Raw genomic sequence first — 144,179 nt, 5'->3', positions numbered from 1 at the left:
CACCTCTGATATAACTGATACTAGCAGCATATATGCTAACCTCTTAAGCATTGTTGTTTTCGACAGTCACTTCTCACACACATTGTCACACACATAGCGTTAGGGCACGCCCGTAGCTCACGCTGTAGCTGCCAGTGGTGCAGACACAAGCGCATAGCTCGATGCCCAGCAAGATGAATTCTCATCATTTTATGGTCTCGCAAGTCAAGCTGCCTAGCAAGGTTAAGCAGCCATGGCAGCTTGCTCTAACTGGGGCTCCTGGCACCGGTATGCCAGCACCCCCAGCCGTGCACTTCCAGCAACCACAGCAGCTAAAGTCTTCAGCAGGTGCCAGAGGACCCTGCTGCCCACTTTCAGCATCTGCGGCAGCTTGCTCCAGCCAGGGCTCCTGGCACCAGGATGCCAGGATCTTCCGTCTCCTAGTCCCTGCAGCTCTTGTCAGCTGGAGCCTTTCCCACCAGCTTTCCTCCACAGCCCTTGCCGCACCAAGTTCCTTCCATACTTAACTCCAGTCTTCCATCAACTTCACCCCATCTACAGCCAGTCCTCCCATTCATCATCCTAACTCTTTTATCTCCCGTCCTTCTCCAATTCCCACCAGTCTGGGCCAACAGATCATAGAAATACGCAGATCTGCGAACTCTGTAGGTGTAAGTTCTCTGGAACAGGTGGGTATTCTCCCTTTCAGGGAGAGGTGCCCTTTGTGTCCTTCGAGGAATCTGTCAGTAGATGGTTGATGAAGGGAAGACATGAGGATCATGAGGATCATGTCTTCCCTTCATCAACCATCTACTGACAGATTCCTCGAAGTAGATGGTTGATGAAGGGAAGACATGAGGATCATGAGTCCACTCACCGCTGAATCCTTTCGAGACCCTTGTAAACTTCTTGCAATTCCAGAAATACCAGCATAACCATGACAGATCCGCTATTCATCTCTGAGTCCGAAAAAGTGGCTACTCGATTCTGGTTCCACCAGCACTTCCACCACGTACTCTCCTTGTCTGGCATTTCTCCCATACAGTCCTCTGGTCACTCCTTCAGAATTGTTGCTGCCACCTCAGCTCCAGCAATGGCATCCCCGAGCACTTAATACAAATCATGGGTCTGCTGTGTGTAGCAGGCATGGTGGAGACATTACAGGTGGCCATGTGGGTGGCAGTACACAAATCCAAATCAAAATAGCGTTGTTGGGAATCTATCTGTAAGCCGTTATGCACAGACATGTCCGGATTGAGAATCAAACTGCAGGTTTTCAAATTTCTTGTTTGGTATAATTCCTTAATAGGCTAAAAAAAACTTAATATTAGCTTATTAAAGTTAACTTATTAAAAGTAATGTTATAATCAAGTGACATCCAAATAAGCCCATGGTAAACACTTTACTTGCTAAGCATCGGCATGTTAAGCTGTCATTGTGAGCATGTTGCCATGCAAAAGCTAAGATTTAGTTAACTGCTGTTTAAGCCTTGTGAGCGACTAGCAAGGCTGTGGATTTGTTTCTTTTCTCTTTTGTTTCTTTCCACAACTAAGCACAAGACCAGCATTTTCAGATGTTGTCACTGTGTAGAGTGCTTTCTAAAAGAGCAGTTTTTAGCATGGAAAGAAACAACTTAGTGTGGAAAAAACAAATGGATACATTTCAAATGCATCCACATGGACACAGTTTGATACTCTCAATTCATAACCAACCTAATTAATTTCTCCTGTACTGTGTTGCTCCTCATGTACTTTTTTAAAATCATTTTTTATCTATCTATTATTTATCTATCTGTTTTCTGTTGCAACTGTGACAACAATTGCTAATGAGTTGTGGTACAGGGCCGATTCTCCACATGGGGAATCTCAGGCTCGGTCAGAGCACAACCCCCAGTGGAGATCCACAGTTCACTAATTTATTTATGCTTTTGCCACTGCCCACACCTCTGTAAACCTTTTGATGGAAATCATGTTTATTCCTTCCATATTTTCTGTCAGTGATGGCAGTTTTGTTGTGGTGCCCCACTATCACTAAATGAATGATGGACGTACAGTGAACACTGACTCTGTGGGGAATTCACATACCACCTCTTATTACTATGACTAGTGCTGTGTCACTCCCTCCATTTGGACTGGAACTCATTCTGTTGGTTGGAGGCACTTTCAGTGATGTGCTCAGTCAGACAGATCATAATTGCTTTTTTATAATCATGGCCTGCTGTTCGACAGCTAAAACATGGCAAAAATGAAAAAACAGAAGAGGAGACCATTTTACCCTTTAGATCACCAACACATAGACAAAGACACAAATATATTTTCTTTTTGCTGTGTCCCCACTTCCTGTGGTCTTGTCTATGGCCCCCCAGTGGTTGAGTCAGCTAGCCATGAACATCAGGACTACACACTCCCCTAAAACCTTCCGGTGCAACTCACCAAATCCATCTGTTCAGGCCTCTGGTGCTGGGCAGTCCCACAGTGTCTCCACACTGCTGGAGAACTGTTGAACCCACACCTTCCTGTTTGGCTGGCTGATTGCTGTCTCTCACTCTCTCACACAAACACACACCTCTTTTCTCCCTTGCTTCTCTTAGTGGACCTTACTATGAATATGCATGGCACTGTATTGTGCACAAAAAGAGTTTACACTGACATGTGTGAATGCATACATATTGTGATGAATATCTCGTTTGGATGCCATTCCGTACATTTGTGAAATCATGGCAAGGAGATAAGTTACCATAGAGAGGCCAAGTGTTACAATGTTCTATGCTTCAGCCATTGCAACTGAAGACTGAAACATAATTATTTTGCATACACTATACAAACATACAGATTCATACAAATATTTCTGAACTTCTCAATTATTCTTAATTGCTTTGCTTAGCACCCAACACTCAAAAATATATCGTACATACATTTTATTAACAAAAGTAAAAGTTTACAGCAAGTCTAGCAGGTCTGTGAGGCTGTATTTAACATGCTGATGCTATGTGTAATATTTATCATGTTCACCATCTTAGTTTGGAGTGTTCGCATGCTAACATTTGCTAATTAGCATTAAAATCAAAATGTCACTAAAATTGCAGGTATTTTGTCAGAAATCAAAATATTACATTTTGTTCTGATTATGGCACTAGTCAAAGTCAGGGAAGCACCAGAGTTATTACAAGTAGTTTGAGACATTTCATTCAAAACCACAAGAAGCCAACCTGATGGTGGCACTAGAGAAAAAGTCATGGGATCACCAAAGTCATTAGGATTTTTCCTCTGGGAACCATGGTGTTACAGTACAGACAGGCAGGGGACACCGAGATGGACCAGAATGTTCTCTATTGGATAACAGCCTGAAAGAGTAGGTATGGAGAGAAGGAAGTCTGTAGGAGGGAGAATGCACTGGAGACAGGAGAGCACTGGGGACTGGAGATCGCTGGAGACAGGAGAAACGCTGGAGACGGGAGAAACGCTTGGAGACAGGAAATCTAAGAGTTATGTCAGGTGGCACGGAAAGTCCCAAATTCAAATGAGGTCGGACCCATACTGAGTTGAGTGCAGGGCTTTTATGCTGACTGTGATTGGGAGCTAATGTGGAGCAGGAGTGTAATTGGGAGCAGGTGTGGATCATTAGTGGGTAGTGGAGCCTGGAGTATCCCTGAAGGGTGAGTCGAAGAGTTTGGGGCTGCTTTTGTAACTGAAGGTGACCCTAACGATAAAGTACCTCGCCAGCGGGCACCGAAGAATCGTTGGCTTTCGAGAACTACAACCCTTTCCCAGCAAGTTTGATGAGGGCGATGGCATGATTAATGGTGGCGTAGTAAAGGGAAAAGTCTTCACACAGAATCAAGCTATTGATGCTAGGAATGTTACTGAACGATCCATAATAGGTGTTTCTTTCTCGAGTATTTGCTGGTTGTGATGCAGAGGGGGCTTATGCAGAAGTTAGTAAATCATAAAGCCTTCTTTGACTTCCTTACTGAGTCGACCTTAGCTGGAGACATTTCTAAAACAATCTGTATTTGCCAAATTATGAAATCCAAGATCACTGGGGCCCAGCTGTTTTATGCAATCACTAAGCTTGTATTTTTTATAAAACTATATATTTTTTCACTGAAGTTAAAGTATATGTCTATGTATATGAAAATAATGGGCTTTGGGTTTTGCGCTGCAGACAGCAGGGAAATCATAAAGTATTCAGAGACACACTAATACACACTTGTTGGCTTGTTGGTTTTGGTCTTTTCATGGGATTTGTTGACTATAATAGAATATAGAATAACACCAACTTTATTCTTGAATTAACATGCTAGGTCTATAATTTGTTTAGTCAATTTGACATGTTTTCTTTTAAATGCTGATATGAGCAATATTGTTTTAAGCTGCCCATTACAGCTTATATAGTGCCATAATTTTGTAGCCATTATTCTTCTTTAATAATTTTGTTTTTGTCATAATGAGTTATTGACACTCCAGGGTAAGGTTGTCTGCTCTTCATCTAAACCAGTTAATAGCATAATATAGTCAAACATAGAGTAAGATCTATGTGCAGGGAGAAGAAAGTAAAGTCTCAAATGGATACATAGATATCTATTCAGTTCTTCCTGTATTGTACCAATAGCCATCAATGTCTAAGATGTGCTTTGTCTATTCCCTGATTTGTTTAAAAAATCCACCAAGCAATTCATGATTTATGATTACTGAAGTCTATAGTCACACACTTAGTAGAAAAAGTCAGTAGACATCATGATGGTATGTCTCAAATCCACCTGTATTGACATACTGCTTTGCATTTTATATACGTTAGAATAGACATGACTAATCCTTCCCCCCCTTTTTTTCTGATCTCTCCTCAGTCAAATGGCTCTCTTGGTCCATTGTTAGATAATTTGGTTTCCGATATCTAAGTTTCTTCCCCTTGATAGGACAGTTTTTCTATCAGTATATTTAAATGATTCATGGAACAATCATCAGGAACCCCATAAGTAATTGTGTATTTATTTTTGTTTGTTTTTTTTTGTTTGGAGCTATCACGTATGGTTTCCTAAGGGAGATTTGAAACTCCCTGACTTTCCCATTAGTATTACTTCTTTACGCATGAACCTCCGATACAATTATCAAATAGCATCTAGTTTGGTAAAGTCCAAATGGTGTAGATCTGTTTAAGTGTATATTCACATTCCACTATCCTGTGCATCTGAAAATGGCCAAATAAACTGAAAAGTTCCAGACATCCAGAGTCATTATTCAAGTTCTTTTTGGCTACTGACTCACCTCATGGCAGCTTGTGTCAGTGGGCGACACAACAAAAAGCTCAATATATAACATTTAAACTGAAAAGGATTGTACAATTACTAGTATCATGAATCCAATATGGTTCACATGTAGAGTAGCTTATCCAAAATGAAGCTATGCCTCCTCTGGTGATTCAAACATGTTTGAATCAAGCAGGATCTTTCCTATAGCAGTCCTTTTACACAATGGACACCATTCACTGGATTTAACGGTGCTTGCTTCTTGGCAACAATTGTGCTCAGATCAGGGTAAACTCTGAGAATATTTCCAAAACATATGGTTACAGATTTACTGGTAGCAGGCTTAGAGCCAAGAGTGCAGTGTGCTATAAGCAGCTAAGGAGTTCTACAAACCTGGTTCTCCTTGGTTGACATTACTACAGCCAGAGATATGGTATATTATATAAACAGTTGTAGTGTTTTCAATTGTAATCTGTGACTGTCAGAATGTGTGACCCCAGAAACAACACATGAAAGAGCACACTTTGGCTGTAGGTCCATAGAGGCCTTTTCACATCCCAAATCTAAACCTTTATCTTCACACATTTCCTGCTTCTATTATGTTCTGGCCAAATAAGAAATGCTCTAAATAGTACCAATATAACCAAAAGACATAACAGAAGATGTTTGCTGGCATGGCCCTCTGTGTGTACATCTCTCCACAGGTAGGCATGTAGGTACCATAGGCTCTGTCACTTTTTATCCATGCTAGTGGCGTGGATGTAGGGATGGCAGTGTTGGTTGATCTGTTGGTTGGTTTATCCACCACTCAGTTTCAAACAAATATTTCTTAAATATTGTTAAATGGATTGCCATGAAATTTTGTACTGGCATTAGTGGTCCCCAGAAGATCCCCCATCATTACCCTTACATATGATGTTGACTCTTTTGTTTTTTACTGAAATATTTCAACAACTATTCAATGGATTTGATGAAATTTTGTACATATTCATAATGCTGAGATGATGAATTCTAATGATGATTTTTTTTGGTGATCCCCTGATTTTACATCTAGCAAATCATTAGGTTGACATTTTTGACTTTTGGTGAATAGTCTTGACAATTATTGGATGGATTGCCAAAAAATTTGGTGTAGATATTTATGGTCACCAGAGGATGCACCCTACTAACTTTGGTGATACCCTGATGTTTCACTAAGTGCAACCAGCAGGTTGACATTTTGGAGTTTTGAGTGAAATGTCTCCATGGATTGCAAAAGTAATGACATTCCCATTAGCCTCAGTTCAACTTTGAGTTTTAGTGCTAGTAAGAAAATGTTAGCATGCTAAGATGTTCAACATGGTAAACATTATACCTGCTTACAATTAGCATGTTAATGTTGTCACTGTGAGCATGTTAGACTGCTGATATAAGGGTTTAGCTCAATGCACTGCTGTGCCTAAGTACAGCCTCACAGGGCTGCTAGCATGGCTGTAGACTCTTGTTTCTTGACATATGTTAATAAATGCAAGCCCTCAGATCAGACAGTGCAGCCCGTAGTTAGGGAAGCAATAATGAAAACATGTTTTGATGCGAGTTATTTGATAATTTGCCTCTAGCCCCAATCTATTTATTAGATAGTTTGTTGCATGGCATCCTCAAAACTGGCAATGACAAACTGATTTTCAGCTCGTTATCTCTACAATTTAACCTTGACAAGAAAGAAAAGGGCAGAATTTCACTTAGTTGATGGGTTGGTCAGTCGGTCTGTCAGTCAGTCAGACAGTCAGACCATGAGAGAGAGTGAATGGAACAAAAGAACAAGTAACGATCCAAGCGGAGATATTGCTGCACATGTAGAGGGAGAGAAAGGCATGGGGTGGGGTCAGGCCAGGGCACACTGGGACTCTCATTAAATAATTACAAAAAGCTGTGAAAAAATGTGACAAGGTCGCTGTGCTTGTCAGCGGAGGACACCCTCAGAGAAAAGTGGGAGTTGAGCCTCAGCCTTCTATTCAAACTATCAAAGACATGATATAAAAAGATGAAACCAAAACCAAAACCAAAAAGGGAATCAAAAAAGACTTTCATATATAGTGTATCAGAACTCTTCCTGTGATTTGGCATTTTGTGACATGAAAGCCTCTCGCAGTCATACTTTTCTGTTTTCCCTAACAGTGCATTAATATTGGCAGCCCCCATTGGCAGCTCGAAAAGGTCCAATTGGTCTGGAACAGCATTTTAATGGGGATAAAATGGAACAAGCTCAAACAAACAAACATTAGGCTCTGAGTTAATGAGCTTTGCTGCACAATATAAATGACCTGCACGTGGCTGTCGCGTCCTTCGCTCTCTATAGTGTAACTGCACTGTCTACCATGACAAATCCAGCTTGTTGACAAGAGGCAGCATGCAAACTTAGAAGTGTGGGTGAGAGTTATGGCTTTTATCAAGAATTATCAAAGATAATCATAAATAACCTTAATGAATAGGGGCATCACTCTTCTTAAAGAAGAGAAATGATAGCCAATTAATTGATTGAGTCTCATAAAATACACATAGTTTAGTGTATTTTATGAGACTAAATCAATTAATTTGCTATCATTTCTCTCAATTTGGAACTCAGATTGATAATTAAATTAATAACTATTACCAGAATTACCACCAATAGCTAGTAGGTTGAAATGTATTACAGTGCAAACAGTGAAATAAAAAATTATTTTTTCAAGTTCTAATCCCATGTCCCTGTGTTAAATGTTCTGATATTTCTGGGTTGACTGTAGAATGTGTTGTCATGGTTGCTTAGCGACGGGGTTCACGGGGGGATACACTTCCGCCAACACAAAACTGGTAGTGAGAGTTGTTGTTAGAAATGGTGCGGTGTAGCGTGAAACTAATAAAGAGAGCAGCAGGCAAGTTCAACAAAAGTGCCTCTTGGATTCATTACACATCTACATAGCCAAATGTCAAATACGGCATTTTTATGTATTTAGATATTAAAATTCCTCTCCATTATTTTTCTTTTGGAAAATTTGTCATTACTTATCTGGATCTCTGCGTCATATACATACATTTATCCAATCAAATGTGATTTTGGGATGATCAGCCAGCCCCTGCTATTATATAAAACCGCATTTGATCATTAGCTTGTGGGTCGTAGTGACTTGTGGAGTTATATCATAGTAGGAAGTTCTGTTTCGCTAAGAAATACAGCACATTACAGAAGCTAAAGATGCTCTAACTGGTATTTCACAGGGATTTTAAGAAAGCAGAACAATACAGGCTTTAATGCCTATTTAACCTTGGATGTACTTAAAGGTCCAGTGTGTAGGATTTAGTGGCATCTAAGCGGTAAAATTGCAGTTTGCAACCATTTGAATACTGCTGGCATCACTCTCCCCTTCCAAGCGTGTAAGAGAAACTATGGTGGCCGCGAAAAACGTGAACGGCCCTATCTAGAGCCAGTGTTTGGATTGTCCATTCTGGGCTACTGTAGATACATGGCAATGCAACACAGCGATCTCCGTGGAAGATCACTGATTAAAAAACATACTTATAAATATTGTATTCCATTTTAGCCAATAGCTCCTCCTAAATATTACATACTGGACCTTTAAGTTGTAAATGTGACGTAATTTCAGACTTGAGTCAAGTGTAACGAAAATGTTACTAAGTCCGACCTACTAGACTGACTGCATCTGTGGGGGTTTTTTTTCCAGAAATGCGGCTCAGGGGCTTATTCAAACTTGAGACCAACATGTAAAGTTGCCAGAACATTTAAGTAATGAAGTGCTTGTATGAAAGAGACTTAAATGATTGACTTAATGACTAACTTGACCAAGATGACTAAATGACTAAAATGACCAAGATGATGACTGGTGTCTGGAAAGCATTTCAGATTCATATGTCTGTTTTTCATCTCTTGTCTCTAGTCAAAAACTGCAATCTTGACAAAGCTGGAGGAGAAGTGTGGCTTAAAAAATCAAGCAGCGACGACAACTGTGTTACACCAATGTAAACTTAACAGCTCCCATTGCTGTTGGACGACTTGAGATGTGTGTTATAGTCTCTGTTAACAGCCTAGGCTTATTTCAATTTGTATGAGATCAATACAGCTTTCACACAGGCTATCCAGTTCTGTTTTTGTTTTCACCTCTCTTCTGTCCGGCACAAGATAAAGAAACATCAAATTACAATCCTCGATTCTTTCCAGATCAAATTAGATTTCTGGGTTGTATTATACCACTCCCTGTCCATGGGTCCACTAATCCAATCATGGAGTGCCAAGGCTCACTTCACCCTAGTCCAAGATAACATGCACAGAATCAAATTATTTTATTTGAGAGGGCTTTATGAATGAAGTAATCGTAGAGCGCTTCCCTGTTCTTGTTGGTGGGAAACACTCCGAAGTAACATTAACCCAGGATGGGACTGACTGTGAATGTTTTCACCGTAATGCTGTACCTCAATAACAAAGTGTGCACTTAAATCCAAGGACGCTCCTTTAAAAGTAGCTGCTGTTCTTGATAACAAGTGTGATGAAAAATCAATTTTTAATATTTTCTCGGGTTCAGCTCAAGCACAAAGCTTGTCTACAAACTGAATAAGGTTTGTGGTGCATATTTTTCTTCTCATTCAAAGAAGATCAATCTTCCTTATGAAATACTTGTTCTTGTTCAGCTGCTTTGGCAAAACAAAATAGTTGAACAGCCATTTCCTTTCACCTCACAGGTGACCGCCTCAGGCTATGAAGAAACAGGAATTAATGCTGCTGAAAGATGATTGATTAAAGGAGGAACACTGGATTAAAATCAATAGCTGCACTGCAATGCTCAAGTAGAATTTTATTGTTTTAACTCTGTTGACAGCCACAGCTACAGTTTTGGATTGATTTATTGAGCAGTGTTTTGTGCACTGGTGGCAGATTTTTAAGCAAAAAGGGAAATATTCATGAATGTTTAAGTGTTTGAGTGACTCAGTGAGCTAGTCAGAGGTAAAGACACATTTAGAAAACCAATACTAAGATTCTGGTTTCAAAATCCTGACAACATTCACTGTGGCAGCTAAGGGTTGTTGGAGATGTTATTCACCACTCATGGCAAGACATTGCTTTAATGGCCAACATGGGAATACTGTCAGTCGGTTTAAAAGTTCAAATTAAAATGTAGAATTGTATTTTTTTTTTTACTTGAGACAAAAGTGACAGTTTAAAACTAACCAGTAGTTTACACTATAATGCGCAGTGACATAGGCAAAAGGCTGAAGACAGTGAGTAAAATCAAAGTGAAAGTTTGGCAGGAAGCTGAGGAGAACATCAACTTTTGATACCACATCTGGAGAACTGGTGCCAAAAAAAAAAAAAATTACAGAACTGAAATGAAAGTCCTTGCAAAGAAAATGGAAATGATAGACCCCAACTCTGAGTTAAGACTGGGTTAAAAATAGGGAAAGCATACTTTGAGGTTTTTTTCACTTGAAAGCTACAGAGACGAGCACTAGCTCAGCTTTAGAAAAAGTAACTGGTGGTGTTTTTCTTTTGCTAACGTGCTACAGTGTAACACAATGACAGACGGAATAAAACTAGATAATAAGGCGCAGTAACACTAGTCCTATTATAGTAATTAATCAGTCTATTTTGAAGACTGTACACTTCCCATTAGAGACTGCAGAATAGCACTGCATCATGAGAGATTAATGTACATGGCTTAGGGTAGTGAAGCTGCCTGCTACTACAGTGCACTGTAGTACAAAGCCTTTCTGCAGGCTTTTGCTTTGATGAGTGCCTTTTCCAAACTGTTTTCCACTCTTTTAGAGAGACTGAGACGCATAACCATGATGTCTTCCAGTGTAGGGGGGCAGGGAAAATGACTTTAAATAGATGCAGTGCCTCTACTGTCATTACCACCTGGATAGCTGTTTGTCCTTCCTCTCCATAACATCAGTGTCTGTTTAGAGAAGTGATGTATCCAGCTGACAGAAACATGGTGAAATTGTGAGACAAATGCAGCAAGCTGGGGATAACCGTCTGTGTTGCAACCAACAATCTAGACAAAGTGCCAGCATATAGCCAGGAGTTACTGATGATAAATTGCCATATTTAAATCAAGTTGCTTCCTCGCTCATTTTTTCTGCCTCATCGACAACACGCGTAAATGTTTTATGTTCGGTGCCCTACATGTTAAAATTTATGGAGCACGTCATTAGACCACATGTCGGTGAGTGGCTTGAAATCTAATGTCATCTGTGTTCATACACATTTGTGTATGTGTGTGTGTGCACTGAATAATAATAAACTAAATTCATAAATCCCAGAAAGTTCCAAACTGTTACTGCTTGGGACAAACGCCAAGACGAGTATAAATTCTCTCATAAAATGAAAATGAATGTGCGTAACAAGCTGACACACACATGCCTGTACTATACTGTTTTAGTCATTCCAAAGCTTACAGGACACATAGTCTGAACTTTTTTCATTCCTAGGGCCTTTTCTCAACTTATAATGCTACTTTGGTGCAAGATGGAATGTTTCAGCTGTGTCAGAAAGTTTAGCCAATAATAGCGAAAAATATGACTAAGAAATATTAGAATCTGTTATGCTCTTGTGATTGACACAGTGTTCCTGGAATGGTGCTGAACCTAGCCTGGTTCTTGAAACAAAAGCTATAAATGATTAACTTTTTCACATGGGTTCGCTGTGAACTATCATTGGCTGTGAGAATGCATGGCCTGTCTTGAAATGAGTCTGCTTTTTTTTTGACACAGCAGTTGTGGTCTTTTCCCAACTAGAGAAGATGTTGATCTCCTGGACATGTCTCTGCTTCGGGGCTTCACAAGTCTGCTGATATCCTAAAGCTTTGATGGTGTTCTGAACATATGCATGGAGGAAATCTTTCTACAGTTAAGATGAATAGTCAAATGCAGAAACCTCAAAAGTCACACAAACACATTTCAAACTTTAGAGTCCAACCGATATATTAGCACTGCCGATTATTGATCAATGTTAGCTTATCACAGCGGTATCCGTGAATATGTTGGCCAGTAAGTTAGAAGAAATTAAGTGCTGGGAAAGCTACTATATAACTGTAGTAAGTGGTGCTCCAAGCTCTTCTTCATTGGAAGTAGTTAAGCTACAGCAATACTTCACATCTGCTAGCCTACTGCATTGAAGTTATCATCAAATAAGTAACCTCTACTGTTAAGCTGTTAAGTCATCATTTTGCGGTGTCCCATTCTACACCACAAAGCAAATTTATAACGATGTAGCAGTCTTGCTACTTAGCGGACAAAATGGGTTGTTACTGGAAACTTTACATGATTTTCAAAAAAAGCTACACTAGCCGCAAGCAACATGTGGCGTAATTACTCACCAACGCTGCAGAAATGCCAATGATATGTTTGAGGTCATTCAGAAACAGTGTGTCCATTACTTCGTTTGTCAATCAGAGAGCAGTGGCAAGTATATTTTTCATGTCCCACTTATACTGTATCTTAGTCACAATTCTTTAAGAACCAAAGCCAATCGAATAAAAAACTAATAGCAGCCGATACATTATCAGATTTTTTAAACTCTCAGTATGTGTCTGCCTCAGAAATCTTACATCATTTGGGCTCTATTACACTTCACAAAAGTGTGGATTTGTTGTATAAGATAAGTCAGACGAATAAGATTTGTATTTTAGTACAGGACAACACTCTTCTTCTCTGCTGCTCATACAATCCTGCATCTCTTAGAAAGCCAGAGTGTGGCGCAATGATGCCCAGGCCAATTGAATATGAATGGGCACTCATCTCCTTATACACAACAACGATACAATATTTAGCACATGATGATCTGTGTCAGGAGTACTCTCCTTTTCCTTGCATCTCACATCGAGAGCCCTGAAGAGCAATTAGGGCCTTTTTCCAAGAAGAGGAGAGACGGCTGGGACTTTAAAGAGCTGTGTTTTTGAAGCAGCAATACTCCAGATCAAAGCCTGCCTGTCAGAGCCTCTAATAAACCATTTTGGGCTTCGGCTTGTGTATTGTAAAAAAAAAAAGGTCATTGGTCTGTACTTTTATGGCAGCTGTATTTCTATATTAGGGGAAATGAATAGGGGAGTCCACTGCATGCTTATAGTACTTACAAAAAAAAACTGTGCTTTGAGATGCTGAACGTTACAGGTTTCATGAGTTGGTTAACCCAAATTACACAACATATTTTTTTCAAGGTTCAAGGTACATTTATTTGTCATTCTACAACACAAGGCTGCACAATGAAATTAACTTTATAGCCCCCTTCAGGCTACGCACACACAGAACATATATTCACATATTTAAAATGAGAATAGAATAAAAATAAAAACAATATATATATAGTTACTTACATACATATATTATACAAAGGTAGTGGTATGGTGGTGTTGTGCAAAACCAGCATAACAGAAAGTTCCATGTCATTTATTTATGGTGGAGTGCGGAGGATGACGTGGAGTTGAGGAGTCTCACAGCCTGAGGAAAGAAGCTGCTCTGTAGTCTGGTGGTACAATAGCAGATACTTCTGTATTGCTTGCCAGGCAGCAGCAGGGTAAACAGGCTGGTGCTGGGTGGGTACTGTCTTTTAGTATCGTTTGGGCTCTGCACAGGCACCTCACCTCACCGATGAGGTCACTGATCACTGATGCCCAGTAGATGGGCACCACTGATGTTCGGGGTGGTTTTAATCACCCGCTGCAGAGCCCTCCTCTCCTGGGCCGTGCACATTGCATGGCAATTTGTAATGTTTCCAGTCAAGATGCTTTCTATTGCTCCTCCTCTGCAAGAACTTGGCACAGGTATTTTGCCTTCTTAAGTTTCCTTAAGAAATATGGTCGATTCTGAGCTTTCTTTACCAGGGTGGAGATGTGAGAGGACCATGTCAGGTTCTTTGTGATGCTCAGGAACCTAAAACTATTCACCTTCTCCACCTCAGCTCCACTGATGTAGATTGGGGGGGGGGGGTCCTTTGCCTCCTTTTCCCTTAAGTCAACCATCAGCTCCTTGGTTTTGCTGAAGTTGAGCAGTAGGTTGTTCTCTGTGCACCACTCTGCAAGATTGTTGATGTCCTCCCAATATGAAGGCTCATTGTTGTTTGTAATCCAACTGATGATGGTGGTGTCATCCGCAATGTTGTTATTTAAGGTGTGTGAAGACTGAGAGGAGGGCAGGGGAGATGGCATCCTCTGTGGATCTGTTGGTTCAGTATGGGAACTGGTGAGGGTCCAGGCTAGCTGAGATGTTGTTTTTGATGTGCTGGAGAACCAGTTTCTTAAAGCACTTCATAAGAATGGAGGTGAGTGCTACATGGCATTGTTTAGACTAGTCACTGCAGACCCTTTTGGTACAGGGACGATGGTGGTTGTCTTGAAGCAGGTGGGAACACTCTCCTGTGACAGTGATATGTTAAAAATGTCAGTGTCTTAGTACACGGCCCAGCAGCTTTACTCATATTCACTCTCAGCAGGATTCTTCTCACATCCGCTGTGGATACTGACATTGGCTGGTCCTCTGAAGGAGGAGTAGACTTTACAACTGACTCTTTGTTGGGGAGATCAAAACAAGCATAAAATGTGTTAAACTCATATGGCAATGTGGCTTCACACATGATGGGGACAGTCCTACTTTTGTAGCCCATGATGGTCTAGATCACTTGCCACATATCTTTTGTGTTGTTGGTGCTGAGGTCTCTCTCCAGTCTCTCCTGATGTCTTCATTTTGTCTTCTGTCACTGTGAAGTGGCCAAACAGCCACTTCACAGAAGACTTTATCAGCACAGACGACACGCTAACTCAGGATTACAGAGCGCCGTGCATTTGCATTTAAAAGCTACAAACCACACATTTGAAGACAGCGAGGTGAAGATTCTTAGTAGAGAGAAGAGTTGGTTTGAACGGGGCGTCAAGGAAGCCATTTTTGTGAAGAAAGAGAACCCCTCTTTGAACAGAAATGGTGGTCTGAGATTTAATCTGCCCAAAGTCTATCAGAGTGTATTATCACCTTGGTCACGCCTATCACATGCTAATCAGGCACTTAGCAGTGATGAAGTAGATGCAGCCAGAGAACAATAGGCCTGATTACTGATTACTGGGCCATCTTGAAACTATTAGGTCAGTTTCAGGTGAAACTAGCTATTAACAGATACTCAGGCAGATTCCTTCCTGAGGGCAGGGCTTATGTAACTCAGAATAGTTTAAATTTCCAGTTCCCGTCCAATTTTTTCACAATTGAGAATGACTTCCGGATGGGAGCCGAAACGTCTTGATTCTGAAAACAGTGTCCAGATGACTACGACTGAAACCTTTTCTACGATAGAACACTCCTGGACGAATGAGGGACTACACCGTCTTCTTCTGCAATTGTTGATTGGCACCTGACTTGAGAATAAGCACCACCTGTTTATCTTGTATATGTGGCTGAGTGGTAGAGCGGGTCATCCACCAATCGAATGGTCGGCGGTTTAATCCTGGCTTCCCCCAGCTCAAATGTCGAAGTGTCCTTGGGCAAGACACTGAACCCCAAATTGCTCCCGAGCGGTGTGCCTTCGGTGTGTGTGAATGAATTACTTCCTTTAAACTGATGAGCAGTTGGCATCTACCATCAGTGTGTGAATGGGGTGAATGTGATTTATAGTTGAAGCACTTCGAGTCGTCAAAAAAGACTAGAAAGTCCATTAACCAATATTATATATAACCTTTTGTCCTTCACCCTCCGCGGGTGGTCTCGTCCTTCGAGCTCGGGTCCTCTACCAGAGGCCTGGGAGCTTGAGGGTTCTGCGCAGTATCTTTGCTGTTCCCAGTACTGCACTCTTCTGGACCGAGATGTCTGGTGTTCTTCCAGGGATCTGCTGTAGCCACTCCTCCAGTTTGGGTGTCACTGCCCCGAGTGCTCCGATGACCACGGGTACCACTGTTGCCTTCACCTTCCAGGCCTTCTCCAGCTCTTCTCTGAGCCCTTGGTACTTCTCTAATTTCTCATGTTCCTTTTTCCTGATGTTGCCATCACTTGGTATTGCCACGTCAACCACAACGGCTTTCCTCTGCTGTTTGTCCACCACCACGATGTCAGGCTGGTTCGCCATTACCATTCTGTCAGTCTGGATCTGGAAGTCCCACAGGATCTTGGCTCGGTCATTCTCTACCACCTTTGGAGGTGTTTCCCACTTTGACCTCGGGGTTTCCAGTCCATACTCAGTGCAGATGTTCCTGTACACTATGCCATATATATATATATATATAAAACTCTAATATTCTCAATGGTAGCGTTCATTTGCATCGTCTTTTGCGGATTTCTTTGAAAAGGTGTCACTTCATTTGGAAAGAAACCTGACTATTTTCAGTCAACACAAAAACAGTTAGCAGTGTGTAAGGGCACTTAGCTTAATGCCTGTCATGTTGATTTAAGAAATATATTGATTTAAGAGCTGTTATTTCTGTAAGGCCACTTACAAACCTGAGATGTGGGCATTGCAGAGGTCTGGAACCAGGCTAGAGTAAGAGGGACACTGGAAATAGATGCTGCCGTGAGCACCACAAACAAAATTCCATTCACCTCCATTATATTGCTGTGGATGCACAAATCTCAGTGAAATATCATCCAAATTAAACCAACACTGTCTGCATGGCTATATACCACTAGAAGTAAAGAGGAACCTCTGTGTATTTGTTTGTTTGTTGTTTTGCCTAGAGTGCTAATGCAGCATGGATACATAACAAACACATTTACAAAGGCTTTACTGCTTGTAAATAAATTCTATACGTGTTCCCGGGATACACATTTAATGCCAAACAGCTGGATGATATGAAATTTGACTCATGATGTTGTACGTGAAATAACATGCCTGGTAGGTCTTGTTGTAGTGCGACAGTTACATCACTGAGCTGCAGGACATGTGACCTTTACAATGAAACACGGAGGGTCTTCATGTGGGCTCAAACAAGAAGAGGTAAATGGAAGTGACAGGCTTATATACCTCACACCACTTACTTCTGAAGCCTGCGTGGAGGCTCATAGCTTATTCAACATGTCTCTTGGGCCTGCTTTTCTGTCAGTCTCGGCTTTACTTTTGGGGTTCTCGAGTTCTGCCCAAGGAGGGTGACAGGGAGTATGTATTGAAGTCAAAACAATTTGTTTGTGACATTTTGATAACTACTATTTTTCTTGCATGACGAGGAGTGTGCCAGTATGCCATTTAATTTTCTAGCAGGATGTGGGCTGTGAAGTCTGAAAGAAAGCTTACAGTGGTGAGAAAAAGCCTATTATTTTTATGTCTAACAGAAAATGATGAGAGTATACATAACAGAAACAAAACAAAGGGAGAGAGATGGTAAAAGGAAGGACACAGTTGAAAGAGACAAATCTCTTGAAAAAGTAAAAAGGTGAGGTATAAAAATCAGTCAGAAGCAAAAGTAAACCTGGATAAAATCAAAGAGATCTAAACTATGACAGGTAGATAGATCAACATGAAGGGATAGATGGGAGAAAGAAAGTGAGAAACAGGGGCGGAAAAGTAATCACGTCTTTGAAAGCAACAGAGGAACCAGTGAACATTGCTAAGTGCATACAGTGTCAGAAAGCATGAGCATCTGGGTTGTCATAAGAAATGGGCATTTCATGTTCTCCCTTTGGTCGCTGTGCAGTGGATCGTGGCTGTTGACCTCCCTGTGAGATCCTGGGCTCCCATCCATCACCTCAGGGAGACATATTATTGTGACAGCATGTTTTTAGCTCATCCATCACAACATCAGATGGCCCACACAGTACACCGGTAAGGACACAGTCTAGTCACTCAGACAATTGATTAATCAGACCTAGTCTGACTCTAAAAGAAAAGACCATGTGGTATTTAGATGGTTCTTTGGTCTCTGAGTAGACAAAGTAGGTGAACAGAAGTGTGTTTATTGGTTCTTTGTTAGTAGCTTAATTTGAACAAATAAATACATTGGCAACCAAAACATACAGACAGAGTGTGTAAAGGTTTCTTATGTCAGTGGTCCTGCTGCAGTTATAGCCTCTTTTTCTGGAAGACTTTCACTAGGTTGAGCTTTTGTTTGCACTTCTTGACCCACACTTGGTAGGCTTGGTCCAAGGCCTTGGCTGGGTCACGATCAATGAGCAAGAGCTCATATGGGCTCCAGTGCTTCTTGGAGGCACTTGACAGGCAATTGCAGCCCAGTGCTCCCCTTCTGCATCCATGGCCTGGACATCCTCAAAGGGCTGTTCATCTTCGTTGTCCTTGCATGGCCTTTTTGAGTCAGTGGTTGGACAGGGCTGCAGCTACACAAGCACCATTCTGTAGTAAGGGGAAATAATTTACAGAAAAGAAAGGCAATGACTTTATACATAAAACATTTATTACTATCATTACTAACAAAGAAAGACACGACGACATACAAATGAACGGATAAATGCAACCATAAATAGGTGTTATGAATACAGCCATGAACAATTACTGAATGAGGACAAGTGTATAACATTACCAAGTAAAGCAGTGAATGAAGTACACCGTTCAGCAGCTGAGAGATTTTGGGAAGCACTGTGAAATAGTTTACGATTCCATATCATGATTATATTAAAGGTAGATCCTACTCCTGACCTAATGCTAAATTACTTTAGTAGGTCTACTCTGTAGCATCAACCCCAAATATCACAGGAAAATTAATGTTTCACCTGGTGTTTCAGACAGCCATGGGACATGTTGCACTGAAAGGGAGGAGGGCAGCGAATGATCCATGTCAATTCTACGTGGAGCTCTCTGGAGCTCTCGGGCATCCTTGGGTGCACTCAGTCCCATGTGGCGACTCGGCTTGAGTCGGTCTGTCTTTCTCACTCAGCAGGCGGCGGGATGGTATCATCTTCACACATCCCCCACTCGGGTGTGCTGGAGATGCGTTTGCCAGTTTCTCACACTTTTGTCATGTTAAAGTCGACCTTCAGCCTGTTTTCAGTTGATCTGCAGGGTGTCAAAATCAGCATGTTGAAATAAGCTTCACATTCTTCCTATAACATTAATTAAACATGGTATATTAATTACATTTGACATTGAATTGCAAAGTTGGTTTCTTTTGTTCCTTGTTCCATGTTATTGATGAAGTCCAGATATCATCCTGAGAGTGGATCAGTGAGGGTCATAAATTGGCCCATTGTCACTTGACTTTTATTGCCATCCTCTGTGTCCTGGCGGGTGTCCATTTATGACAGAAGAAAATGAACACAGGATGTGTAGGGGAGAGATCCTCTCTGAGTCCTCACAGAGATCATGTTATGACCCTGTGAACATGCAGTGTAGCAGAGTTCATCATCATCATCACCCTACACTTGCTATACCATTTGAAGTTTCACCAGGACAAGGATTTCGGGATCTCGATTTCAGTACACATGTCCTTGTTCATGGTGGTGCCTCCTGCGGTGTGGCTTTGTCCTTTTGGTGGACTTCCACATAGTCCTTGAAGTTGATGGTGGAGGGTTGTGCCAGTCAGAGAACAGTAAGATGGAGGGTTTCTGCCATATTCGTCAACATTCAGAGTGCCAGAAAGTATAGGCAATCACAAATAATTACAGTGGTGTGAAAAAGTGTTTGCCCCCTTCCTGATTTCTTTTTTTTTTTGCATGTTTGTCACACTTAAATGTTTCAGATCATGAAACAAATTTAAATATTAGTCAAAGATAACACAAGTAAACACAAAATGCAGTTTTTAAATGAAGGTTGTTATTACTAAGGGAAAACAAAATCCAAACCTACATGGCCTTGTGTGAAAAAGTGATTGCCCCCTAAACCTAATAACTGGTTTGGCCACCCTTAGCAGCAACAACTGCAATAAAGCATTTGCGGTAACTTACAATGAGTCTTTTACAGTGGTGTGGCGGAATTTTGGCCCACTCATCTTTGCAGAACTGTTGTAATTCAGCCACATTGGAGGGTTTTCGAGCATGAACTGTGAAGATGCCACAGCATCTGAATAGGATTCAGGTCAGGACTTTGACTAGGCCACTCCAAAGTCTTCATTTTGTTCTTCTTCAGCCATTCAGAGGTGGACTTGCTGGTGTGTTTTGGATCATTGTCCTGCTACAGAACCCAAGTTCGCTTCAGCTTGAGGTCACGAACAGATGGCCGGACATTCTCCTTCTGGAGATTTTGGTAGACAGCAGAATTCATGGTTCCATTTATCTCAGCAAGTCTTCCAGGTCCTGAAGCAGCAAAACAGCCCTAGACCATCACACTATCATCACCATATTTTACTGTTGGTATGATGTTCTTTTTCTGAAATGCGCTGTTACTTTTACGCCAGATGTAATGGGACACACACCTTCTAAAATGTTTAACTTTTGTCTCGTCAGTCCACAGAGAATTTTCCCAAAAATCTTGGGGATCATCAAGATGTTTTTTGGCAAAAATGAAATGAGCCTTAATGTTCTTTTTGCTCAGCAGTGGTTTTCATCTTGGAACTCTGCCATGCAGGCCATTTTTGCCCAGTTTCTTTCTTATGGTGGAGTCTTGAACACTGACCTTAACTGAGGCAAGTGAGGCCTGCAGTTCTTTAGATGTGGTTGTGGGGTCTTTTGTGACCTCTTGGATGAGTCGTTGCTGCGCTCTTGGGGTAATTTTGGTCAGCTGGCCACTCCTGGGAAGGTTCACCACTGTTCCATGTTTTCGCCATTTGTGGATAATAGCTCTTACTTTTGCTGGAGTCCCAAAGCTTTGGAAATGCTTTATAACCTTTTTTCAGACTGATAGATCTCAATTACTTTCTTTCTCATTTGTTCCTGAATTTCTTTGGATCTCGGCATGATGTCTAGCTTTTGAAAATCTTTTGGTCTACTTCACTTTTACAGGCAGATCCTATTTAAGTGATTTCTTGATTGAGAACAGGTGGCAGTAATCAGGCCTGGGTGTGGCTAGAGAAATTGAACTCAGGTGTGATAAACCACAGTTAAGTTATGTTTTAACAGGGGGGGGCAATCACTATTTCACACAGAGCCATGTAGGTTTGGATTTTGTTTTCCCTTAATAATAACAACCTTCATTTAAAAACTGCATTTTGTGTTTACTTGTGTCATCTTTGTGACAAACATGAAAAGAAAAAGAAATCAGGAAGGGGGCAAACACTTCTTCACACCACTGTATATGAAAGTGGATCTGTTATGCTCTTGTGATTGATACAGTGATTGACAGTTTTTTGACATAGCAGTTGTGGTCTTTTCTAACTGGTGGATGATCTTGACCTGCTTCTGGGTCTAAGTCAAACTTCACATATCAGCTGATTTCATGAAGCTTTAAAGATGTTCTGAACAATATGCATAGGCAAAACCTCTCTACAGTGCAGAAGAAAACTTAAATATCACACAAACACAAATGAGATTGTCTCAAATAATAGCTGGGGCATGGCCAGCACAAATAAATAAAGACCGGTCACTGGTAAAGTCTGAGTAAAAAAATACTAAGGAGGGTAGAATTACCTGTAGTCTACAACAGATCACATGGTAAATTAAGTATAGTCCTTAACATTTGTTTTATATTATGTGTTTACGCATCTCAGCCAACACATCATTATCAGATACTTTTACCTCTCAAATATCAAAATTGGTTTTGACCTCAAAAATCAAATATTGATTACGAATGTATCAGTTTTGAAGGATTTGGAAAATAGCATTCTATGTTTTTGTTTCTCATTTATTTGGATTTTTTTGAACATTGAAATACCTGTATGTGCATTTGAAATGGATATTGGCTATGCTCCTTTGTGCAGTGTGTGACAGTTTTCTTTTCCTGTTCATGTTATCTGTAATGTGTACATTATTGTATAAATATTAATAATAATGATAAAAATAATAATAATAATAATAATAACTATTTGTGATTGTGCACCTAAACATCATATGCTGGTTTTGGAAACCTGGATAAGCCCTTACCCCACTTTGAAAAAAACCTATATATATCTTACCTGGAGAACTCCAATACAAATTTGGAAACACCTAATCCAGGTTTTTGTTCACTGTCCGTCATTAGGGCAGGTGCTTCCTCAGATAGGGCTAGTTAGTGTTTTGTATTTATTTTAATAAACAAAGTAATGATTTGCACACTAAAATGAAAGTGAAAGTCTGACATTAGTAATGCAGAAGATAAATGTTATTGTTGCTCCCATCTTCCATTACTGCTGAGCAGATGACGAAGGCAAGTCAAGCAGTAAATGTCCTGGTAAATTAACTAAACTGGGTTCATCTTCAACTGCTGAGGTAACTCAGTAGATACAGAGAGTAGCTGAGATGTGTAGACACACAAAATATAGACACTGACCTGCCAGAGGCAAATTTTACTGATTACATTTTTCATTCATATATTACAGACTTTATCCAGTGAGGGCGCAAGAGTAGAAACATGTGCCACTACAACTTAATGGGAATAATACAAATGCAAAAACCTGACGCGCCCCCTTAATTAGGAACTGGGATAGTATAATAATAATTTATACAAGGGTATGAATAACTGTTCCATATAAACTTCATATCCTGAATATGATCAAAACCAGATAAGACTCAAACTGGGATACTAGAATGTATGTAAACGCATACTCTTTTTTTATGCTGCCTTCTTTGTCAAGTCTGTCTTGAAAACAGTTATATAATGTCTTCTGTGGCTCTGGACGACCTTTGTCAAGTCTGAGAGAATAACCCTGATGATGTCATCAGGTAGTAATGATGTCTTCAGGGTTATCTCATTTTAGGCTTGGAGACTACAAACATTTCAAAGAATACCTGTGCTTCAAACTGGGGGCATGCAGTTGAAAACATGTGGACATTTACCAGACAGGGGGTGTCTAATGAAAGACGCTGTTTAGTTGCATCATGGGATATGTAGAATGCAGCATTTCTGGATTTTGACCCACATAAGGGACCAAAAGTCAGGATATCTCAGAGACTGACTAAATTGCTGGACTATCCTGTTAATCATGACATCGCTGAATAACATATTTGAATTTCTTCCTTTTTCCTGGAACAGAGATAAGATGGTCATATTAGCCAAGGTGTGTGTGTGTGTGTGTGTGTGTGTGTGTGTGTGTGTGTGTGTGTGTCTCCTGTGCCTCTTTTTAGTCAGTTGATTGGGGTTTCAGTGTCTCTCTCAGCAGCACAGCTATGTGTGCCTACTAGCTCTCCATCTTGTGAAACTTTTTTTTTCCTAGATGACTCTTTTTGTTGTCAGCCTGGCAATCTCCTGGCACATCTGACATACCTCTTCTTCTTTTAACTGACACCTGTATGGGAGGGGCAGGTGAAGCTCTAAATAGGAGATATAGGAAGACCAGTGGATAATAGATTTTATTGTGTCACAGGCATTTTTTGTTTCTCTGGTTGCATTTCATGGGCAACCTCTCCATTTTCCAGAGGATTTGCTTGAGAAAGACAGGTATCACAGTGGTTTGGAGAAATGCAATCATCTTTTTTTTGTCCTTCCTGTGTTTCATCACCTTCCCTTACTTCCCCTTTCTCTACCTTCTCTACATTTGGTCTGCATATCTTATCTTTCTCTTTCTACCTTTCATAAATTACCACCTCCACTTCACAGGAAACGACAACAATCCTGCAGCAGCATGAAGAGAGCTTCTCATGTGAAATCAAAATGCATGTCATGTGCCAGCACATCAAAAGCAGGCTGTGTTGGCATGCTCCTCCGCCTCACAAGAGACATTAAGAATGCTTGGTTGTAAAGCTTTCCAGTGGTTGATGCATCTAAATGAAATGTATACTTAAATAGCTAATTTTTCATGCTCAAGATTGGACATTATCTTCCATCTCCTGGTAGTGGAAAGTCTTTGAGAAGATGTGGTTGTTTTGTCTGGGTCTATTACATGATGAACTGTGTCCAAGCAGTGCCCCCTTGTGGCTGCATGCGACAGAGTACCCCTTTGACAAATTATCCATTGAAGCCTTTAGACATGTTTCCATTCCAAATACCAAAGCAAATTCCTTGTATGTGTAGACCTACAACCTACTAAAGCTGATTCTGATTCAAAGGGGGGTAAATCATATCTTGCCTTGTACACACTTAATCTGAGAATCCACTACTACCTGTATTATTCCTAATTAAAATTAATGTGACATGATTTAGAGATTTATGCTTCTGAAGGTATAGAATGAGGAATCCAGAGCTCTGCCCCTAGTCATAATTTAAAAATGAGTACTATATAGTAAATATGGTGGCAATATTGGACAAATTTAGCTGTGTATAAATGTAAAATCAATGGAGGTAGGGGTAGTTATGTGGGGGGCTGAGGTCAGTTAAGCTCCAGCTAAACATGAATCATACCCTAGAGAGCAGTTATTTTAGAGCTCTATATGATACAAGTGTGCAGAGCAGCAGTTGGATGCAGTCAAGGCTCCGAATGCCAAACCAAAAGCTTTTCTTTTCACCATCCCGTTGCCTCAGGCTCGAGGACGCTTTTTTCGATGGAGATGAGTTGAGATTTTCCTGAAGAGGAATAGCATTAGAAGCCTATCCACCTTTCCAAAAGGGTCAAATATCATTCAGCTCCTGCCTACCTGAGGGCTAAAGGATAGGCAGCACCTATAGTAAAAAGCAATACTGGACTCTCAGGACTACTTAGTTGTTTCTGCCTGCAGCGCCACTGTCCACAGCGAGGAACACTTTGAGATGAGAGCACTGTGTGTGTCTTTCATCTACACAATGTGAACCTACTGTCAGATCCTTTACTCCTGCTCCTCCTCTCTTAGGCATGCATGTGCAGACATAGAAAAACACTGTGGACATACACAATGCACACACAGACAGACATACACACAGAGAACATCAGAGCCGAGGTGGTCCCCTGCTGCTCAGGTGTGTTGGTGGCCGAGAGTTTATCTTGAGGTCATTTGCTGACATTCCTGTGAGAGATGCTCATTGGCTAATGCAAGCAGCTTGCTCTGGCGTTCTCACTTGTACAGTAACTGCTCCTCTTTTGGGTAATTCAAGATCTGTCAGATGCGGGGGAGGGCTGCAGTGTGGGAGAGAAAAGATGAGATGTCTAAATGGCAAGTTTGTGCAACTTGTGTAGTATTTGAGTGCAGGGGTAAAGCAAAAAGGAAAATAAGTCAATTAAATTAGGTTTGTTTTCAACAGTGAGCTCAGCAGTGGCCATTTGCGAAATGTCACTAAACACTTCAAGCTATGGCAAACCACAAATGTCAACATAAAAATGAACTATGGCACACTGACTCAGATTGAGTGCAGCAAACGATAGAGGCAACAGCTGAGCGTTTATCACTCTCCAAGCCAACAACACATCCGATTGGCACGGTGGGTAAACTTGGCTCCACTACACCTCGTCACAGCCCCGGGAACAGCAGGGAAGAAGCGATAGACAGTGAAAAAGAAGAAAAAGAGTGGGAAGGATTGGGAGACAGACGGGGATAGGAGAGTGTGTCTGATTGCATGAGTCTGATCATGTTTTTATCTGTACTAAGCTAGAGTAATTTCCTGTGGTTACAATGTCAATGTGGTAAGCAACACACACTATATACTTTCCACTGCCTTTCTTAGTATATTGACAAGTTGCCACTTGAGTCAGTATAAAGGGAACAGAAATCATCAATCATAAATGTCTGCTACCTGACTCGCTAGGCTGTTTTGCTGTGTTAAGCTTCGAGCTTGTACCGGGTTTGATCATTTTTCTGTCCTTCTCTCTGACTATGCTAGTCGTCTGCATCCATGTCATGTGTCACAAATAGATACACAATGCCCAGTGGAAAGATTGAAGGGGACAGTGTAGCCAATGACAATTAGCTGACCATCACTGTCCATGAGCCTGGTGAGCTAATGGTAACTAATGGGTCAAATAAAACAAAAATAGGTCTCAGGTCAGCTTCAGGTCTTGCCTTCGTCTGGCACTACTAGTTGCATTCAGCCTGCATTTATTTTTTTTTAACATTGACATATTAATCACCTTATAAAGTTGTTATGGTGAATGTGTTAGCAAACAGTTTTGTATATATACACATGCAGCAGACACGGAACAACATTCTCATTTATTTGGAGTCATGTTTTTGGCCACTTGAAAACAGTTATATAATGTGGTGAATTTAAGTCCCGTTTCCACTCTTGTTGTAGCACTGTTGTGGTTTCGACCAACTCCTGAAGGAAATGTCTCGCTCTTTAGCTTTTAAATGCTCCACTATATTCACCGGCTAGTTGCTAGCTTTGTGTCTGCCGTTTGGTGCTGCGCAGGTAGCATACAATTGGTTTATCAGACCTTTTTCCCTGAAGACAGCTTGTCTTCAGGGAAAAAGTCTCCAAACAGACAGTTTGCTGCAGCAGAGACTAAACCAAAACAGTAAAGTTGTGGGCCGCAAAACCAAAACAATGAGGTGAAAGAATCAAAAAAGCTCTGTAGAGCTGAGGGGAACTACAAAGTCTGGTTTGTCAAAAGCAGCGCTGGAGACCTCAGGCCGACTGCCTGAGGGCTAGACAGATGGGCAAAGCAGGTTTGGAGGGCGACGAGGAGGCTGGGCCGAAGGGCTGAGCAGGTCCGGATGATGGCCTGGATGCTGGCAACGTAGATGGAGCCACTCAGGAGGACGACTAGATAGGTAGAGCCACTCTGGAAAATGACCAGACTTGCGGAGCAGCTCAGGAGGCAGGCAAGGGGGAACAGCAGGACTGGGGAACGTCAACAGGGCAGCAGGACTGGGGGCCGGCAGCTGGGAGGCTGGTAGAGGAGCCACTGGAGCCAGGAGGCTGCTGCACAGGAACTAAGGACTTCTGCAGTTCAGGTACAGGAGATTGCTGCATCACAGGTAAAGGAGACTGCTACAGCTCAACAGGATCAGGAAATGGCTGCTGTGGCCCAGCATGGACGGGAGACTGTTGTGGCCCAGCAAGATCAAGAGACTGTAGCACAGGCTCTGTGGGTTGCTGCAGCACCAGAACATAAGACATCTGCAGCTTGGAAACAGAAGACTGCAGGGGTTCAGTGGATTGCTGCAGTTCCAGAACAGAAGACAACAGCAGCTCAAGAACTGGTGACTGCTGCGGCCCAGCAGAGGCAGGAGAGGGCGCGGCTGCGGCCCAGCAGAGGCAGGAGAGGGCGCGGCTGCGGCCCAACCGGGATTAGAGAGGACCCAACCATGATGACTACGTCTCCTCTTGTGGCCTCCATGGGGTCCCTTGAAAATGGCCAGGTGGGTGCCTTTGAAAGGTGATTGCCAGATGTCAGGGTGGCTTCTCAAACAGTTCATTGAAGGATCGGAAGATTCAGGAGGGGCAGGTATGGGGTTAGCAAGTTCAGGACTGGCAGAAAGAGCAGTAGCCAGTTCAGGACAGGCAGGATCAGGACTGGCAGGTAGCAGTCCAGCCGGCACAGGACGGGAAGACTGCAGACTCACGAACCCAAGCCTAATCGACAGGAGTGCAGGCTGGAATGCAGGCTGTGGGCTGGAAGCCGGGGTGCAGGCTGGCAGGCAGGAGTGCAGGCTGGCGGTTGGCAGGCCAGATGCTAGCAGGCGGGAATGCAGGCTGGAGGCTAGCAGGCTGAAGGCCAGCAGGCAGGGATGCATGCTGGAGGCTAGCATGCAGGAAGCTAGCTGACGTGCAGGCAGAAAGCTAGCAGGCCAGAGTGAAGGCTGCAAACTAGCAGGCTGAGGGTCAGGGGTGTTAAGAAAGTCTGTGACCCATTCAGGTATAGAGTCCCTTAGCAAAGGCTTTGAGGGCACTTTCTAACATGCCATAGATAAAGCTGCCTCCCAGATTTCTTTGTTCAGCACCTCCCTCCAAACATCTTTGATGCACTGGAGGGTAGCAACCAAATTATAAAGTTCAAAATCACCGTCTGCTGGGCCCATGGCTGGTCAGTTCGTACTATCACAATGGTACTAGCACAGTATCAGGAAACACAAGGAATTGAAACCAAATGCAGACTTGGAGGCAGAGCTGGTAAAGTTCAAAGGATTCATTATCAAAGTACAGGCTTACAGTGTAGTGAGGCAGACAGAGGTCACAACCAAGAAAGTCAGTCCAAACACAGGCAAACAAATATATTATGGAGCAGGCAGGAAATCCAAAGTCCATAAATCTGGCAGATTGTCCAGGTAGCAAGTCCAAAACACAAGAAACACTGGGAAAAGGGCTGGAATGCAAAGCACAGAAACCAAGACAAACTGACCATGAGGGAGTGAAACCACACAGACTAAATACTCAGGTGAGGGGAGATAACAAGACACAGGTGGAACTAATTAAGGTGCAAACAAATTAAACAATCAAAACTGGAGGGAAACACACAATGTCAGGAAGAGAAGTTACTGACATGAGATAAGAGGAGAAATACAAAATAAAACAGGAAACATCAACAGAAAAACATGAAACAAAAGGAGAACCTGAACTAAGAAGCAGAGCAGGACATGACACTTTCACACTATAAATTACATCCATTGTTAATGAAGAAAAATGTATTTATTAGAGCAGCTTTAGAGACATGGGTACAGGCCAAGTTAGGGTCTCAGTTTCAGGCCCATGCAGAACTCTAGAGCATGCCAGTTGGTTGTTTTTAGTGTGAGGCTGTGGCGCGCTTTTGATTTAGCCTGTGTACATACTAGAGAAAGCAGCAGCAAACGTGAAATGATGATTTGAGTCTACAAGTTTCTGAATAACGTTTCTCTCCTCCCTCCTTCTGTCGCTATCAGCAGGTATTTCTACGTCCGGAGCTGCAGAGACTGCATCTGTGGTTGTGGGCCACCTGCTGCCCCTGTGTTCCTGCGCGACAACTGCTACTACAGTTGTTGTTATTGGCTCTGTTACTATTATTGTCATTATTATTCCTGACTTTCATTCCTATTATTAATTTATTAATATAAATAGTACCACTACCATTGCATTACTATTTTAAAATACTAGGTGGTATTTGCATTGTGCTTCCCTCTCCCCCACCCCCCTTCTCTCAAAACCTCTCTCTCTCTCTCTCTCGCTCTCTCTCTCTCTCTCTCAAAGCCTAACATAGCAGCGGCGGATGGCTGGCCACCACTGAGTCTGGTTCTGTCCAAGGTTTCTGCCTGTTAAAAGGAAGTTTTTTTCTTGCCACTGTCGCCAAGTAATTGCTCATGTTGGGATTTGTTGGGTCTCTGTAAATAATATTATAAAGAGTATGGTCTAGACCTGCTCTATAGGAAAAGTGCAATGAGATTACTTCTGTTATGAATTGGCGCTATATAAATAAAATTGAATTGAATAATTATGCTGGTTTCTTTAATGTATCACAAGAGTGAGTCATTTGAAATCCTCCAAATCCTTCTAGCTATCAATGGTAATAATGTGTCTCAGAGGTGTTTGGGGCCAAGTACAATAACTTCAGTTTTGTCAGACTTTAACATCAAAAAATTGCAGGTCATCCAGGTTTTTAGGTCCTTAAGGCATGCTTGAAGTTTAGCTAACTGGTTAGTTTCATCTGGCTTGATCGACAGATATCATTCGGGTATCATCTGCATAACAATGAAAGTTTATGGAGTGTTTCCTAATAATATTGCCTAAAGGAAGCATATTTAAGGTGAATAGAATCGGTTCAAGCACAGAACCTTGTGGAACTCAGTGACTAACTTTGGCGTGCACGGAAGACTCACCGTTAACATGTACAAACTGAGACTGATCTGATAGATAGGATTTAAACCAGCTGATTGCGGGTCCAATTGATTGTACACATGCATTTATTTAAAAAGATAAAACAAAGCAAAAACACACAATAAAACTAATTCTAAACTACAGAAAAAACTGTGTGTGTGTGTGTGTGTGTGTGTGTGTGTGTGTGGGTCTGGGTACGCGCCAAAAGGAATGTGTGTGTTTCTTTGTTCTGGCTCCGTATGTCTAGCATGCACAACCCCACGTGGTCAGAAACAAAGTAACATGTAGAACATGTAGAACTCCGTGTGTAGTTGTCTTTAAGGGCCAAATAGAGGTAAACACGTCACAACAAAACCTCAATGAAAACACATCAGTACATGTACATCGTTAACTAAACCGTCCTGTGCTTAGCCAAGTACACTGTTACACTATGTTACTGTTACTGTGTAGTGTCCGCATGTAGAGGTCGGAGGAAGCCGGTCGCTCCGCCTGTGGTTGTCCTTACAGAGTTAACGGCTCGGCGTTAACTTGCTTCGTGCTCCTGTGAAGTTAGCTGGCAGGCTTTGTGTATTGGCTGTTTGCACAAAATTTTGTCCTGCTGCGTGTTTCTGCTCCGAGCAGTACACGGCAAAGCTAGGAGGAGAGAGTTCAGGTGGGTGTCTGCTGGTGAGCAGACAGCACTGAGAGGGCGACAGCCACGGGTTGTCCACTGCAGTGGAAGATTCCAGGAGAATAAGAGAGCGAACAAAGCATCGCTGACCTTTTTATTGACCTAGTGACATCTGGGTCACAGGTCAGACAGGCCAATGCTGGGTTCAATGTATCTCAGGATTGTGGGACAAAAGAGAATGCAGTTCCTAATGTAAGTTAACAATCACCCAAATTAATGAATTCATCTGTGGAGTCCCAACAAAATGAATCTGCTATACTATGCAGTTCGCTACAGCAGCTAAGGGGGTTTCCAGGGGGACTACTTTCTGTATACATTTTCAATTGTCAGTGTGTTTGAAATTAATTCCGTCCACCAATTTTACACATAAGTCTGTTTACAGGTGTTGAAGAGTACTACCGCAAATGTGAAAAAAGTTATATAAAGCCTTATTTGGCTCCAGAGGGCGCTGTGTGAAGTCTGATGAAATTGCATCAAGTAATGCCACTTGTCACTAGAAGACTACAAGTTTGAAAATGAAAAAAATCTGGAGGTGTGGAGTTGGACAGAAGTGAGTTTACCAGACCTCTGTAGCCGTCTCCTCATCTCTGCTTGAGGCCAGCAGCTCAAGGCTGCATTAGCTGCTACTAGTATAACACAACGGAATCTCTGGCCAAACTGTTGGCAGCTGTGTTGCATTGTGGGTAATGTAGGTGCCAGGTTTTGACAAGGAAGAAGAATTCATAGAATAAAAAAGACATTATCTCTGGTCAGGCTGCATCGATGATTTAAAAAAAAATTATCCATTGTGAGTCCAACAATGTTATAGGAGTGCAGTGCTAAATCGGTGAGGTTCTTTTAAAGTTGCTTGGAAAGCTATCGGAGACTTGTGCCTGACTGACATCATTCTATGTCTCGAGTCTATGTTTCCCAAATCTCTACAACAGAGATGAATTACATGTTATGACCAAAGTGAGGGTCTTAGGATAAAGGGTGTCCTTTGTTGTACAAATAGTAAAGCCCTTTGAGGGAAATTTGCAATTTTGAGCTGTATAAATAAAAGTGACTTGACTCATTGTCATACTGGACAAAAATATGATAATAAAACCAAGTTTGACAAAAACAGAAATGTCCCTTTAAAGAAGAATGAAGACCCTGAGTCGATCCATGACTTTCTTCTGTTTGGAAAAGATCAGGCATCATGCTTTCTTCTTGTGTAATGCCTGAGTGCTGCCATGTTAGTGTGTACATAGTGAAATGACCACCCCTGTGTGTACATCTGTGTATGTCAGTGGGCCTGTGTCTAAATAATACTGTGTTTGTGTGTGTGTGTGGCTGCTTGTAAGTTTCTGCCCTCTTGTCCCTCTCCTTTATTCAGAGATGAGACAGACCCCATGCCGCTTCTTTAAACATAGCGAGGATCTTAAACAGCCGGTGGCATGGTCAAACTCATCGTAGCAATCACCGACCATCTGGTACCTGTCTCAGTAATCTAAAATTTGTCAATGTTCAGCCACAACTAGTCTCCTTTCCTGTCACAGAATCCCTACCTCTGAAATTAGCACTTTTTAATATCAGATCATTGGCTAACAAATCCTTTTTTGTTAATCATCTGATAATTGAAAATAATTTGCATGTAATGTTTTAGTTGAGACCTGGCTTAACAGCACTTCTGGTGTAGCAACACTGATAGAGGCTTGTCCTCCAAACTATAATTTTAATCAGTCAGTCAGACAAAACAGGAAAGGAGGAGGGATTTTCTCTACACTGTTTCTGTGTAATGACATCGACCTGGTTGAATTTACAGCATTTGAATATCTTGCTCTTGAGCTCAAAGCAGAACTATCAGTGCTCATCATTACATTTTATCAGCCACCAAGATATTCATCGCTGTTTCTGCAGGAATTCTCAGAGCTGATCTCACGTGGTATCGCTAGATATCATAGATTCATCCTGAATGGAGACCTGAATATTCATATCAATAAAAAGAATGACTCCATTCATCAGCGTGGTAACATTCTAGACTTGGTAATAACAACAGGGTTAAACAGTGACAACGTTTCAGTATTAGAATGACCTATTTCTGATCATCACTGTGTTTTGTGATGCCAGCCTAATCTTAACAAAGACTAAAAGAGAATTTGTGGTTCAAAAGAGATTCCTAGACAGCAAGTTCTAGACGTTTTGCTAGAAAGGATTACTTTCCCAAGATTATTACAGATAATGCTGGAAACTAGAATATTATTTTCCACTATTGACCAGCTACTCAACACTGCCCCCACCCATCCACAGTTCTCTGCATCAAATTGTGAAGAACTTCAATAACAAAATAACTTCAGTTAGAGCCAGTATTGCTGCTGATGTAAGCACAGATGACCTCAGCAACCCCTTTAAAAAAGCATTTTCTAAGCGTGTGTTTCAAATCATGTCCTGAAGATTATAAATGCATCTCTTCAAACTGGCATCTTCCCAGATGCCTTCAAAACAGTTGTTGTAAAACCCTTACTAAAGAAACCCAACCTAGACGGTAATGCACTGACCAGCTATTAAAGTGAGCGGCTCCCGGGGGCTCAAGATGTCACCATTTTGGCAGTCCCCGACTCCGGCTGATCCAAAAATGGGCAAAGAGGTGGAGCTGAGGCGGGCCAAATGAGGCCTGGTTGCTGAACCACCTAGCGGCCAGCCACCTGTAAAGCACCAAACCTGTCACTCAAAGTGGCCTTGATGATGATATTCATGAGTAACTTTTGGCCTTAATATAATTTAAATGGGTGAGTTATAAAAAATTCACCCCCGTCACAGTTGTCATGAGCGGGGAAATTAGCTATAGAGACCAAAACCGTTTTTTGTACCAGGCTGTAAAATGTTTATTTCTGCTGTAAAGTTGGGCATTTTAACATGGGGCTCTATAGGGATTGACTAGCTTTTGGAGCCAGTCTCAAGTGGCCATTCAATGAATTGCAGTTTTTGGCACTTCTACATTTTTCAACCCCGGAAGTTGCCGCTTGCCAGCTATAGGCCGATATCCAACCTTCCATACTCGAAAAGATAGTTTCAGTGCAAACAAACTCCTTTTTTAAAGAAAATAATATCCTGGAGGAATTTCGATCAGGCTTTAGAACATACCACAGCACTGAAACGGCTCTTACTAAAATAATCAGCGACCTCAGACTAAATTCTGATAAAAATAAGGTCTCAATTCTTGTCCTCTTACATAAGTGCAGCATTTGATATGAATGACCATAATATCTTAATCAATCGTCTTGAAAAGTTAGTTGGTCTTTCTGACTGTGTTAAACTAGTTTTACGTCAGTCTTGGAGCTCATGTGTCTGAGAAACATGACATCTGTTTGGGAGCTGCCTTGGTCAATTACTATTCTCACTATACATGCTGCCACTTGGTGACATCATTAGAGAGCACAATGTTATGCTTGTAACTAGTTATGCAGATGACACGCAACTGTGCATCTCTGCTGAACCAAATGATGCTGCAGCTATAAACTCCATCACTACCTTTCTTTTGGCAATAATTTCAATAAGTTGAACAAGGACAAAACTGAAATCCTATTAGTCGGGCCCTAAAACAAACAGAGAAGTGCTATTTAATAATCTGGGGAAACTTTCTCCCTGGATTAAATCTGAGGTTATGAGTATTGGTGTTATCTTAGATTCATATCTAAGCTTCAAGTCACACATTAACAAGGTGACGAAAACATAATTTTTCCAGCTTAGAAACAAAGCTAAAGTACGACCATATATAGATCAAAAAGATGCTGAAAAACTCATTCATGCCTTTATTTCAAGCTGAAACAGGTTTTTGTAGAAGGCCTGTTGCTATAAGTGTGGAGCAATAATTGATGTTCCTTATACATACAGCTCCCACCCAGAAGTTTGATAATGTTCTATCTGGTAACTTCTTTGGAATGGACATCATATAAGGTGAGGTGTCCATAAACAATGCTAAATGCATTAACTTGAGAATCTCCGCACTAATCCATCCATATTGGGGCGTTGCGCTGGGAGCAGCTGAGTGGAAATGAAAGACATATGGCTCAGAAGGAATGGAAGAAGAAAATAATTGCGAGGTAATGCAAAAGTATTGCGAGAGAACGCAAAATGTATTGGCTACAAAGTTGACCTTTAGGGGGCTCCGTACATTCCTCATTTTTATCTTATTTTTGCTATTATTATCAAGTGGGCTTTTTTCTCGATCGGATTTTACATTAATTATGGCATTCTATCCTGTTTTCATGTGAAGATGCATTGTATGTATTCTATTGTCATCTTTATCTTATTTTTACTAGTATTATCACATTGGTTTTATTTTTTTATTTTCCATCTTATTTTCCATTAATTATGGCATTCTATCCCTGTTTTTATGTCTTTTTTTATGTGAAGCACTTGGTGCATGTCATTTCTTTCTTGTAAAGCACTTTGAGCTGCATTTCCTGTATGAAAGGTGCTATACAAATAAAGTTTATTATTGTTATTATTATTGTTATTATTATTCCCCTTTAGTTCCACCACTGACTGCTCCAGTCTTGTTTTCACCTTTTCAGCCCTCTTGGCCCTGCAGTGTCAGGGCTTTTGATGACCGCCATCATGGCTTCCATGCTGGCTGTGCAGCTGCTTCACCTCCTTCTTCAGCTCCTATTTCTCCTTCATTTCTCTGGAGATCTGACAGACTTGGAGTTCCTGCTAGAGCTGAATTTGGAAACACCAAAGAGCGAATAGATGAAAAAGATGCCCAGAGTTAGTGTGCTTCACTTCTGGAGTTATATAGTATATGCCAGTAGGACTGTATCCTGCTGGGGCTTTCTACCTTTCTGACTTCACTCTCTCCAAAACAAAGTATCCTTTATCTGTACCAGTGTTCAGCAGTTACTTATGTACAAAGTAACATTTCCCTTATTGATTTCAGCGTTTGTTTAGCAGAAAGCCCAGTGGCTATTTCTTTTATCTACTACCTTCAAAAATACAGTAAAAGGTAAAAGGTAGTGTAGATGCAGAGGTATGAGTCTGATTTACTGAATCTAACATGCATGTCTGAGGTCAGGCTTATGCCAATATACTGTGATGATTAAAAGGCTACAGCCAAGAGCTTTGAAGCGTCTTCGCTTTCTACTACTAACCAGAACAATCTCTGAAACTGTACCGCATAACAATTCTTCTCCAATCAACTTGCTCCTTAGGATTTCTGTCTCTTGCTGGGAGGATGTGATTGATTTAAGGGGAACTCCACTGATTATACGCATCAAAGTCTGTTTGCAGGTGTTGGGCAGAACAAGTGTAAATGCGAAAAAGGCCTACAGCCTTTTGTGGTTTCAGAGGGAGCTGTGTAAAGTGTGATAAAATGACCTCAAGTGATGTCACTTGTAGAAAACTACAAGTTTGAAAATGAAAAAAATCTGGGGGTGTGGAGTGAGAAAGAGGTGAGTGATGAAAAAGTGAAAGCATACACACCTGGTGCTGCCTGTCCAGTCTGTCTGGCTCAGTTGCTTCAATGCAGTCCAATGACATGTGATACCTACAAGGTTACATGGAATGTTTATCATGGCATGTTTTTCCTCTTTTCTCTTTACCTGATGCCAAAAGCTTAAAAGACTTGCGGTTATGTTGTTGATCTGACACTACTCTGTTAAAACATCTGTAGTAATGGTCATCCGACAGCCAACTATATTTAGAACTGTGGTAAAGTTGTTTTTTATTGATGATTACATGTTCTAAATATGACAAAAAGTTCGTAACGTACATAAAATTCGTCATCATATTTGTTTTTTAGTCTTTTTTTAGGTTGTATAGTTAAGGGACCATCAATGTGAAAACTATAACCTTTAATGAATTATAGGCCCGTATTTGCAACCAAATTACCCAAAGATTTAAAACACAGCTAGTTGATCTACTTTATATACAGTTAGTTTAGTTCAGTGATTCCCAACCTAGGGGTCAGGCCCCTCAAAACTGTCACAAGATATATCTGAGGGGTCGTGAGATCATTAATGAGAAGTTTCAAGGGAGAATGTCTCTTTCATGGAACTGCTAACAACTCATTGACACCTGAAACGTGACAACGCGGGGCCCCAACCAGACACTGCTTTTTTTTTTATGTTTTGTATTTCATGAGCTCATCATATGTTCTTTTTTAATGTAAAATCTGAAAAGTTACTTGTAAATAGCTGTCAAAATAAATGTAGTGGAGTAAAAAGTACAATATCTTCCTCTGAAGTAGAAGTGTAAAGTAGCATGAAATGGAAACGCTGAAGCAAGTACAAGTACCTTAAAAGTACAGTACATGAGCAAATGTACTTAGTTGCATTGCACCACTGCATTTCAACCATGAAAATTATACTTGTTCAGATGTTATAATTTAAGCAAAGCTGTGAAAAATAGACTTTATGTAGACTTCTGTTGAGATTTTGGATCAGATTTTGGATAGAACGCATAAGTAGAAAGCTAGCCCAAACTGTCAGTGGCTTCTTTTGTTTTATTGTTTATTGTTGATTTACACTAGATGGCAGCTTTACACAATTCATGAACCATGATAAAACGCTCATTATGATGTATGTTTTGCACTTGTTTGATATTTCCAGACTTGCCCTTTTAGAGGAATGCAGGTCGTCCACGCTGAGCTGGAGTTGCAGTTGTAGGTGTTAGATGATAGCCAGGCCTGTAGTCCTGCTTATTATTATTTTTCTAGTCTGTTTTCTCTTCTTTTATTTCACAAATTCCACCCTATAATAACAAAGTACTTTTTTTTAATACAGCATACTACAGTAGCCTCTATCAAAAACGCTATTTGTTGAACTTCTTACACTGTTTTAATAAAGCATACTAATTCAGTGATCTCAGCGGTTGTGTGGGATCACTTAGGGCTTGCTGAAAAGGATTATTCAGTCGTTAAATTCCGCTGATGAAAAGCCAAAAGCTCCATCCTGGATTCAACATCCTCATATTCTCGCTGCACTCTGACTTCACACACCTGTGCCTGCTGCTTGTCTCTTTCGCTTTTGTCGTTTGGTGATGAGTGGAGGACGTCATTAGAAACAACTACACATTCACTCCTGTCCACGGCTGAGGAGGAAAGTGTTTATTTGACTACTTCGGAGGAAGCTGTCTCGGCGGGATCCAGCCAGCAGTCAGCAGTCCGATAAACAGACGTCCGTCAAAGCCGCGGTGAATTATTGTCAGCTTCTTGTCATGGGCAATAATGTATCGGGCATATCGACGCTGCAAAGAGGACCACAGCAGGGGTTTCACAGACTTCGAAACTCTCAGAAAGGTCAGTAAGCACCACAAACACACTACTAAATGACTGATAACTCATCTTCATAACTTGGCACCTAATTATGAACGTACGTGGTTAAAAACGAGTAGGCTAGTTTATGTGTGTTACACAGCTTCTGCCAGAAAACTGAACTGAAATGGGCTATTGTATGTGGAGGACGGAGCTTAATGTGGAAAGGTGTTGAAGTCACGCACCTGTATCAGTTGGCAGGTGGTGCTGAAGAACAGCTCCCGTCTCAGGCTGCACAAGTCGGGCCTGGTGCTTGTTTGGGTTTAAGGTCGTTGGGATGGTTGGGGCATGTAGGTAAGGTGTGGTCTGATCTGCAGCCAGTGGCAGCTTCTCAAAGGGCAAACACACAGCTATAACTTTTGTTATAATACAGAAGAAATTCATAAACAGACCGGTTCTTAACTTCTTTATATTTATAAAATAATAAAACCCTTTTTTAATTTTATTATTTCCCTTGACTCTCCTCCCCCAACCCCATGGCAAGATTAACCTGTTGCCATCTGTGCATGAGTTAAAAAACAATCTCACGTGAAGGTCCATTTAGAAGCTGCTCTGAAGCTTTCTAACATGTCACATGATCTTCAGCAGATGGAGTTTGTCCATTTGTCATGGAATTGCACTTTAAGGACTTCTCATCCAATTTGGATAAAAGGCGATCTTCAAACTTTTATTCTTGACCAGTTCAAAACCAGATGACAAAACAAAACTAACCTCCAAAGGTCCATTTAAAGAATGAACTTTGACGAGAAGTGTTCAGAAAAAAAAAACTCTTCTTCAGCAATTCCATCTGCTAAAGAAGATCATGTGATACAATCTAAAGCTCCAGAATACCTACTAAATGGACATCGAGGTGTGTTTTGTCAGCTGCTGTTTCCAAGGTCAAGAATAAACTTCATGATATACATAAATTAACTGGGATTAATTGGGGTGCATGCTAAACATATATTTATACATGGAGGAGGAAAAATAATGAAGTTAGGCAGGTGTTTAACAGTACAAAGTCCAGCTAAAGTAACAAAATTTATCTGATTACTTTAATCAAAAGTTAAACAATAAAATGTGCTTTGTACAGCCAAACTTATTATTCTCACATACTCGCTCTCAAGCTCTTTCCAGGACCCTCTGGGCTGAGTCACATGTGTAAAACATTCAGGTAACGTTCAAAAAAGTCCACCTCCACACCCCCCCCCCCTCCTGATCCCACTGTTACATCTGGATTACAGAGGGAAAATGAGCCTGGGGGAACAGTTTAAAACGGAGCTGTCATCGGGATAATCACCATAAGTACACGGTTTGCCCTTTCACATCCTCTTTCTCTATCTCAACCACACTCTCTTAGAGTGCACGGCTATTTTCACGGGAACACGGCGCAGAACAAGTGAGTCAGACGAAAAGAGGCAAGGCTGTGCATGAGAAAAGAGGGGCTATTATTCAGCCAGGTTTCCTTGACAACCACCCATAACATGTGCAACAGTTCCCATGGTGATGGTTTCCAGAGTGCGTTATCAGCAGGAGATGATAGCTGATTGGGATGAGGACCAGACGACGTCACTGGCAGCCATTCAGTAATGAAAAGACGGGGATGTGTTTGTGCTGCTCTGCATCCCAGTTTATTAGGTTGGTGTTTGGACGGTGCACAGCGATTGGTTGGATATGGAACAGAGATATCTGCAGATCAATGCTCAGCCGAGGAGATGATGAACACACTCAGTCACATATTCAGTTTATAATCTGATTACTTACATAAACCACAAAAGTATATCGAAATTCTGTGTAGTATTTGAACTATAGGCAGTTTTTTCACTTCTCTGCAATGTTATGCTAGGGGCCTAATATTGTAAGAGACATTCATTTCAATAATCAATTCTTAGAGTACAGTTCAGGACAGGATTTGCTCGGGGGGTGGGGGGTTGGTCATATATTGTCAAAGTGAATATCTTTGGGCTTTGGTCAAACAAAGCAAGACATTTCAAGATGTCACCTTGGGCTCTGGGGAATTGTGACAGGTATGTTTTTCAATATCTTTCAACATTTCATGGACAAAATGATTAATGGATTGAATGAAAAATTATTGGCACAGTAATCATCAGTTTCTGCCTTAGTTTATTTTTCATCTATATCAATGTATATCAGACAAAAGTCTGTTAAAGTTAACTACCCATGTTAATGCATCAGGGGACATTACTTACAGTACTAATACTGTAATACTTTAAGTACATTTTTGCCAATAATACTTTGGTACTTTTACATAAGTAACATTTCCAATACAGGACTTTTACCTGTAATGGAGTATTTTTACATTCCGGTATTGTGATTTTTACTTAAAGCAGCTGTAATAGTTATTTTTATATTAGGAATGCATCGAATGACAATGTGAAAACAATGTGACAATGTGAAAGGGGTCGCTCGTAGTGAAGTAAGTACATTTTCACCTGAATCTGCAGCTCCCCTCGGCTTTATGGAGCTTCATAGTGAGTTTCAATTGTCTCAGGCTGCAGGGCTGTAGCTATTTCCTGTTAGCAGTATGTAACTCGAAAAAGACATGGTACAAAATATTTGTTTGTTAATTTTTTTGCCTGCACGTGTACTGTATCAAGTTTAGATGACATGAAAACATACAAGGATTTTGTTCCTATAGCAGTATTGTTTGGCTTTTGTACTGGACTCAGTTTTTGTTTCCTCATCAGTGACATATTAGTGTATGAGCCAGTATTATAATCTATGATGCTTTAAATGCCACTGAGCACAACTGGTCATGTGACAGAAATGTAGTGGGACTGCATTTAGACAAGAGTCATCCTCAGGGATGCTGCATCACCAAATGCACTTCAACGTGGTGTTCAGTCGCAGCCGCTGACACAAACATAATGTTTGAAAGTACGAGCCTCCGTATGTTCACTCTGAGTGCATGCAGACAGACAAGAAAAACTGAGATACAAACAGATGTAGCTGAAGGAGACATGTAGTGTGATAATGTGTGTGTGTGTCCATGGAAAAACAGAGTGAGTGCTAGACAAAGAGAGAGAGGCAGACATGGGAAATGCAAATGCACCACCGAACAAGATGTACTGTAGAGTAATTCCTCATGGGTAAACAACAGTTTAGTTACAGCTCATTTCTCCATCTTTTTAGAGATGAACCCCACCTCACTCAGAATGTCTTGCCTGAGTAAAGTGATAAATGTGTAATACCTGCAAACTAAAAATAGCAAAAAAAATTGAAAATGTATCCAACCAGGAAAATTAGTTAATTTAATGTCTTTCTCATGGACACTTTAACAGTGAGAGAGAGAGTTTGACTTTGAATGGCAGTCGTAACACTAAGAGGTCAAAGTTGTGCAGTTGGTTTTCATCCTTATTAACTCACAGCACCAATGACATCACAGAAAATGTGTTTGTGGAAAGTGTTTAATAGGCTGGCATGGTTTGCTTCATTGAGTTGTGACACAGCCCATTTAGACAGAGACAGGAGTGAGGACTTAAACAGCCAGTCTGAGCTGCACATCATCGCTTTTTCATTAGATCAAACTGAGCTCAGTTCACTCTACTACATGATACTACTGCGAGGGCACCACAAGGGCATGCTGTTACCTCATACACATACTGACACACACACTTATACATATACAAACAGATGTATTCACCAGTTCACATACTGTACAGTACGCATTAGTGAGTATTATTGTCGACTCAAACCAAAGATCAAGTCAAGTCAATTTTATTTATGAAGCCCAAAATCACAAATGTGCCTCAAAGGGCTGTACAATCTGTATAGCATACCACACAATCTATCTGTAGACCCTCTATTTAGATATAGAAAAACCTCCCACACAAAACTTTAGATCAGTGATTTCAGATTTATCGTAAGTGGTGAAACTGATCCAACTTGCAGTCTGCAAAATGTAGGTGACAAATCCTCAAACATGTGCTGTCTTAAACCTATTTTGCCTCATCACGACAACACAACTGTTTCCACATATGGCTCACATATATAACAATGCAAATTTTTCTCCGCAGTTCACCTTAGCTATTTGAGAATAGATAATTATTAGATTATTACTTGATAGACAATAGACTGCTGCTATTTGTCTGCAACAGCCAATACCACAGCATTGTCATATCGGATAATGTTCCAGTCCAAACTGATATACGTTTAGATCCCGTCCTTTATTCATGCCACAAGTTCAAAACACTTCTTAATGAACAAAGTGATGTCTTTCTTGAAATAAATAACACCCCAGGAATATCACAGTGCACGGTCTGGGAAGCTCTGAAGGCCTATATTAGAGGGCAGGTAATTTCATACACTGCCTACAAGAACAAACAGCACTCTAAACAGATTGTATATATGTATATATATATACAATATATATATATATATATATATATATATATATATATATATATATATATATATATCCCAGCACATTCTGGAAATTGACAGCAGATATGCCTTCTCCCCCAATCCAGCCCTATTCAAAGAAAAGCCTTTGCTCCAGACTGAATTCAATCTCTCTACTACACCAGCAGAGAAGCTTCTGCTAAAATCTAAACAATCTCTAATATGTGCATGGAGAAAAAGCAGGTAAATTATTAGCATATCAGTTAAAGCAAAAAGTACTCAAGCAGGCTGTACCAGTCAAGTATAGGCCGAAATTGAACATCATGCAATCCATAAATGATCAGTTTAAATGGTACTACTCCAACTTATATTTCTCAGACGCAGATGCAGGCTCATCCCAAGTAATTCTATTCCTCGACTCTTTAGACATTTCCACCTTGAGCACAAAGACAAAAATGTCCTTTGATAGCCCCATATCAGCAAATGATATCATACATGCGATTAAATCCATGCAAAGTGGGAAGGCGCCTGGTCCCAATGGGTTTCCTACTGAGTTTTATAAGGTGTTCTCATATAAATTGGCCCCTATTTTAAAATCAATGTATGACGAAACACTCTCCAGTAGGGGGTTGCCCCAATCCCTCCCTGAAGCTACAATATCACTGCTATTGAAAATGATTTTAAAAAACTCTTGGACTGTGGCTCTTACAGACCAATCAGCCTACTCTGTTGCAATTATAAAATACTTACTATTTGGAATAAATAATGTCCATGTTTATCAACCAGGACCAAACGGGTTGTATTTCTGGTCGACAGTCTTTTTTTCAACATGAGAAGGTTACTGAAGCCACATTTCCACCCAAAGTACCCAGAACCTTTATTCCCAGGAGCTACTTTTCAAGGAACTAAAAGTTCCTTCAGCCCATTGTTGTCTGTGTTTCCACTGAGGTCTGAAGACCCGCAAAGATTAGGCAAATTTCCCCCATTAGGTTCCACCCATCACACAGCTGCATAACTCTATTGTTAGGCATAAGACGAGGGCTGCTGGTGGTCGCAGAAGTAAACGCACTAGTGTCTGCAGCCTGCATGTCAGTGTGCCCACCCATTTTATCTGAAAAACACGTTGTGTCTCACTGCGACAACATTTTGTATGATTGATTTAGCCAAGCCTTGTATTAACGAACCCCACGATTCTACACCATGAGGGGTTGGCTTTAGCATGTAGCTAATGTTAGCTTTTGGCTAGGGTAGCAATAGCATGACAACAGTTAACGTTATAGCATTTAACAAGCATCATACCTTCAACTGACTGGTCATTTCCAGATCCACCATGGCTTCCAACAGTGCAGGAGCTGAGCCGCTGCTCCAGAGAAGGCTTGCCTGTGACCCAGCAACGCATCGATCCAGACAGTCAAACCACTGTCTGCTCCGCCAGTCGGAGCTCGACCAATCAGACATGTTCAACGCAGTAAGCCCCACCCTGAAAGTTCCTGTACTTTTGGAAAGCACTACTCCCCGAGCAGGGACCTTTTGGGGGGTAAAATAATGTCCCTGGAACTTAATTTAAACCCTGTTCCCTGCGGTGGAAATGCACTGAGTTTCTCTAAAGGTTCCTAGTCCCTGGGGAAAGTTCCTGCAGTGGAAACGCAGCTTAAATGTTTTGTCTTCTGCCCACCCTGAGCTCCAACCCGAAGTCATTGTTTCCCTTGACACAGAAAAAGCGTTCAACAGAATTGAGAGGGGGTATCTGCTAATAGACCTGGAGAAATTTGGGTTTTGGCCGGCCTTCCTTGACTGGATCAAGAAATTTTATTTAAACCCTATGGCCTCTGTGCGCACAAATGGTACTACTTTTGATTATTTTGCTCTTCATAAAGGAACCTGTTGGGGATGTTGCCTGTCCCCATATTTGTATGATATATCCCATCAGGGGATTCAGGGGATCAACAGGACTGGAACCACTCACAAGCTATATGCAGATGACCTGCTTCTCTATATTACAGACCCAATTAATGGTCTTTCTCACCTCCTGGACCTTCTAAAACGTTTTGGAAAGCTTTCAGGCTACAAATTGAACCTGTCAAAAAGCCTACTGTTCCCTGTTAAGGTAAGGTAGCCAAACAAAGTACCTATTACCAATTCCCTTTTAAAGTCGAACAGGAATGCTTTACATACCTAGGGATTTGTGTTACAAGTTCATTTAAAGCACTTTTTAAACTTAACTTTACAGTGCTTTTGGAGCATGCAAAGGGAGACCTGGAACATTGGTCAAACCTTCCCATCTCCCTTGCAGGGTGCATCAATTCATTTAAAATGACAATATCGCCCAAGTTTTCATACCTATTTAAGATGATCCCCATTTTTTTTACCAACATCCTTTTTTAAACAGGTGGGCCGTCTTATATCTACCTTCATTTGGAATAAATCCCCCTCTCGGATTTGGAAAGCGAGTCTAGAGAGGTCCAAATCAGAGAGTGGGCTAGGTCTGCCCAATTTTTTGCATTACTATTGGTCAGCAAATATTTCTAAATTTATATACCGGATCACCATATTTGTAGATGGAGAGGGACCTCTGTGGTCAACCATGGAATTACAATCTAGCCTTCCTATCTCTCCAATCTCCTTGCTGGTGCCCCCATTACCTTTGAATCGGAAAAGTCATAATCTAAATCCTGTAATAAATCATGTAAATCTCTTTCCACCCTCACAATTAGATCTGGCATTCAAGGCCTGGCATAGTTGTGGATTGGTCTTTTTTGCTGACTTATTTGATGATGACACATTTAGGTCATTCAGTTCTCTGTGCCAGGACTACAATATAAAAAAAATCCCACTACTTCTGTTATTTCCAGGCTCGCGTTTTGCCTCAAAATATTTCTCCTCCTACCCCAATCCCCCCAGAAAGGCCCGACACATGCCATTCTTAATCTCAATCCATATAACAAAGAATCATTTCTAAAGTGTATGACATGATACAGAACATATGCTCCCCCACGTGGAACAACAACAGGGTTTCTTGGGAATTAGATATAGGTGAGAAAATCTCAGATGAACTGTGGGAGACCGCTGTTTCACTAATCCATCCTTCATCTTTCTGTGTGAGACACAATCTGATACAATTGAAAATATTTAATCGACTACACTATTCTAATGATAAATTGGCCAGAATTTACCCATCTGTTTGTCCAGAGTGTCCTAGATGCCACCACATGTTCGGTTCCTGCCAATCTCTGACTGGAAATAGCTAAATCTATTATACTGATGTTAATATTGGACTTTCTTTTGATATGACTACCTGATAAGGCTGCTGATAATTATGGGCTGAACAGTACGACATGAACATGGCATTAAACTACTGTACACCACCTTTCCAGCACCAAAGCAACCAGATAAAGTTAGCAACTAGCTGGTAAACATAGAGGAGCATTTAGCAGCTAAAGAGCCAGATATTTCCTTTAGGAGCTGGTGGAGACCAAAACAGAGCTAAAAGGAGAGTGACTATTGGACATTCATCAGATGGCCCGGAACACGATTTCAAATGCCAGTGGTGCTCTGTGTCTGCTGGATGTGTAAATGAGCAATTGCTTGCTAACATGGTAGCAACAACTTAACAACATAACAACTTTAATGAGTCTGTGTTGTGTTTTCATCTAGCTCTACTGCACACAAGGGGCCACAAGATCAATTAACATAAATCTGCTCTGCAATGTTTATTTTAACAACAATGTACAACCATGGTCGCTATATTTCAACTTTGTTTTCTGGATTTTGTGCTATATAGCCCCTATTTGTTTCTGCTGAATAGGACCTACATAAGTAGAACCTAACTCTTTGTTTGGTAGCATTTCTTGAAGAAATTAAAAAGGCAAACGTCTGGTGAAATTAATGAGTTTGGATGTAATAGGAAACTGTTATATGACCCTATGAACTTAGGACAAAGCCTAATTAGAACTAAGTGTACTTACTCTTTGGGAAGTGGTCATTAAATTAAATTATACTGTATTTGTTTAGCAATTAGAGAACCTTAGATCATATTCCAAGCACTGCATAGTCAAGTGGAGTCAAAACTACAAAAGACACAATATTCAGAAAACATTTAAACTATTTTCTACACTCCTTGCCATAGCAGTGACCTCTCTGTTTTCTTTATGTGACAGTTGACCTCGCTTATGCAACGTGGCACCGACAGTACAGCTGCCTGGCCGGAGTGTTTTCGAACATCCTTAACACCTCGCCTAAATAAGAAACACAAATACCGAGAGGTGATAGAGAGGCACATCGTCACTCCTGGGAGGATATGAGCTCCTCTGGCACTGCAATGCAGCATTCACACTTTGTAAACATTATTTATAAAAAAAGGCCTGCATTTTCAAACCCAGACAGTTGCCTGTGCTAGATGAGCTCACTAGGTTAGACAATGTGTCATACTTATATAAGACAACGCAAAGGCAAGGAGCTATCACAAGATTGTTATTAATGCATTTTGAAATTGCTTAAGAGTGCCTTGGTGACAATGATGCATTGTTTGCTCTTGAAAATACAGCAACCTGTTATATTCTAGTCTATTCATGTCATATGTTGTCAGAAATATTCGATGAAATTGATAAAATTATGCAATTTTATTCCTAGAACTGTGTGAAAGTGAAAATTTTATTCATGTAATGGCTCCATGGTTGCTTTGGTTGACAATATTTGTCTTCCTGCCCTTACACTACGGTAACCAGGACAGAATTATGGCACTTTTTTAATCTCAAGCCTTGTAACTGTTATCCAAGAGTACAAATGTATTGACTTCCCTCTATAAAGATCGGAATATTGCCCGCTTGTATGCACACCGACAGATGTGTTTTAATGGTACTTTGCAGTGATGTGGGGACAGGCAGCTTGCCTTGTGTAGTCAGCAGCTCCACAGCTTTTATAAGGGAAGAAGTGAAATAATTAATCTCGACTTGAATCACGATCATGTGTCCTATACATGCACAATGAGTTCTGTAAAAACGTAGTGAATCATGGAAACCTCAGAATAGATGCAGGACATGGTATGTTAAATTTAGGTCAAGGATTCATAGAAGTATTTGAATGGTGTAAAATGGCTTCTTGTCATTTTATGAATGTTTTTCAAATGACAGGATCAAGGTGAATTGCAAACTCACACGGGTCGGCGGTAGTGTTTGGTTTTATAGTACCATGATTTTCCAAGGGAACATTTTCAGCATTCTGGGCTTCAGGTACAGCTGTGATGTTTTGTGAGAATGGAGCTATAAATGTCTAACTCTTTTTTTGTTTTCTTTGGTGAAGTTCTCAGAACAAAATGGAACTGGGTAAATTATGACTTTTTTTATAGATTTCTTTTTTTAGACATTAAGATTTTGTCCAGGCAAGGTTTGACAAACAACCAAAGTGGGAAACTGCCTAGGGGCAACTTCAAAGGTTCCAGGTTTAATTTCCAACTACAAATACATTTTGAAGGAAACGTAATGAGGAAACATTGTTAATTAACATATCTGGCAAGTCGCAAGGTATACAGGTATACATACTGACAATGTATTTTATTTATTTTTCCTGTAATATCCACTCTTGCAACTCAACATCTGCTCATAACAACTAAAGCACTATTACACTTTTTTAATTACTTGTTACACTTGGTTAAGGTTAGGGCAGCACAAGACACGGCCGGTTAACTTTATTAACATGTAATCAAAACCATGACCTTTAACCTTTAACCGGCAATAACCAATTTTTTGGCTGCTTGAGGGCAAGAAACAAGCTGTAAACACAACACTGACACACTATCACCCTTTAAATTAATATGGCGAACTTGTTAACAAACTGTTTTCTTTTTAGACATCCAGCAGATATCGAGCAACATTAGCATTCATTCAGAGTCATGTCTAGCCACATGATGAATGTAAGTACAATATTCAGCCTCCTTTTAGCTCTGTTTTGTCTTTAACTGCTCCTGAGGGAAATATCTGGCTCTTAGCTGCTAAATGCTCCACTATGTTCACAAGCTAGTTGCTAACTTTATCTGGCTGCTTTGGTGCTGGAAAGATGGTGCACAGTGCTCCACTATCAAAGTCCTGCACTTTGTGCACCTGCCATCCACCCTGATTATATAATTATATGTAGGCTAGTTGTAAATGTAATTTCTTGAAGAATGGTTTGCAAATTAGTTTAATTTTAATTAGTTTAGTTTAATTAGTTTAAGTTTGTTGTTATTACTACAACACAATAACTGAAATGATAAGGGCCTTAAGGTGGCTTCTGCAGTTTTTTTATCCTTTCTTTTCCGTCTTGTGTCAGAATACAGTTTAAATACCTTTATTTTTTCAGTTGATATTATGTTTACATGGTGCATATTCTTAAATGAATTTGTGGTCAATCAAAATACCACAAAAGAAAAGGGTACATACACAATGCCCATAGAGTCGGAGGAAAGGGTCAGTAAGAGAAGTAGATAGGGGCCCACAGCTAATATTTGCCCCAGGGCCTCCTGGCAGGTTAATGTGGCCCTGTGTCTAGATTGCAAGTTATCAACCTATTTGGGATCTTTAACTTTTATTTTTTGCTCTTAGGATTTATTTATTTTGTTTTTAGAAATAGTTATATTAGATCATATGTTGATGCTCAAAACCTCCAAACAGCACTCTATTCAGGTGGAACCACGCTGATAAAATGTTAAATTCGCCCTTGTTGCATCAAATGTCTATAATGATTTGTGCAATGGAAATACTTGAAACATTTTTTTCCAATAACTGAATAGTGTGTTGAGCACTGATAATATCTTAATTCATATAAGATCAAATCTTGTTACTCAACTAGGATCAAATGAAATAGAACATAAAAGCATTTTATGGTGAGCCGCTCTGCAGAGTGGAGCCATTGTGGTTGGAAAATGAACTGACTTGGAGAGGCCAATACCTTGTCCTAATGTGACCTAATGCTTGAAATGTAAAAAAATAAAAAAATAAATGTTTTTCTTTCCGACCAGACCACCAAACAAACAGCTTTTCTATATGGCACCAGATCAAAAGAAGAAAACCACACAAATGGTTTTGATTGCACAATTAAAAAAGAGAAGAAGTTGGAAAGAAAGTCAGAAATGTGGAAGTAAATGTTGGCAAAATGACAACAAGTCAATCAGGATGTGAAGTGATGGTCTGCTCTTTCCAGTATTGAGAGCATTGTGACAGGAAGGCGATTATTTTTAGATTAAAAAGGGTGCATTACACTTCATTTTGCATGTTGTTGCATGCTGGAAAAGTTAAATGTGACTATAATGTGATACTTTTGAAAAGGAAAATATGAGTGTAATACTGTAAAAACAACATCTACATAGCATCTTTACATTGACAATTTCCATTGTGTGCAATTAAGTTACACTTTCTGTGTGTGATAGTGTGTCTCTGTGAATATGATACATCTTCTGATGCTTAGCTAGGTCACATCATCAGTGATGTACACTGAGGTCATCGGGTGTTTCGGGTCTCAACATCAGACACCCTCACCCAGGTGACCCAGCTGAGGTTGATCAGGCCTCAGATTGTGCCCTTGCAGCAATCTCCCACCTATCCGCTCTCTTTATCCAGAGCCACCTGAAGGCTTTCTCTGCAGCCTCCGTGCTGTTGTGGATGGCTCTTCTCCTCTCCCCTGTGATACCGAGTGCAGTATAGGCTCTGCAGAAGGACTGCCCTGCACAGACTCTGCACCCGATCTCCACAGGAAAGCACCTGCTCCTCTAGCCTTGTCTGTGGCAGACGCTGATTAGTCCATTGGACTTTCCTCTCTTCTGCTCGAAGGCCTCCTCCATGCGTTCCTCCCAGTTAGCTCCGAAGTGATGTTCTTTGTTTCCTCTGATACCAGAACCACGCCTGGCCTCAGGGAGGACTTGACAACCTGCTGGGGGAACTTGAGTTGTCTTCCCAAGTCCACCAACAGCTGGCAGCCTTGTGCCGTGCTGAGAAGCCCGGATGCCACTGAAGGGGTTGTGCCTGGCTTCTCTCCTGCTCTCACGAAGCTGATGGTGTGCTTCTGAGTTTTGGACCACCGGGAGCTGGAGATGGCATTGCAGATGGCTTCTGCGATGGTCTTAAGCACCTGGTCATGCCTCCAACGATATCGGCCCTCCCCTAGAGCCTTTGGGCCGCAGCTCAGGATGTGCTCGAGGGTCCCCTTTATGTGGAACAGCGGGTTCCCAGCAGTGTAGGTTGGATGGGCTGCGGAGGACATCATAGGCCGCCTGGACCAAGAACTTGATGCGGAGTGGCTTTGCCCGCCAGAGGTCATTCTACGTGATCTTCCTCTCAGCAATTTGCTCTCATCTTCTCCAGGTGCCTTGCTGCCGCATCCCCACGCAAACTTCTTTCTGGACCATTTACTGCCGCTGCTGTCTTCCATGAGTTACTAGTGCCCCCTTACTTTAGGGGGTCACCTTTCAGAGTTAGTCAGCACTAAAAATGTTTAGTTAGCCCAGTTTAACTTATTGGAGTCTCTGACCGCTCATGTTACGTGTTTTGCTGCCACAGAGGAAATCTATTCCTAACAAAACAACTCCCAATGAATACAGACTGAAAAAATGCTGATTACCAGGAAAGATTATTCTGACAGCTTCCATGAGCCAGAAAGGAGAGTGTGTGAGGATGTGACTGCAACAAGCTATACAAATGTGGGCTTTATGATCTGCTTTAATGAAAGTCTTTCATGTTCAATTTTTACAAGAGAAAAGGCTTCAAGGGTAAAGACTCTCTGTTAGACATTCCCAACAGAACTAGTCTGAAAGTGTTTCTTATCGTCAAAGTCTTTTTTTATATCCTGGCCAAGTACACTGGTGAGTACAGTGTTATCATAACAATAGGAATGATGGCCAAAACTATGAACCTAAGATCCACGTTGTAATAAACTGGAATTATTCTTTAATTGCATTCATATAATAATTATGACATATTTGAGTGGGTGAGGTGGCTCTTGTTCCACTTCCTCTATCCTCATAAGCTCTGTGGAGCTGCTGAGTACACAGGGCGGGCTGTTTGCTCCCATATCACAGAATGGTACCAGTAAAACACATCTGTCACTGTGCATAAAAGCATGTAATGTTCATATCTTTATGAGGGGAAGTCAACACATGTTTGTGCTTGGACAACAGTTACAAGGCTTATGATCATAAAAGTGCCATAATTGTGTCCTGGTTGCCATACAGGTAGGAAAACCCCAAAGAGGCACTCAAATCGAGGAACTAAAACTATAGATCACTTTTTTCTAATTTTAACATTTTTAGTGTTGCTGATGTGTGAAACTGTCTTGTGTGCTCATAGATCCGAGCTCTTTGTTCCACTGATGATGACATAGTAAATAAGTTTTCATATGATTTGTGAATACATTCCAATCAAATTTGAACACATGACTTGATTTGCTTTCATCACCTCTGCCACTCAAAAAGCACAGGCTGCCATTCAAACACACACAGGCACTGCTTTCAATTCATTTTATACATACACACACAAGGAGGCCAGAGGGGATAATCTTTGCGTTGTGCCACAGCCCATGTGAGGAAGGGATTACATATTTATTTGGGGAGTTTTCATCCCGCCTTTACCATCTGTCACCAGTAGCCTGGCCATGGGACATTTACAAGAGCTTTATAGTGGAGTTATGGAGCGATAGGATGAGAGTGGGCGTGAGAGAGATTGTGTATGAGTGAGTGTGCATAAGTAAGAGAGAGAAAAAGAGGAAGTAAGGAGGGGGAGCTACTAATAGTAGCCTACTTGAGAAACAAGCATATCCCAGGTCCCAGCTGTAAACCACCAGTACTTTCACAGGTACCCAAAACCCCCCTTAACACCTGCTGTGGGGAATATTCAGTGAAAAAGTTGTGGGCTTTGCACTGACGTCAAGCAGTATCATCTGGGACTTTTCCCATGCTCTCTGTTGGGAAAGGGAAGTCTCTCCATAGACCCTCTTTTTAGTCCCAGGGTGATTAAGAGCCAACTCAGCGCTGATGTCATAATCCACATCTCTGTCGCTTACATTATAGCTCCAACTTGATTGGTGGTCTGGCTTAATTTGCTGGCCCTGCCCACCTCAGGAAGGGGTGGGGGGGTTCAAAATAAGTAAAATCATATATGACACCACAAGGAATTTCCTTTAATGATATGAAATAAAAAAATATGTTCTGGATTGTGTTGTTTTTTAAAGTTATAGTCCTCAGGGTTTTCGTTACATCAAACTCCATGTTTGATACTATCTATGGTCTGCATTTTTTTCAGTAAAAGCCATTCACTGTATTTGTGTTCTGTAATTGCCTCTCAATACAGTAGTTTTCATCACTAGTTAATGGCGGTGTCCATACAGCATGCATTTCATGCAATGTGGAAGACAACATTCAATCATGAGTTCAGTATTACCATGTTGCGTGACATTGTTCACTGTCTTCTTTAGTCTTCTTCAAAACAATGAATCATATGAGTTACTCTGTCATTGTTGTCACCAGATAAATGAAAGTCCAGTATTCACTCTACATTGAGGTCTGTTTTGGTCTCCACAAACTCTTAAAGGAAATATTTGAGCTGCTAAATGCTCCACTATGTTCACCAGCTCATCGCTAACTTTGTCAGTGTGTAGTTTGCTGGTAGGCAGATGGTGTACAGTGGGTTTATCAGAGCTTTTTCACTGAAAACATCTGGCTGCTGCTGCTCTGTTCATGAGAGCACTGAAACTGAACCAAAACAATAAAGTTGTAAAAGCAAAACAATGAGCTGAAAGATGCTGAAATGTTCTTTCAGCTCCACTGCAGAGTCAGGTGATAATTATCTGTGCTTTTGTCACAATACAGACAACTCACATTATACATACTAATTTTATTCATTGGTAATATAAAACTATTGATAAGTGCAGCTTTGATTTTAAAAGATAATATTTTGGGCCATTCCCAAAGATTTACAAAAATAGTAACTTAAACCTAAAAAATGGAACCAAATCTTGTAAAGAAAACTACCAAATCTCAGCACTGTTTAGAAAAATTTAGCCATCACTTTTCATGAGCTATGACATGAAATTAAATGTGCTGTGTGGAGCATATTATCATACCAACACCAAGAACGTGTTTACCACCATCTTCTGAATATGCTAATTTCTCTGGCTTATGATTTATTTCATTAAATTACTTTTGTTTACATTGGGATTGCCTGCTCGTAGACATGCTTGGCTGACATCAACTTTGATCACCTGAATTTGGGCATCAACTCTGGTGCTGGGTGATTGTTTGGCTTAAAACATTAGCTTTTTTTTCTTACTTTTGAACTTACCCAGACACAGTGGAAACTGGAGGCTGACCTCCCTGTTGTCTCAGTAAATGCCCAAAAGTGACAAATGTTTACATTCAAGTGACAAAGCCCTTTATAAATTGTAGGGATTATGACTCTTAAAAAAGCAGAAGTCGGGTGACGTTACAGAACTGTAAAGTCACGGGATGGGATACAGGAGACCACTGTTCATTTCCTATTTCCTACCAACAGTCAACGTTGGTTTCTTTTAGCCATGACCACCATCGTTCCCTTATCTTAAAGGGGCAACATGAAAGAATTGACACTACTCTCCACCTGTTGAATTCATATTCTAAATTAATAAGGGGCAGCATGTCAGGTCATAACTGCTGCTAGCTGCCATTAGCTAGTTAGCTCAGTTAGCCGTGCAGCTAACTTAGTTACGGTGCTATTAGATGACTGAGCACCAGAACCGGAGTCGGGCGAGTGGGCAATGGACCAGGACCGAACACAGCCTCAGAGACCAACAGAGGCCAGTTTGACGTCAGGGAATACAGTACCAAGGTGATTTAGGACTCCAGGGATGACGAAGACACGGTGCGTTCAGGCGGGGTCAGGAGAGGCATCGAGCCGAGAGGAGCGAGAGGATGTTCGGGCATCAGAGAGGCAGCGACAGTGTGTAGACCCAGAATATTTTTCACATCTAAAGCGGTGAATTAAGGATTTATTTCGACTAGGGCTGGGTATCGTTTCAAAAGTTACGATACCAGTATCAAAACCAGTACTCTTAAAGTGATACTGATACCAACAGAGTACTTCACTCGATACCCAACAAGTGAATGAAAGCATTCAGTTGCCTAAAATTCCACCACTCCTCCCCATCCAAGTGATTTTTACACAAAGACATTTTGAAAGTGTTCTTTAATTCAATTTTAATGCAAGAGATAAGTGTAGAGAGCCAGCACAACAGACCGGCCTTGTTTGTCGGTGTGTTGAGTAATGGGAAACATTCATTCTGAAGGACTATGAGTTAACTGTTTGAGTCAAGCATAGAGGCTGTATTAGGCTATGTGTAGCTCTGGTGGTGTCTTACAAACCAACTGCAAACAAACAAACACAAAGCCAGCGGTGCTGCTGATACAGCGGATTGTGAGTTGAAGTTTCCCCGGTAAACACACCGACCTCTTCGGCTGTCGCAGTCCCTTCTGAGCACATAACATGTTTTAGATGAGTCTCCACACAATAAGCTTGAGCAATCACATGTTAGCAAAGATTTTTCACATAGTTCACACAACCACATACATCTGACCAGTCTTGTGCGTTTGCATGATCCCTTCACAACATTCAGATTCTACTACAAAGCCTCCATCACAACCGTTAGCTTTACTCACATCCTTTTAGTGGTTGCAGCCTCATTCCCTTTACTGTAAATTCACTCCTTCGTCACCCCTGATCAGTGATTCCGCCTCTGTTCAGATGACTCTAAATACACGATTACGCTCCAATAAAACTTTTATTCTAAATTACTTTTTCTACTTTTTCTTAACCTCTTTAATTAGTTTTTCTGTTTTGACTGAGATCTGGCTCAGAGTTGTTGTTCAACCCACTGTCTGGACTGTCTGCCAGACCTTAACTTCTTTAGCCCCTCTAGCACCCCTGGCTACAGTACGAGATAAGCTCATATTTTTACAAATTGTTTTAAATGCTGCCAGTTGCTCCATGACTCCATTTTGAAGGTGTAACTGCTTCAACAGTCTGCTGTTGTTCAGCCTAGAGACATGTCAAGCTTAACAAGACTTCTCTGGAACAACTTTAATATTCGTATTTCTCTGCTATTCTGGTTGTTTGATGCAAACTTATCTTGTCAACTGCTCAAGCACTGTATTCCTCTTGTGTTTTGCATTTCATCAACACTAAAACTGCCAGACAGTTCTCAAACACCTACACATCTCAAGAAGCTCCAATTGCAGACCTCATATCTGGGTCAGGTGCGTCACTTCCTTTAGGGTCCCCATATGTGAGATGCATAACTTCCTTTTCTGCCACAAAGTATAAAAAAATGAAAAAATGTTCTTTTACGGTTTACAGTATTCTCTGTGTTAAAAATCCGCTAAAGGCCTAAGTCAAATGTTCAGGTAATACTGGGCAGATATAACTTTCTCTTCAGTCTGTTATAAACAGTGTTGGGAGTTACACGTTACTGTAGTAACTGTAAAGAGTGTAACTAATTATTTTTTCAAATTAAATAACGCAATTGCAATTGCTGAAATTTAAATGGCCTTGTTATTTTTGTCTTACCTGAAAACAGTGGGCAACTGCAGAGGACAGCAGACAAATACAGCCTATTCGCCGTTTTTTACGGTTTATGATCTAACGTCACCCGACCGCTTCATTCAGTCCTGGTGCTCCCTCTCCTCATTCAATCTACAGGTCGCTTGACCACAGATGTCTCTCTCTCTCTCTCTCTCTCTCTCTCTCTCTCTCTCTCTCTCTCAAAAACAAATGAACACAAACCGAAGGAAGCTTCTTGGTATCGCTGTTTTTCAGCATAGACTGTAGGCCAGACACAGACGCTGAAGCTGGGTACACGAAATAAAGCAAACCAGGACACAAATGGTAGAGTATCATAGTGTGGTCCATGTACTCCGCCCGGATAGCGCCTGGTTTCAGGACTGTGAAGCAGTTTGACCGGTCTGATCGGATTGGCCACCGCAGCATGACGTCGGGTTGCATTTCTCCAAAAGTTGATTCTGTTTCAGCTGTGCAAAAGTTACTTTCCCGAGTAACTAATTCCTTTTATATGCAGTAGCCTAACTGGTAAAGTAGGCTAATTCAATTACGTTTGAGAGAAGTAACTAATAACGTTAAAATGCTAATGTTTGTTACAAACGTCTTTCTAACCAGTGTTGTGCAAGTTACTGAAATTAGTTACAGTACATTATCAAGGTGTGGAAAGAATAAAGTAGGATCCAGCTTAATGCAATCATTAACTGAACAGCTAATTAGTCAGCTAATGTGCTGTTAAAGACTGGATTGTTGTATATGGTGATTTGTGTTAATGAAGTAACTGTACTGTTCTTCAACAGGCTAACATCATCTGCACTTTATGTAACAACCAGGTTGTAGTTTTTAGATACTTTAGCAGAGTATATTTTTTTTTCACATAAAACACCACAAGAAAGAATATTTAGCTAGTTTTTCACCTGACAAAAAACATTACGTTAATACTACTTAAAGTCTTGATCAGAGAAACATGACTGTTTTCAAATCTCTCAAAAGGAAAAGCAGTAGGGAAATAAAACGAACATAATCTCATGTGTCTCATGACTGTCCTAGAAACAGTCTGATTAAATACCAAAAGGCTGCTAGAGCACAAACATAGCATCTCTGTGGCATCTGTTTTGTTATGTGTATATATTTGCTTTATCTTGAAACATAATGAAATAAGATTGTAAACATCAAGTCCTCCTCCTGACTCTCTCGTGTATACTGCTCTTACCAGCTCTAAAATTGTTATTTTATCCAAAGTGTCCTTGCCTCAGCTACTGCCTCAGTTGTGTTTTTGATCAGTCTTAGTCTGGGTGGTCTTCATATTACATAATTCTTTTAGAAGTGTCAAATGATTATGTGCTGATTGTTGATTGTGTTAATCACGCCACTCTCACCGATGAGCTTCAACACTGGGTTGAATTTCAGGAAACAGCCCTGGAGTTAAAGATATTGGGAAGCTTTCAACCTGTTTGTGCTGCTCCAAATCTTATATAATGTTTATGTGCTCCCCTCGGGGTGTATCATTCAGAAACACAATGTCTCCTTTCATTACGGATGATGTAACGCAATTACATAATTTTTTCTGAAGCCAAAGTGATATTACATGCTGGATGGAAGCACATTTTTAAGATAAATATAAACAATGTTGTGGTTATTCTCTGGCTTGTTCGAGCATTTAAGAGGGAAAGCCCGGGTTGCAACAATCTTATGCTACATGCCAAAAATGACCCTCCAATTTGTGCAGGCTTGCTCACTTGTGTTGGTCACTTGTCCTTGGCTCACCGGCAGTTGATTTGAAGGTTTATTTCAAGTTTTTATCATTGTTTATTAAACTTGAAATGGGTTGGCACCCTAACACATTTCAGATCTCCTCTGACCAAATGCTATTGTGTGTCTCATGTGGATGCTTTAAAGCGAAAAGGCGACTGTAAATAAAAACGAAATAACTTGTTTGTCCACGCCGTCTAGGACAACACATATACGTGTTTTCTGATCTGACACCCAACAGCAACAACAACAACACTGTCTGTGCCTTTCAAAACTGTTACACATCACTGTTGGAAAAATAAATCTGCTTTATGATCTGACAACGCCATGATTAACGTTTGGTTACGCAATGTCTACACAGGAGGTGCAGCGAAAGCAGCACGTTAGCAGAGCAGCAGCAGCTTCAGTCCTCCATCTGTCTCTGCACAGGATGCATTCAGGCACCGTAGTGAGTGTAGGTCACCTACGTTTTGGCAGTGCTCAATACACAATCACTGTAGTTACGTGCGTAAAATTGAAGAAAATAGACTTGAAGTGGAAATAGTGGAAATATCTATCTGTGATTCAAAAGCAATTACTTTTCATATAGTGTACTATTATTGCATTATACAACCCATTTCATTCCCAGGTCGTCAAAGTCCTACGTTTTGTCACGCCTCTTGGCGTCTCATACAGATGCACAAGGTACCCTTTATCGTCTGTATGAGAAGCACCGGGCTTTCACTTAACTCCGATGAAAAACCGTCCGTTTGACACTCTATTTGACACTCAGAGGAACTTTCACTCCAATATTAACCTGACCGCGGCGCCAAAAGACGCTGTGAGCAGCAGCCACAGGAAGTATTTTGCTCACTGTTAATTCCCATGTTACGGTTTTCTTTCAGTGATATCCTCAACATTTCTCAAAACTAAAACACGAATGTGTCCTTGATAATTCAACAATACGATAGGTTAATGTTACGGCCATCAGTCTGAATGATTTCTCCTTCAATTCTGGCCTCCATGACACGTGACTGCCAAGTTGTTGTTTTTTGTGAAAACCAAAATGGTGGACATTTATTTTATTCTCAGTGGAAAAATGTAGTATTTTAAGATAGTTTCTGCATTTAAATGTGTTATGATAACATTTCTAGCTAGAAATGTGCATATTTTCATAATCTTCACTCAGTGAATGTATATGATCCTTAGTTTTGTTAGTTATTACGAAGATTATCTCTGCTCTCAGATCGTTGCTATGGTGGTTGCTATGGACGCAGCTACGCGCAGCCTACGTAGGGAATTGTGGGTGACTTCAACTCCTGTTTTGGGCTGTCTGCCGTCACTGGGCTTCATTCCATTTCAAATTTCTGTCGGTCGGCCGTAACCCGAATCCAAACACCACTATCTCTGTTGAGAAAAGGCATATTATAGCCTGTGATTGTAAAATGTGAAGTTGCTCATTTAATTTTATATTTCCAAGAATATGTGGCTGAGGATATTTAAGCATGAAAGTGGTTATCAAACTTGACTTTACCTTTCACATCCCTCATTTAATCCCTGCAGTGGTCACGTTCATATATATCATCAAACAGGTCTTTATATTGTGCATTGCATTCAACCTCCACTGTTACATAATTTAATTATTTATGCACATGTGACATTTAATTTTTGCTCTTGTCACCTTCATATATTTCATACACTTGATTTCATATACTGTATACTATACATATATATATAAGGATATGTATAGACGCCTATATAAAAATGTGTGTGTCAATGTGTCAAACTATGTCTGGCTGATTATGACTGTAAATTCACTGTACAATAAGTACTTTAGTAAGTATTAAGTAATTTAAATGTTTTCCACCAGACTTCAGGTTTAGCTGGATTCCTCTTGCAGCGGTGGCTAAGGATCATGGGTAATGTAGCCTAGCCTTCTGCTATCCAAAACTGACAAAAAACTTTTCTCAGAATCATAGGAGAAATAATTTAAACTGATAGCCGTAACATTGACCTATCTTATTGTTGAAGGACACTTTCTTGTTTGAGTTTTGAGGAATGTTGAGGATATCATTGAAAGAAAACCTTGACATGGGAATTAACAGCGAGGAAAATACTTCCGGGCGGCAGGTCAGCATCTTATAGTGGTTAATACTGGGGTGAATGGACGGCCGGAGCTGTTCCTCTGAGCGTCTAATATTGCAGCGGATGGTTTTACATTGGAGTTAATTGAAAGCCCGGTGCCGCCAAGGGGCATGACAAACGTTGGTATTTGACAACCTGGGAATGAGAATGGGTTTTGTCTGTTATCTTTAACAGGCCATCTAGCAGGTGATTGTAACAGTTTTTATAACTGTAACTATAGTCCCTTTCCATGGATGTTCCCCAACCCTGTATAAATACTTCAGAGCACATATTTAACAAATCCCTAGAAAATAGCTAATGATGTTTTCATCAAGCATACTGTAACACATCTAGCACCTTGCTCCTCATGACTTCCTGCTTCTTGTACCCTGAAGCTACCAGATCTCGGCTAAGTCCTGTGACTCCTCTTTCCTTTCAGTCTTCTGTCCTTCTCTCAGGCTCAGAGCAAAGCATGAGACAGCCTCATGTGTTTTTCTGTAAAGCTGGAGCGAGACTGATACTCAGGTCTGAGCATGGGAATAAGAGAAGAAGATGCCCTAAAAACAGTACTTCAATCTGCTTTTCTCTGTTATGGTCCCAAATGAGAAAAGGAACAGATTAGCCCCTGGTAATATCTTTGGTGGCCTCTCCTGTGTCTAATTAAAAAGGCTATTGTTTTAGAGAGTAAATATAAAGCAGTGATTGAGGTGTTTTTCATTCTGAGCTGTGCCAGCTCTATGGGACAATCACAACACTTTCAAGAACTCCATTTTCTTTTGATCTCATTTCAGCTCAACCCAGTTCCTGAAGGATCTAAACAGTGTAAAAACCTAGAGAGGGAAGACTAACACAGGCTGTAAATGTGATAAATGGGAGGAAAGATAAAGTGAGGGTCACATAAATGGATAAAAGAAAGCTCTGGTGATCTGTCTCTGCATCTGGAAGTATTCTTTTGCCAAATGTGACTTGAGCCAGTGGATGTCAAGAAGGATACAGTGCGCTGATTCACACCGGGCACGGTTTGGAAACCACTAAACCAGCAGGATCACTGATTGATGGCGCCAAAAATCCATGCAAACGCATTCATATGTTTCCCCACGCAGCAGCTGTCCCATATTAATGTAATGTAATGAACAATAAACACCCCATCTTGATCGGAATTGCAATTTAAAAGTCACAGTCATCTGTTCTGAGAGGAATTACAACCACATGTACTTCTCCCTGTAAGAGAGGGGAGAGCTACAGGAAACAGAATCAGAATCAGAAATACTTTATTGATCCCCGTAGGGAAACTCTTTGTTACAGTAGCTCGCCTTTACGTCAGTGCACACAGGAGAAAGTACTAGAAAACAATATGATACACTATAAAACAGGTCAGAAAATAAATTAAGTATCAGGTGGGTATAAGTATAAGATAAACTAAGTGTCAAGTACCAAGTGGGTTTACTGGTTGATGATGATAGTACAGTATAATAATACAATGTAACCAAAAAAAGTAATAAGTAATAGTAATAAGCAGAGGTGCATGTACTGTCGAGAGTAATAGAGGTATATAATATCAATAACAATAAATAAGAAAAACTAACATGGGAAAACTAATATTGCACGGGAGTAGTACACAGAGTATTGCACAGTTATTCCATTATGATGTAATGATCAATGTCCAGTTTAGTGACCTAGGGTCATACAGACTGACTCTTAGAGGGCGGAGTTAAAGAGTTTGATGGCCACAGGCAGGAATGACTTCCTGTGGCGCTCTGTGGTGCTTTTTGGGGGGATGAGTCTTCCGCTGAAGGTGCTCCTTTGTTTGACCAGCATGTCATGGAGCGGGTGGGAGACACTGTCCAAGATGGCGTGTAGTTTGGCCAGCATCCTCCTCTCTGACAACACCGCCAGAGAGTCCAGCTCCACCCCCACAATGTCACTGGCCTTACGGATCAGTTTGTTGAGTCTGTTAGCGTCCGCTACCCTCAACCTGCTGCCCCAGCATGCAACAGCATACAGGATAGCACTGGCCACCACAGACTCAAAACATCTTCAGCATTGTCCGGCAGATGTTGAAGGACCTCAGCCTCTTCAGAAAATAGAGGCGACTCTGGCCCTTCCTATAAACAGCTTGAGTGTTCTTGGTTCTTGTGTGGTAGCTGAAGTCTGTAGTGTAGATGGTGAAGAGGAAGGGAGAGAGGACTCCTGGGGGGCCCCAGTGTTGCTGACCACGCTGTCCGACACACAGTGCTGCAGGCTCACGTGCTGTGGTCTGCCAGTCAGGTAGTCCACAATCCAGGAAACAAGGGGGGCACTCACCTGCATTGCTGCCAGCTTCTCACCCAGCAGGGCAGGCCGGATGGTGTTGAAAGCAAGTCAAAAAACATGATCCTCACCGTGCTTTCCAGCTTGTTCAGGTGGGTGTGGATGCGGTTAAGCAGGAAGATGATGGCGTCCTCAACTCCCAGCCGGGGCTGGTAGGCGAACTGAAGGGGGTCCAGGAGGGGTCTGACCATGGGCCGCAGCTGTTCCAGCACTAGTCTCTCCAGGGTCTTCATTATGTAGGAGGTCAGTGCCACCGGTCTGTAGTCCTTGGAGCCACTGGGACGCGGCGTCTTCGGCACAGGAACGAGGCAAGATGTCTTCCACAGAATGGGGACACTTTGAAGGCTCAGGTTGAAGACATGCTGAAGGACTCCACATAGCTGGGGGGTACAGGCTTTTAGCACCCCGGGGCTAACGCCATCGGGGCCTGCAGCCTTGTTTGAGTGGGGCTTCATCAGCTGTCCTCTCACCTGGTCAGCAGTCAGGCACACGGCAGAGGTTACAGGTGGGGGAGGGGGGGAGTCGTCGCTCTCAACAATAAGTTTCCTCATAAAATCTTCACGTTTTTAACCACAGAGATGACAATGCTGGTCTGTTGTTCAGTCGGTTGATCGGTGCACCAATTTGGTCCAGACTAAAATGTCCCAACAACTATTGCCCTGAAATTTTGTAGAGACATTCATGGTCCCCCGTAGGTTGAATCCTACTAACTTTGGTGCTCCCCTGAATTTTCCTCAATAGTGCCACCATGAGGCTGATATTTTTGGTTTTAGTGAAATATCTTGACAACTGCGTTAGATGAGAAGATCAATACTACTCTAATGTCTGTATGGTAAATATAAAGCTACCACCAGCAACCAATTCAGCTTTGCAAAAAAACGTTTCTAGCTAGCTGTTTCCCCCGCTTTCTAGCTTTGTGCTAAGCTAACTGACAGCTGGCGGTAGCTTCATGTACTCTCTGCTGAACTATTCCTTTAACTAATGACATTCTGGTCAGCCACAGCTGTACTTTGTGTTGCTGCTATTTACAGCTTAATAGCAAACGTTAGCACACTAAACTAAGATGGTTAACTTGTTATACATTATACCCGCTAAACATAAAAAATGTAGCATTGTCCTTCTGAGCATGTTAGCATGCAGATGTTCCACAGTGCAGCCTCATCGAACCGCCAGACTGTAGACTCTTAGTCTTGTTTAACTGATAATACAGAGAAAATATAGTACTGAATATACACCAGGCAATATGTAGACCTTATTAAATTACCAGCTTCATTGATAAAAATCCTTTCATATCCACAGTGATACCCCACTGAAGCCCATCACTCCTCACCAGCACATATTGCCACAGTGTATCCGACATCTAGAAACAGTATTTTCAGTTCCTGAGCAGCAGAGACAATAAGGCATTTCTTTGCAACATTCCAGCCCAGGGCTGAGCGGGTCTGAGAGATATTAAAGCAGAGTGACAGATCTAATTATCACCTCCCCACTTCTTCTGCTCCAACTCTGATGAAAGGTACTACATTACACCAGACATATATGCCCTCAAACTAACTTTCACCTTTGCTAATAACTAAGAGTGTAGTTATCTGGAATACCTGCTGAGGGCATGTCTCAGAATAGACAGAAAGGGATTTGCAATAAGGCTGGATTTATGAAAGGAGGAGACCATCATTATTCCAATGCTTGCTGCAGTAACTGTGCAAATGCCCCCTACTCGTTATCTCTCACCCCCTCTCTTTTTTCCATGTGTCTCATTTTCTCTTCTTCAGATTACATTATGATCCATGGTCACTTTTGCGAAAATGTTGTGCGGTTTCTCCACCTCTCCTCCCTTCTCTCTCTATCTTGTTCCGTTTCTGGATTGTATGAGGTTCCACTGTTACTCCAGAGGCTATGCTGAATAGGAGGGTGTGTTTGCACACGCACACTCTCAGACAATACCAACTGCAGGAGACCCACTCTGCTGACCTCTCGGCCACTCGGCATCTGCTGCCAGATTCCCTTTCACTTCCATACAAATCACTTAGAAAGAGGTGGCAGGCCCCATTCCGCTGGCAGGATGTTATGTCCACCCTGTAGATTGGTAAACTTGTGCACAGCTCACACCTAACTGTGGAATTACTCCACTGAACTGCTATCTGTTGTTGTTGTTTTGTCCAACTGTTTGGTAGCTGTTCATGGACACTGTGTTTCATTGGACTAATGGACTCCCTCTGTGTGTTTGTGTGTGTCCCTGTGTGCTTACATATGCATCCCTGTTAGCTGTACGTAATGCCTTTCGAGCAGTGGTTGTCGTGGAAACCTTGGTGAGGTCTGGTCTCCAGCTGCTGTCAAGCCTGAAGCATGCTGGGACATGTGGCGATGAGGGCTGGTTAATCATCAGCCACAATGTCAGATCTGCAGCCACATGATGTCTGATGGCTGTACTCAATTTCAAAACCATGAAACACTTTAATTGAAGAGACAGACAAATATGTCAAAGATGTCACAGCTAAAATGGTGAGAATCTAATAAACATGTGAAATATGTATTTACATGTATTTCATCCTCGTCTTTTGTCCCATCTTTACTGTGTATGAAGTGAAAATGAAGGCCTGTGGGTGTGATGACACCACATGCCAGTGACTATTCACATAGATGATGATTTGCATTATTCAAATTCTAATGAACCGAAGTGTATGGTGCCATACATTGACATTTTTCACCTTTTTGTCTTCTTTGATTGGTCTCTTTTTCGTCTTATCCCAGCTTGCTTTTATTTAAATAATTTTACCTTTAACATAAAAGAAGCAGATACCTGAATCAGAATCAACTTTTTTGGCCAAGGAATTTGACTCCATTTATTATCCATTTACAAAGTATTATAAACATCAGTTGCAACTTTACAGTAACCATCCAGATAATGTTTGTAGACGGTTTACAAATATCTGGTCCATCTAGCAAAGTAATATTTATATATGTTTTAGAAATGATTTCTTAAAGGTTTACAAATCATTTGGTAATCATTAACAAATACTTACTATAATATATAAATGCAATGATACAATATATAATTTATAAACTAATTATTTTATATTACACAAACTAACGATAAATAACAAATTATAGCATTACTAATAATAAGTAAACATTTATTTTCATTTCATTGTTTAACAGTGAAATAATTAACTAAAGTTGAATTAACTACCAATTTACCATTTATTAATGATGGTTATTATAAAGTGTTACCCTATATATGTGCATACACATACATGTACAAGCACATTATGTATAAGCACAGTCTACAACCTGCTTACATTTACCTTCTGACAGTGAATGGATATTATATAGTAAGATCTCTTTACCATTAACATTAACAGGTAAGATTAGGGAATGGGATGTGAACAGCGGCTTCCAGTGTCAGTGTTCACCCTGAACTCTAGGTTTTGCAGCACTACAACAACGTAACAGTACTTCTGCCTTTGCTACTCAAAGACAACAGTCATTATTCACAATGACACAAGATGTCGCTTGTCAGGAAAATGGAAACATACTCTAAGGCGGTTTAAGTGTTTCAGCAAACAACTAATGCTGTAATTTATCCAGTGATGACGTCTTTAGAAAATTATTTATGAAATAAAAGCATATGGGCTTGTGTCAGAAACCCACATTAATGGGGTGCCCCAGTAGCTCACCGAGCACGCACACCAAATACAAGGCTGAGTCCTCACCGCCGTGGCCCGGGTTTGAATCCAGCCCGCGGCCCTTTGCTGCATGTCATCCCCTCTCTCTCCCACATTTCCTGTCCCTCTTAAGCTGTTCCTATTAAATAACGGCAAAAAGGCCAAAAAATAATCTTACAAAAGAAATCCACATTAATATACTGTATCAATCTGCAGCCTTTATTCTTGTGCCAACCCCGGATTACTCTAAAGGGATTGTCAGAAATCTTAAATATCCAAGGTTCAGCAAAAGCACACCAAACCTAAACAGAAGAGAGCAGAATAACATCTATTGATGCTTGTGATATTAGACAGGGATGTCCGCTTAACCCAAGAAAATATGGATGGACTTAATGGCACATATAAAACATATAAACTGTGGACATCCGGTGGCACCATGTGGTAGGAGACAGGGTGGAAAATTAGCTCTTCATAAATCAATTAAAACTAGCTCTTTAAAACAACATTAACGGCAGAAAGTGAGTCAAACTCACGAAAACTTGACAAAGAAAGAGATGGACAACAAAGGGCGGCCTGGCAAGAAGGATAATGCAAATAATGGATGTACTGACATGGCGAAGGGAACGATGCCGGGGAAGGTGCTTGTCGGCAGCGAACAGGACTCAGTAATAGTATATATATAAAGTTACGCAGACCAAGACAAGAGCACACAGAAGCGTGCAGACTTACATGAAGGAACTTATGGAAAAAACAGCCTCGTTGGAGTAACAAACAGTAAATATGGAAGACAGGACAGCGCGGCTAGAAAGATCGGTCGCCTTTCTACTTTACCAAGAAACAAAGTTATCTGCGTGACCCCTTGGAATCAAGATCGAGGCGTAACGATATACGGCTACATGGCATCCCGGAGGGCTCTGAGAAAAACGACACCGCAGGATTTGTGACTGTTTTTATTCGTTCATCAATCGCCAAACCGAAAGACAACACTGCACCCGCAAGCGATCATTGTCCGCTTCCTAGACAATCGTGTGAAAGATCATGTAATACAGCAAGCATGGAAACAAAACACTACATATGAGGGACGGACCATCTGCTTCAATCAAGACTACACAACTGAGAGACAAAAAATGAGGAAACAGGTGCGGGACGTAATAAAAAAACTAATGTTAGGCTAATGCTAGGCTAGCATTAGCATTTAGCAGACGCCTGGAACGGAATAGCCAATCAGAGGCAGAGTAGGGGCGTGTCTACAGATGACTCTTCTTCCAGTACAGACTGTAGCTCCATCAGTTCATGTGAACCCTTTTTACAGATCTGCTGTGGACAAAATTCCACAAATAAATAGGAGGGAAGTCACAGATGTCACATGGCCAGCAAGCTGACATTATTCAGTCTACAAATGTGCTGAACTGAATCCACATATGCGTATGTATCACTTTACATGTATTTGTTGTGGTGAAACTATTTACATTTGTAAAACCTATATCATTTTTATGTGAAATTAAAATACCTTTTTACAAAGCAAGTTATGCATATTTTCAAATTGCTCTGTATTTTTGTGGATATACTTTACACAACCCAAATTTAAAAATCCATGTTTGTGCATAGTGAAATATTTGTGGGTCATGGTACACATTTGTGGATTGTGTTCTGTGGGTTTTAACTAATAAAGTCCAATAAAAACTTCCATAGGTTGCCACCAGAGCAGGGACCAATCACAAAAAAATCCAGAGTATGAAATAATGTTATTAAAGAGTTAGGTCTTACTGATCCATGGAGAAATAATAACACTAGAGGGAAGGATTTTACCTTTTATTCAAATACATATGGTAGTTATTCAAGGACAGATTTTTTTCATGTCACAACAACATATACACAAGCTTTTTACATGTGAAACAGAGCAGGTCGTCCACCAATCAAGAGGTCGGCAGTTCGATCCTGGCTTCCCCCAGCCCACATGGCAAAGTGTCCTGGGGGCCTTCGGTGTGTGAGTGTGTGTGAATGCTTAGTTAGTTTCTTTGAACTGATGAGCTGTTGGCACTCGCCATCAGTGTGTGAATGAGGTGAATGTGATATGTAGTGTGAAGCACTTTGAGTAGTCGGAAGACTAGAAAGGTGCTATACAAGTACAGTCCATTTACGAAATCTTGAACTGTGACATAGAGACCATAACTAAGTGATCATGCCCTTATTACACCTGCAGCTATGGGTAAAGAATCTTTTTTTAAATACTGGAGACTTAATGTGTCAATCCTATCAGATGAGAGGGAGGTAAAGGAACTAAAACAAAATATAAAGGAATACTTTCCAATAAATGTCAATGGTGAGGTATCACCATTGATTTTATGGGAGGGGGGGGAAGCAGTTATAACAGAGAAAATAGAAATAACATCCAGGTTGAGAACAGCAAAGAGTGTTAGAGAGTAAAATCAATCAATGCAATAAAGCAGAAGGAGCTCTACGTTTTACAAGTCAAAGATACTATGAGATGGGCAATAGAGCAAGTCGTTTAGCATTCCAACTTTGAAAGGCCCAAACAAATAGGATAATTTCAAAAGTTAGACACCGTATTTCCAAACAAATTATAGTAAAGCCAACAGAGATAGCGGAAGCTTTCGCAGAATATTATAAAAATCTTTACAATGATTCCAAGTCAAATTCATTGAAAGCAAAACACAGGCATTCCTTAAAAGACTACATTTACTATCATTACCAGAAGAAGAGGCATCTGAAATTATACAGGCAATTTCATTACAGGAAATACCTGATACTATAACAACTCTTAAAAATAAGAAATGTTTTGGTGTTGGGACCACTGGCACTCCACAGATAAATTTGTTCATTTGTGGGACTTTAACTGAACTTTTTATTATGAAGCCGCATGTTCTTTTGTTCTGTAAACATAGGAAAGCCACAAAACTCAGTTTCCCACAATCCTCCAGACTTCACACTAGTGAACTCCCCTCATGGACCCAGCTTTGAGCTACCATTGGTCAGTTTGACCTGTGACCCGTGATGTCACCAGGTCAATAAAAGAGTCAGCAGCCATGGTTCTTTCTCTTTTCTCCTCGGTCTGCGCAGACCTCGGGGAGGTCCCACCGACGAAAGGATAAAAGATTAACACATGCAACACATGCGCCTGCCTTTGTCTTAAGACTTCTGGTTAGCTCACGGCTAACCGAGAGTAAGCAAGCTCTCTAGCCTCTTGGCCTCTTCACTGCAGCCGGACAGCAATAGTTGTCTTCCAGCGTGTCCTGCTTGGAGCAGACAGACAGTAGAACTGAACTCTCTTTGATCGAAAACAGTGGCCGCAAAAGCCTGCCTAAGATCCCTGCAACAAGTTTAGTTAGCGTGAGTGGTTACTACACAGAGTCTGCCAGCTAATTTTAAAAAGCAACTAAGGAAGTTAGCACCGAGCTAACTGTAAGGAGAACAAAGAATAGAGTGACCGGACTCCTACAATCTACATAATCGGAATACTGCACAGCAAGGACTTCTCCCAGAAACACAATTCTTTCCAGCTTGGCTTGTCTATAACAGACGGACCACCAGCTAACAAGGAGTAGCTTACTTCAAATCAACCTTCTTTCCCTCCATCGACTGGTTACATAACTGGGCACTGCATAGCTTCACATAGCTTAACAGTGTACTGTGTAGCACAGGACTACATTTGTGAATGTATTGATTTGGTTCATTGAGTTTTATTGTTGTGATGTGTTTTCATCGGTTAGGTCATTTGGTAGCCGCATGCTAAGTCGATGTTAGTTAACGTTATGGTCGTAGACGAATGAGGGACTACACCGTCTTATTTTGAAGAATTTTGGGCAGAAAACCTTGTATCTGGTTCGGCAACTCGAAAACACAGCCAGGAAATTAGTCAACGTTATTCTTCACACAGACAGTCTTTGCATTCTAACTCTCTTTTAACTGGGCACTATTATCCTACACCGATCACACACGTACACTCCAATTTGACTTTTAACATAGCCGCACTCTTTATCAAACATGGCTCCACCACCACTTTGAGTTAGTTTCTTTGTTTAAGGTAATTTTGGATCTCACACACACACACACACTTTGTTCTGTAGTATAGTGCATTTAGAATTAGACTTCATAATATGTGTTTTTGGTTTGTTTATCATTTAATAAATACTTGTATAATTATGCTGTGTTCTTTAATGTTGCACAGGAGTGAATAATGGGGGTAGAACGCTCACGGATGACAATAAACAATTAACATATATAAGTCAACCATCCTAATCTATATACCAGCCATGTTGAACAATATGAATGAATATGGAGAAATATCCAGCTAAATCAGTAGCTATGATGCTCTCAGGCAAATGTCCAGCAGAACTAGAGGAAAAGGTTCATTTTAAATGGATAAATAAAGGGTTTAGATACCTGGGTATTATTATTACTCCTATCACATCACAGCTATTTGAAGCAAACCATGGGAAATTGATAACTGAGCTAAAGAAGGATTTGGCTAGATGGGAGATTTTACCTCTGACTCTGATGGGGACAACAGAAACGGTAAGAATGACAAAGTTTTTATTTCAGTCATTACCTATTGTGATTTCTACTTCTACTTTTAAAATATTAGACAAAAATCATTTCAAAATTCTTATGGCAAAATCAAAAAGCTAGAATTAAATATAAGACAATTCTTTTCCTGAAAGAGAATGGAGGGTTTTTCCTAATTTAAAAAATTACTTCTAGGTAGCGCAACTTAGAGCTCTAATTATGTTAATAACTGAAGAGACAGATGCAAATGTACGTACGTTTGGAATCACTTCCTTTCTTGACTGAAATGGCACAGAAGAAGCTCAAGACTGGATCAGGGGAACAATGAAAATGTGGTCAGTAGTATGAAAGAAACACCCTATTTGTTAGATCCTGGACGCAGGATCTAACAAATGGACAAACCATGAAGTAATTTGAACAACTTGCACAGGAATTTAATCTACCAGCCCGTGATTTGTTTCCTACAACTAAGACATTACTTTCAGAAACATAAGGAATGTGAGAATATTTGTAAAACACCATCCAAACTAGAGGAAGTGTTAATGTAATTTACAGAGGAAGAGACAAAATCAGGGGTTATATAAAAACTATATAAAGCACAACTATATGGATGCCAGTGAAAAATGGGAGTTGGAAACAAATATTATAATAACAGATGAATAATTGGAGGTAAGATTCAAAGCAGGACATAAACTAACTAACAGTCCAACATGGAGGGAATTTGATTGGAAGGTGAAAATGCGGTATTTTAACACTCCATCTATCACTTCAGAAAACAGCAATACATCTGGACTATGCTGCAGGGGTTGTGGAGTGGTGGGGGACTTCACACATATTTTGGGCTCCTGGATTTCTGGAAGAATGTTCAAAAGGAGATTAAACAGCTTTACTTTAGAGGCGGCATTTTCACACTGGGTATAGGCCTACTCCCCGATAACCTGACCCGACTGGTAGAGATTTGATTTCTTTATTCTGCTTTTAACAGCAAAGAAAATGATGAATGAAGAAACAACTTCCTGGTTGAAGCCCACCACAGCAAGATTACAGTTGAAAACAGACAAGTTTGCTAAAGGATTCACCATTAATACAGGCAATGCCAGAACTTTAGTCACCTCTAGTGACTTCCTCGTTGACTTCCACTTGTTTTTTATTTCTCAGGTACAAGCCACAAAGTATGTTTGGCTAATACTATTGTATTGTTAATTCATTGGTGGTACGAGTGGTGTGGTATCTGCTATGTGTTGCTCATGTTTATGTATCATGAAAATTATTATTACCAATGAAGAAGAATTATTTCATAATAATGTTCAGAATAGACATTAAAAGACTATAAGTGTATTTGTACTGTCAGAAGGCAATATATCAGCTGAAGTTGTATGCTGATACCAGATGAACTGCAGTGAACCATGAGCCGCACCGCGTTATCTGAGTAAGTTATGTAATGCAATTATTATATACAAACTCTCAATCTCAATCATGTTGCAGAGAGGACTGCAGGCCAAAGGAAGCTTTCTTGTTTAAAGGTTAAGGCCGACAGAGTGGTCCATTATTAAAGCAGGAAGTAAAAGGTACTGTACAAAGGAAGGATGTTCTAGAGATGCATTTGTGTGCAGCATCAAAGTCAAGCCAGGCAAGGAAGTGCACTTTACTTCAGGCCTTTCCTCTAGTGTGTATCTGCGAGGTTACATGACATGGCTACAGTAAAACCCGGTCTGATGTTTCTTCCTGAGAGTTGTCTGGCCAGCGTCCAGTCACTGCTCTTCTTGCAGCCGTGTCCCTTGTGAGCCACAAAGTATACCTTAGTGCAATGATGTCATCCCTGGGGAGATTTTTAAGACTCAACTGACTTGTTGGTGTTACTTTTATAACCAGAGCCGTAGCCAGGATTTTGAAATTTTGAAGACTATAGTATAAATCTATGCATTTTAATGCGTTTTGAGAGAAACAATATTCACTTAGGAAATAATGTCAGTGCCAACGCATAGATGAAAATGGGACTAGAATCCAACACAAGATAAGTCACAAATATGGCCAGTTTTGAAATTACTCTTTTTCAGTTCAGTTTCTGATTGCACTGGGTATCCAGGCAGGGACGGAAATAATTCATTTTAAATTCGGTGGCTGCTACACCCACCAAAAATGGCATGTTCAATACAAGGGAAGAGAGAGGTGCTGGAAAAATTTTTGACTTGGAAAATTACAATTTCATTCAAACTTCTTTCTTTGCAAAAAAAAATAATTACTAACATGTTCTACAGATTCAAGGAAGTTGTATGAATGTAAATATAATGTTGCATAGGCCTAATATCTCTTTGAATTAAATATATACCAATACATAATATGCCCTTTAAAATAAGAAATTAAATACTGTAAATGTAATTCTTATTTGCAATAAAATAAAAGGAACAGGTATTTCTCATTATTGAATCAATGAATTATAGTGATAAATGAGGTATCACTGAAACATTTTGGTAATAATAACTGGACACAACTATCTATCTATCTGTCTGCAAAGATTCTGATACGAAGGCGCAGCATCAGAGAGCAAAAGGAATTAAGAAATCTTGTCATTCCAAAATCTTTAGCAGCACAATGAGACTGACTTCTCTCTTCAGACATGCAAACGTATTTATTTTGGACATATGGCTATATGCCCTGATGCGATCCTTCATCATATCACTCATGAGAGGGAGGCTACATAACCAGAGCGCCCCTGCTTATTATTTCCATTTTATATATTGCTCTTAAATTATCAAAGAGGATTTGTATCATCCAATATGGATGATACAAATCCATATAGCATATTGGTAAGGCTAGTCTTGTGTGCTTTGCAACCTGTATTCGAACACAGTGTAGACTGATCTTGTAGTAAGTGTTGTGTGTATGTATGTTACAGCCCCCTCGCCCACAGAGTGAACAGAATGACAGGACCGCCTGTACGCAACTGTTACACGTACGTCACATAATGTAACCAGTTGTGCACGCAGAGCTGTTTCGCTCTGCTGGCGAGACGATGCCAACCTTTGTTCACAACACACTGTACAGCTAAGTAGTAGCAGACACTTAAAGGATGGACCAGACGTTTTCAGCTCCTGATATTATAGCACCAATTTATTTTTTATTAAAAAAAAATTATATAAAATGATTTTATTTTTTTTAGGAAAGAATTACCGAGGTCCGGCCCTCTGTGACCTCAGAGCTGGCTATGCCCATGTTTATCGTAGCTTTTTGTCAGAGTATAAGTTAGTCAGGACCAGAACATTCTCTCTTGACTTTAAGTCCTTCTATATTGTTAACTAATCATTCTTACTCTAACTTAATACAATTAAATGGAATTGCTTTTTTATTTTGACAGAATACTTTTGTGTCCCTGTGATCTAAATGATCAGTTCTGATTAAATCAGGAAGCTAATTTCAATTCCAGTTGTTTGTGATGTCTTGAAAGTCGTCTTGCATTGGCTTAAGTCAACTAGTCTTCTTTAAAATGCTGAATCCAGATTTTTACAATTGTCTGCAGAGGTGATACATGAAACCAAATGTGGTTAGACTCTCATTGTGCTTTGAGCACTTTCCACCAACTGTCTTCACCTCAAATGTGTGCACCATGTGTGTGTCTACAGTGTCTCATTTAGCAAAACCAACCCTTGAGGTTGTGGTCCTGATTTCATTTTGATCAACAGCCCAGGCAGGCTGGAGTATTTGTTATGGTTACATGGTCGTAATCATTAAAAGTGATGGGGAAATGGGGACATGTAAATATTATTACCTGCAGGATTTAGTGAGTAATGCTATAAACATAAACATGAATGAACAGTATTATGCAGCCGGTTGTTTTACACTCATTCCGCCTCTCTGTCCTGTTCACAAAAGGATGGTATCTGTGTAATTTCATCATATCAATAAATGGCTTCTAATTGAATTGTCTCCTTTTCCCAATAAAAGTATTAAATGTTTTTATATACAATATTTCATATATAAAAGATAAATGATGCATAATCTAGAAACAATGACTGATCATTTTACAAAACACAACATGATACAAACTGTGACTGACAGGGTATGAAATTGATAATTATGTAGTGGTGAAATGTAACTAACTACATTTACTCGAGCACTGCACTTAAAGGTTATATTGATAACATTTTTATTACACAAATTATTTTTTTTAAATACATCCACAGAACTTTTAGAATAAAAGTATCACTTTTCCTAAACAAAATTGTGAATTAATAATTTAAAATTTTTTGACAGGTCCAAAATGAAGTTGTGATGTTTTGTTTATCTCTGTGTGAGATGTCTGATGTTTAATTCCTGCTTCTAACAAGGCTTGTGAGCCAATAGTATAACGACATAGGTAGCATGTGGTATTGTTGCCAGTTAGTGTGGAAAAAATGGACACTGACGTTAGCACATATTAGCTATCTTAGCTTAAATGTCCGAACAACAATAGCCCATAAAATTACAGTTCTGCATATTTAAACAAAATAAACAACAATTACCAACAGTTAGAGTCCTTAAAACCTTAACTAATGTGTTGTCACCGGTTAGATTGTCAAAATTAATAGCATCAATCCCTGAGGAGCTACATTAGCATTAGTGACGGTGCATTGCATCCAGTTTCCTAACGTTATAGTTCCCTTAAACAACGTAATGTTATAACGCAGATGCGTATCAGAGGGGTTTAGAAGTGGGCCAGGGTCCGACATAACCGATGGCCCGGGGCCAGTACAAGTTTATGCAGGGCAACTTAATTGACCAGTCACTGGTCCGCTTATGAAAAGACGGTCGCTCTTTTTTAAGAATGGAGAGGACGTGGGATCCCAATATATTACCAATGTGACATGTCGAAGGTAAATTAAAGTTCAGAACTACTGTAAATCTGCTCATTATAGTGTTTAGACCCAAAACATGACTTTTTTTTTGCGTGTCATCTCATATAGCAGTCTAACATTAGCCCTATTATGAGACACTTCGCAGAGAGGGAACTTGTGGCTGGCTACCTATCCATGTAGCCATCTGCTTTGAGCTTAACAGCTACAGTACTCACGTTAATATAGAAATCTGAACTACTGACATGATCATATAGTCATCCTTTCTCCCTGTAGCCATTCTTGCTCTGTGGCTTTTTATAATCAGCTATGAGATTTGTTTTCAGCAAGAAAACACTTCAACTCTAACTAAAACACTCACACTAACTAACTAACGCTAGCTAACGTCAAGTTTGTCTAATGTCGAGCGCTAACGGTTTTAATAGCATCCCTACAACGTACTGTACTCTGTTTAATATTTACCTAATGTCTTATAGTGTATAGCGTGTAGCCATATGCTAAGATTACCACAGATAATGTTACATGAAACACCAGCGCACAAAATAACCTAAATCTATAGATAATGTATAGTTACAATTCATTAGTCTATCATGAAAGATTCATCACTTGATATGACTGAGTCTGAGTCTCACGCCACTCGACCGTGAAATATGCAGGTTGTGCAACGAACTGGCAACCACTGGAATGGAAGGGGGTGGGGGTGCGTCATCTAGTGGCTGGATGTTATCAATGTTATCAATAGCACCTTTAAATTCATTTTTTAGGTACTTGTAATTTACATTTCAGAGAGAATTATTGTATTTTTTACTCTACTACATTTATCTGACAGCTGTCTTTACTAGTTACTTTTGAGATTAAGCCTGTATGTGTAAAACATATTATTACTTTAGAAATTTGATGAAAATAGGATGAATTCTCATAGATTAAACTACCCAATAGTACATATTGAAATTACAATTAATGAGCTCCACCTCCACAGCTACAAATATAAAATGCTGCCTACACGTTAATGTATCAGTAATAATATTCAGATCATTTGATAACATTCTGAATTGTGCCATTTTACATAATGAATACCTTAACTTTTGATACTTCAGAATCAGAATCGATTTTATTGCCAAGTTGGTTTTCACATACAAGGAATTCACATACTATAGTATTTTGGTGCATAACAATAAACACAGTAAGAGAAAATAAAAAAGATTTAAAAAAAAAAACAAGTACTGCAAAAATCAAGAAAAAGAAAATAGAAAAATTGACAAAAATAAGAGGAAAAAATCATTTTAAAAGTATGCACAATATATCTGTTTTTAGAATGATAGCTGTACAGTTTGTGCAGGAATCTGCAAAATATTGACATGGGAATGTGCAAAAGTTCATAGTATGAGGTATAAAGAATATGTGTAATGTACAGAGCTAATAATCCAAAAGATGTGCGTGAATGTATCGTGTTGAGACAGATGTGGTACGTTAATGTAACGTGTAGTGTCCATGGTGCGGGATGAGAGTCAGCGTCAGTGGGGGTCCTTGTTGATGAGGCCAGCTGCAGACGGGAAGAAACTGTTCTTGTGGCGTGAGGTTTTGGTCCTGATGGACCACAGCCTCTTGCTGGAGGGGAGTGTCTCAAAAAGTTTGTGTCCACTTCATGTATATTTTGCTGTTAATACTTGTGTTCTTGTACCTAAATGCATGACTTCTACTTGTAATGGAATATTTTAGTGGTAGGTTGGTAGTGCTACTTTTACTTAAAGCAAAGTTCGAAGCTTTTGGGAAATACACTTCTCCGGTGGAGAGTTAGATGAGGAGATGAATACAACTCTCATAGCTGTCCGTTAAATATAAAGCTACAGTACAGACAGCAGTCGGTTAGCTTAGCTTGGCACAAAGACTGTAAACAGCGGGAAACAGCTAGCATGGCTCTGTCCAAAAGTAACAAAATCCATCTACCAGCACCTCAAAGCAGAAACTTCCTGGAATCTCCGCTGGTTGCCTGGCAACGACTCCCAGCAAAGAAATAGTCTGGCACATAACCTCCAGTAAATTTTTAATACTTCAGTTTTTTTTTTTACGAATTAAACAAACAAAATATAATTAGGGAGGTTTAGAGGTGCTGATATTTTGTTACAATTGGATAGAGCTAGGCTAGCTGTTTTCCACTGTTTCCAGTCTTTGTGCTAAGCCACGCTAACCAGCTGCTGTCAGCTTTATATTTAACAGACAGATGTGGCAGTGGTATTCATCTTCTCATCTACCTCTCCAGCGGAAAAGTGTTTTTCCCAAAATGTCGAACTTTGCTTTTCTCTGCTTAACAGACAAATATGAGAGTGGTATTGATCTTCTCATCTAACTCTCTGCCAAAAAACCTACGCATATTTCTCCAAATGTTGATTCCTTAAAGGAAAAAGATCTCAGTACTTCTTCCACCACTGCAATTATGTATTCCTGGCGTTCACCCGGTATACTTTTGTTCATATTCCATTAATTCATATATCTAATTAACCTGACCCTGTCCTTCACAGTGTCATTATCTAAGAGCCTGCAGCTTCAGGCCCAGAGTAAACACAGTGGTGTCTGAGATTGAGGGCTGTGAGGTCATCACTGACATGTGATGACAGCTCAAGTCAGAGGCCTGAGTCTTGAGGGGTTACCCAGTCTGTCTGTCAGGGGCCTGAAGCACATAACGAAGTATGGAAGGCGAAAGAGTGAGTGCTGAGAGCAAAGAATGTGACCACTTGCTCACTAAGATTTTGGATCCATATTTCGCCTCAAACATGTATCGCCATTGTATTTTTTTTAAACAACAAAGATGTGGAACTGTATACAGTATAATCTATATAATTTATTAATTTAATCACTTGTATTGGCCTAAACCTACAAAAGGATCACACTGAATACAGGGTAATATTTGTAGGCCTACACAGCTGAATATTGTGTTTATTCTTCCTGGTCACTTCCCCGCCTCATGCTCCACAAATACTCCTTGTCATGGCAGCTCAGAGCGGCAGTGACAGCGTTAAAAGCGCTCAGCCAGTCTCCACCCTTTATGTAAATACCAGTGTGAGTGAGTGAGTGAGTGAGTGGGACCCGAGGCGGGGAGAGCGCTCAGTGAATGGGGGGGGGGAGTTGCCTTCACGGTTGTGTCCCTACGCTCACAAGAAGGAGGTGTGGGTCTCTGTCTCCAGTGTTTGCATCTATTCGGAGCAAAGAAGCGATAGGCTGCCTTCGGATGCGAACGTGCAATCATGTCACGAGCGCTGGACTGTGCAACGAGAGCATCTGAATAATCCATACAGGCGATAAACAGACCCTACAGGAATAAAGCAATGGGTGGACAGATAACGCGAAATGCCTTTTACGGTAAGAAATATATATTTTTGGCTGTAATGTATTAAAATGTACGCTGTATTGTTCAGGCCAATACGTCCAGCTTTGGCCATTTGGTAAGAGTGGTTAAGTATTTAATTCATAGACGAGTATTAGCTAGGCTCACAGTACTGGCTGTGTTATCATTGTCACTGTAGCCTATTCTTCGGTCACAGTTACGTCACTCCGGTGATTAGAATAGGTCTCGAGACGCACAGCTGTGTTTCTCTTGTCTTTTGATTAATGCGATGCTGCAAACAGGATGTCACCACCTCCTCCTTGCGCTCTAACGAAGACCTGTACCCCATATTAAACTGTTACATTGTGTGGACTCAGGAGCGCGAACATGTCAGATTCAGTGAAGGATGGAAAGTTGTGGGTTTCCCTCATCAATAAAGAGACACACACATTGATTTCCTATCAAATCATCCTGTATGCTATGGTTAGGGTCAGGTCGAAGCAAGTATTTTGTAGTTTGATTTGGTCTTGAAGTGGAAATGGAACAAATAGATGGTTTTTATGTGTGGATACAGCAGTCTTCAGGTTTTCAGGTCTATTGTAGAGCTCCCAGGAACTTTGTGGCTTTACTGTCAGTTAATAACTGAGTGGAAGTCAACAGTGGAGTTTCTGTGTAGGTTCATGAGCCAAAGGTAGGCCTGTTTCAGGCCTTGTGTGTCTTGTTTGATGCTCCCTGTGGTGACAAACAGCAATACCCATCATGATTTTTTTAACAATAAAAGTAGTCCCCCCCCTTCTCTCCTTCTTCCTAATAACATAATAGCAGCGCACAGCGCCAGTAGTATGATTCTGAACTCACTCTGTTTCTATAGAAATATTATTAGCATATTAACTTTAGCCAAGTCCCTGTTCCTACAGCCCCTCCTTGTTTTGACCACCTGATCATTCTAATTAAAGCCCCAAGATTAATCCAATTAGTTAAAGAGGGATAGACTAAGACAGTGGAGGAGGCTATAGCTCCTTCTCTTTGGGATCAAGGTCAAACACCTCATTAAATTACTTTTTGTAAGGTGTGTGCATTCAGATACCATATTAATGTAAATAGTGACATTAAACAGGTGAGTTTTTTTAGTTTACAGTATATCAAACCTATTCAGAAATGCCAGTGTAAGTGCTCTTCCTGTTGTGAAAAACATGGATGCCCAGAACTAATATTGATTTCACTCTGTATTAATTATTAATAAGTGTAACTGGTGTGTATTTTGCAAAAGATCTCTAAACTCTACCAATAGGTCCATTTGAGATACAAAACTGAATCTGGTCAAGGCTAATGTTTAGGCTAACATTTGCTGCTGTGATCTTTTCCTGATGTGGAACAATGGTATCTTGCCCCTTTATTTCTGAAAGTATTTGTTGACAAGACGAGGATCTGAACTTCTACTGAACCAGTGTACATACAGTACAGTGGGTATTCCGCTTCTATAGAGCATAAACATTGTAAATGGTCCACGTTTTCCCCCCTCTTGTAGTTAATGCTAATACCAATAAGGAATAAAGTTAGACTCTGGCTGTTTCCTTGCCAAACAGTTCTGATGGAATGGATTGTATCAAAATCACCTTGTAAATAAACTAGAAAGCCTTTACAGTCACGTTTTATAGTTTGCCATTACAACTGACTGCCATACCTTCATTTTGATGAGTTTGGCAATTTTGTTGTTACTTTGTTTATTAGGTCCTGTCTATGTTCTTCTACGTGCCAGACATCCATGACATAGCTGTTGCATATAAAATATGTTTAATCCCCCTCCTGCTTCATTTGCTCTGTTCTTCAATAAACAATATGGTGTTATACATGCTGGCTCACTGGCTACTCAGACACTTAAATGGAATGGACTTGTTAATTAAAGTTATTAATTACACCTGGGCTTCTCCTGCTATGACGAGCCAAAATGTCTTCTTTGAAAAAAGTCCATTACCTTGCCTTTTTGGCAGCTTAACCCACGCCTGTGACCTTTCTAACATTTCCTGGACCTTCTCCTCTGTAGAATTCTTACCCTGGTGTCGTATGACAATGATTTTGCCATCAGTGTAATATTCCTACAACAGTCCTATTTATTCTGTTACATTGTACACATACTGTACATATCAATGCATATAGTGTTCATTGCTTGAACTTCATCTAAAACTCAACTGGCATTGAGTATTTGGCTCATTTTAAGTTCTTTAAACAAATTACACAGTGAGCTTGTTAGTACTGCAATACTAACAAGCTTTCTGTACATTATCCCACTTATTACAATGCTAATTAGGAAATAAATCAGTAATTTAACACAATATAGCAATTCCGAAATTGATTATTAGCCTAAAAGAGTATTTTATTAGAATCTATTTTTCAAACTGCATTTATAGTAACATAAAAAAGCCACATTCCTGTTCAACCTGTAACCATGACTAAAACTTTTGTTCTCAAAATGAACTGAAATCATAGCAATAAATGTGTAATTTCTTGATGTTTTCAGCTAGGGGTGGGCGATATGGCCAAAATCTTGTGTCATGGTATATGTCATTTTATATCACGGTAACTGTATATATCGCAATACAGTAATTGTTCTGTAAATTCAATTAAGAAATGGTTTAAAATAACCATACCGTACCATACTTTATCACATTTGATTATTTTCTTCTTTTAAATGGAACTTCCATACAAACAAAACAACTCCTCCTGCTCTGTATTCACAATTTCACTCTCCTCCTCCATGTTTCCTTGTCACTCTCTTCTTTTGCGGCGGTTGGCAAACCAGCTTAGAGGCCCATTACCGCCACGTCACGTGACAATGTGGTAAGCAATCCTGCAGCCCAAATCACATTACCTTGTGAGGCAGCTGGATTTGCGAGATCACGAAAGAATAGCAGTATCACGCGAGAATCCAGCCCTGATTTGCTACATAGCCTGCCCCAAATATATAGCAGAGACACCAGGGGACACTTCCCGCGGTGGAAACAGTATTGCCAAATCTCTACCGGTGGACACTTTTCTACCATTGCACGGTATATGCCGTCATATCACCCAACCCTATTTTCAGTAAGATACTGAGTGATCTGATTATCAAACAAACAAAACTGACCTGATTTCTTCCTGCACAGTGATATGACTGGATGTGAAACATCAGTAGCAACAGCCAGTTATTCATAGCTATGCCAAGTTATTCATAAACAGCGGGCTGCTGACCACCTTAATAGACCAATTAGAATCAAATCAAATCAAATCAAATAATAAATAAATATTCAATAAAGCTGTGTTATAATCACTAACTTATATTTAGAAAAGTTGTGTTTACAAGTGAATAGGACGAGTCTGGTAATCCCAAATGGAAGAAGAGAGGGTTAAACTGAATTTAATATTAAAGCACAAGCATTGCTACAGTGACCCACAGCCATTGACAGAAAGCATTTGTTTGCTTCTGCTGCTTCTTTATGGAACTGAGAAGACAGGGCAAAGTTTAAGAATCATCATATTTTAAGCCTTACAGTGATGTTTTCCTCCATACTTGTGCTTTCGGAAAATGCAACTGGCAAAGAACTAAAAATTCCTAAATTGAAATCTATTATCCACATAACTGTGACTGTTCTTATTATGGACTCACTGTTTACATGTAGGTATGAGAAAGGTGTGAGTTACTGAGGAACAGATCATGCATTCTTAAGTTGCACATCTGCAGGCTGTTGTTCTCAGATGTGAAGCACAAGAGCACATCCAAACAGTGTTTGCTGAGGTGGTTGCATAATTGAGTCTGCAGAGTGTGTGGGAGCTCCACTTCTGTGCTCCCGATTGACTGAAAGTGGGCCAGTGTCTGAGGCTGCACAGGCTGATTCGATGGAGTGTCTGGCTCCACTCGATGTGAATTGGATTCAGTATCCAAATGCAAAGCGGAGAGCTGAAAAGATGCCATATAACAAAGTAAAGTTTCTTAACTTCCTAGAATCAGATGGGATCTCCCTAATGTCGTAGGATATGCCTCATGTTACTGAATGCCAAAGTTAATACAGTGTGCAAGCTACAAGCCACCATTGAAAATATTTCCTTTTTTATTTTCCTCTATCTTTTTTTTCTTTATTTCTCTTTGCGTGTATGCAAGTAAGCGCTAGAAAGACAGAGCTTTAACCGGCCTGGACAGTTGCTGGGGAGTGACAGAAACATATGTCTCAGGGTCAGGTGGCGTTGTTAAGAGTGTGTGTCAGTGTTGTCCATATAATTCGCACTTCTTTTGACTTAAGGCAACGTGTTCTGGGGCAACAGTCCCCTCACATATACACGTGTGCAACCATAACCTCACTATTTGTCCAGCCAGCATGCAAAATTGTGTGGGAGTATGTGTGTCTGCAGCCAGCCCTTTCATCCTCATCCTCATGACAGGTCACCTTCAAGGCATCGCCCACATAATGACTTCCAGCCAGTACTGAATAGCATCTTGCCTGCTTTCAGTCAATACACACTGCATATCATTACGCCTCTCCGCCAGCCTGCTCTCTTTCACTGCCAAAGAAGCATCATTGGATTGCACTGTGCTCCATTGTATGCGGCCTTGCGATATTATTACTTATTGATTACTGTTGCGTAATGCCGCTCATGAAGAGAATGCGGTAACAGCAGGAAGACTAGTGGGCCGTAGTGGATGACGTCAGCCAGACTTCATTATCTCCTCTGTCTCACCTTTCACTGCCAGGTCATCGCGGCGTGAATTATTGATAGCAGAGGGTCTCTACAGTAGGGTAAGCCCAGGGTAGGAAACTAGAGAGAGATATTCCTTTAGGTAGTAAAGAAAGTAAAGTAAATAGTTAGTTGCTACTGCTCATAACCTTATTTTGTAATATGTTTTATGTATTTAGCATGTTTTATGCTCATGTCTGTGTTCTGTGTTTTACCCGGCTGCGAGACAAATTTCCCCTAGGAGACAATGAAGTTAGTTGAGTTGAAGTTGAGTTGAGTACAATTGACATTTTATGGACTAAATGATGAAAACATTTGACTGATTATTCGATCAGTTTTAGTTACAGGCCAGCATTAAAGCAAACACACGATGTTAGCCTAATTCTTGTTGGTGGTGATTCAAGTCAAGTCAGAATTTATTATAGCTCAATATCACAAAGCATGCCTCAAAGGGCTGTACATATAATAAAAACAGCAATGAGCAACATTAGCAAAACACACAAATGTATTGAAATGAGATAAACTACATACAGAGCATTACAAATGGAATATTCGACACATACAGTACAATAAAAATAATTCAGCAATGAGCAGCATTAGCAAAATATAGAAAAATGGAAAAGAAGTGAGACCACACATATACAAAACACAAGTTTATTACAGTAGTCAAGCCTAGATGAGACAAAAGCATGAACAAGTGTTTCAGCATCAGCCGTGGAAAGAATGGGACGGATCTTGGCAATGTTTCGTAAGTGGAAATATGGAGTCTTTGTAATATTATTGATATGTTCTTCAAAGGAGAGATTGGGATCAAATAGGACACCAAGATTACTAATACAAGGGCTTTGTGAAATTGTGGAACCAGCTATGTTCAGAGTGAGATCACAGAAATTATTTCTAATCTGCTTTGGACCAAGAATTAGCATTTCAGTTTTCTCAGCATTTCAAAGAAAGGAAGTTAGATGACATCCATCGTTTGATTTCTGATATACATTCTTCCAGTTTCACCAGGCGTCAGGCTTAATGGAAATGTAAAGCTGAGTATCATCTGAATAGAAATAGGAACCTAGTTTGTAACTATTGATTAATGTACCAAGGGGCAAGGGCCGAGCACAGATCCCTGTGGCACACCATAACTGAACTTCTTGTGGTCTGATGAGCAGTTGTTGTGTAAAACAAAGTGAGATCTGTCAGATAAGTATGATCTAAACCAGGAGAGCGCAGTATCAGTGAGACCAATATAACTTTCTAGGCGATGTAATAGAATGTGGTGATCAATCATATCGAAAGCTGCTCTGAGGTCTAGGAGCACCAATATTGAAACTGAGTCTGAAGCAAGTAGTAAGTCATTAACCACTTTTGTCAGGGCAGTTTCTGTGCTGTGGAATTTTCTGAAGCTGGATTTATGAGGTTCATTCAAGTTGTTGGATGAGAGGTGATCTGTGAGTTGCTGAGCCACTGCTTTTTCAAGCAATCACATCAATCACATAGCCTTTCCTACATTCATATTAGGGAAATAGGGATTCAAAATGTTATTTTTTTTTTACCTGTTATCGAGCAGCTGGTTGTATCTTCAAAGGTATTCTCATGAGCCCACAGATTTATTTTCTCTGACCGGAAAGATGACATTTATGCCTGGGCCGAAACCAATGTTTAAATCCAGTGTTTCCACAGAATGTGCCAGCTACTGAGGAAGTCTCTGCAACAGACCTAATGTACGTTCCAACAAAGAAGAAGAGCAAAGCAGGGTGGCAAACATTTCCTCATTTTAGGACGAAAGCAGACATTTGTGAGATCATGAAAATTCCTTTTAAAACCCAAACAGCTGCTGGACAACAGATGAAATTGGCTAACATTAAGACAATGTCAGGATGAATGAATGAAGTAAACAAAATGGTAGGTCAGTCTAATTTTTAGGTTATTACAATGTATCCTAATGAAGCCACCAAATAGCTGCTAATCTAGAGTAAATCATTAAATTACAGGATCACCCGATGCTGCTCTGAACAGTGTTGTTATGGAAACCCCCCCCCACCATGCAACATTACCATGGGCACGAGTCATCTATCAATGCATCAACACTGAACCAACAGATTTGTCATGGTGTTGCCTGACAGCACTTGAAGCCCTTTGGTTTCCACTAACATGAGTGATGAGTCCGTAATGAGTTTCCCCAGGTAGAATAACAGCTACAGGTAAAGTTAATATCACTGCCACAGTAGTAGTCATTGAGTCATTGAGCCACACACAGCCACAGTAGCATCTGTCACATGTATAAACGCACATGCGAGGAACTTTGGAGATCAGCAAGAACAGGAAATGTAATACCCTGCGAATTACACAGTAGAAAGCACCATACATACTGTAAGATGAGCTTCTTCCACTGCATAGAGTACATAAAGCCATCTTGCCTGAACTATAATTTTAAGCATCTAAGCCTAAATGATAATGTGTGTGATTAATCGCTGCTATTATTACGTGATTCATTCACACTTGGTGTTACATCAGGCTGAAATGCCATTTTTGTCATGAGTCAGTGGATTGAATGCATCATCCATACACTGCTATGTAAACATCATTAAGATGTTGTTTGTCATTGCTCTCCAGGCTTGTTGGTGGTGTTGTAAATGACACTATCAACGGATCTACGGATAGCAAAATCAAATAAAGAACTTGAGCAGAAAGAGTAACATTTTATACTGGTAACCTTTGTAAAAGAGGAAATTCGTGCTTTTATCTTTCCTGAGCTGGTAATGATTGCAGTTATTCCAAGAGAACAAAATTAGTGTTTAAGCATAACAGTCCAAGGTTCAGTTTTGATGATGGATCTAAAGTACAGTAGTACTTTAACAATAAGTTACACTAATGGCTACATCTGTACACAGTGATAGTTGAAATGCAAACAGGTAAGAGTTTGTTATTTTATGTTACACCCAACACTAGTTTGCATGCTTGCATATTCCCAAATGGCTTAAATATTTAAAGTAAGAGACTATTAAAGACTCACTAAGGCTGTGTTTGTGTGTGTGTGCCTGTTTTCTCTAAAGTCTCCAAGGATGAGTGTTAAGCTGGACTTTACATAGCAACAGGTACAGGGAGTGGGTTGGTATGTGGGCTACCTGTGCTACATAAGCACTGCTGCTGTTGTGAATGAATGCAACAGACTCATCATGTTTCCACTGTGCTAAAAGTAGGCATAATTGTTATATATGGTGGAGATCTGGGTCAATGATATCTGCAAATACTAATCAAGGCTTGTTTCAGCATACCTAGTAGACACATGGGCAGAGTTTGCTGCTTAGAATAATAGAGAGAGAAAATGTAGATCACAATAGAAAAGGATTACTTACACACATTTCATTTACTATGCTTTACATGGAAATGAATCAGTATACCCTTCATATGCTATTTAGAGTTCTTTAACTCACCACACCCTGTAAATGTTACAATGCATTCATTTCCAGACCTTTTCAAACACATTTCAAAAATAGCAAGCATTAATTACTTGCACATAATATTCAACCTAATTTTATGTAATACAGCTCAACTGTTACCTTATGAGAACATTTCATTTGGAGAGTAGCTTTTACAGTTGTTCCCTGGAACCAGTCATTTGCCTACCAAATACTGAGACAAATATTTGAATAGTTTTCTCCCACCTTTTCAAATCCTATTTGCATGGTAAACTACTTAGCTGATGGTTGGTGAGTAACGCCTACACAACTCTAGATAAAAAACACACACCGATGCACACACAAGAACACACAGACAGCTCACCTCTCACTCACCGTCGTCAGCCAAATGAACTGGCGAGAGATTAGCTCACTGCTCCAAGAGAGATTTTCATTGGTGTATGACAGGTATTAGCCGCACACGAGCCTGTGTATTGTGATGAGGGATTGGAGCTGTCGAGTGTGTGGTGTTATTAGTGGGATAAAGACCTCTATACTCCGGGGCAGAGGAATACAAGTGTTTCATCCCGTTTGTTCATAATAAGACATCCTTGACCTTTGGCAAAATGGCTCCTGTGAGGCTGTTTTTCCCAAATAACACACACATAAAGCTATGTGCACAAACAGCTTTTTCAGTGGCAGCTGTCAGATTGATGTTAACAGGAGCCACATCAAGGGGTCACATCTCAGGCTTTGTGGACATGAGCATACTCCAGGATTTGTGTTGTTGAGGTAACTGAAGGACTGAGAACAGCCGTCGGCTATAGGCTGCTTTGGTCTTCGGATTGCGTGGCTTTTGCGGCCACTAAACCTGCACAAATAAGACAAAAACAAACTGTGTAATTCTCAAAGCACCCGCAAAGGGTGAAAATGCACCCCTAACTGTGCTGCCAATCAAATAAGCCTCATTGCAAAAAAAGATCAGTTCACAAACACCAGCGCTAAGAGCCACATGCAGTTAGAGTGAAAATTATTTGCGTCTTCAGAGAGTTGGTGGTAACTGAAGCCGATTTAATCAGAATCAGAATCAGAAATACTTTATTGATCCCCGAAGGGAAACTCTTTGTTACAGCAGCTCGTCTTTGCGTCAGGGCACACAGGGGGGTGTCACGCCCTGACTTTCCAGTGATCAAGGCAGTAGTAATTTTAGCCAGGTGAAGCAATAGGGCATCACAGCAGCCTACATCATGTGCGCACAGATGGGACAGACAGTACAACAGGCTACCTGATATTCACCATGAGGGAATGAAACTGTAAAACAACATAAAACCTGCTGCTGTGAGAAACAGACGATGGTTATGCACTGTAACAGTCCAGCATGGAGCAGAGTAGGAGAGAAAACAGCTCTCCATGTGCCCAGAGGCATGAGGCAGAGCGCACAGTTAAAGCACCCCAAATAACAATCTCTCTGACAAAACACTCCATACCGAGTGAGTCATAGAAAAAGAGACGTCCCACAGACAGAAACAAATGAAAGAACAGTGGGAGTTAATAATTATATTACAATTAGAATAACTTCTCTTTCAAATCAAACTTTTTAAGTTATGAGTGGACAGTATTGTTCTTACAACTGCATTTATAACATTTTCTTAACATTTTTTGACTCAAAGCTTAACCATGTCATGTGATACTTCAGTACACCTTAAGACAAATAATAACAAATTTCACTGGGACCACTACAGAAATTTGCAGATGAACATTCGATGAACACAAAAGACGCAAAAAACAAGGGCAAATTGCACTCAACTGCAAAACTTTATCTTTTGTGAATCGGACCATGAGACGGGAAGATAGCGGTTGCAAGTGATGCGCAATTCATGGTGCTATCAACGGCCCCAATCCATTCTTTGTGAATTCGCCCCTCAATCTTAAACAGAAGAACTGCTATGTGGAAAAAATAGTTTTCCCACCCATAAAAAGCCTATTTTGCTCTAAGTTCTACAAAGTAAATACAAAACTTAACTCATATTTTGCTGTCACATACTCTTAGGCCATGTTTGGACAGACTATAGCCCTCAGGCAAAACACCATATGAGGTGGTGTTGGTACCTGCATAGAAGATAAAATACGTACCAGGAAGTCTAGTTTGAAGGCTTATCAGTTTATACTCTTCTAAGGTAGGACTTAACAACTGTGGGAAAGTTATACAGCAATAATTTTCTCCTTCACCTCAACATTTTTGAGCTAAGCAGTAGAATTAGCCCCATGCTATAAGCTTCACGCTACAAGGTGTTCTACCTGGTATATGCACTTACAAGGCAGCTTTCGCCTGTATATGAATATCTCCCTCGGAGTAGAAAATAATTATTAAAACAATTAAAGCAAAATTTATTGATTTGAGACATGCTATACACACAATACTGACATATTATCCCCCAAAGTTGTTGTGGCAAACGTGTTAGCAAACAGTTGCCTATTTACACATCCAGCAAATACAAGCAACATTATCATTCATCTTGAGTCGTGTTTCAGTCCACCTGATAAATGTAAGTCCAGTATTCTCTTTCCTCTTTGCTCTATTTTGCTCTCCACCAACTCCTTAAAGAAATATGTCTCTTTAGCTGCTAAATACTCCACTATGTTCACTAGCGAGTCGCTAACTTTGTCTGTCTGCCATTTGGTGCTGGGCAGGTAGAGTACAATTTGTTTATCAGAGCTTTTTTGCTAACTTTAGTCTAACTGTTTAGCGTAGTTTGCCACGTACCTTAAAATTTGGCAAATTCTTGTAAATTTAGCTGCTGGCTGAGACAAACTAGCTCCTCTTCCCTCTACCAGCGGTACCTGCAGGTGAATCACAGCAGCAGCAGAGGGAGGAGGACAGACGACATGAGGAAGGACTGATACTGACTAAATTTCACTCAGTATTTTTATGTATATGTTTTAGTGTATATGGTGTTTTGGTGTATATGTTTTATTTTATTAACATTTTAGATTTGTTTCCAGTGAAATATCAGAGTTTATATAGTGACTTTGCTGTTGTTGCTCAAGAAAGAATATTTAGTTATATTTAAAATATTAAATTCTAATCCTGTCCACCAGACCACCAGGCTGACATAGGAACTGTATAGAAAATATGCACACTTCATTATTTGTTTATTTATCGCAAGGCATATCATCATTGCAATATTGAACAAAGTTATTGCACATCACAGATTTTCCTCATGTCGTGCAGGCCTACTCAGTAGTCGATGTTACAAGATATGAATCAGTATATCCTTCGTAAATTGACCTGCAAATATAAATACCTGCAAAGCTGTTTGGTAAAATAGAGGATTAAAAGATCTATCAGAATGATACAAATAAAGTAAGATGTTAGTTTTGCTCTGTAAACTGATTTTTCCCTTTGTCTGAATGGACTCTCAGAAAGGGCACACAAGCTGAGTTATAAAAAGCTAGAATCTGAGACTATAAATAAAATTTTGTTGTCTCTCATTAAACAAAAGGCATCGGTTGTATCCTAGCTGATAGCCGCAGAGTGAAAGAGTGCACTGATCGAGACCTTTAGATACAAGGGGTTGCTAAGGAACATGAATTCACACATAGCCTGTTTCTCTCCACAGCAGCTGCGCCTCTTTAGAGCCCGGTAATGCATTCAGCTCAATCTGCCCAGGACCATGTGCACCACATTCAAGAACTGCTCCCCTGTAGCTCTGCCTAAGACAAAAGGCCTAAACGATGCTCTTAGGCTGGGGCCAGCTTGAACGGTAGACACGCTTACAGGGTGAATAAATGGGAGCGTCATTACTAGATAAACGAGAGGGAGAAGAGGGAGACAAAGAAAGAGAGAGAACACAAAGAGTGCTGTTTTTAGGACTAGCTGCATGGTCTTATCAGGACTCCACAGGACATCTGCTGCTACCACTGTGTCAGCTTTCATCTGTTTGTTTGTCAAACAGTTCTCTGTGATTATGGCTATATTTTACTTACATTTTCAATTATAGCCATTTATTTTCTGAGCGAGCACCTACCATAGGGAGGAATGAAACTTCACTAAGGCCGTATTCAGACCAAATCAGGCATTGCGGTGATTAGCCGCAGGTTTGTGCCACAGTGTGTGGGGATGTGGGCACTTTTATTTGTGCTTTAAAACCGCTGTGAAACAATCAGGAAACGTTTTATTTCTCTGATTCACCGGCTTTCTCGCTACCAGCGCTCCCTCTCCTCATTCACTTTCTAGGCCGCTCGACCACCACTGTCTCTTCTCTCTGTCTCTCTCAAACAAATGAACACAAACCAAAGGAAACTTCTCGGTGTCGCTTTTTTTCAGCATAGACTGCAAGCCAGACACAGACGTCGAAGCTGGGTACACAAAATAAACCAAGCAAGTGAGGACACAACTGGGAGAGTATCATAGTCCATAGGTCCATGAACTCTGCCTGGTTTCAGTGATATTTCAGACTGACTATGGAGCAGTTTGACCAGTCTGATCGCCGGATTGGCCACCGCAGCATGACGTGAAGTTTCGTTTCTCCAAAAGTTGATTCTGTTTCACCTTTCCGATGCAGGTTGCTGCGTTTTTTTCCGGCATCCTCTGCAGCTCCCACTGCCACAGCCTAAACCGACTAACCCACTCAAATGAATGGCAGGACTGGCGTTTTTGCCGCAGCGCCTGATTTGGTCTGAATTGGCCGTAACTGATACATCAGGGTAAACATTTTTTGCTGATGTATCAATCCCTCATATTTGAAAAGATTGGGGTTTCTTTCTAGCCAGTAAATCATACAGGGAGAAATCAATCAAAGAAGAAACAGACAAACCAATTTCTCCTGTGACAGTAGCTTGAATAGTCAATAATGCATCACAGCTGGGAGACATGTAGTGCTTTGAGTAATGCGACTTTGCCTTATCTCTTAATCTGCAATCACAATTGCTATTGCTAGCATTATTGTTGTCAGGGTCTACAAGTAAAACCCTGCTGGATACAAAATATCCAGGTGAGATCTTTGAGGAAAATGTGGATCACTAACTGACATAAAAGCACACCTGACAAGTTGAGAGAAAGTGGGCACAACAAAAAGATAAATTAAACGACTTCACCACAAAATACTGGAATGTTCAAACACAAATACTGAAACTTCTGGAACTCATTTAACATCCAAGAATGATGATATGTAATATATTGAAGGAGTATCCAGTAGTGGAATTTTTAGGATTCTCTGTCGAAGCCATTCAGCTCAGTTCAGCTTGAGAATACTAATTTAGCAATTTTAATCTGGCAGTTACCAGCTCTGGAAAATCTGTGAATTTGCTCCTGTACATGGTAAATGGACAGCACTTTTTAACCTTAACGGACAAAGCGCTTTACAATTGGCCTCTCATTCACCCATACACGCACACCGATAGTGACGGAGCTGCCATGCAAAGCACTGGCCCGTCCATCAGGATCAACTAAGGGTTCAGTGTCTTGCCCAAGGACACTACAACATGTGGACAGGAGGACCCAGAAATCTGTGGACGACCCATTCTACCACCTCATGTTGTTTCTAGTAGCTGCTCAAGTGCTGTGGTCATACCCCCTAAGCCACTCTCACCCAAACTCCATTCAGACACATTTACTGCCCATGCATCTAATTATCACGTCAGTCAAGTCTTCCTCTGCATGTCTTCTTGACGCTTGGCAAGCAGCCATAGAACTGCTGGGTTTGGGGATGAAGCACGTGACAGAGTGTGATATGTGATATTTAGTCTTGTTAGGAACTTGTGATGGAATTATTTTGTTCATTAGTATTTATTGGGCTACTGTACTGTACTGTATACAAGAATAATGTCTTAATCTCAATTTCAATTTAGCCAAATAATGGATAGTTATTAATATATATGTGGTATGTTTGTAATATGTTGAAACTGCATTATATTGCCAGCCAGCAAGACTTGTGGTGACAGATGCCCAACCAAATGGCTCATGGGTCGACATGGACAATCTTATCACATCCATTGGCTTTCTAAAGGGCTGTTTGTCTGGGAACAGTTCGGTTTTAAAAGCATCATTTCTGTCTTGTACATGTGTTGCAATCTTGACCTGCATGGAGATTTGTTTTTCACCATGCAGAGCCCACTGTGATTATGGCTGATTAGCTTATTACTCAGTTGCTCACAAATAATCAGCAAAGAACCCAAATACAAGAAATCAGAAATCTTAGTTTATATGGTAATATCTGATGTTATTTTCTGTGATGCAAAGCTTTTCGTCAAATTTGAAACAAAAGCATAAGACACTAATTACAGTGACTAAACCTAACTTCCTGCTCCTAATAAGGACATTTTTGTTTCACAGTAAAGCTCATCTCTCTCTATGCTTTGCTTTCCTTTTGTCTCTCTCTGCTTCAGACTCCCTTGGTGGCCCGTTGCCATCCACGTCACACCGATGTCACCACAAACCGAAGAGGTGCCTGCCTATCCAGTGTGGCAGTGTTGGTGGTCCCCTTCCCATCAGCCCACTTCTCTTCCATCCAAATGCTAAGGGATCCCAAATCATCATGGACCTTGCCCAGAAGACAGTCAAGAGACAGGCCAGTTTCTGCAACGCAATCACCTTCTGCAACAGGCCGATAGCGCTGTATGAGCAAGTTCGCCTCAAGGTATTTTATGTCAGAGTGGAGCACTTGAGCTCCTAAAAATCTGGGAACTTTTAAACTGTCAAACTATTGTACTGTTTTTACTTTAGGTTTACACTTAAAATGTTGAGTCCCTTGAGGAAGACTCATCTACACTGTCTGCAATGAAATGAAAACTATGTTGAGTCAAATATGATGTAGAAGTTGACAGTTGCGGGTGATTTCTGCACTGGGTCTGCACTATTTATATCAAATTTCTAGGAAATAATGAAATATTTTCAAAATAAATGAATGAAGCCACATTTGGTTTTCTTCTCCCCAGATTACTAAAAAGCAGTGCTGCTGGAGTGGGGCTCTACGTCTGGGCTTCACCTCCAAAGACCCCTCTAGAATAAACCCAGACAACCTGCCCAAGTATGCCTGCCCAGACCTGGTCTCCCAGAGCGGCTTCTGGGCCAAGGCCCTGCCTGAGGAGTTTGCCAACGAGGGCAACGTTATCGCCTTTTGGGTTGACAAGAAGGGCAGAGTCTTCTACCGCATTAACGAGTCCAGCCCCATGCTGTTCTTCAGCGGAGTCCACACAGCTGAGCCCCTCTGGGCCATCATCGATGTTTACGGTCTGACCCGCGGAGTGCAGCTGCTAGGTAAGATGGTTGAAGAAGCATAAGATGCAGAGCTGAATTACCACCCAGACAAAGCGAGCAACTGCCCCGGTGACCCAGACCCTCAGGGGCACTAATTTAATTAACTGAATATGAAATGGAAAGGGCTTTAACCCTTTGAAAACAGACCTCATTGTTTGTATGGTCCTGTTTAAATCAATTTAAAATAAAAACCATAATAGCTAGTGCATTCATTCTTTTGCAGCGCAAAGCTAAGGCTTCTGTCTTTCACATCATCACATTGTACATTCGTGATGACATCATTTCGTTACTTTATGTGCAATGAAAAACGTGGTGACAACAGCGCAGTGACACCAGAGGATTGCCCCGAACTGGCCATGGGAGATTGTTGTTTGCATGATCCTGTTTAAATCAATCTAAAATAAAAATCATAATACCTAGAGCATTTATTCTTTTTGCAGCAGTCTTTCGCGTCATCACATTGTATGCTCGTGATGACGTTTTTACGTTATGTGCGGTGCAAAACCGTGTGACAAGGTGCGGTGGTGCCAGAGGAAAACGCCTTTGCACTTTGCTCATAAAATTGAGCATATCTCAAAAACTAAAAAAACGTACATAGTTCAAATAACTTGTGGAGTGTTAAGAAATATTTTGTGAAATATGTTTTGTGTGTTTATTTAGTTAAACACACAAAACATTTGTCATTATGACAAATGTCCAATTTTTGTATTTTTTTCAATTTATGACACAATTTCAATGCTTTTATCTATCACAATGGTTTAGTGACCTTTTAGTTTAGGTTGTACAGATTTTAGGTATATCATGTATTTGAAGATACTCACAAAAAATTACATACCAATGTAGGCACTGGCGGACCATTTCTATTGCAGAGTTCAAAGGGTTAAAGGAATAGTATATAATAGGGTATATAAAAGAATATGATAAGGTTATGTGCTGGACTATTTCTTGGCTGGGTGCAGTTACCTCCTGGAATCTCCACTGATTGCCTGGCAACCTCATGGTGACAACTGGTCACTGCTGCTGGCCAAGAAATAGTATGGCACATAACACTCTATGAAACCACAACTTTTCATTTTGAACACTGTGGTTATTGTACAAATCAAACAAATGAAATATAACGTGTTAATAATGAGTTTTAGAGTTGCTGGCAGGTGTTTTTTGTCACCTTTGGACAGAGCTGGCTAGCTGTTTTCTCCATTTCCCAGTATGTATGCTTAGCTATGCTAACTTATGGCTGGTTGCAGCTTCATATTTAGCATGCAGACATGAGAGTGGTATCGATCTTTTCTTCCATCCCTCGGCAAGAAAGGGAATAAACGTATTTCCCAAAATGCAGAACCATTTCTTTAAGGCGACTCCTATATTTGTAGCTAATCTTAAAGGTTATTTCCAGTTTATTTCAACCTGCCGTGTTTCCCATAAAAGTGGCTATTGTGGCTGTATGGGTCATGCTAATTTTGCAATCACCACCTCCATTGTAGAGATTCGGGCAAATGAGACAAAACAATATACAGCTTTCCAAATACACATGATATTTACATGAATCAATTCAAACACTTGTGTCTGAGTCTGACCGAAAGTAAGCACAGCAAGTAGCCACCTGAAACGGCCATTATGGCTACCTGCATAGGACTCTACATCCGGAGCAACTTGCATGTTTGTTTACATGTGAGGCTGTGGATAGCTAACCACTTGGCATGTGTTTGTGCTAGAGAAGTAGTAGCAAATTAAACAGGATAACAAGATAAACACTGTGCAGTTTTCATCGACTAACGCTACCACTCGATGATAGAGACTCTAGTTTTGTCTAATTTCTCTGCAAGTTGATCAAAACACTACTGTCACATTCTTTTTAGTTTCGGATATTTTTTACCTGGGGCTAATTACCCAATACAATTTGGACTTTTCTTCCCAGCTACCATGGTAATTTTGGATCATAGTGGTTCCAGAAAAATCTTTAACCAGATGCTGGTGTTTATTGCTGGTGGGTCACACATATTGCAACCCCTCACATAGTGTCTTACGCATTGTAATAGATTTTCTTATCGTATGGAGAGCTGTTTGGTCCAGGCAGCCTCAGTCTTTTCTTCCAATTGATTTTGGAAAGGTGAAATACAGTCTCCAGGCCGACAATGTCGATAAGTGCTGCAATTGTTGCTTCATCTGTTGTAGTTACACAGCTGGGATCACTCTCATCCATGGACATATCTATTTTCCAAGTCTGGCATCAAGTCCCACTCTCTGCAGCAAAAGTTTTTCTCCTCAGTCGACTGTGGAGAGCAGTGAGCGCAGTTTTCTGACGTACGCTGTCTTTCGAGACAGTCCTGTTGTCTTTCTGCCTCTGCCTCCATTCTTCGTGTCTCTGTTTGATTTAACTACTCATCTGTGTACTCGGTTCGAATAAATATGGTTGACCATCAAAGTGAAATGACTCGCAATGGTCCTCATACTAATCTATGGGATAATCTGCCGTTGCATTTAGCTTTTTGAGTTTGCTTAGAAGACAGTATAACTGCTTTGAAACTCAGTGTCACACATGTAAACAAACCGGCGTGCACAGATGAATATGGAGGGGGATTAGATCAGCCAGTAAATTGTCCCAGATGTAGATTCCTATGCAGATAGCCATTTACTAACTGTGTTTGTGTTCAGTCAGACTCGGAGACAACTATTTCGAATGATTCATGTAAAAATCATGTTTATTTGGGAGGTCGTAGAAAAGGTTTCAGTCGTAGTCATCTGGACACTGTTTTCAGAATCAAGACGTTTCGGCTCCCATCCGGAAGTCATTCTCAATTTATTTGGGAGGCTCGCCCAGCTTGCATTGTTTTGCGCGAGTCCACGTTTATTTGAATCTCTACAACGAAGGTGGCGAGTGCAAAGTTAGCACGACCCATACAGCCACAATAGCCAAGTTTAAGGGAAATTCGCCAGGTTGAAATAAACCGGAATTATCCTTTAAGGCCTCGCCTTGTAGAGGGGCCCTGTGTTAAGATGTACTTTTAATACCTTTAATATTTTGGTTAATAATATGCTTACATGGTGCATAACGTATCACCAAATTAAGTTGGGGAACAAGGGGGGCTCAATAAGGCCCCAGAGTCCACTGTGCCCCAAAGCCTGCTAGTGTGTTAATCCGGCCCTCACACTGTGTATTTGTGAATGATATGTTACTGGTGTCATCCCAATATAATAAGTGTTCTGCTTACGACAAACTGACAATCAGATTTTTTTAAGCAGGTTTTCTTGTGTACTCATGTTTACTGTAAACAGGTTTTTTCTAGAGGTTACCCTTCCTGTATTTGTGTACAGTAAAGCCTTTCATGAAGCAATGGAATAACAATGAACACAGGCTATTTATATCTGACCAATATTTGGCCCCCACATTTACACATTGTGCATTATCAAGGTATGCTAGGTAGCTTAATACACATACCACAAAGGCATAGCACAGGATAGTGTGACCCATGCTTTGATGTGAGAGAATGTATACACATATTTCTTTCATCTGGAGGGTCAGTGCTGTCATCCCCTCTGCTGTAAAAATAGACCAGGGGTCACATGTTCCATAGATAGCATATTTGATTGTAATTGTGCACTGTGTTGATTGACACTGGTATCTCCAGGCTGGTGGGGGTGGATGTTTAGTGTCTTGAGTATGAGGGAACCCACAGTCTTTGTTTTCCCCTCTCTGTGTTTGCCTTTCCCATGATGACCAGTGGCATTTATGGTTCATAACTCAAAGTCCTGTTGCCTTATTCAACATAGTCTGTCCTAATAAATTACTGTTTGCAGATGGAATCTCATTAGATAAAGAGACATACAGAAAATGGTTCAAATATCAAATAGCAGAGGCCCACTAGCTGAGCTTACCCAAGGCTTGCTCTGATTGAAGTCTCTGTAATGCATCTCTCTGAGAGACATCTGACCCCTTTGAAGCACTGCTCCAAGTACTATTTCAATCAAAAACCGGGCTTCTCCTTAGCCCTACTTAAGTCATTTCTACTGTCTTTTTTACAGTCAGGCCTTTTGCAGGGCTGCCTACAGAGCTCCTGTTCCTCAGGGTGCCGACTGAATGACATCCACCCCCACAAAGTGGGGCCTGTTCAGAGGGGTGGAACGCTACTGAAGGTCGAGATAGAAATACATCATCTAGACGAGACACCGCCCATTGTTACGCTGAATGGCCAATTGTCTGCCATGTCTGTGCAACACGTTTCTGTGCGCAATGCTCCATGAACCTTTCCCCATCCTCAGATAAGCCCTTGCTTGGGCTTTTACATCTGAGGCCTTTCCCCTGATTTCACTCCTTAGTTTATCTGGCATTTGAGGAGCTGTTGTTTTTTTTCCAGCCTCGGATTCTCAATTAAACCCATAGCTTGGGAGGCAACAGATATAGCAATAGAAGTGGTAACAATGTAGCATTTTCTTTATTCCTTCTAAGTCTTCCAATACCTAAATAGCCATCTTAGAACAAATTTTGCTTTAGCTGTTGCTGAAAAGGGTTTTGTAACAATTGTTGACATTTTATCTTTTAGCCCCTTTTTTACTTTAATTTAGATCCTTTTATCACATTCTCTCTCAAAATCAAAATCCGATTCTCCCCAGCCTACACCTCTATTCTTTGCCGCCATGATGACCACATTTCCCCTCTAGTATCAATAACATTTATATTATCTCCATTTGAGCATTTTTGAGCAGCAAATGAGATTATCCATGTGCCTCCTAGGAAATACTATAATCCTCACTACATAAAGATTAAATTAAAATTCTGTGGTGGATTAAGTTTCTCGCTAAAAGACATTTTGTACAGCTTGTGTATGTAGCCCTTTCACAATGGAAATTAACAGGGGGCCTCCAGTAGTGTCTCTAGTGTCTACATTCAGCACACACACACACACACACAAACATGCACACACCTTCAAAAGCAGCTTCCACTGTCTATTCAGATCAGCCATTCTACCTGTCTTCATATCACTTTATATGCTTCACCTTCCACCTGTTGTATCCTGTTGCTCATTTCATGTCATCCATTTTACTTAATGTTGTCCTGTGTATTTGCTGTCAGCATTTATCTGGAGTAGGATTTTCCATGAACACTTAGCTGGGTGCTTTGCTTTATCACGATTAATGGTTAGACAAGTGGAAGGCAGGTCTTGTCACAGGAGCTCACAGGTAGTTATTCTGTTCTCAGTGTTTCCACCTCCTGCTCTTACAACTCACAGAAAATTAATTGGATCTTTTTTTTTTTCTTTTTTTTTTGCCCTTACCAAAGACAAAATTAATACGGAGCTTACTACAACCCATACATAAAAATATCTAACGAAAAAAAGGATTTAAGAATGACTTGACTGGAGAACGTGTTGGCAAACAGTTGCCTATTTACACATCCAGCAGATAAGAAGCAATATTAGCATTCATTTGGAGACATGTTTGTGTCAACCTGATTAAGTCCAATATTAACTCTCCTTTTAGCTCTTTTTTTGGTCTCCCCCCCAACTCGCTGACTTTGTTTGTCAGCTGTTTGATGCTGGATAGATAGGGTACAGTGGGGTTATCAGAGCTTTTTCACTGAGAACAGCTGCTTGCTATAGCTGAAAATGAGGTTGATGAGAGCAGTAAGAGGGAACCTAAAAAAAGTAAATTTGCAAGCGGCGAAACCAAACAATGAAGCGAGATGCTAAAACGCACCTTAGAACTGGGGGGAACTGCAGAGTTGGGTGATAATTACCTTTTACATTACAAATAGTCATTTGACCAATTTTGAATATAAAAGTATTGATTAGTGCAGCTTTAGTCAGCTGGATTTTGTTAATATTACATTGAAAATGTTTGTAAAAGTCTGATCATAAAAGTCCCCTTTCACATACTGTACATGTAATCATGTGATCCATCAATCACTTTAATTTTTAAAACGTCTTAGCACTTGTCCTGAGCAACGTCTTGCATGTGCTCTTATATCATGACACGTATCATCAGTTCAGCATCCCGAGGCTGTTCTGAGGTCAGCGCAGAAGCAGAAGAGTGAAACATGACCCTGGACGACATTTGGAACACCTTTGATCCAGAAAGATTGAAATAGGAGGCGTATCATGTGATAATCCACCCCTAGAGGAATCACCAGGGGGATACATCATACATGACAGGAACAACGGGAGCAGGGCTGATTTAGTGGTTTCACACCTCCCTAAACATGATGACAGCAATTTAAGATTTTCCCCTCCCACCTTCCAACCTGCTAATGCAGCTGAGACGGAAGAAATGATGGGACATTCTCAGTGACTCCATAAACAAATGCATGTAGGCGGGTATACTTTAACACATCCATATTTTTAGCCTTCTGCTACAGAGAAAAGTGTTAGATGCAGTGACATTTCAGCTTAGGTGCCTGAGGTACGAGGTGATTGACTGCACCTGGCAACTGGGCAAAAACAATATTGTGGAGGTTTGGCAGGATAATCTTTGGGGCAGACTGAAACTGTCCCTATAGGCTTGAAATCCAACAAGCCAGAAAAGGTTGTTTAATATATACCCATACCCGGTTCTTAAGGTTAGCTGTCACTCTCATACAGTATGTGCATACACACACACACACACACACAGCCGAACTTTACTTGACATTGGGAAGGAGGCTTAATAACTGAGCAATTCCAGCTGTTGTGAAGCCAGCAGGACTCAGATTGTATGAGTCAGTCACATTGGAGCTTTAATCAAGAGGGGCCCTCTGTGGGACTTCCCCGAAGGACAAGAGAATAAAGTCTGATTGCAAAGCCTTGAGGCTGCTAACACCTCTCAACCTGGCTGACTCAGAGAAGGAGTGAGCCAATCTAGCTGTCACCCCAAAGAAGCAAAGTAGTTAATTTAGTTTACAAAACATAGTGTCCTGGAAGAGAGGCTATCTCTGTATTTCATCAGGAAAAAACTGCATTTCACTCTGGGGAAAACACTAAAGAGCTTCTGACATCTGCAGCGTTATGAGATATTGTCTTCAGGTGATGGATTGAATTACACGGTAGCTCATGACCGGAGAATGAGGTCCTATTGCACCATCAGAAAGAAACAATGTTTGGTGTCACTCTACATGATTGGCAGAGCAGCTGTAGTAACGGGAGAAAATTATGAAAATGGCTATTTTTATCAAATCAACCAGAAAATATGATGCCATTTTCTTACAAGCATAATCTGACACTCAAAGCTGTGTGCTCTTTCTGCAGTGTATCTTCTGTATATATGCTTCCACAGTATCCTCCTCTTTTATGTAACCACACGTTGTTTATTTTGCTGGACAAATCACCATTGAATTGTAGAAATGTGCTTTTGTGTAAAGATGACAGATGTGGGCTACGTGAAAGGAAAACTAATCCTGGAAACTGAAATGCTTCAGTGAGAGTAAAACAATGTGTGATGGCTTGATGGATGAAGGCGCGGCAGGCCCGACTCTTTGTTTACGTCTTTCACAAGATGTGTCAGAAGAGTTAGCTTATCTCTGACAGTGCACGAGCTCGCGAGGCAGGGTTGTCCTGTTTGAACCTTTCACAACATGTCAGTGTTGGTAAGGCTAAAGTCTTGGTGCAAGGTAAGATAGAAATGGGTTGAGAGAACAGGAGAGTGTGTGAGTGACAAGAAATAATAAAGAGAAGTGGATTAGCACAACCTACATCAATGGTATAATTTGGTTTGCTTTTCCCTTCCCACGACAGTTGGAAATGTTTTCTTTCGCCCATGGTACACAGAGACTAATTACCATAAAAAAGAAACTTACTGAATATGTAATGACAATGAGTAGAACTTAGCAAGGGATGAGATGAAACAAATTTTAAACCCAACACTAATTATGAAAGTCCAAAAGTGTTCAGAGAAACAAACACTCTCAATTAACTCAATTCTAGAGTTGTATAATTAAAAAATATAGTAGGTTTTAATTATTATCGGGGTACAATACAAAGAAGATTTTAAAAATGAAATAACTCAAAACTTCTTAAATACTTCTGTTTTTGCACTTTTGGTAACTGACTGTGCTCTGGCTCCACTCTTAGGACTCCACTAACATGTCAAGTCATCTAGAATGACAGAAGTCTGTTAGGAACGTTTGTTGTGTTATCCAGCTCAGAGAGAGAGACCAGGGTTCCCATACTTCCGAAACCGATTACTTTCAGTGAAATGATCGTTTGATTATTGCGCGCACTTGACTGGCACTGGTGTTTGGCTTGGCAGGACTCAGCCTCCCAGTTAATAGCAGCACTTACAAATCCTGATGCTGCACACAGACCCTCCAACAAAAATACACAAAGCAACAAAGATGGTGTTAATCTGACTATTTTGTACTCATTTAGGAAATGTAGTTGGTGTAGTGTTGTAAAGACCTCTAGACATCAAGCAAAGCAAATTTAGCAACGTTCTGTTTCTTGGCTAAGTGTGCTACATGTAATTTATGATGGTTGTTGGTCAAAGAGCTCAAAAGCCTAAGACAAATAAACTGGATTTGTATGATTTGGCATTCAGAATCAGTTTTAAATTACAGTGCCTTGGCTGGATGTCCTCTTCAAAGAGACAGATCAGAAGACATTAGTAAAATAATTCCATTTCGAACTTTATCAGCAGTGAGAAATCTAACACATAACTTTTAATGGGGGTAAACTAGAGGTAACTCACCAAGATTTATGTGGAGTTTCCTGTTTTTCCTCAACTCTGTGTGTCTTTCCTGTGCTCAGAAGAAGTTATTTTACCCAGAGCTCAAAGCATGATGTTCAGTGAAGATCCTCTGAAACCTCTAGCCGTCGAATACTGCTCGCCCCCTGAAGCAGCGCCAGGGGAATCAACACCATCTTTACTGTTCCCTGCTAATACGCTTTTAGACTGAGACAGAATCACAAGAGGAGTCAGGGTTTATGAATGTTCCTTTATGACAGAGTTCAAGTAAGTGGATGACAGTCAGCATACCTGATCAGAGATACGATTAAAAAAACAACGCAGCCATGTTAGTCATGTGCTGTGATTATTCTAGTTTATCACAACTTGGGTCATATTTTCTTAGTTTTGGCCATCATTCCTATTGGTAATAATATTGTACTCACCAAGTGCAGTACTCAGATCTGGGAACAGTGCAACATCAATAAAGAGAAGTCTGATGGAGCAAGAAACAGGCAGACGACCATACAGGTTTTAAACAAACCCTGAGGTTATAGTCTAACTTATTTGGAAAAGAAAACGAGGCTGGATGGTAAAATTATTACTTAAACTGTCCGTTCCGTAAACAGTTTACAGGCCGAGTCCCTGGTTCACCTTTGACTTCCTGCTAATTACGGACATTTCGGTTGCACTCAACATAAAGATATTTAGATTACAGCTGCAGAGATTAGTCGATTGACAGAAAATGAATCGGCAACTGTTTTGATAATCAATGAATAATTTGTCAAGCAAAACATTCTCTGGCTCCAGCTTTATACTGTCAGACAAAATAAGCAAATGAAAGACATTGCCGTGGCCTCTGAGAAATTGTAAATGCCATTTATTCACTATTTCTAACATTTCAAAATGAATTAATCAAGAAAATAATCATCAGATGAATCGATAATAATAAAAATTAATAAAAATAATTGTTAGTTGCTAATCTAGATAATGTGTCTAAACTCTTTGTGATTGTCTGATCACTTGGGTTTCTTGCATCGTTACCAAATCTCAGCAATTACATAGGAGAGCATGATGCTGTTATTACTGATAGACATGATTGGCAACGATATGAAAAAGGAAACCCAAGCTGGAATAATAGTAGAAATTGTCATTTAAAGTAATATTAATTAAACTTTTTGTTGGTATCTTGGGGGCAGCACAACAAGCTGTAAATACAACATTGAAATATTCTAACCTTATAAAGCTGATATGGTGAAAACATTGAGCTGAAAGATGCTAAAATGCTCAGTAGAGCTAAGGGGAACTGCAGAGCTGGGTGATAATTCTCTGTGTGTTCATATTACGCAGTCACTTCAACCATTGTTAATACTGTATACAAAATGAATGAGTGCAGCTTTAAGAGTTTAACCAGTTTTCTATAAATATCAATGATAGCAAAGGGGCTGGCGTGCATGTGTTGAGAGTGTCGGTCTTCTCCCAGTAATAAATAATTAGCCTAATACCAGCCTTCCTCCATGCATGAGCACAGGAATAAAACAGGGAAGCTTTAATATAACAACCTTATGATGGAGGTTATTAACGCTGAGGTCCTGGCATGCTGATTGGCAGAGAAGGGGCGGAACATGCTGAATTCTGCCGATGACCTAAGGGACAGGGCTTTTGTGACTTACCGGGCGTTTTGCCCGGCTCTTTGTTATGGCCATGTGTCGCTGTGGGAGCCTGCTGCTCTTTCCAAAGCCGCACAGCCCGATCAGGGAGTGGGGATTGGGCCAACGCCAGGGAATAAAGAACATCCTAAACATCTAGCACAAAGACCCCTCTGACTCCATCTCTCTTTTCAACCCCCCCATCTCTCTTAGCTGCTTTATATCTCGGTCTATCACTCGCTTGGCCAGTCAGTTTGCGTTTCTTAATCCCCGGGTCAGTCACTGAGCTATATGCTGCCTCTTTCTTCCTCAAAGACCCTGGGTTGTCTCCCTGACTCTGTGCTTTACCCGTTCATAGCAAAATCTCCCTGGATATCCATCTCTACCTTCTGCCTTCTTAGCTGATCCCAGCTGAACAGCTCTCTTCTCATGTCCTCTTGTCTCCTCTTTTCTCTCCATCTTTCTTCTCCTCTCTTCTCCGCTCCCTTTCAAATTGAACTGTGTTTTCATTTTCTCTTCTTCCAGCTCTCTCCTTACCTTTACCGACATCAGATGAAACCCTCCAGAGACTATGGATCAAGATAAGCCTTGTGAGATTGTGTGCATGAGATAGAGTAAATCCGCCCCCCACACACACACACACACACCCCTCCCCCTTCTCCAACACTGGCTCAAACCCTTGGCACATTCTGTCTGCAAAGGCTAGCAAAGCCGCTAAGCCAGCCTCTGCCTCTATCCACCTCCCCATGCACAGCATTAGCTAACCTGCTTTGCGGCTATTCCCTAATCAAAAACATTTACAGTGTGAGCCAATGCCTGTGCGGGCCAAAATAGACATGCTGCCATTCTCCCTCCCATAACCTGCCACCCTTGTCCATGTATTTGCGATGGATTAGCCCGACAGGTGCTTAATTATTCTAATCAAAAAATGCTCCAAGGAAGAACTGGGAAAAAAGGCAAGCAACATGGGTTTCAATTTTTACAAATTTCAATGAGCTAACCCATAACTCTCACACTCCCCTAGATGAATTAATTAATGGTTCAGCCCAACAGGTGCTACTTTTGATTTGAAATTCAATCAAAAGTGAAGAATCAGGTGATGAGTCCCCCCTTTCCCCAACCCCTCCAGGCTCACAGTGTCAGCAGCTGCATCTTCCATGGCCCCATTACAACGTCTTCCTACATGAGAGAGAAGTGAACACACACACTGTTTAATGCTGCTTTCAAAGTGCTAAATTCTGGCCTCGGCCAATGGGAAAGAGCATCTGTGAGTGGTGGATTTGAAAGGGACCAATAGGACAAAGGGATTGTATCAGCTAAAAACGCAGGTGCACCATGATTATCGGGCAGCAGCTGGTGAGGTCACAAATGGACACGGATACACACACGTTGAGTGCACAAACACACGCACACAAGCTTTTTCAAATGCATGGTAAATATTCTACAGTCCCTTCATTCCTCTCTCTGTCCTCCGAGCTAACAACAAGCTTTAGGAGCACATAAAGTACAGAGGTGCCTCCGTCTCACCAGCCTTTGATGAATAAAGAAGCAAAAAGAAGAATACATGGCACACAAGCCAATATGGGTTTGAAATGACTACTCTTTGAAAAGTGAGAGGAAGAGGAAAGGGGAGCGGATATAAAAAGGAACATAAACCCTCTGAGAAGCTTTTTGAAAATAGCTGATAAAAGACTATATTTTTTAGAGGAATCAATTTATCGTGTGTATGAGTTTGTGTTCACACATTCTACATTTGAGTTAGAGTCAGAGTGACACACACACACAGAGTGAGATGATTTGCGGCTCTTTGAAAGCCTCCGCAGACTCCTTTCAACATAAATCCAGCATTGTCACAGGCAGCCATCCCTCCCTTCCTGGATTTACCTCCACTCTCTGTTCTCTCTCCCATCCGCTGTTATCCCCCGAGACATGTCATCATCCTCTCTGCAGCTCCAGTCCTCCCGCATGTCCTAGAGGTCTTGCAACAAAGTCTCTCCCATCGTAATCCAATTTAGGGTGTGGTGATGGGCAGCAGAGAAATGGCCAGCTCTGGCAGACACAAACACACACAATTTCATTTGGTGATGTCATTCAAATACCCCTATAACTCGGCGTGAGTGGGACGCCGACTGCTCAGCATCACAATCAGTTTGTGGTTGAGCATTTAGCATGCCTCCTTCTCACTCTATGGCCAAATGAGAGGCCTTCCCTAATCATCAGAGAGCAGAACTTGAGGCTTGAGCCACATTAAGGTTTCTATACTTCATTAAAGGCCTCCCTTCAGCAAATGGCTCTCTGGCATAAAATCGGGAAATGGACTACATGGCAGATTGAGCTGTTCAATTACAACTTAACAGCCATACGTTGTCAGGCTCTGTTCATTTCCACAGCCTGTCTAAGTTCTGGCAAGGGTTTTCATGGAGGCTGAGAGTCCATCAGGGGGAAGTGATAGCAGAGGAAGTAGTAGATGAAAATTCGAGCTGGCATGCTAGTCATCTTCAGCTAGCCTCGGGGACTCACAGTTAACTGCTGCACACTTCTGAGCAAAGAGGTGTTTAATGGTTGATTAGCAGTGTCTGGGAGCTGCCCTGTGCACCAAAGGCACTGTCCTCTCCATTTTATGCCTCTGAAAAATCAATTAGCACAATTACAAGGCCTTGGTTCCATTAAACATTAATCACAAGGCGTCGTGCTCTGGGTTAGCAGCTAACATTAATTGATGGCTGACATGACTTTGAGGGAGCGGCAATACCATCTCAGCTTCACAGTGTACAAGGACTCATCAGACAGCATTTCAGTGTTGATGCAGAAAATCAGACACATCAGTTTCAGTTTAACACATTCGCAGCATGATGCTTAATGACAGCCGCTGTCTTTGTAGATGACTATGGTCTACTTCTAGGTTAACTTCAGACATGTGGATTTAGTTAAGATGTGGAGTTGGATCTTGGATCCTGGAATGATTGTCTGTAGGGCTGGGTATTTAAACTGAATACTTCTTTGGCATCGATCGAAATGTGTCCGTAGCACCAAGTATCGAAAACTGTCAAAATGAGTTGTGAAGTCAGAGGAGCCGTCAACTATTTTTTCGCACTCCCATTTCAAATTTTTCTTTCAGTAATCAATGTTCTTTGGCATAGAAATACAGGAATCTCCAAAATTATGTAATGGTACTATAGGTTTATGTTATGACTACCAGTTTGGCTCTAAATACTAAAATACCCATAAGCCTTGGTCGCTGTTGCTACAAAGAAGAAGCCAGTTCGAGGCATTAATCAGAGCTGGAGCAAATTCAAAATGCCTTTGGGGACCGTGCCACAGTTGCCGAATTCATCCAAAAGTGTTAGAGAATCCAAATGTGAACTGATTTAAGCTGCAGACTGTGTTATCAGGTTTCTAAAAAGTGTAATCTTTAGCGGCACATGTAACAGAGTTTTAAGCTCAATGATTGGATGTTGTGCTGAAATGCATCATGGGAGTCATAGTTTACATCTCTCTTTTCAAACTTGTACCTTTGACACATGCATTCATGTGACCCAGAATCTGAAAGTAAAGCAGCATATTGCATTATCGTGTTAATCAAGTGTACCCTGTAGCTTCTGTTCGCCATTAGCAGCACTCCCTACTGAATTTGAACCTTGGTGATTGGTTGTTTCTTACCGAAATGCATCTGAGTCGTAGTTCACTATTCTCATATGTTTTTATGTACACAGGCTTGTAAGCTTTGACATTTTAATCAAAGAACCAGATATTTTCTGGTGCAGTTGCTCATCTTTTATTGTATTTTGGTTTTATTTTATGTCCATCCACTTGCTCCAACTGCCAGTTACCTATAATAGTCTATGCAGAAAATGAATGGGACCTTTACTTCTGAAACCCTGGACACCTGAAATAACTCCTTCTACTTCCCATCTCTATAGCGAAAGCTGGCCTGGATGTCGGGTCATTTGTAGGCTTTTTCCTTACACATGTGCTGGCTTGGCTTGACTCGGTTTGACTCGGCGCGTCAGCCCAGCACGGCAGGGATTTGCATCTCCATTACAACAGGGCTACCGGCTTGAAGGAGTGTCTTTAACTGATCATGCACTTGTCTTGAGTCAATAACGTCTGATCCATGGCTGTGACTAGTGGTCAAAGGAGCGGCTGTAAAACATAATTTCCTATAAATTCTTAACAATAAAAGTCCCTCGTTATTTTTGCTGCAAGTGTTTTCCCATCACACAGCATGGCAAAAAAAAATTAAAACTAAAGCAGATATCTGAGTACAAACATGGGCGCAGGAGAGAAACTAAAAGAGAAACGAAACTTCAAACCACAGAGATTCAATTAGATACAAATACATACATTCTGCTGACTCTGTCAACCCAACAGTACCATATTTAACTGCTTCCCACATTATACGTGTGTGTTAATGTTTGCTGATAGTGGAATTAATAATTTCCTTGATGAGAGGCTAATCTCTCAGTGCACCGCTACACATTTTTTTCAATTTACCACTGCTGTAATTAATTAGCAACAAAATCAAGTTAAAACTATATTGAGGAACAAACTACAAATGTCAAACTGTTCCTGTTTCAGCCAGTATAATGTCTGCTTTCCTTAGGGTTGTCATGAATCTATCTTCTTTTGACTTGTTTCACTTTCAGCTGTGGGAGGGCATCATAAGAGGCTTGGCTGCTCTGTTTTCACTGCTACAGTTTACAGTTAGTGGTGGGCAGCCTGTCCCACAGCCCTGGTAATTGAGGCTAAGAGGTTTATCTGGAGTCAGGCTCTCAGGTCCTGGTCAGATAGAGAGGCCTGGAGCTGACCAGGACTGGAGAGACTCTCCAGAGACAGTCAGCGGCTGGTCTGTCTTTCATCCTCCATCCTCACCCCAGCCCCCCCTTTTTGTCTCAATTACTCTCCTCCACCTCTTGCTTTGACTGAGGAGGGTCGCTCAGTGTCTTCATAATCTCCTGTAGTGTGTGTGTGTGTGTAGGGGGGGGGGCACTCCCGCCCAAACTCATATTAACAGGGGTCTCTCTCAGGACACCAAGCTAATTTTACCCCTACCATCAGGTGGGTGGGGGGTGGGGTGTGGGGGGGGGCACATTTAGAGGTGTTATTTTGAGCAGTCGTCTCGAGGCGTAGGACGAGACTGTAAGCAACCTGGGGGCAGCTTATCAGAGGTGGAGGCATTTGTGTGCAAGTGACCACTACTCTTGCTGTTGGAGACATATATTGGCTGATATTTATGGCTTTCTGTAGAGTGATACTGTACTATGGATTGCAAGGAATGCAGCCAACACACACCCATGTTCTCACACAAACACGCACATACACATCCACGCATGTATTCAATTTAGTTTCAGGAAAGTAATTTGTTCTTTGCTAACTGACACCATGCAACATTTTCTTGTATAAAACTAGATGATTCAGCTCCGTGCGTATATAGGAGCAACTGACTTTCTTTCATTTCTTTATCTTTAAACACACTTCCTGACACTCTCATTTGCCGCAGCCTTGAGTAATTAGAACTACCCTACATTGCATAGAACTTGTGCAACTGAAATTAAATTGCTCTCTCCTTTTTATCAGTAGCTTGTTGTCAGACTAGCTGCAGATTCAGCCCTTCTTAGAACTGTATGCTCACAATTGGGATTCAGCTGACTGCAAACTTCATCGCTACAGGCGTCGGGCAAATTGCTAATCAAAGCAAAACACAGTCAGACCACTATTAACCGCTGTTCTCTCTCCGTTTCAATCCCACTTCCCTGTTCTCGCCCCTCTCTTTCCAGACACTGAGATTGTACCTCCCGACTGTCTGCGCCCACGCTCCTTCACCACAGTGCGCTCCTCCTCGCTGCGGCGTGAAGCCGACGACTCCCGCCTGTCCGTCAGCCTGTGTGACCTCAACCTGCAGCAGGAGGACGGACGCCCTGCCCACAGTCACTCCCACCGCCACACCCTCCACCTGGCCTCAGCCTCCTCCTCCTCCACCTGCCCCATACCCCAGAACTCCCTCAACTCCCAGCAGTCCTCTCTGCTGCCGTCGGCCCTGGAGAGCGACCTGCACTTCCATCAGCTGCGCGGCGCCCACATCAAGACGCTGGACGAGCAGACGGTGGCACGATCTGAGCACGCACGAGAGGAACACACTCTAGTTTTCACCAACCGGCCCTTGCACACTGGAGAGACTGTCTTCATCAAAGTCACCAAGTCCAGCCCGGCACGCTCAGGCTCATTATCCTACGGTGTGACGTCCTGTGACCCAGCGGTGCTGCGCCCCAGCGACTTGCCCTACAATCCAGAGGCTCTGGTGGACAGGAAGGAGTTTTGGGCAGTGTGTCGGGTGCCGACGCCTCTCCAAAGCAGTGACATCCTGGGCTTCTTGGTCAATCCGGAAGGGGAGGTCATCCTCAGCCACAACGGCACCAATGTGGGCATGCAGGTGTGTGTGGACAACTCCCGCCCACTCTGGATGTTCTTTGGTCTGCATGGGGCTGTGACTCAGCTGAGGATTCTCGGTAAGTAAGCACCGCATGAAGTCACATTAGGGGTAGTAGTATAAAAAGAAAGAGGACTTAAAGGGGTACTCAAGCGATTTAGTATTGCACTTCCATACAGTTGGGCATTTGTGAGAGACATGGTCGAAATCCATATAGGAGAGGCTGAGATATCCTGACTTTTACTCCCTAATATAGGCCCAAAAACGCTGGATCCTACATTTCCCATAATGCAACCAATAGCTTCTGTTCGCTAGACCCGCCCCACCTAGTATACACCTGCATGTTTTAAACTCCATGCCCCCAGTTTGTCAGGCTTTCTGTTAGAGCTAGACAGATAAATCGGCAAGGCTGATATATTGCCCAATATTAGCTTATTGCAGATATATCGTATCTGTGTATATGTCAGCGGGTGAGTGACAAGAAATGCCAAACTAGGTTTAAGGACATTTAGAAACAATGTCACTAGATAACACTAACAAGTTTATTTTTACTCAGTATGTATCTGGTCACAATTTTAAAAATAAAACTGATCTAAGGGATCCCTATTCAATTCAATTTTATTTATGTAGCGCCTATTCATAACAGAAGTTATCTCATTGCACTTTTCCTATAGAGCAGGTCTAGACCGTACTCTTTATAATATTATTTACAGAGACCCAACAAATCCTATCAAGATTATTTGTTTATGTTATGTGTTTATATTTAAAAAAATTACCGTTGGCCGATATGTTGTTATTGGATTTTAACTCCCAAATATTAATATCAGTATCGGCCTCAAAAATCCAGTACCGGTCAGGCTTTACTTTCTGTCACAGAAGACATCATTCAACTGTTCTCACGGTGGTAATCTTTCTGACAAGTAAATTGATAACTTACTTGCACTAGAGCTGTATTTGGAACGTCAGTAGCACTGCGTCAGTATGTCAGGTGGAACAGTCTCAAAAACTCATGACAACAAATGTCTGACACAGATTGAGTATACTGGAAAATAGTCCAAATAATCCACAGTGATAGGATGGACATAACAAGCAACTTAATATGAACATTTTATTTTGCAATTGTGGTATAGTTCACAAAAAATTTACATATTTAATGAAGTGTTAACATTATGTTATCTACCTCTTAAGTGGAGTAATGAGCACCCTTTGTTCTTTGACCGCATGCTCTATCTTGTGGATAATCCCACTTGAAAGAGTAATTTATGGTGGAAATAAGCATCCTTTTAGGCCAGTGATGTGTCCCGGGTCAGGAACTTACAGATCAGGATATTGATCTTTATTTGGCTGGGCAAACCGCTGGTGAAGCCTCCATGCTTAATCCACTTACTCCATGAGGGTTGAAATCTATTTGTGCAAAGTGTTGAATGCTCTGACAGTACGCCAATGGAGGCAAACCACGTCTCCCCATTTGGAAATTACAGCCACGGTCGTGACCAGCACCAAAAGGTCAAGAGTTAAGGAGAGCACTTTGTTACTTTGTTTGTCACAATATTTACAGCAGATGTCTCTAGACAGGAAGCATCTATACACATTCATAGGATTAGCGAGAAAAGTAGATGCTCTGTCACAACTCAGAAGATGAAAAACAGGAAGTGAGCAAACAGAGGTAGAGAGAGGCTGCAGGAGGGGAGGGCTGTGACCTGCACACAGCAGGGATGACAAGATGTCTCAGCAGGGTGGACACTTTGTCTGCCAGTGGTGGGGGACACCTGAGGTTTGTTTACCCTTTCTAAATGATGATCATGACAGGGGGAGTGGGAAAGGTGTGTGGCAGTTCTGGCTTCGCACTTCATTTCACCCTGCCAAGCATATTGCCTTCCCACGAGGTGCAGGCAGCTATGGGGCCCGGGGCACTCAAGAATATGAAAAGTGGAAGACAGCTTTGCAACAGGCTATCTTTATGAATGCCATTCTGAATGGCATTTGTTCCCACATCTGCCGAAGAAAGTTGGAGAAATCCTATTTAAACGACACCACCACACAAATTTACATGTGCTCTTAAAATCAGCATTTTTAACAGCAAGCTATTATTGTATATAATCACCCAGTGATGGCAAAGTGTTGACAGTTCAAAGGCAACATCTTTGTCAGCTGTATAGATTAAATTGGCACATGCAGCAGTGGATGCTCTCTTCTATTAATGCAGCTCTTAAGAGGCAAAACAGCCAAAACAGCACCAGCCTTTCAAAGATGTCACAAGTGTTTGTCTGTGGAGGAAGAGGCGTCTATAAATACGTCCTGCTTTTCTTCAGTGACAGCAGCGGAAAGGGAAGCAGAGGTTAGAGGGGAACAACCTTAGCTCTAACTAGACATGCAAGAGAGAGACTGAAGATAAGGCTTAAACCTTTCACTCATCAAAAGCCGTGAACTATAATGTTACAGGATTTTAAACTTGGCTCTTTGCATGTTATACAAGGGGATTTACTATGTTCACTATGGGCTGTCCTCTCTTAGCTTGACCCACTTAACATCAAGCCACAGCAAAGTTGCCATGACAGCCATGTCAATACAAATCACAGTGAGCTTCAATATACAGTAGCTTTGATATGCAGAGGGAGAATATCCGTGATCAATTCAGCAAATATCAGAAATTCAGCTTTTATGGACTTTGTGTTTCAGTCTCCTCTTACCTTAAAAAAAACAAACCTTACCTTCTTTTGTATTGCAAAAAAGCAAAATGTCTTGATGGTACAGTAAGCACTTTTGCTAGATGCTGTGTTATCAAACCAAGAGAAACACCAAGAGAAAACACTTTACTGTTAAATTAAATTTTGACTTGGCAACTGTGCATGACAGACCACCTGGTTTTTCTATGTGCATTTCTAACAATCATTTACTGAAACCAGAGAGCCTTGGCAACACAACGAAACAGGAATAGCAGAACAATGAAACCGGTCCAAGGCACATCTCCTTATCAGAGCAGATCTTGGAATTCCCACTGAAGTGTGAATCATCTTTACTTTCCAGCTGCTTTGAATTAGGAAGCATCTCTTATCTCGCTCTTGCAATTCTTGATCTATTGCTTTGTGTTGACTGAAGAGCAATTTAGGTTTCAGTAAAGCTGAATTCGAGCCATGCCGTCTACTTCAAGTGAGGGATGTTAAACTTGAAAGCTTGGCTCTCCCACTGGGCTCCTGCTTTTCAGCATGGCACGATAGATACGATAGGATATACTTTAATGTCCCTGTAGGGACATTTGTCTTGGACTCAAACGCTGCACACATATACTGTAGCTAGCTGCCTCCATAGTAGTAATAATAAAAAAACAATATATAAACTAAGCAGCAAATACTGTAGCAAATCACAACCACAAATAACACATATTACTGCACAAGCAGTGATAAGAACACCATGAAGCTATTGCACAACCCCTGCAGCCTCGAGCAACATTATTTAAAATTGAGGTAGTCACAAATGAGTTATAAAATGGTTGAGTTTACATTGGGGTACTCTATGTCATCTGCCAGAGGGTACGAGCTCATACTCGGCGTGGAGAATATGAGATGGGTCAGACAGTATTCTCTGTGCTCGCCTGAGAACAGACTGCTCATATATTGGAGGGACTGGAGGGACTGGTGTTCATCCCTCCCCATAACCTTCATGGCAGTCTGTACCAGACGAGCAAGTTAAAATTTTAACTGTGCTGTGAGATTGCCAAACTATGCTGACATCCCATACCTGAATATGCTCTCTAATACAGCCTGGTAGAATAAAAACATAATCCTCTGATCCACCCCATACACCCCGAGTCGGCGTAAAAAGTATAATCTCTGCTGTAAACGAGAACACAAACTTTCAGCATGGGCCTTCCAGCTAAAGGTATTGTCCAAGTGAACGCCAAGGTACTTGTAGGAGCAGACCTGATTGATTGGTTCATCGTGTATGACCACTGGACTATGATCTCCTGCTGACCTAGGGCCCAGAACCAACTCTTCAGTTTTTCTCATATTTAAAATGAGATGGTTGGCATAACAGCACTGCACAAAACTCTGTATTTCAGTGAAATAGGCTGAAGAACTTGTGTCCTTGTGCATGTTGGCTGAGGATAGCAGTGTCATCTGAAAATGTAAAAATCTGGTTCCTAGGGTGGTTGTTCGTGCACTCCTTTGTGTATAATGTAAAAATGAGCTGACACAACCCTGTGGGGCACCTGTGCTGATTGGCCTGGATTCTGAAAGGGTATTGTTGACCCTGATGTGCTGGATTCGACTGGTCAAAAAGGAAAAATACCACTTAATTATAAAAGGATTGACATTCATCTGTTTCAGTTTCGGGATTAGCAGATGGGGCTGAAGCGTATTAAAAGCAGAGCTAAAATCAACAAATAGCAGGTGTGCATAGGCCTTGTGGTCTTCCAAGTGCTTAATAGTCAAATGGGTGACACTGTTGATGGCATCATCCTGCCCTTGCCTGTAAGCAAATTGGAATGGATCTAGTAAATAATTGACCTCTACCTTGAGTACATACACCATGTATTTTTCAAATGATGACTAGCGCAGTCATCACAGAGTTCTCTCGCTTCAAACAAAGCATGAAGTAATGGACCTTACTAATAGGAACAGGCATCAGGATACATCAGGATAGCTCAGGTCAGCCAAGAGTGCTTGGACAGGGTAATGATGGTGGATGAAATTGATACTGGATTAGTTCAATCAGTAGTGATTGCAGTGGAAGTAATACTTATTTCATCATTTTAAATTAAAATGTCTGTCTTTCTGTTTTAAATCTGTTTGAAGAAAAGTATTCTGTACAATATACATACTTCAATAGGCCTTGTTCAGACTGCCAGCCCAAATAGTTTTTTTGACATATCCAGATTGTATCCAGATTGATTTTAGAAAGTCTGGACAGCAAAAAAACGCATGATATCAGATCCAAGCCATGTTTGGAGGTGGTTTGAAATGCGATTCCAATCCAATTTTTACAGATGCGTCTCAGTCCGACCGCTCTAGCCGCTCAAATTAGATTTCAAAGTGTCTTTTGCGTCACTCACAACGCGACATAATGATGACAAGTGCATCAGAGCGGCTGAGCAGAATCCATGCTGCTGGGCTGCCCCGGTAGATCACCTGGTAGAGGGAATGCCCCATGTACCAAGGCTGACACCGGGGAAACACAGGAGGCTGAAGCGCCGCAAAGCACCATGCTAGCTCATTTCTCCTGCGAGCAGTAGCCTGACTGTTCAGACCAGAAGTGCATTTCTCCACGCCGGTCAACAAGCAGAGCAGGGTTTTTGAACATTTTCAGTCCTGCATTGTTTAAAATCTGTTTGCTAGCTTGTAGTCTTCTACTTCACTGTCTTTGTTGGTGCATTGCTTTGCTTCTTTGTGCATTACTCCCACCGGCTGTCGACCAGTGGAATAGATTGAAACTGGTGGCTGGAATGTTTATCATGTTGACCGCATGCTCTGGCACATGCAAGTGTCTCTTTGCAGTACTTGTGCTAATATTATCATAGTAACATTAGCATATATGTTAAAGATCCAGTGTGTAACGTTTAGGAGGAGCTATTGGCAGAAATGGAATATAATATTCATAAGTTAGTTAGTTAGTTTTTTATTAGTGTAAAATCACCTGAAAATAACAATCATTGTGTTTTCATTACCTTTGGTATAAGCCATTTTTATCTACAGAGGGAGCGGGTCCCCTTCCATGGAGTTTGCCATGTTGCACCGCCATGTTTCTACAGTAGCCCAGAACGGACAAACCAAACACTGGCTCTAGATAAGGCCGTTCGCGTTTTTTGCGAGTTTCGTGGTCACCGTAGTTTCTCCTACACGCTTGGAAGGGGAGGGTGATGTGAGCGGTATTCAAATGGTTGAAAACTGCAATTTCACCACTAGATGCCACTAAATCCTGCACACTGGACCTTTAACTATTGGATGTTAACATGCTGACCTTTAGCTGTTGTTCACATTCTAGCATGTTAGTGTAACTAATATTAGCATGCTATGTTAGCATTAATCTCAATGTACAGGTGAAGCAGACAGAAAATTGGTCATTAGTTTATTATCCCAAACTACGTGGACAATTATAATTTTGACCAGTCAGTCTCCTCTTTAGCTTCAGTTGATTTGGGGTCATTAGTTCGTGGTCATGAACTGGACAATTATAATTTTGACATGTTGGTGGCACTAGCCACCATCCTTTGGGCAATAATGAATGTGGGTAAAAAAAATAAAATAAAAAATTCACAGCAATCCATGCAATAGTTATAGAGATACTGTATACGGTGGTATTTCACTCTAAACCAAAAGTGTTGGTCTGACCAAATGACCAGCTGCCATCCCTAGAGCCACACATCGGTAGCATGGTCAAAACACACCATATAAGTGGGTGGATTAGTCTGATATAAATAAAAACTGACTGAATCTGTGTTTTCGCTCTCCATGCCAAGACATGTCACCTACAGTTTTACCCACAGGGATACACCAACTCATAGATTGCATTCACCACAGTATTTTCCTCTGTTACTCAGATCAGGTCTTTTTTCTCTCAGCCTGATCTCGAGAAGGTCATTTATTTCTTCTCGGTTAGATTATTGTAATTCACTGAATTCTGGTTTGCGCCAAAAAACCATCTTGCGCCTTCAGCTGGTACAAAACGCAGCTGCTCAGCTTTTAACAAGCACTACAAGACATGACCATATCAGACCTGTTGTAGCTTCTCTTCATTGGTTACCAGTTAGTTTTAGAATTGATTTTAAGATTTTACTGATCACCTTTAAAGCACTTCGTGGTTCAGCTCCTAGCTACATTGCTGAATTGCTACTCCCCTATGAGCCAGGCCGCAGCCTCAGATCCTCGGGCAGGGCTCTGCTGGCTGTTCCCGAGTCCCGGCTCAAGACTAAAGGTGACCAGGCTTTTGCAGTCAAGGCCCCTCAGCTCTGGAACTCCCTGCCGGAGGATCTGAGGCTTGCTGAATCAGTGATATCTTTCAAATCGCTTCTTAAAACGTATCTTTAAAAAAAAGCTTTTTATTAATTCTAGTACTCTGTTTTATTGCCAACATATCATATCTGTTTTATTATAGTAATTATCTTTATTGTTGGGGGTTTTATTTTATTTTGTTTTGTTTGATTTTATTTCATTGTATCACTATATTATTTTAATTGCCTGATTGTATTTGACTCAGTCCTGAAATGTTTTAACCCTGATACAACCAAGTAAAGCACTTTGTAACTTTCATTTTTAAAAGTACTGCATAAATAGTTTAAAGTTTATTATTATTATTATTATTGTCCATGTATCTCTTATTAGTGTATCAAAAAAGTTGAAAACAGGCCAGCTGACAGTTGAACTTTGAGAGAGAGATACTGAAGGGACCTTGTGCCTTGTGGCGTGGAAATAGGACACCCATCCAGTGACCCACTTCGTATGAATTATAGATTCCATTAAAATGCCAGCACGCTCATGCTCAAGTGAAATGTCTCACCACCCACATCCTCATACACTGCAGCTGCCACGCTTCTATCTCCTCCTCTTCTCAACTTCTGTCATCTTAGCTGGTGTCTTCTTCTCTTCACTTTGGGGGGATAGAAATGATGAGGAAAACCAAAAAATGTCAATCACCACACATGTACCTCTGCTGCAGTGTCTGACACACAAACATACATACTGACATTCACACAAAGCCTGTAAGTATACATATACACATGAACAGTACTATATAACGAGATCATATATTTATATGATCTAATATGTCGTTTTTTCCCCGTGAACTGTAATGTTGGAATGATGAGCTATGATTATTTTGTTGCATATTGGCTAAATCAGAGAGTTTCTTTCGCACTCCTGGAAAATGGTGGCAGCCCTTAAGAGACAGTCCATCTTTCACACCTCAGTTGTCGAATTTTGTTAATGACATTGCTGGTTTTATTATTTGTTAGTGCAGTGGTTTGTGAAGGGTTGGCATTTTATGCTGCTGCAGGCAAAGAATACAAATCAGGATGTAAGTCAGAATGAAAAACAAGTTACTCCTAATTATCATTTCAGAGGCATTTTCTTTAAAAGCAGATCCTTTTTTTGCAACCCTCTATCTGTCTAGGCATACTGCATGTATGCATACATGTATAAATGCGGCTTTACATATGTATGGAAGCACACACACTCTCCTCACTACAGCTGATAATGAGATAGACAACTCAGGGATGTAAGACTGTCTTCCCTCCAAAACAGCTCTTTTGTCTCTTAAGATAATATCTCTACCGCAGACAAAAAAAGAGACTATTAACATTTTATGCAGCAAGGTAAACCATGACCTTAAACTACTACCTTCTGAGCTGCTTTAATCTCATCTGATCTAAACACACAGAAGCTGAGCCTAAGTGCACATTTGTCCCGATAGTGCCTCAGAACAAGAGATTCTCTGCAATTAAATTAACGGCCACCCATTTTGAAACGGTTTGTGTTTGTGGATAACATTTCACCAAGGAAATGTTAATGTAAACTATTTGCAAGGGTCCTTTCCCTCTTCTTCTTTCTTTCTTTCTATTGCTTTTTCGGTCTATAAACCTGGAGATTTTCCATTTAACCAGTTCCCTCAGGTTGTGTTGCAAAAAGTGACCAAAATCTGCGACTCACACTAGCCTGAAGCCTGTCACGGGTGATCATTATACACACAAACACACGCTAAGCGCCCAACCCTCAGCCTCCACCATCCTCCTCTGCACCCCTCGGCCCCAGCCCCACCCACCTCCCTCATCACATACTCTGCATACCTCCCATGCTTTTAAGGAAGAGGCTCTCTCCACAGTGCTACTCGTATGTGCTAAAGATGGATGGATGGATGGATGGATGGATGGATGGATGGATGGAAGTAGATAGCAGCAGAGATGTGGCCACAGAGAGGCAGCCTGCCTCTCACAGCTGTTCACACAGGTCGGTTTAATCTAGTGGTGAACAGGCGGGATCAGGGCTAGGCACCACAGATCCAGCCTCAGCTGCCCGGGATGGGAGGTGCCCGCCTGCCAGGGGGATTAACAGGGAGAGATGGGCAGAGAGAGGGAGGGACGTGCAGAGAAAGAGGATTCAGTTCCACAGGGGAACCATTCATGCTACAGTGCTGCAGGGTGATCAGGCTCGAGTAATTCGATGAAAGGTGAAACATGATGAGTGCAGCAGCACTAGAGGGGGGGGGGGCACCTTAGACTGTATATATAGATGGACGACGCGTCTCCACTTCCTCCCACTATACAAAAATGAAGCCAAAATATCCGAGAGCTGCCATCTTGCGCTTTTGACGTCATTTGGAGGTCCCGCCCATTCACCCAGCCGACTCGCTCGCTCGCAGGGCTCAGCTGTTTAGACTAGACGATAGTGGTTGTTGGCTGAGGTTATTGATTGTTAATCAGTGCTGAGGTTAAATAAACGCTATTGTATCTTTTAAAGAGCACTTGCCTGTGATTATTGTGTGTACTTGTTGTGATAATAGCTGGTTGCGACGGTCAGTGCTTGGATTCACCCTTCACTCTCCAGTATTAATGTAAGATAGAACCTTAAATATCAACATTTTTAGGTGGTCAGCCACCTTTGAGACTGTTTTTCACGATTAGTTATTGGTCCCTGATCCCAGGGTGGTGCCCCGTAATTATTAATTCATATGAATAATTTTGATAACATTAATAATTGTATTAATATTCATAAATATCTTTGATATTTCTGCTAATAACCATACCTGCCCTAACCTGAATCCCAACAGTATGCTTATACTTGTGGCCTGTCTTATATCTATAAATAGACAATGGGTCACCTGGTAAAAATGTATTCACTTGCGGTGTTCCAGATGACTTGTTACATCATGCTACACACTGTACATACAGTAAAAATGATATACACAAACACACTTCGACAGGGTAACCCCCACTATGCAAACAAAAGAGATTGTTGACTAAACCCCCCTCAGAAATGTTGCATCACACAGCTCCTGACATAGAGTAACGAGCAGCAGTGACATGATGCCACACCAACTGTGACAAAAACACTGCTACTGTTTATGACCTGGCAGTTATGGGACAGTTTCTCTAAATTCCAATGACCCATTATTAGCTTGGCCCTAAAGTGAAATAGGCCTCTGTCTGTTAGCCCTGAGCATCAGTTGGATTGATCAGACTGCTGGTGCAGATGGCAACAGAGAGATGCAGTCGGGCAGACTGCTGGGACATTCATTCGTGGGGCTGTCATCATGATGTTACTGGTCAGTGTTGATGGTGACTCTGCCACACCAGATGACTCTGGTTTCACTTTTTTGTTCCTGTCAGCTGTCCAGGAGAACAGACACCATGAAATGTTCCCCAGTAAGATTCACCACAGTGGAGTGATGCTTTTTGAAAAAAAGCATCCTGAAATAGGATGGCTGAATATCTAATGTGCACACAGCAGCTGATTTCTGATGCAGTTGTTGGTGTGCTATTTTTTGACAGCAAGCTTCAGGGAAGGTAATTAAAGTAATCTGCCTTAACATTGGGAATCAGCAAAGCATTTGATGGGAATTCTTTGTTGATGATTACATGCTTGCTCTGCAATGCAACTATTTTGCCTCTTAATTTGTTGGCTATTTTTGTGTCTCTGCACTACCTGTGATGGTAAACTATTAAAGTTTTTTTAAATGACAGAGCATACCATAAGATTCGTGACATTAGACATGGCCTGTGGGAAACACTTATATAGATATAACACCACATTTTGCATATCTTTGCTGATAGTGCCCTTTTAAAATGTACATTTTAAAGCTGCATTCATTGTTTGTTTTTGTTGTTTTTTTTAAGATGAAAACACAACATTTGACAGATTATTGTCCTTTAAAGCTGCTATGTTAGCAAACAGTTGCCTTCCAACAGACACGGAGCAACATTTACATTGTTGTTGTGTTTCTGACCACCTGACAAATTTTAAGTCCAACACTCTACTTTCACTTCTTCCAATACTTTCAGCTCTGTTTTGGTCTCCCTCAGCTGCTGAGAGAAATATCTGGCAGTTTAGATGCTAAATGTTCCACTTCTCTTCACTACCTAGCCGCTAACTTTGTCTGCCCGTTGTTTAGTGCTAGGAAGGTAGTGTACACTGGGTTTATCAGAGCTTTTTCTCTGAAAACAACTGTTTGTTGTAGCTGGAAAACAATACTGACGAGAGCTAAATTTGTTTACAACCAAAACAATTAGCTAAAAGAGGATAAAAAACACCTTAGAACTGCAGAGTCTGGTAATAATTCTCTATGGGTTTGTCACTACAACTGCAACCCCTTTCACATCACTCAGTCATTTGATCCATTGTGAATATATAAAAATGTATTAGTGCAGCTTTAAAGTCACATGTTCAACTTGTTATCTTAATAACGTTGAATCCGGGCTGTCATGTTAGTCGTACGACAGCCTCTAACAGTCTGACCTGTCCTTCCTGGCATCACTGACATTTCAACATGTGTTCCTGAAACTTGTTCTTGGAATTCCCATTTGTTCCTCAACCATCATGTAAAGATAGAACGTGGAAAGAATGGAGGACACCTACTTTTATGAAATACACTTTCCCAAAAAGGAAAGGAAGAAAGAGTTCTTCTCTTCAGTGATTAATATGTGCGCACTTCTAAAATGACTGCTCTCACAAATTGGAGTGCTCTCTCTGTGCTCTCATGATGATAAACGTAACGCCTGGGTAGTGAAGAAAAAAGTTAATCCGGCAATAGTTCATTGTCTGTACTATTGTCAACCAAAGAAGAAACACAAGATAAAACAAAAAGATGGAGGGGGGGGGGATAGCCGTCCCATGGGAAGCTCTATTTGCTGTAATGTCTTGTGCCTTTATGTTGCTTTTGCCATTAAAAGTAATTTTTAATGTTTTACAAGAGAGCACTCCTTGGATGTTTTAAATCTTATTTGGTCTACAGTTTTCCAGACCTCACTTAGACCTTCTTTCCGTCTCTGTGCTATTTGCTTTTGTGCCCTTTACACCATATTTTACATCCTGTTATCCTAGTACCATGTCAGTCTGTCTGCATTCTAATGATCATTTAAGACTACAGTATCAGTCTCCTCTTGCAACTGGTTATTGTAATTTGAGTTCTGAATTAAGTTGAGTTCTGAAAACTAATTCCTTGCCTTTTATCTGCTCCAACTAGGTTCCACTCATCTCGGGGCTCCGCGGGCCACATCGAACCCCAGCTCACCCTCCTCCTCTCCGCATACCCCCAGCGCCCTGGGCAGTGGCAGCTCTGATCCTGTGCTGAACGGAGGCCTGTGCTCAGCCGCTTACTGCAGCTCAGCAGGGGGTAGGTACACCCAGATAGGGAGCTACTACCACAGAAGCAGAGAATCAATAACCCCACAGGGGACTGAGTGAAAGCCATTATGGGACAGTGAGCAGATGTCCTCTGCCAGTAGTTAGGAACAATGGCCATAGCTACATGGTCCCACCGCTGCTGCAGCTGCAGCTGGATGTAGGAAAATGTGCGGCACGTGTTGTTATGGCACATAGCACTGTTATGTAAATGAGCCCGACGCAATCTCTTTTTTTTTTTTTTAAGATAGTGCAAGACATAAACCTAGTTTTACTTCATTCATTGAACTTGATGTCGTTTTTATGTTAGCAAATGTCTTGCTGGGTGAAGGGAGGTATTTTGTATCTTAAATGTACTTAAAGTGTTCTGAAATGTACTGAAAATTATGTGGGATGGCTACATCACTTGCTACTGACTGGTTTTGGCTAGTAGCAAGTGACTAAGCTAACATGTCCAAAAAGTCGACATGCTGCAGTAGCGGTTGCTAAGAGCAGTTAACTCCTAGAAAGAAAGAAATATGTCAATTTAATAGTTGTTATTCTGTATGTTGACTCGCAAAAACCTGTACAGCTGCGTCAATCTCATCCACACTTGTGCCCCCTTTTTTGACAATTTTTCTGTTGTTATATTTAATGGATATCGTTAGGTAGCTAGCTAACTATGTAGGAAGATGTTGTCCTAATTACCTGCAAAGCTCTGATTGGTCAATTGTTTCTAAAATCAGAGAAAACCGCAGTCAACAAACGCAACATAAACCATATTTTGAATTGTTGGTTTCTCTACTTATTTAGTAAACTGATTTTTCTTTTAAACATACCATTTTACAGTAGCTGAGATAACCAAGATATCAAGTTTAAATTTATTTGGCTACTTTACTTTTCCCATCTTTCCTTATTTAACATTTTTTTCAATTTCACCACAGGAACAACCCAAAATTCACCAGTCAGCCTCCCCAAGTCACCTACGTTCCCATCAGGCCGTGGGCCTTGGTCCGACGAGTGCTCTATCTGTTATGAGAACATGGTGGACACGGTCATCTACGCCTGTGGACACATGTGTCTGTGCTACCCATGCGGCCTCAAACTCAAGAAGATGTCCAACGCCTGCTGTCCCATCTGCAGAAGGCAGATCAAAGACATTATCAAGACCTACCGGAGCACGTAAGTGGACGACAGCTAACGGACGGACGGCCTCCCTAAGAACGGAAAAATCCCAGAGTCAGGAAAATAAATGTCTAAGTTCAGGGAATATGAACTCTGGTACTTTAATTTGGTATATTCATACAATTAGTGTTGGTTGGTTCTTTCGCATGACCTTTTCCAAAGCCAGTACTGCTTCACTAGGGAGGTCTCTTTCACTTTAGCGTCGCTGTCACAGCCTCCCTGCAGAAACAGCACTTGAAGTGGCAGGGGGGGGTTCCACTGAGAACTTTTATTCTTGCTAAGTGTTCACTCTCTCCTGGGATCTTGGAAGACTTTGAAGGAGAGAGAAAAACTGAACCAATTCCAAAATTCTTCATCTGTTGAGCCACGTTGTAAGATTTAGGGAGTGGCACCCATTTGCACCGAAGCAAATGAGTCACTTTGGGGCCGAATGTCTCGATAATAGTTCTTTTAGAGGATGATTGAAGCTCTGAAATATGCTGTCAACCTGATGCATATTTCTGACTTGACCACTCAATAAGAACGAACACCCACAATAGGTAATCATCTCAGTATGTCACAACTTTTGTCTGTGTGTTACTGGGCATTAGAAAAGAGAAGGCAGCATAATGATGAGGTGATTTCTGTAATTATCGTGGTGATTATCAGTGAGTGATGTGCTTACAGATACAAGGCGGTGCTGAGTATATTAAGTAGGATTGTAACACCTCTTGTACTCATATAATTCAATGTACCTTCATGGTAGTTCTATTGCAAACGTCAGTGGTAGCTATATTGTTGTGCTAGCTAGCTGCTTGCTCTGCAGTGTGGTATGTTGCACTGAAATCAGCATTGTCCCCTCAGAAATGCCACTTTACTGGCAGAGAGGATAAAGACATTCATCAGTTCAAACAAACTAAAAGCCTGCATCCAGCAGACTCAGCAGCTCTGACTCTATGAAAGGAAACAGGAAGTGGAAAAAACAGTAATTTGGATTCTCCTCAGGGCCAGCAATCTTTTTTAAGAAGATGTGAACTATTTTCCCAAACTCTACCTACAACCATGCCTAATACACTGTGAGCGCTCATGACGAATTGACAGGTCCTCTAAAATAGCTCCCATAACAACACATAAAGTCAAAGGATTGTTGCCATGGTATCAGAAGCCAGCACGGATACAACACAGCCTCCTGCCTTAACCCACAGAAGGTTCATTTGTTACATGCGGATGTATCATATTCTGTGTTTTCTGCCGTTTTCAAAAACCCCTGAAAAATTACCAAATAATGCTGTTGTGTGCCACTGTCACAAAATGTTCACTCAGAGGAGAAAAAGCACACAAATTTAAAGTTATTTTTGTAATATAAATCCATGACATTTCCAATATTTAACTATTACAATGTTTAATAAACCTTGTGACAGGTCTTTCACCAGCAGCAAAGATCCTTTATAGGAATCAGTTTAGGGGCAGGGTTATAAAAAAAAAAAAAAGCTCATATTTTGGATATTTGTATGATTCCTTTCCCCTAATTTCATTTTAAATTATATGTCTTGATACATCACCCAGAAATTTCCCCTGTAAATACAATTCAAGAACTCAGCAGTAAGCCATAGCTTATTACAGGACATCACTCGAAGCTGAGAGGCTGTTTTTTAGAAATGACATTGTACTTCATTTTGTAGATGATCAACAAATGGGGCTCAAACCTATGCTGCTATGGTATTTGCCAGCTGTCCTCTCTGGGCAAATGCTGACGGTGATGTTTCACACATCCCTCCTCCCACATTACAGTTTGATTACGCTACAGTTTGAAGTGTTAATTCACATTTGAATGTTAACTTATGTATTTAGAGAGATAAACGATTTTTATCTGTGTGCTTGAATTGAGAAAAAAAAAAAAACAAAGAAAAAAGTTTTATCTGTTTTGTTTTTTGAAGTTTGCTTTGATTGATAATCATGATCCTAAGATTTGATTTCTTGTTTATCCAAAACCACGAGAATCTAAATTTATTCTTGTTTTTTAATAGTGAGAATATAGAGGGTTTCTTGTACCTTGCAGCAATAAGGGATATTGCAGTACACAATCAAAACCTCATTGCTATGGGGTGCAAGATGTAAACTCGGTTTTATTACAATCCCTGAATTTCAGGTGTTATCTTTTTGTAATTTATCTTCTTGTGTATAAGCCCATGTTAGGGACCCATTCTGTATTTATATCTCTCATCATTATATAGGCTGAAAGCCATCACTGTATAGTAATGATAAATGTCACTTTATAAAGCTACTGATTGTAATCTTGTAAATGTTTTGGCCAGCGTTGACTCAACCATGGCATGTTTTATTTTGTGCAGACACGCCGACCAAATCGAAAAAAATCTTTGATTTTTTTTTCTTATTATTTTTTAACACATTGTATAAATGCAATTCCCTTGGTGCGAAACCCTGTATTCAGTTTGGGCTTTTTTAACACTTACATCCATCGGTTTTGGATCACATTAATTGATCAAAACAACCTATAATTCATACAAAAAAAAAATAAATACAAATTTGGCTGTAATCTGTTATTTATTATTTTGTACACATATTTCATTGAAAAGATGTAATGCCATTTTAATTTTAAATTTTATTTTTGCATCCAAAATACTCCACAGGCTCCTTGAATGTTACTGATCCTGTAATGTATTATTTATTTGTCCATCGCTGATGTGTGGACTGTTTCCTCCAAACCTGCTTTGCTTGTGTGTTTGCTTTCTGATACGTTGACACTATACCGATATGACTGCTGTGTGTCCGGCCAGCGGCACAGCAGCACATTTAGAGATTCTTTCCGTAGATCTTTGTACTTTTTGTCACGCATGCGTAATCTGTTCACTCTGCGTGAACATCGGGACCAACAGTACACGAGCATCAGAGTGGAACGCTGTTAGTGTTCATGTAGACTGGAACCAGTTCTTAGAAATACTATATATATGGCCATTGTTGTCTGTATTTTCTTTCTTTTTCATTTGAAACAAGTGTGTGTTTGTGAGCTCTCTTCGGTGTGAGTCGGATGATTGTGGTTAATAAACTTTCCAGATGTGTTTGAGCAAAAATGGTTTGTTTCATAATTGGAATGACATTTACACACACATGATGGCACCAAATGTTCTTTCAGGAAAAGAGAATATAATACATTTTCTGGAATAAGACACAGCAGCGGCAGCGCAACAAGACACAACACTGACAATTATCACCTTATAAAGTTGTTATGGCAAACATGTAAGCAACAGTTGCTTATTGGTATCTTACTGTATAACAAGCTGTGATATATTTGATGACTTAAATTTTGTAAATATTGAGCCTTTAACGTAGTGCTAACATGCTAACATTGACATATTAGCACTATATAAGATGTTCTGGCAAAAATGTAACCAACCTGTCGCTGTTTACACATTCAAGAAACACTCAGGCAACATTAGCATTCATTTAAAGTTTTGTTTCTGGCCACCAGACATATGTACTAAGTCCAACATTCCCTCTGCTTTTAGCTCTGTTTTGGTCTCCACCAACTCCTGAGAAAAATAGCTGGCTCATTGGCTGCTAAATGCTCCACTACGTTCACTATGTTAGCTAGTCGCTAACTTTATCTGGGTAAGCAGTGTACAGTTTATCAGGGCTTGTTTGCTGAAAATAGCTTATGTCATTGCAAGAAAAAAATAAAAGCTGTGCCTTCTATAATACCTCAAATGTGGCGATGTCCTGGATCGCAACATCTGGAGATATAAACCTCTGTCTGCTAATGGGCAGTAGCTCTGTGAGGCCCTTCTGCAGGAATGACTAACATGCTAAAGCTGCAGATTCATAAATGTTCATTGCTCATTTTGCTGTTTTCACTTTTCATTACACATAAGATTGAAAATAGAAATTTTGTCAAATTTCTTTCTCATACATGAGATAGAGTAGGCCTGACATTACAGATAGATTTGGAGTGTCTGCCCTGCATTAGTACTTCATACATACAAATGAAGACATTAGATACCTGCCAACACTCCCGTTTTTCCCGGGTTTCTCCCGTAGTTCAAGGCCTTCTCCCGTCATGTTGTTTCTCCCGGGAAACTCTCGTAATTTGCATGGCCCTCAAACTTGATTACGTACACACAATATGTAACACATCTACACACACACACAATCCACACACTACATCTACACTACATCCTATCTGTCACTGCAACCTGGTGCTCTCTCTGCAGGCAGACGGACCAGCTAAGTTCATGTTAGCTGTTGTTAAAATGTCAGGGCGGCGGAAAACACTCCAAAATGAAACCTAAATGTTGGCAGGTATGCATTATCACAAATTAGTCTAATGTCGCTTGTAGCCACCAGACCTTTCCTTGTAGTTTTTAAACAGCTGAAAACAAGACAAATATGTCCACAATTAAAAATACTTAGGTTGACAAAACCATCATCACTCGAGGTCTACTTACTAGCTTTTTCTGAAGCTTCTGACTGTATCACATCAGCAGGTGAAATTTGCTTAGTTATCCTGGAACTGTAGATGTTCAAACTTTCCAGCATTCTGAGCACTTTTAGGACTTCTCGCCCATGTTGGCTTTTGTGCGATACAGCCGAAAGCTCCAGGACAAGTGAGTAAGTGGACCTTAAGTGGAGATTGTTTTGTCAACTGCTGTCTGCAAGGTCAGTAATGATGCGTCTAGCTAAAGTATTAAGCCAATGAACAAAACTACTCTTGCAGTAAAGTGAAAATGGGTTTCTGTTCATCTGTACATCTGTGTATGTACTGTATAACTGCACATTATGACACTGTGTTAACATTGCTTCCACTTCACATTGTGTCCCATGGTCTTTCTTCTTTGCTGGTATAATATTGGACATCCTAAATGGAGTGTTAATAGTGTTCATATGCACTCGACATTTGACAGACCTAAAGAAACTGAAATGTGAGTTGGCCAATAACACAGACGTAACCAGCCGTGCGAAATACAATTCTAAGACAGCCGGGGGGCCCCGGCCCTCTGTTACATCACGTGCTATGGCCTCTGTCCCAGCCACAGCTGCTGGGGGGCCTCACGGTGACAGGTAGGGGATTAGGAGATCACTGGAAATACTTGCACCCTACTTTGAAACTTAAGTTGTAGATGTGCTCCTGCTGAAATGGCTGCACTATAAATTCATGAAGCACCTCATCCAGATGTCTCTTCAAACCTCGCCGCCGATAGCCATCTGTCTCTCTGTGTCTCCAATAGACTGACTCATGACATCTCCATATAAAGGAACAGAATAAGGGATATGAATAAAGTGAGCAATAATCTCATGAAAGGAATAATCCAGACAAGTGTATCTAATACTTGTCATTGTTCAACTGAGCATTCAGAACCCTGCCAGAAATCATCGTCCTTCATTGTTCACACCCAATATTATTAGTTATGCTGTATGAAAAAGGACCAATGGTAACTGTACATATTGAGTTTGTAACGTGCAGGTCTGTTCGTATGAAATGTCTCCGTGCTCGCTCGTCAGTCCTGGCAACACTGATGCTGTCTGGGGGAAGGTTTGAAGTAAGACCGGTTCAAGAGAGCCATCTAGTGGAGATAAGTTGGTACGGTCACCTGTGTGTTTGGCAACACATGGAGGGTTTGATTCAAAAATGTAATTATCTGTTTAACTAAAAGGCCCACGTACTAGCTTTTTCTGGAGCTTTCAACAGCATCTCAAGGTCTTCTTCAGTTGATGGAATTTGCTCAGTTGTCCTCACATATACAGTAAAGACCATCTTTTAACAGAGGACGGGGTTACAATCTCCTACTGTACCAACTGTTATTATATGACCAAATTCCATACTTTTGTGACAGGATGACAAATGACTTATCGCCATGACAACATCCAGCGGGGGGAGACTGTGATATGTGTTTATAGCTCTGGAAAAAGCTAGCTGATGGAAGTTTTTTTTTGTGTGTCAAACTACCGTTTCCAAGGTCAAGAATAAACTTTCAGCTGTTATTACCTGATTTTAAATGTTCAATTTTTACAAAATCCAACTGATTAAAGCTGCACATATCAACAGTTTTATATTAACAGTGGATCAAAAGACTATGTGTAGTGTGAGGGGCACCCACAGAAAATGATCACCTGACTGCAGTTCCCCTCAGTTCTTTCGAGCGTTTTAGCATTTTTTTTTTTTGCTAAAAGTTTTTGTTTCAGGGTCCGCAACTTTACTGTCTGAATTCCCTCTCATCATTGTTGTTTCCAGCAATACACCCACTGTATGCTGCCTGCCCGGCACCAAACAACAGACAGAGTCACGACAACATAGAACATAGTAGAACATTTAGCAGCTAAAGAACTTGATATGTTTCTCAGGAGTTTGTGGAGACCAAAACTAAGCTAACTAACTAACTAACCAGCTAAAAGGAGAGGAGAATATTGGACTTCCTCAGGTGGACAACAACACAACTCCAAATGAACGCTAATGTTGCTCCGTCTTTGCTGGATGTCTAAATAGGCAACTCTACCATTTGCCATCTTTATATAGTGACAATATGTCAATGCTAGCATGTTAACAATGCATTAAATGCCCAACAGTTACAGATTGCCATCCAGTGTGTCTCAGTTTGTCAGAAAAGCGTGAATGATAAGCCTGACCTCCCGAAAGAGGTGAGGATTTGTGGAGATTCGTTGGGACGGAGGTGTAATCATATATTTCATGTAACTTTGGACACAAGTTATAAATCTCTCCACACACATTTGGATACAGGAGAGCAAAATATCTCGTCTCCTCTTTAGTGGGAAACTGGGGCTCCGAGAGCTCGTTCGTCTTCATTCATCGCTCTCAACCTCCTCCCACTTTTCTCTCATAAGTCATACCTCGCTATATATAACCAGCTGCATTGTTCTGCTCCTCCACATCTAAACTCACTTAATCTGGCTCGCACAGTAAAGCGAATGAAGATAAATGCCTCAATCTGTAATATTACTGTCACATACTATCTAACTATATCACGAGCAGGACGGGGCTCTTTATCTGCAGTAGCACCTGTGACCGGAAGTGTGAGACAAATGAAGAGGAGCCGGTCTAAAACAACAAGGATAATACATTTAATATTGTTTCTCTTTCGGGCAATGTGAGATACAATGTAAACATGTACAAGATACAAAAAAAAAAAAAAAAAAAAAAAAAGGAACAAGACTTGTCAAAATGAAACGGTAGATAAGAAAATGCCATTTTCAAAATAATGCACATGTGCAGAATGTCTCCAATCAGAAAGGAATTTGGACAGCGTTTGCTTTCATGTCGTCCCAGCGCACTGGTGTACAGTATAATGACACTTTGAACAGATTAGTGTGTGGCCTTGTCACCATGTATGACTTGGTGTCCAGATGACTCATCACTGGATGATTCATCGACATTTACAGTGGAATAAAGCCTCCTCAGCCTCCTCGTGGCATATCTTTTGAAAACAAGCAGTTTGCGAGAGTTAAACACAAGTTGCATAACAACAACAGTAACAGAAAAGGAAAAGAAAAGAGAAAAGAAAAGAATAGCACCTCCTTTGGTCCAACTCGAGGCCTGTCGCTGTGTGTTTGTTAGTGTGGCTGACATGCTGGTAACGGATTGTTTTTGTCAGAATTTACAGATCAAGAGCTTGATGGCATCGGGCTTCCAAGTTGGTTTTTTTGGCACGCTGCTCTCCACGGCAGGATGGTGACAAACTCGATTCTATAAATGCAACGTCGACGCTAAAAATCTACCTAAGCTGCAACTCAACATCAATCACTTCTGACAGCTCACCTCCACCACAAAAATATGGCTGCGCTCCAACCGGCACCAGAGGCTCCCACGCAGAATGGCAGCAGCCGCAGCGTTCTTGATCATCTGACTGGCGAGGGTTAATTAAGACACACTGTTGTGCTAATTAGAAACAGGGATTCAAACAGAGACAAAGAAAAGTGCCACAGAGACACAGCGGCGTGCCTCGTTCCTCGACACAGCCTCTTTCCCGGAGCTCAGAGACAGCTCCCGCTGATGCCCGCTGGTGCGTCAAACAACTGCGATTCTGTGAGGAAGTTTTCAGAATGACATAAATAATCAGAATTCTGTAATTCACAGGCTCGGGGTTTTTTTTTGTTTTTTTTTTTTTTAACCCCAGCTGCTTGAGAAAAGCCCTGCAGCTTCGCTTGTTCTTTTCTTTCTTCTCTCGCACTCATACAACTAGATATTAATTAAAAAACGTACAAAATCATCCCCCTAAATACCTCCCGTCTGCTCCCACACACACTTACTAAAACTTTCTTATCAAACCTACTCCTTCTTCTATCAAACAAATGCCATTATTAACTCAGCAATCACTCCATTCCAGAGCTGGGTACGACTTTTTTAGCCTTTTTTTTAATATATTTCCATTGTGAATTAAAGCTTGTTTCATTAGATGTGAATAAACCCTTCAAATCCTGTGTTACACTTTTACAACATTCAATTATTTTTTCAACAAAAACACAAAGGAATAAGGCCAACAAAAAAAAAAAAAAAGACAGGGAATCTACCATTTGAAGCCATTTTTTGTCTTATTCCAAAAAACTTTTTCAATACCCAGCTCAACTCTCACGCCCTGAGGGATACATAAGATCTGAAGACACTGGCAGATGAAGAAGCTAAAATCAGACGCAGAATCAGTTTTAAAGGGTATTCTATGGACGGAGAGTGAGACTGAGAGAAGATGCTGTAGTGAGAACTCATTTGTCTCTCACTGACTTGCCGTTTCGTGTGAAGCAGCTTCAAAAACGTCAAGTGCTGCAATTAAAACATTGTTTGGAGTAATACAGTTTCACAGTTCAGGTTCGGAAGCGGAGAGCTCATTACGTCTGGGGCTTTTAGAAGTTGGATAAAATGGGCTACCTGTTTGAGGGAATTATTTTTCAGTGGAAGCAGTGCCCACTAGCCTTTCATCTCCCCCCTATCAAAGCAAAGCTCCTCTCACTTCGCTCTCACCTTGTCTCCTAGAATCCACTATCTGATTCATCTCGTGTCTCCCTGCATCCTGCTCTCGCAAATCTCCTCCTTGACCTCCAAATTCTCTTCTCCTGAGCGCACCTGCAAACAGTCCATCTCATCATGCAAAAACACACACATGCACACACACAAACCCCCCCAAACCATCCTAGATATCTCAATCATTTCACCGGGAATAGACTGCTTGGCTGTGTCAAGGAAGGAGAGAGATGGAAATATGTGGGGAGGGAGGGAAGAAAGAAAGAGAGGTGGGGAGCAGAAAGGAAGTGTAGCCAGGAGGAATATGCTATGGCAGCAGCTAGTGTCTGGGATTACAGAGCTTAAGGTGCTTCACGCCTGAGAGGTGCCGTCCATTTGTTAAAATAAAAAGCGAGTGAGGAATCAAACAGGGTGCCGGCGTAGCGGAGCTGTCTCACACGGCTAACCTTCGGGAATATGTCGGGAAACTCATATATTTCCTCTGGCATGACTGACTCCTCATCATCAGTGTGTGTTGGCATACGTGCACCCACTCGGTTTTGCAGGTGGAATGCAAAAATATTACCTCACCCCCTTTTTTATTCTGCCGTGTGGATGCAGCCAGGTTTGAGAGCAGTGGAGCTGAGATAGGCTGAACTGGTAGGCCATGAGTGAAAATGAAGCCTGTAACTTAAAGGAATAGTTAGACGTTTCGGGGAAATACACTTATTCGCTGTCTTGCCGAGAGTTCAGAAGACTGATACCGCTCTCGCGTCTGTACGCAAAAAGTAAAGCGAAAGCCAGCTGTGATGTCACAAAATCCAAGCTGACACGTACACGCCTCAAACCCAGATTTAAGGTGAGCACAGAGAAACTTCAGCAGATGTCTGTGAAAACATCATTCTGCACAGTCAAGGCCAAACATCCAAGTGAGGTAACACTAAGCAAAACACAGTTTTGAGTGGCTGTAACGACATGTCTTAAACTAAGTAGCTAAGTAAATCAGGGTATTTCCCAACATGTCAGACTATTCCTTTAAGGTGGATTTATGGACACAAGCCCCCCTAACGAAAACAGGCAACTCTGTGTATTTGCCTGTACACACAGGAAGTCTTTAGCACAATGACGTATTCAGCTGTAGCACGTGGATAAGGCCTGCCTGGGGCTCAGCAAAGAGAAAAATAAAGGTTTTTCTATTTTTGGCGTACATCCTGGAAGTTGATGGATTGAACTGAAATGGCCTGAAGGAGCGTTCATCTCCCCGCTCTGTTGTTTACCGCCGAGACTCTCCCGCCGGCGTCTCTTTGCCCGCCGAGGCCGGCAGTTCCAAATGTCACCTTCGCCGCGGTGATTGGTGAGGAAAAAAAGTCCGACTTGGTTTGACAACAGTGGGGTAAATGTCAAGAGAGGCATCCACGTGGGTGAAGAGAGGGGACACGCTCAAGAGGGGAAAACAAAAAAAGAACAAGAAAACAACAACAGCACAAAAACAAGAATCAAAAATCCATTCAGGCACGAACGTGACAGCCCAGAGCAGGGCCGCTGAGGCCCCTGATGATGGGCCCATGACTCTCCATCTGTGAAGAAGACCCCAGATGGCTGTAATGTCAATACAGAATGGGTCAGCGGGTTTCTGCCATGCCATTCACAAATCACTGTCCACTGCTGATCCAGGGCATGTTAGTTATTATAAAAGTCCATCACGTCAGGAGATAATGAGATGTCACATGACTGCTTTGGTCCAATGAGATTTCCGATGCTTTCAGGGCCTTTCACATCTGCTCTTTTAAACAGACTTAAAATAATACACTTGAAATGATGTTAAAAGCTCATGACTGGCAGTTTGAATGGGAATATCTACTCCCATCGGATGTAATGGCATTGTTCACGTTCTGTGATATTTTTCCTCTTGTTGAAGCATGATGTGTTTCTTATCTATTGCACATTTCCTTGCGGGTACATTTCAGAATTTGACAAAAAGTGGCAAAAAAGGGGAAATAAGAAAGAGAAGGTAAAAGCACGAATAAAGATAGATGCTACACAGCTAAATGTATGCCTGACACAGAACGATTCCCTTGCTATTTCAGCCAAGTAAATTCAGCTCGATCAAACAAAGCAATATGCAATAATAATAATAATAATGTGCTGGAGCGAAATGTTAAAAGTGATTCAACACATTTACATAATGCCTTCGTCTGGATGGGAGAGGCCTTGTTGCCTGACAGCAAATATTAACATCCTAATTCTTCATTTTATTATTTATAGGTCCTTATATGGTCATATTTTTAATTTATATATATTAAAATGAACGCAAATACCTCACATCCTCAACTAATGATGATATTTTAAAATTTTTACAGTGTAACAATGATAATCTGTATAATGCTATACAGTGATATTTTCAATGGGGGAATAAGGTGATTGTCAAACCGTGATAAGATATAAAACTATTCATAATAAATACATTAAATCAGGCATTATGTAAAGCACAATAAAGATGAAGGAAGTACCCATGATTTGCTAAAGTTGCAGCACACAGCATGGAGGAAAAAAGGATTTTTTTATTTTCAAAAAAAAAAAAAAATTGCCCAATAAAAAAAACTACAAAATATTTTTAGCTGCACTGATATTTAAAAAAAAAAACAAACATTCAATTTCTGTACAGTTATTAATGAGAGTCACTGACCAGCAGTGCATTTCTTATTGCACTGAGGTAGGACGGCTGGTAAGCCTTGTGGGTAAGAGGAAAATCATGTTGCAGTACCTTTGACCTCCCACAAGAGGTCTCTATTTCTCCAATTCTACTCAATCTTTGGCCACTGTCACGGAGAGAACTCATTAGAGAGTTGCACCTCTCATTTGAGGTGAGGGGGAAAAAAAGTTCAAATTAAATAATTCCAAAAACTTAATCAATAAATAATATGCTGAATATTTACTGCATCTTTACATTAATGCACCATAAAAACAGGTTTAAAGTGCACTAATTCACAAAACAGAATCACTTCGTTCCTCATTATTGTCACTGTGTGATCACAGAGTAACAAATTAACAAACAAAAAACTAATTTAGCTAAAATCTTCACTAAAATAGATAACTGCAATCTAGCAGGTACTGTACTTTGTTTAATACTATGATACTGTCCAGCAGAAACATAATGAAGTTAGTGTTCAGCCTCATATAGAGAGCTCAAACTGTTCGTTAGAAAATGTATTTCAGCAGTCTTGAACATCAGCCATTTGAGTTTTGAGAGTTGGATTTTAGCTCCAAATTCTCCAATTTCACTTCTGCACTGGGGGAGAATTATTCCTAACTTGATATTTTTAGGTGTGAAGCCTTATTTATACGATCTGATAACATACGATATGAAACCCAACTATAATTTGGAAAAAAATACCTCAACTTTGAAACAAGGTAATACACTATGTTGTCCTCTATTTGATGTCAAAACGCATACTGCACAGATTATCTCATTTTACTTGTTTACTTCTTGTTTCATAGATTTTTTTCCCCGTTCAGAAACCTTGTTTTAGGCATTTTGTTGATTACACTGTATTACTTTTATATAAATAAATAGTAAAATCACAAATCGAAAGCGAATGAAATGACATTTCTCTTTGTTTTGATCATATTTTGGGTTAAATGCTTTGCAAATATGTACCTGGGATACAATTATTTCCCCTAATTTCCAGTAATTATTCAAAGCATCTACGCAACAGCGGTATTATTATATGTATACAAAACAAAACATATACAAAATCAACTGTTCCTGGAACTAAAAGCACTACAGTAAACCTAAACCTTTGTAAACTAATTGTTTTAATCTTTTGAGGTTATTAACTAACCAGATATGAGGGGGTTTCTTCTCTGGAGAGCACTGAAGTTACAAGTTGTTCCTTTGATTTTCAAAGAAACTAAAATATCCGACTGTTTTTTTCAAGTTTCACAGGTTTTTTTATACATTTGTTATCCTAGATAGTTACATCTGGGATTAAAAACATGAATATTACCGTACCATATTTTTCTGGGGCTTGAGGATCTAAAACTATGCCAAAGTATCAAACCTGAGCACCTACTGTATATTTTGCCAGTGTCTGATTGTACAAGACATGAGGCAGGAGCTTTAACTTTCCCAATTCTAGGCTGCTGGTGGAAAACGGATGTCACAAGAACGCAGAAATAATTCTCTAAGGAAGACTCGCACCAACACAAGACATTATAACACGAACAATGAAACTAAATAAAAATACTGATAACGAGATTAAAAGTTTTAGTTTGCTTGATGACTTGTGGCTTAAAACGAATAAATTCTCTGCTGACTCGAGTCCCTTAAATCTCTGTTTTACTTTCTTTAATCTGTGTTGGACCAATTAAAGCCCTCTAGATCAAAACCTTGCACTTTGTTTGCACTCTAAAGTGGAGCTCTTAATTGGTTATGGAAATACTCCTGGTGGTGTTCATAGGCCTATGGCACTTTTAAAAGATTTGGTTGATTTAATGTTTTACCATCCACCATTTAGGACCATTCAGGTGAACAAATACAAAAGGCACTTATCGGCCATCATAGTCAGTGATGGGCAGGAATAAGCATAGCCATTACCCTGCTCGACTTCTGTATTACATGATGCAAACCTCTTTAAGAGGTTATCACTCCCATTCATACCATTTTATATCTGAAAGACACTGTCCTCCTCAAATTTCCAGGGTGAGCAATCCCACCTTTCTGTCTCTCTTTCCCAGCCAAAATATTAAAAATTTTTACACTCCTCTTCGTATACATTTTAGTAAACCAGCACTAAAAGTGTCCTTCCTTATCGGATTAAAACAGCTTTCTTTTTACACACAGTCTTTTCATAAATGTACATTTTCAAGGACATATTGCTTACGGGAGACTGCGGGTAACATTCTTAAGGAGTAATGCCACCCATGTCCTTGAAGACATCAAAATGGGGAGATGGGGAAAGGGAAGGGTAGCCAAAGGATGCGGGGTGCTTTTTATTTTTTTCGCTCTAGGTAGTTGGATGGGACCCAGCCCTTGCGGGGAAGCAGGCTGTCCTGCACCTGGCAGTACCACCATCCATTGGGGTTTCTCTCCAAAACCTCCAGACAGGTGCCCTCAGTGAAACCCATAGTTTCCTCATCGCCTCGATAGTCAGCGATGGATACGTACACATCCCTGCCAAGGTTGTTGTGGATCAGCTGGCTCTTCTCTATGGGCTTGGGTCGGACTGTAGACACAGGGATGCCGTTGCGTTGGTTCACTCTGCTAAGGGCGTCCTGGACATTGCTTGTGCTGAATGAGCTCCCCGAGGACCCCAGGCTGCAGCGCTCGGCAGGCCTTGTCTGACTTTCAACGACTACATGTGGCCGTACGGTGCTGAAGGAAGCATTTCGGCGGACACCAAGAGTGGCAGAACCAGAGCCATAGTGATCACTTCTGCCAAGCGAGTCGTTTCGCCTCAGAGACCCTGTCATGTAGTGCGCATCTTTGGCTGGCTGTGTTGTGGTCACAAATACAGACTGAGGCCTCACCGCCACCTGGCGTACCCCGTTTCTCATCCTAACTCCTCCGTTAACCATCCCGGACGGCTTCGAGAAGCCACCAGGAGGCTTGGAAGGAATCGGCGGAGTGTTCCTCCTCAAGCCTTGATGCTGCTGGCTCAGACCCTGAATATTGATGTTATTGAGGGCCAAAACATGCTGCTCGTTTTTCTCCAGGCTGTTAGACTTACTACCACCACTGCCGTGTCCATCTGATTCTAACCCACCTGCATCACCCACTTGTCTGACAGGTTCCAGGTAGTACGAGGGAGCCCAGCCCTCCTCAGATCCCCAACGGATGTACCACCAACCGCTTTCCTGCTTCTCCAGAACCTCGACCTCAACCCCGGCTGGAAAGCTGACCTCAGAGTCCTGGACCTTCTTATAGGCGTCCAGGGAGCGGTAGAGACTGGGGCCCTCCACGTCTGAGTCACCACGGCTCCCTTTGGAGTAAACAGAAGAGAGATCTGAGGTACTGCGCGAACACACTGAGTCCTCTGATGAGATAACAGAGGCTGTTTCAGAGTCGTCCCCACGAGCAGGTTTGATGCCATGTCGAAACTGACTTGTAGGCCTCAGCTGCCGTCTCAGAGAGCTGATGTCCATCCTCTCAGGACTCTGGGGCTCTGATTTGGTCAGGAGTGGTTTAGGTCTTACAGAAGGCTTGGGCCTGGTGGAGGGGCTCTGGCCTATTCTCTGCTCCACATCCCGGCTGAAGGCAGGGCCTTTCTTGGGGCCTCTGCTCAATTCATCTGATGAAGAGTGGGGGCTGTTGTCCTGCAACCTGAGGCTGATATCTACATGTCTGCCCAGGGTCTGGCTTCTCCGGTTCATCTCTGGTGTCATGGTCTTCATGGGTCTACCAGCTAAAGGTGAAGATCCAGAGGGTTTGCGTGGGACTGTGGAGGAATGGTAGCTCCTTGGGGAATTCGGCTCACTGGAACCTTTGACTGAAGTTCCTTCAACGCCACTGCTTCGCCTGAAGCCGTCGTTCTCATAGATACACTCCTCTTTTGCAACCTCCTCTACAGACCTGAAGGAAGCTCTTCGATGAGTGAACACAGGGGACGCTTTGCAGACAGGAGAGGCCTTGCAGGAAGGAGGGGCGCTGCAGTACTTGTCGCTGACCACGCTGCTGATCTTCACATCCAGGACGCGCTCATCCTTCAGGGAATCTGCGTCCAATTCACCTTCGCATCCAATTGCAGGGACATCATATTCAGGCTCCTCGTACACAGGCCTGCTCTGCGGCTCAGAGACTTTAGAGGCAGAGTTAGCAGGAGGGGGAGCCTCCTCGGAGTCTTGTTTCTTGACAGGTGGAGCTGGGGGGGGGACTTTGGGTCGGGTCAGGGTGCTGGTCCGACGGTTGAGGTTAGGCTTCTTCCGCTTGTCGATGTAGGAGCAGGGGGCCCATCCCTCCATCTCTCCAATCTGCACATACCACCAGCCTCCAGGGTTCTTCTCTATCACCTACACAAAACATGGAAGATAAAACTAAATAATAAATAAAACTATCTAAAAGAGTATTTCATTTTCTTTAGGATTTGTCAAACTTGCTTAACACTGAAATGGGATAGGGTTAGGGGTTAGATGATCAAAGACATGCTGTTATTACATCTGCTATTACAGTCTTCTTTCACAGACATTAATGACAAAAGTTAACACGCTGTCTAGAGCTGCCAGCTCAACATAACTTAAAAAAAAGCCTTGAAGGAATCTATGTTGTTATCTGTTGTTATCTCTCTACCTGAGTCTCCGCAGAGCAAATTCTGCCTACATTATCACGTTCAAACACAAATCCCAAGGTGGCATCTCTATTGCCTCAGCTTTCCTGTCTATCAGGGGAGCACTCAGTTGACATTCACATTCAGTGAGCCCTGACTGTCTCATCTCAGTGACAACAATGTAGACCTGGCCTCTTACATCAGCCTTTTGTCCTCCACGGAAACTGATGCCATCAGAGATCGAGGACTGGAAATCTGCTATAGTGTAATACTCTGCTTCCACAGCAGGGGGCTCTGGTGGCTTGGGTAACTGGAATCCCTGTACATCAAAAGGGGGAGAGACGTGAGCAGCTAACATCACATCTAGCCATCATTACATTGTATCAGACTATGACTTAAGAATGAGTATGACTAAAGACATAATAAAGACATCTTCAATGATTTCAAGATATGATTTATGGCTACATTGGTATGTATGGTATTTAAGTGTGTACTGTGGTAGACTCAGATGATCACAGATATGCTGAAAGAGTACTTGTGTTGTTACTGTGCTTTAATGGTTGCCATGCCAACTCTCGCAGTAACCTGGGAGCTAATTGATAATCTTTCTTTTATGTTGTTATTCTGATTTACTGTATTTATACTGTTTCGAAAATACTAAAGCCAGTGTTTGTAAATGTGCTAGAACATTCTTTACTGTGATCAGAGGTAGTTCTTTGATGCCTACAATTTCCTGCTGAACATACAGTCATATTAAAGAAAGCCCTCTTGGGTATTGTTAGGAAGCAGTAGCTTGTGAATTGTCTTACCAAGTTGGTTTCTCTTCTCGGGGGAGGTTTTTGTCTCAGATTCGGAGACCCTGATAAACAAAGAAACATCTCAATAAAATGTATTTGCAATGTACTTAGCCTCCTCCAACAATCAGGAACTATGGAGTTATATATTTGTGCCTCATTCCTGTGCGCACAACAACAGAAAGACTTATACCATTACACCAGCCCTGAGTGGCTGGCAGCCACGGCCCTCCGCCTTTACATATAACTGACGCTGCATCACTCGTCATTCAAAATAAGCACGTCGCTTCTCGTTTCACCCCAGCAGCAAGAAGGGCCGTCCGGTGAGGCTTCTCACTCATGCTACTCACAGACCCGGGTCACGCGAGTGACCTTAAGGTTTCTTTCATAGCACTCGTTTCAATGTCTCACTATGGGACATGGAGACTCCTGTATTACCAGACAAGATTATCTCGATGATAATCGAGTAACCTCACGCAGAAGTGTGTGGAGGAAGCAGGTGCGCCGAGGAGCCCACGCTCAGGACAGCACGAACAAGGCTCCAGTCGGATTGCTAGTAGCATTATCGGTCACTAGGGAAGCACTAGAAGAACGGTAAGTAGCTCCACAGTCCCACGAAAATCTTTTACACAGTTTTAGTTAAATACCTGGATTTAAGAACCTTTATTAAATTCTGGTTATAAGTTAGTCTGTACTTTATTATCTTGCAGCCTAGCTATCTTGCTAGGTTGCTAGCTAACTTCTGCCATATATGCAGTAGCTAACTAATCCAGTTGGTTACTTTGCTGACTGCCAGCTCTTTATAATCATTCATGTACTGTAGTTCCTTAATGTTCCCATTAACTGCGTCTCTAATTTTATTTAACTCTGCGGCACAAGTGCAGAGTCCTGAGTTGAGTCTAATATAGATATAGCTAGCTGACTTACCAATTACTATTAATGAACTTATAGCATGCTTTTAAAACTAGATGTAGCACACTCTGGCCAACATTTAAATTAACTACTGTACATTAATGATTGTAATGCCTTGGCCGTGTAGCTGGAATCATCAAGTTCGCCAACTAGTTTAGAACTTAGCTAGCTACCTATCAAGATAGCTAGGTTGCAAGCCAAAACAGAACCGATGGAAAGTCACGAAACTAGGTAAGTAACCAAAACTGTATCAACTAATTACATGGGGCTGTGGTGTACCTGCTTCCCTCCTCCCCTAGTAACTGAATACTACTAGCAACCCAACAGCTAGTCAGAAATGACCTACTCTAATTTTGTGATTGTCTGGAATTGCGGCACACTGTTACACTCTGCCGAGTTGAGGAGGCGCACAGTGGCGGGGCTGTGAGCAAGTGTCCAAGCGTTTGCCAGCATGCAGCAGGGAAACTGAGAATGAGTAAATGAGTAAAACTGGGTGAGAAAGGTTATCATTGTGCACTCATGTGGAAAACAGGCAAACACACAGACAAATATATTGAGCCCAAAATCGATTTGCTCAAATTAAAGCTCTTTCTTTGTGATATTTTCTCTACAAAATAATGTACTTGCTGTGCTCGACGTGTCCCATCACACGCTCAGGAAAGAGGCACAAATATAATATATAATTTAATGTAAGTAAAGTGGAAATCCACACCAATATTTTAAAATGGCAAGTTAAATAGCCTCACAGGTTAGTGTGACAAAGTATATGTTATTAGATTACACCACCAGCCATGTAGCTTACCTATAGCATCAAAGCCTACACAAAAGGAAAATGACATGTCTTGAATGTCTCATACAAAGACCTCAAATCCTCCTCTCCTTAGCTGCAATGCATTTACTGCTTTATTACTGGTACAGAAAGCTCAATTGTCTCCTAACACACCACAAATACTCACCAATTTCCACTCTATGCGGTGCCACTCTTGCAACAGCTGGAGACCCTGGCTCGCCTCTCCCTTTATTTTCATTTAGGGCAGCACTCGCTGCTATTCCCAGACAAGGGCTGTTGGTGTCACGGCCTGCGCTCAGCCTCCGGCCCGTCTCAGCGTTGATTTCAGAGTTATAGGGCATGGGCAGGCTGATCTCGCTCTTGGAGATGTGGCGCTCCGGTGTGGTGCTACCCTCTCCGTCTGTCTGGATGTCTTTCTCGCTGACCGACTTCTTTTGCAAAAGGTTGCTGATCTCCATGATGTTGCCGATGATCTCCACGGGGCCTGTCAGGGTCTTCTTGCGAGGGCAGAAGTCCTCTTTCACCTTTTTCAAGTAGGAGGCAGGGGCCCAGCCCTCTTTCCCTAAATATCTGTGGGTAGAACACATTAAGACAGAATGTCTATTTTCTATTTTCTATTGGTTGCATTATGGGAAATGTAGGATGTAGAGATTTTGAGCTTGACCAATACAAGGGACAAGAAATCTGGATATCTTAGCCTCTGTTGAGTTTACTCTGCCTTTTGTGAATCCCCCAGCTGGAAGTGCAATACTGAATCACCAGAGTACCCCTTTAAGATGAGTGAATAAACAACACAATTTCCACATTCTCTGACATTTAAGTATGTAATAAAATACACCAAGTAAGATCCCGGGTATTGAAAAACACGGGACACTTTTAATTCTAGTGACGTGGGCAAGTAAAAGAGACACTGCTTCCCACATTTCCACATTCATTGTTAAATGAGTCATTTTACAGTGCTTTGTGAAACAGTAAGCAATGTTTCCAAATGCAACTCTGAGTCATTTGCCCCTAGGTGGGCCAGTTGCTGATCCCCTGTTGCATGAGTCCAACTGCGACCACAAGGAGTCCCCATAACTAAAAAAATTCCCCACGCTTGGACTTGAGTGTATAAAAACGGCCCACTGAGAGCAGCACGACTCCGGCGTACATCTAGAGGATTATTTCTTGTTGGACAACGTGCTCTAAAATGACTCGCTGTGCATTGCAATAAAGGCAGAGGAGTGAACAAGTCAAGTCAGTTTTATTTATATAGCCCAATAACACAAATTAGCTTCAAGGGGCTTTACAATCTGTACAGTATACAACGCCCTCTATCCTTAGACCCTCGACTCGGATAAGGACAAACTCCACAACAAGCTGTTTGCGTATACATATTAGCCATATACTACAAATGTCACATAAGCACCTTTAACAGGGACTCTGTGTCTATGTTTGTGTGTATATAAGCATGCACACTCTTATGTGTGCACGTGTATGTCAGATGCCACGAGGCAGCATGTGATAGTAATCAGCTGTGCAGTGGAGCTCCACTCTCTTGTGCCCCCGGGGATACAAGGAAACAAACAACTGACAGGAAATACACACTGGCTGGGTAAACAACACGCATATGTGCAAACAGGCAGACAGACAAACACATACACATTAAAAATCTCAGGCAGGACACTCGGTTGATCTGCGGAGAGCGTCGTATGCTAACGGTTTCTCCTCAATACCATTCACAGCATTAAGCAATGACGGCTGCCAACAATGTCAATGTTCTGTGAGGATTACACTTTGA

At 41.0% G+C, this 144,179-nt stretch overlaps 2 protein-coding genes across 9 annotated transcripts in view; one reads left to right on the top strand and one right to left on the bottom strand.

Moving 5' to 3' along the window:
* Nucleotides 1-37,610: 37,610 nt before the first annotated feature.
* Nucleotides 37,611-126,771, top strand: neurl1aa (neuralized E3 ubiquitin protein ligase 1Aa). 2 transcript variants are annotated; one of them, XM_044191255.1, is made up of 6 exons: nucleotides 37,611-37,738; nucleotides 92,633-92,883; nucleotides 93,182-93,503; nucleotides 109,558-110,286; nucleotides 122,379-122,528; nucleotides 123,460-126,771. In XM_044191255.1, exons 1-6 carry the CDS (start codon nucleotides 37,657-37,659, stop codon nucleotides 123,699-123,701), a joined length of 1,776 nt encoding a protein of 591 aa, XP_044047190.1. In that variant the 5' UTR covers nucleotides 37,611-37,656; the 3' UTR covers nucleotides 123,702-126,771. The 2 variants fall into 2 exon arrangements, with proteins under 2 accessions (XP_044047190.1, XP_044047191.1); XM_044191256.1 differs by lacking the exon at nucleotides 37,611-37,738 and adding an exon at nucleotides 77,913-78,181.
* Nucleotides 126,772-130,749: 3,978 nt separating this feature from the next.
* The window catches only part of sh3pxd2aa (SH3 and PX domains 2Aa), a 107,535-nt gene continuing 94,105 nt past the window's right edge, over nucleotides 130,750-144,179 (bottom strand). For 4 of the 7 annotated variants that reach the window (XM_044191246.1, XM_044191248.1, XM_044191251.1 and 1 more), the window contains 5 exons: nucleotides 142,566-142,969; nucleotides 142,412-142,426; nucleotides 140,713-140,762; nucleotides 140,103-140,222; nucleotides 131,786-139,649 (listed from right to left, as the gene is read on the bottom strand). In XM_044191246.1, coding sequence (XP_044047181.1) covers nucleotides 137,634-139,649; nucleotides 140,103-140,222; nucleotides 140,713-140,762; nucleotides 142,412-142,426; nucleotides 142,566-142,969 — 2,605 coding nt within the window. In that variant the 3' untranslated portion in view covers nucleotides 131,786-137,633. Of the gene's footprint in view, nucleotides 131,731-131,785; nucleotides 139,650-140,102; nucleotides 140,223-140,712; nucleotides 140,763-142,411; nucleotides 142,427-142,565; nucleotides 142,970-144,179 lie in introns of those variants that run through there. The other 3 variants (XM_044191247.1, XM_044191250.1, XR_006377536.1) reach the window with 2 other exon arrangements.

The sequence above is a fragment of the Siniperca chuatsi genome, linkage group LG3, assembly GCF_020085105.1.
Source record: "Siniperca chuatsi isolate FFG_IHB_CAS linkage group LG3, ASM2008510v1, whole genome shotgun sequence".
Lineage (NCBI taxonomy): Eukaryota > Metazoa > Chordata > Actinopteri > Centrarchiformes > Sinipercidae > Siniperca > Siniperca chuatsi.
This window is presented reverse-complemented; position numbering and strand designations above follow the sequence as displayed.

What these genes read in the sequence shown, in the direction of transcription:
- neurl1aa (XM_044191255.1), top strand. Translation starts at nt 37,657, where the DNA reads ATGGGCAATAATGTATCGGGCATATCGACGCTGCAAAGAGGACCACAG. An exon ending in ATGAGCAAGTTCGCCTCAAG is followed by an intron (nt 92,884 to 93,181) that starts GTATTTTATGTC and finishes TCTTCTCCCCAG; the next exon opens with ATTACTAAAAAGCAGTGCTG. An exon ending in CCGCGGAGTGCAGCTGCTAG is followed by an intron (nt 93,504 to 109,557) that starts GTAAGATGGTTG and finishes CTCTCTTTCCAG; the next exon opens with ACACTGAGATTGTACCTCCC.